Source organism: Phalacrocorax aristotelis, chromosome W (assembly GCF_949628215.1).
Source record: "Phalacrocorax aristotelis chromosome W, bGulAri2.1, whole genome shotgun sequence".
Taxonomy (NCBI): Eukaryota; Metazoa; Chordata; class Aves; order Suliformes; family Phalacrocoracidae; genus Phalacrocorax; species Phalacrocorax aristotelis.
Window position 1 is genome coordinate 30,229,998 of NC_134310.1, and position 133,570 is coordinate 30,363,567.

At 59.7% G+C, this 133,570-nt stretch overlaps 11 protein-coding genes across 13 annotated transcripts; 4 read left to right on the forward strand and 7 right to left on the reverse strand.

Moving 5' to 3' along the window:
* Positions 1–1,743: 1,743 nt before the first annotated feature.
* Positions 1,744–10,307, forward strand: RNF126 (ring finger protein 126). The gene is made up of 9 exons (XM_075077344.1): positions 1,744–1,869; positions 5,181–5,239; positions 6,748–6,811; positions 7,321–7,562; positions 8,144–8,212; positions 8,298–8,367; positions 8,593–8,686; positions 9,143–9,258; positions 9,489–10,307. Exons 1-9 carry the CDS (start codon positions 1,795–1,797, stop codon positions 9,636–9,638), a joined length of 939 nt encoding a protein of 312 aa, XP_074933445.1. The 5' UTR covers positions 1,744–1,794; the 3' UTR covers positions 9,639–10,307.
* Positions 10,308–13,188: 2,881 nt separating this feature from the next.
* Positions 13,189–18,219, reverse strand: FGF22 (fibroblast growth factor 22). 2 transcript variants are annotated; one of them, XM_075077364.1, is made up of 3 exons: positions 17,864–18,219; positions 14,070–14,173; positions 13,189–13,766 (listed from the first exon to the last, which is right to left on the reverse strand). In XM_075077364.1, the coding sequence occupies exons 1-3, from the start codon at positions 18,117–18,119 to the stop codon at positions 13,575–13,577; spliced, it is 552 nt and encodes a 183-aa protein (XP_074933465.1). In that variant the 5' UTR covers positions 18,120–18,219; the 3' UTR covers positions 13,189–13,574. The 2 variants fall into 2 exon arrangements, with proteins under 2 accessions (XP_074933465.1, XP_074933464.1); XM_075077363.1 differs by having other exon boundaries at positions 13,189–13,769.
* A 500-nt stretch (positions 18,220–18,719) lies between these two features.
* On the forward strand, positions 18,720–37,471 carry POLRMT (RNA polymerase mitochondrial). 2 transcript variants are annotated; one of them, XR_012657745.1, is made up of 21 exons: positions 18,720–18,823; positions 19,497–19,595; positions 20,277–20,932; positions 21,272–21,402; positions 24,230–24,416; positions 24,905–25,054; positions 25,213–25,380; positions 25,726–25,896; positions 26,632–26,871; positions 27,105–27,884; positions 28,411–28,533; positions 30,544–30,666; positions 31,637–31,816; positions 32,573–32,659; positions 32,961–33,074; positions 33,774–33,823; positions 34,112–34,210; positions 34,525–34,597; positions 34,983–35,195; positions 35,762–35,832; positions 36,680–37,471. XR_012657745.1 is itself a non-coding variant. In XM_075077280.1 (21 exons), the coding sequence occupies exons 1-21, from the start codon at positions 18,766–18,768 to the stop codon at positions 36,727–36,729; spliced, it is 3,693 nt and encodes a 1,230-aa protein (XP_074933381.1). In that variant the 5' UTR covers positions 18,720–18,765; the 3' UTR covers positions 36,730–37,471. The 2 variants fall into 2 exon arrangements, 1 of the variants encoding a protein (XP_074933381.1); XM_075077280.1 differs by having other exon boundaries at positions 35,113–35,195.
* A 671-nt stretch (positions 37,472–38,142) lies between these two features.
* On the reverse strand, positions 38,143–53,468 carry HCN2 (hyperpolarization activated cyclic nucleotide gated potassium and sodium channel 2). Its single transcript, XM_075077298.1, has 8 exons — positions 52,996–53,468; positions 46,025–46,448; positions 42,804–42,965; positions 41,539–41,757; positions 41,122–41,268; positions 40,585–40,825; positions 40,233–40,397; positions 38,143–40,109 (listed from the first exon to the last, which is right to left on the reverse strand). The coding sequence occupies exons 1-8, from the start codon at positions 53,451–53,453 to the stop codon at positions 39,157–39,159; spliced, it is 2,769 nt and encodes a 922-aa protein (XP_074933399.1). The 5' UTR covers positions 53,454–53,468; the 3' UTR covers positions 38,143–39,156.
* Positions 53,469–55,948: 2,480 nt separating this feature from the next.
* Positions 55,949–70,711, reverse strand: BSG (basigin (Ok blood group)). The gene is made up of 8 exons (XM_075077349.1): positions 70,427–70,711; positions 63,546–63,702; positions 61,634–61,722; positions 61,014–61,141; positions 60,521–60,794; positions 58,083–58,107; positions 57,682–57,752; positions 55,949–57,094 (listed from the first exon to the last, which is right to left on the reverse strand). The coding sequence occupies exons 1-7, from the start codon at positions 70,509–70,511 to the stop codon at positions 57,695–57,697; spliced, it is 816 nt and encodes a 271-aa protein (XP_074933450.1). The 5' UTR covers positions 70,512–70,711; the 3' UTR covers positions 55,949–57,094; positions 57,682–57,694.
* Positions 70,712–73,500: 2,789 nt separating this feature from the next.
* Positions 73,501–79,649, reverse strand: CDC34 (cell division cycle 34, ubiquitin conjugating enzyme). The gene is made up of 5 exons (XM_075077355.1): positions 79,327–79,649; positions 76,317–76,403; positions 75,554–75,651; positions 75,029–75,163; positions 73,501–74,465 (listed from the first exon to the last, which is right to left on the reverse strand). Exons 1-5 carry the CDS (start codon positions 79,501–79,503, stop codon positions 74,255–74,257), a joined length of 708 nt encoding a protein of 235 aa, XP_074933456.1. The 5' UTR covers positions 79,504–79,649; the 3' UTR covers positions 73,501–74,254.
* Positions 79,650–81,096: 1,447 nt separating this feature from the next.
* TPGS1 (tubulin polyglutamylase complex subunit 1) lies at positions 81,097–83,201 on the reverse strand. Its single transcript, XM_075077346.1, has 2 exons — positions 82,815–83,201; positions 81,097–82,650 (listed from the first exon to the last, which is right to left on the reverse strand). Exons 1-2 carry the CDS (start codon positions 83,156–83,158, stop codon positions 82,119–82,121), a joined length of 876 nt encoding a protein of 291 aa, XP_074933447.1. The 5' UTR covers positions 83,159–83,201; the 3' UTR covers positions 81,097–82,118.
* A 472-nt stretch (positions 83,202–83,673) lies between these two features.
* On the reverse strand, positions 83,674–87,356 carry MADCAM1 (mucosal vascular addressin cell adhesion molecule 1). The gene is made up of 5 exons (XM_075077331.1): positions 87,047–87,356; positions 86,103–86,369; positions 85,663–85,977; positions 84,660–85,337; positions 83,674–84,482 (listed from the first exon to the last, which is right to left on the reverse strand). Exons 1-5 carry the CDS (start codon positions 87,096–87,098, stop codon positions 84,352–84,354), a joined length of 1,443 nt encoding a protein of 480 aa, XP_074933432.1. The 5' UTR covers positions 87,099–87,356; the 3' UTR covers positions 83,674–84,351.
* A 4,034-nt stretch (positions 87,357–91,390) lies between these two features.
* Positions 91,391–105,144, reverse strand: LOC142049525 (hippocampus abundant transcript 1 protein-like). Its single transcript, XM_075077328.1, has 12 exons — positions 104,883–105,144; positions 102,103–102,198; positions 100,789–100,851; positions 99,556–99,683; positions 99,086–99,200; positions 98,318–98,536; positions 97,838–97,951; positions 97,286–97,357; positions 96,747–96,859; positions 96,479–96,576; positions 95,730–95,896; positions 91,391–95,641 (listed from the first exon to the last, which is right to left on the reverse strand). The coding sequence occupies exons 1-12, from the start codon at positions 104,964–104,966 to the stop codon at positions 95,432–95,434; spliced, it is 1,479 nt and encodes a 492-aa protein (XP_074933429.1). The 5' UTR covers positions 104,967–105,144; the 3' UTR covers positions 91,391–95,431.
* A 5,183-nt stretch (positions 105,145–110,327) lies between these two features.
* Positions 110,328–116,354, forward strand: SHC2 (SHC adaptor protein 2). Its single transcript, XM_075077323.1, is given in 14 exon segments — positions 110,328–110,496; positions 110,499–110,646; positions 110,648–110,906; positions 111,730–111,800; positions 112,171–112,231; positions 112,419–112,538; positions 112,663–112,716; positions 112,935–112,986; positions 113,158–113,284; positions 113,430–113,607; positions 113,690–113,756; positions 113,852–114,016; positions 114,462–114,763; positions 114,933–116,354. Coding segments are annotated over 14 exon segments (1,827 nt in total). The 5' UTR covers positions 110,328–110,402; the 3' UTR covers positions 115,062–116,354.
* Positions 116,355–121,299: 4,945 nt separating this feature from the next.
* C2CD4C (C2 calcium dependent domain containing 4C) lies at positions 121,300–125,078 on the forward strand. Its single transcript, XM_075077335.1, has one exon. The coding sequence runs from the start codon at positions 121,358–121,360 to the stop codon at positions 122,615–122,617; it is 1,260 nt and encodes a 419-aa protein (XP_074933436.1). The 5' UTR covers positions 121,300–121,357; the 3' UTR covers positions 122,618–125,078.
* Positions 125,079–133,570: the final 8,492 nt, after the last annotated feature.

Genomic DNA, 133,570 nt, shown 5'->3' on the forward strand with positions numbered 1-133,570 from the left:
CCAGAGCTGCTTCACGAATCTCCTCCCGGCTCCACCACCCGAGAAGAGCCGGAGCAGCAAAACCTGGGTGGAAGATGCCACCTGCTGGAGGCGGGTCTGGTGCTACGGACCAGGGGGCACCCCGCAGCCCTGCCACCCAGAGAGCCCCAAACCCCACAACCCACTGCACAGACACCCCCAAACCCCACAGCCCCAAACCCCACCACCCAGAGGCCCCCAAACCCTGCTGCCCAGTGAGCCCCAAACCCCACCACCCAGAGGCCCCCAAACCCTGCTGCCCAGTGAGCCCCAAACCCCACAACCCACTACACAGACACTCCCAAACCCCACAGCCCCAAACCCCACCACCCAGAGGCCCCCAAACCCCACAAACCCTGCTGCCCAGAGACCCCCACAAACCAACCACCCATACACCCTCAAACCCCACTGTCCCAAACCCCACTGCCCCGAGAGCCCCAAACCCCACAACCCACTACACAGACACCCCCAAACCCCACACCCCCAAACCCCACCACCCAGAGGCCCCCAAACCCCACAAACCACTGCAGAGAACCCCAAACCCCACAAACCCTGCTGCCCAGAGACCCCCCAAACCAACCACCTATACACCCTCAAACCCCACTGCCCCCAAACCCTGCTGCCCAGAGAACCCCAAACCCCATTTCCCAGAGACCCCCAAACCTCACCACCCCCAAACCCCACCGCCCAGAGGCCCCCAAACCCCACTGTCCCAAACCCCACCGCCCTGAGACCCCCAAAACCCACAACCCTGAAACCCCACAGCCCCCAAACCCCATTTCCCAGGGACCCCCAAACCCCACCACCCGGAGGTCCCCAAACTCCAGCTCCACGGTGCCGCAGTGCTGGCCCCCACTGCCAGGGACACCAGCAGGGGCCATGCAGACCCCGTGCTCCCCCAAAAGCTGCAGCCTCAGGAAGGGGCCAGGCTCAAAGCAAGCCCTGCATGGGATTTCCAGCACACCCCGAGCAGGCAGGGCCGTGCCTGGGCCCCCGGCTCCTTCCTGAGCCGCCCCAAGGAACACAGGCAGTGACAGCAACCCTGAAAAATAGACTTAACCTGGGCCCCCCCCAACCTCTCCAGCACCTGCCAAGGGCCGTGGGCTCTGGGGGGAAACACCCCACTCAGATTTTTGCTGAAAGTCAACATTCACATTGCTCTGTGGCTACTTCTACTTTTTAAAGCCAATTTTGGGTTTTCACTGGGTGACTGTTTTGTCTTCTCATTCTCTCCCCAAGTCTTTTCTCCTCTCAAAAAAAATCATTCAACTTTCAAGCTGAAATTTTAAACATCCCTTCCCATAGTTTTATTTTTTTAAAAAAGGCGCAGGAATGGGAACAAACCCAGGGGACAGACTGGGCAGGTCTCAGCGGCAGCCCTCTCCTGCTCTTCCTCACCAGGAACTCCCTCCTCCTCCTCCTCCTCCTCCTCCCTATGTCATCATCAGGCCTGCTCTAACCGGGCCGTGAGGGGCCTGGAAAGACTCAGGCAGCGCTCCAGGCCTCTGAGCCCGGTGGAGCCGCAACCCTGAGGGAACAGAAGGGGGCCGGGGTACCCCACACCCCTTTTTCGCCCCCCGGCCGCCCTGCTTATACAGCCAAAGCCACGCCCCTCCCATTAGACCACGCCCATAAAGGCACCCTCCCCAACGCCTTCCCCCCCCGCCCTTTCCTTTCCGCGTTTCTCCCTGTCTTGTCCCTGGTCGGCCGCCGTTCGCCGTCGCGGGGCGGGGCGGGCTGAGCCAGTCGGGGCGGGGGGGGGGGGGGGGTGGGAAGATGGCGGAGGCTTCACCACAGCCGGGACGGTTTTTCTGCCACTGCTGCTCGGCCGAGATCGCCCCACGCCTGCCCGTGAGCGGGGGTGGGGGTACGGCAGGGGGCGGGTGGGGGGTCCAGCAGGTCGGGTACGTGGGGGCGAGGCCTAGGGGTAGGAAGGGGTCGTCGGGAGGCCTGAGGGAGTGCCGGGCCCTCAGGGCGGCGGGACTCGGGGTGGGGAGTGGGGGGCAGGGGGCGTTCGGAGGGGTGGGGGGGAGGCCCCGGGGGTGGGGGAGGTCTGCGTGTGGCTGTTGAGGTGAGCGGGGGGGCGTTAGGAGGGGCGGGAGTGAGGGTCCCGGGGGTGGTGGTGGTGATGGTGTTAGGAGGGGCGGGGGTGTGAGGGTCCCGGGGGGGGTGTCTGCTTGTGGCAGTTGGGGTGAGAGGGGCTGTTAGGGGGGCTGGGGGGGCTCCGGAGTGAGGAAATGGGGGCGCTGGGGGTTGTGTGGGCGCAACGGGGCGTCCCCGGCGAGGGGGGTCGGCGTGGCGGGAGGTCCCCCCGCCCTGCTTGGCCTGGTGCGGGGGGAGGTGGGGGCCGGGGGCCCGGGCCGGGGGGGCCCAGCGCGGCCGCCTTCGTGTGCTCCAGTCACGCCGTGAAGGGGGGAGCCCACCTGCAGTCCTGCCTCCCTCCGGCCCCGAGGGCGGGGGTCCCCACCTGCAGCACCCCGGCCCCCCACACCCCCGGCACAAACGGTGTGACGTTCCCTGGGCCTGAGCACCGTCACCCCACTTCTTTGTCCGGAGCGAATCGAAGCTCCTGGGATAACGAGGGGGTTTCTTTTCTCTCTGTTGCAGTAGGATTTAAATGAGCGTGAGAAAAGCTTCACGGGTGATAATATCTGAGACGTAGGCAAGTGCACGAGCGATACGTATGCACCGTCTCCGCTCGCTAACGCAGAGCGCTTTGTAGGCTGGGCGCCGCGCGTGAGCAGACGTGCTTTGGCTGCTGAGTAAAACCCCTGCTTGTAAGGAGTCATGTTTTTCTGGTGTGGGTAGAAAAAGAGCGTTGGCTGTTGGAAAGGAACTGGCTGAAACATCATGGTGGGCCACGGCTAGATTTTCTGCGGATTACCCACCAGATGTTAAATTTGCTTCAGAAGATCCAGCCAGTGTCTGTTTGTCCTGAAACTTTTCACGGTGTCTTGTCAGAATAAGGCACTGCTTTTTGTTAACATTTACTGAATTTTAAAAGTCACCTGATTGTGAGCATAGGTGCCTCTGCCACGGTTGATTAGACTTTGCCGTCAGTTTGGTTTTGTGAAGCGCTGTTTGTCCTTTTGCCCTCTCCGTCAGCCTTACTGGTTAGGCGAGGGTAGGCCTTGCTGGTAAATCTCGCAGCTTGTATTTAAGTGTGAGGGCAAAACTGTTGATAATGCTCCTGCCAAATACAGACGGGCTGGAGAAAGTGGCTCGAGAGTTGAAGGTTGTAACCGAGAAATATTGGTCGTTTGTTTTTGTTTAAACACCCTGTGTTGGGCTTGTGCCAGCAGAGCACATCTGGTAGTGAATGCACTGAACTGTGGCAGGGAGTGGACTGCTTCTTTTGTTGGTTCAGGGCCAGTTAATTGCTAGTTAATGAGCTGCTTTTGGGGGGCCCAAGTTCATTCGGTTTCACTTACTGTTTGGAGTCCAAGCTACTGGAGGTACCAGAGCTTATGCTGCAGAAGGAATGACTCAAACAGCCTGAGAAACAACAAACTTTGACATTTGTGCTGTTCCAGCTGCAGTGGAATTTGCTGATCCCTGTGTTTGGAGTTGTCCGTAAGCACACAGGGGGGAAAAAAGCCTCCCTTAAATAAGAGAGTAGAGAGGAGTAAGTTGCTCACTGCTCGAGCGTGGCTACTGTGATAATTTACACCAGTGGCGTACTGGTGGGGAGTAGAACAGTCAGGGATATTTCAAAGGCAGAGGCAATTGATCTGATTTTCTGTGTTCAACGCAGGAGTTCCCGTGTGCTGGTAACCAACTTCAAGAAGAATTTGGATGGTGTGGAAATATTCTTGAAATCAAACGTTGTGTAAATTGCGTAGACCCAGTTATTTCACAATCGCAAATCTAGAGTCCTGCACGGAAGAGGGAGCAGCAACTCCTCCGAGTCTGTTTCTAGGTCTCAGTGTTTGCTGCTTCCTTATCTTGCTGGGCAAGCAAGGCCAGCGTGGTGTGGATCGCTGGTGTTGCTGTCTTGTTCTTGGGCCTTATCAGGTTTTTCTGCGGAGGCTGGAGGAGCCACCCCAGATGTCCTGTCAGAGCAAACCCATGTGGCAGGCATCCTTGCCTCCTTTGGGGAATTCATTGACTTTGTTTACAGGCCCGTGCCAATTCGAACGTAGCAGTAGTAAAGGGAAGTAGCATTATTTTTAGAAGCTCTTATATTTCTTCCATGCTGAGCCTAGCTTTGCCGGGGTGGGGTTTTGAGTGGTTGTGTTTGCCTGCGGTGGCTGTTCTGCCTCGGCCGTGGCTGGGGTTAGGTGCGGGGTCTGTCGCTTCCTCTTCTGGCTCGGCAGTGCTGCGTGGTGCTACTTATTCTCAAGCGCTGAGAAGTGAAGTAGCTTCCTTTCAGGGTCACAAGTGTCCTGGGCTACTGCTTGCTAGGACAGTATGGTTGTGGAGTATAAAGTCTTCACTAAGACCAGGAACTGTGAGGAAAAATGACTGTCACAAACTCCTGAGGAATCCTGCTTCTGCCCCATGGGCTGTTTATTCCAGCACATTCAGTCTTTGGTGTTAAAGGCTACAAGGGTGGCAGGAGCTTTCTGAAATGAGCGTTGAGCGTGGGAGTGCAAAATTCTGGTATTGTGTTTTGCAGAATGACCCTCTTGTGTCCCCTTGACCTCTGCGCTGTGAACCCCAGACGACATTAGTAACAGCTTTCCATTCAGCCCTTCCTAAGCGACAGTGACACTGTGATTAGCCTGTGCTGCAATTCCCTCCTTGTTTCTTTCATTAGGACAGTTTGGCCCCTTGAGGGGGGCAGAAGAAGGTCCACAAAACACGCAGCTGTTTAAAAACTACTGTTTTGAGTGCTGCTCTTCTGGGAAAGCCAGTGGTTTTGCTTTCACTTCACCCAGAACTATATCAGATGTTATCTAATGCTTTGTCTATACTGGGGATTAATTAGTGTTATCCAAATCTCTTCTAAAGCCAAGTTCCAAACAGGCTCAGGCTTAACAATTTGCCGCACTAGTCTGGTGAGGGCAAATATCAGTGGTTTAGGGGTCCTCCTGGCTCTGTAATCGTGGCATGTGTCTGGGACGATGCAGGACTCTCCTGTTTCACCCCATCCCACTGAAGGCACTCTTTGACTTGTACGTACCACTTGCTTTTCTCATTCAATATTTCTTCTCCCATAGGACTACATTTGCCCACGGTGTGAATCTGGTTTTATTGAAGAACTTCCTGAAGAGCCAAGGTAACGTGCTGCCCCAAAGGCTACTGCTGGAATGAACTCAGTCTGCTTTGCTCTTTTGCTTTTTCTGGTTAAAAGGCAATGTGGGATACTAAATACACCATTTTTACTACTTCTGCCCAATATTTGGCTCACCTTTCCTCACTATGGGTAGAAAGCACTTAATTTGCGTAGTTTTCATCTACAGGTAAATCAGCCATGGGAATGCTGAGCGTCAGACGCTGCTGGTAAAAGGTGGGGGAGGAATGGATTGATTTAAAGCAAACAAAAAAAAGTAGAGAGGCTTTCCCCATGGCATGCAGTAGCTATGAACTGGTTTGAGTCATCTGGGTAGAGATAACCCTGTGAGAGAGGAATCTGTGGCATGGAGAGTGTACATATGCTTCAGCGTATCATTCAATAACTTAGTTGAGAGTCCTAGCGGCAAAACATTTTGACTAACACTTTGGACTCTGCGCTGGAGCAGCTGAGATCTGTGTTCACGTGCCTTACTGCTGACTCAGTAGTGGGACTGTTCTCTGGCAGTGTCAGAACGAGCAAGAGTAGGAGAAATTACTTAAAATGTTTCAGGCGTGTTTGCCGGCCTTGGCTGTGACCGGCTTCGGGGCAGGCAGTGTGCTGGCAGGCGTTCGGTGCAAGGGCACGCTGAGCTGCGTGGGGGGAGTGCCAGAGGCGTGTTGCTGCCTGCTGAGGGAGGTGGTCTTCACACACTGAGGTTTCTGTGCTGCCGAGGTGACGTTTGGCCTGACTACACCAACCCAAGAGGCTGAAAATCAATACTGGCTAACCTTAACTGTACTGGTGGTATGCTGTGACCTTGGGACGCGTAATCGCTGAACCTTAGTTTTTTGTTACCGTGAATGTCAAAGCGTAGACCTGGATACTGAGCAGTAAATGTTCCTGCAGCTCTCTAAAAGCAGAAGCCTGGCAGCATTAAGACTTCCTAAGAATCTGTCCCATTTGGTCACATGCATCTGCAAGAGAAGTTCCTTTGATTCAAGATTAGACTTAAGCATGTTTGGGTCATAGTGATCAGGGTTTGTACCTTAAGTCTCCTCTTCCTGGTGTTCCAGAGGATTAGCTGATTTGTTCGAGGTGGATTGTGCAGGGAATCCTTGCTTGACATTGTGTTTCAGTCACTTCTCTGTAGCTTCGTGAAATCAGAATCTAGAAGGGTAGGGAGAGATGGGTGAAGGGGGGGGGGGGAAATGAAGGCTGCAGGAAGGGAAAAATGAAAATTGATATGAAAGATTAGAAAAAGAGCAGCTGAGGGCAGGGTAGTTTCTGCACAGAGCTGACCCTGCCCCAGGGTGAAAGGGAAGGTGAGCAGACCTCTGAGGTCCCTTCAAGCTCTAGCTCAGCACAAAAATGGTTCAGTTGCTTCCTGTGTGCTGTTACTGTGCTGTGGTGTCTGCTTTTCCTGTCAAACTCATGTCCCTTGCTCCCCTCTTCTGGGAAAATCTTCTCGAAGCACCCTTCTGAGGCTTACCAGTGCTCTTCATCTTTCACAGGAACACTGACAATGAGACCAGCTCCTCTACATCAACCAGCGATCAGAGCAGGCATCCTTTTGAGGTGAGTCCTCTCTGTCTCTTCCAACATTACTACATTGTTTAAATGTTCCCTGAATTATGATAAAATTTAGGAAGGGAGGTCTTAATATCATCCACATGCTGCTCCTGAAATCTCTGCCCATTGTATTTTTATCATGTGTTTTTAATAGGACCATCATTTGTAGCTTATTCTTGTTGGGAGGAGCCTAAGCTGGGATTTAGTGAGCTGTCTGGGTGTGTTGCTATGTGGTAGCCTCAGCTTAAAAGGCAGCAGTTACATGCGGGAGCTAAAGAGAAACCAGGGAAGTGGTAGTTACCTCTTAGCTTTGTGCGTAGCTTCACTCTGTGTCTGTTCCTCGCTAAGCTGCCTCTGAGAGTGCACTGATCCACCTGTGTCAGCCAAGGCTCATGAGCTGCTGGGGGCCTGAAAAGACTGGTCTTTGTTGGAAGCTTGGTGAAATATCAGATGTAAAAGCTAAGAGCTGTTTCTCTCGTCGTTACAATCTGTTCCCTAAATTCTCTCCCTCCCAGAATGTGGATCAGCACTTATTCACCTTGCCACAGGGCTATGGCCAATTTGCCTTTGGGATCTTTGATGACAGCTTTGAGTTTCCATTTGGGTCCAATGCGCAGTCGGAAGACAACAGGGACTCTGAGAACCGGAGGGAGCGAGAGCACCAGTCTCGGCATCGATACGGTGCAAGGCAGCCCCGAGCCCGCCTCGCCACACGCCGTGCCGCTGGCAGGCACGAGGGAGTTCCCACGCTGGAAGGGTGAGAACAGCTGCCAGATTCTTGCAGGGGAAGCCCTGTTATCTTTCACCAATGAGAGTTAGCTGAAAATCAGCCCATCCTTGTTCTCATCCGCGTGAGGAGCGGTCTCTTAAAGGCTGCTCCTGAGCACAGCTGTCCAGTGCGACTCTTGCGTAGGTGCCTGGCTTTGCCCCTGTGAGCTCACGCTGCCGGATGGCCAGGCTCCAGCTGGGCCTGCAGCCGCTGGCAAGCTCTTGCCTCGGGTTTGAACGGGCCATTTCACCTGAGCACAGTAGCAGAGCTGACAGTGTGGTTGGGCGTTTTGACTGTTAAACCTGCAAAGAGAAAGGCTCCCTGGTCATGACCAGGTATTACCAAAATGTTGCCCTCATGTGAGGGGAAATGAGAGAAAACACTGGACAAGAAAACTAATGTTTCTTTAACTGCATCCTGCAGAGCCATTTGCCATCTCTGTCAGAAATTATCCCCTTACAAATAACATACTGAAACTTCTCCTTGTCTATGAGTAATCAGTTCTTGTTTCCAGGCTGGGAGTTAACAGGCACTAGTTCTGACATAATCCTGGTTTCCTTGTCTTTCAGAATTATCCAGCAGCTGGTCAATGGGATTATTGCACCTACAACAATACCAAACCTAGGACTAGGTCCTTGGTGAGTTGGAAGATGTATTGCTCTTTCTGACAGTGCTCTTGCTGGTACTCCCAGCCAAATTTAATTGTTGTCCTTGTCCTTAAAGGGGAGTCTTGCATTCAAATCCAATGGACTACGCGTGGGGTGCCAACGGCTTGGATGCAATTATTACGCAGGTAAAACCGGCATTACAGTGGCGTCTCCTGTCCCCATGTGCGGTGCTGCAAAACTGCCAGCAGCTGATGGCTGCAGGGGGCAAACCTCTGAGGGTGCAGAAATGGGAGACAAGGTCCACAGTGCAGGCGATGCAGGGTTCAAGTGCCCCGAGTGAATAAATGAACAGAGTCTGTGTGCTGCTGAACTCACGTCTTTCTGCCTTCTGTGGCCTATTGTTTTTTCAGTTACTAAATCAGTTTGAAAACACTGGACCGCCGCCAGCAGACAAAGAAAAGATCCAGGCCCTCCCCACCATACAGATTGCACAGGAACACGTAGGTACGTGTATCTCCTCCAGGGAATTGCTCACAAAGAGCTCTGTGAAAGTTTTGTTTAACGTTTTCTTGGGATTTTAATTTTCTCCGTTATACCTTCGAGGCCCAAAACGTTTCAAAGAGGGGAGAGAGCTGAAGTATCGCTCTGTTATACTTGCACATGCAAAAAAAAAAAAGAGCAGTGTAGACTGGCTGGGTTTGCCCTGGGGAGGCAAACTGTTCTGAACAGTTCAGTGTGGATAGAGATGAAGCAGAAGGGAAGGGAACAATGAAGCAAACCCACGGCAGTGAGAGGTGGAGTGGTGGTGGTAGGAACCCCAAAGCAACGAGCTTTCCCCTCTGCAGGGATGAAACAGCGGTGGGGGGAAGGGGAGAGATGATGGGATCCCGAGTTGGGTGCGTGGAGTGTTGTCCTCTCCCTTATTGCTCAGCTGTGTTTTGCTTTCCCTTTGTGATGCAGATTCTGGGTTAGAGTGCCCTGTGTGTAAAGAAGACTATACAGTTGGTGAAAATGTCCGACAGTTACCTTGCAATCACCTATTCCACAACAGCTGTATAGTCCCTTGGCTGGAACAGGTTAGTGCCGTCTGAGCGGGTGACCTGGGGTCTGCAGCACTCGGGTGTTTTCTCTGGTGGTACTGTTCTCTGTAAATATTTTCATACCTCCATGATGAGGCCTAAGCGTGAGCAGCCTTTGATCAGAGGAAGGAGTGTCATCCTAGCCTTTTCCTTGAGTGCTGCTCCTGTATCGTGTTTCTAATCCTGTTTCCCATATTTCTTGTTTTGTTTTTGTCTGCTCTCCAAAGCATGACACGTGTCCTGTGTGCCGGAAAAGCTTAAGTGGACAAAACACTGCCACAAACCCCCCAGGACTCACGGGGATGAACTTCTCATCATCCTCCTCCTCCTCTTCCTCCAGCTCACCAAGTAACGAAAACTCATCGAACAACTCATGAATCTTAATCCAACCCTCTGTCCCCGGGCCCTGTCCATTGTCCTTCCTCCCCCCCAGCCAACGTAAGCAACAAAAGGGGCTTCCAGAGCAGAGCGAGGGGAGGGTAGCAAGGGGGAAGCAGCCCCCCCCAGAATTCCCTTTTGAGCTCCGAAGACACGGAGACTCTGGGTCCTTCAGAGATGAGAAGCCTCAAGTTCTGTGATGGGGGGAAAAGAGCTCCGTCTTTTAATAAAAACATCCATTTGCCGTGTGGACTTTTAACCATTGCAGTGAAGGGCTGCTGCGCTCCACAGAAGGGAAACCTGAGGCGCTGAGCTAGCGGTTGCAGTTCTGAAGGGCAAGGTTGTGTTTGTATGGTTTTGAATTTGAGATTCCTTTATTTCTGTTGCTCCTCCTCCCCTTGGGTACTATCTCTTCTGCTTTGGAGGTTGAAGTCTTTGAAATGAAAGCGTAATGATACTGCCTCCCTCCCAGGATCTCCAGCTGGGCAGGGCCAATAGTCGTCACTGAAAAAATGAACTCTTGAAATAGACCCCATTATCCCTCCCCTCCCCCTCTCAAGTCCCATTTATTTTTCTTTATAACCTCACCCTTCTGATACTCAACACTGAAAGGGTTTTTATAATTTTAAATTATTACTGCTGTTAAATAAATGGACGTTTCAGCTCAACGAGACGTTATGCATGATTTGAGGAAAACTACAGGGTAAGCTCTCCGGAGGGTGCTCTGCTGAGCCGCCCCGTTTCACCCCAGGGCAGGCTGGGCTTGTCCAAGCCCTCCTGCAGGCCTAGCGCAGGCGTGCTCTGAGCTCCAGGCACCAGACTCCGACGTGACCAGCACCTGTATGTGCGTTGCCAGCCTGCGGGTCGTTGAGCGGTTGGCTGCAGGATTGCAACTGAAAGCATCCTTGCCTGGTCTTTTGTATTGTTTACACCTTCTCCCTGTTGCAGTCCTGCCCTGCTCTCAGCTTGCGTGGGCTTTTCCACCGTCGACATCAGGACTGGGCGCGCATCGGAGGAAGGACCAGCCAAATAGCGTTGTGATCAAGTAATATACAGGGAAAACAACATTTTGGAGAAAAATGTATTTCAAAGCTAAAAATACAGCTGATTAAAAAAGAGAGGGAGGGAGAGAGAGAGACAAATATCCAGGTGTGTTTGTGACTCAGTTTCTGTGACAGAGCTGGAGCATGAAAAGAATGTGACCGGAGCGGGCAGTGACCTACCTGTGCGCTGCCTGTGCCCGCGCTCGCCTGGGCTGGGAGGGGGACAAAATCCCGGGTCTGGACACGCTGAATCTGCCAGCGCCGGGGGACGCCTGGGTCGGCGGCACGGGGCAGGGTGCCTGCTGGGGTGGGAGGTGTCCTCAGGGGAGTGCGTGGGGAGAGGGGCGAGGTTGCTGCTCTGCTTGCGCCTTTGCAGCGTGGCCCAGCGCGGAGCGCGTGGGGCAGATGTCAGCCGATGCCCCTTCCTGTGGCAGGGACTTGGGGTGGTCAGTGGGTCTCCCTGACACGTAACCGGGTGCTCGTGAGGGTGCTGTGCTCCAGGCCATGCATCAGGACCTTGCTGTGGCAGACGCCAGAGCTGTAGGTGGGATACCCGCTCCTCTGGGAGCGGGTGGGTGGGATGGATGGATGGAGGGAGGGTTCAACGGCTTGGGAGGCTCCCCACGTCTCCTCCGGCTCTTGGGGCCCTGTGAGCGGGCCAGGGGTGGCTGGGGAAGGTGCTGGCACCCCCGGACACTCAAGGTCCTGGCAGCAGCAGAGCTTTGGTGCTGCTTTCAAAGCAGCCTTACCCGAAGACCCAGCCCTTTCTCCTGAGAACTTTCTGGGAGGGGACTTACCTCATGTAGGAGGGGGAAGGCAAGCGGCTTGTTTGGTGTTTCTTGAGCCATTTTGGAATAAAAGAAGATTCATTGGGGAAAATGTCCCAAATGCAGATGGCGAGCAGCCTTTGCCAAGCCTGCCAGGGCCACGTAGCTGGCGCTGAGCAATTCTTCTGGAATGTTTTTCCTCCTTGGCTTTGCCAGTGTAGCCAGGGCAGCCCAGCGGTGCCTTTCATCTCGGCAGGCGGATGCCTGCGGGACGAGGGTTTATCTCGGGACTGGTATATCAGGGTTAATAGCTCATCCTCTGCCGGAGGTTGAGCCAGAAGCTTCTGCCGCCAGGATCCTGGGCTTGGGAGGCGGGTGGCAGCCGGAAGGTCCCCAGCTGAGCCCGCCCGTGCCCATCGACTCGGCCGGCGCAGAGGGAACGCTTCGCGGTTTAGTCACTGAAACGCAGCCCAGGAGACCTGGAAGAACCTTCTGCTGCATTTCGGCTGCAGCGCAGGGTTCCCGGCTCCCTTGGAGCTCAGGGGATGACTTATGTGTGCAGTGCTCAGGGTGGGTTTTGAGTGGGTGAAGCGAAGCCTGTGGTGGGTGCACGGCTGCTGCTGACCCGGCTGGCAGTGGCTCCAGACTGGGGCCGGCGGCCACCACACGGTTAACGCGGTGGCTGTTCCCTCAGAGACTATTTGGAGCTGGTTGGGTAAGAAATGGAACAAGTTTGGTGGTTTTCGCTGGGGCCATCGCTCACGTCTGACGTGACAAAGTGACCAGGCTGCGATGCAACGCTGCGGCGGGTGCGGAGGGCGGCGCAGGAACGTGCCCTGGCCGGGAGGCTGAGGCACAGGTGCTATTTCTGGCCGTGGTCCCCTCCAGGCGAGGGGCTGGTCCTCGCCACCAGCCGCCTTCCCGGCTCCATCTCTGCTGGGGACGATGGAGTGGAGCTGGGCTGAGGAGGGGCAGGAGCAGCCTGGAGGCACTGCTGCAGCCAGGGGAGGTTGGGGCTGGCTGCCCCACTGCACCTGGGGTCTTGGTCCAGGGCGTGGATTGGGCACCATCCGCATAACTGGGAGTCTGTGGCCCAGGTACTCCTGCTGGGGACGGGTTCCCCAGAGCAGGTCTGGTCCCTTCTGCTCATGACGTCCCACTCCCCGCAGCAAGGGGCAGCCCTGGGCCTGGGGCTGCATCTGCCCGAGGGTCCGGGCCAGCTCCTGCGGTGCTACCCGGCGCCTGGTCCCACAGAGCCCACTGCAACTCCGCAGCGGGACGCTCGGCTGCAGCCGGGCTCTTGCTCCAGCACCAGGGACCCTCTTGACCCCTCACCCCCTATGTCTTGTCCCTTTGGGTCTCCAGGGCCACCTCCCTTGCACCCCCCGGGGGATGCTCCTCGCTGAGCTGCACCACTCTGGCTGCGGGTCACACGTGCATGTGTTTTGCTCCGGCACTAGCGCAGGGTCCGGGCTCTCCCGGACAGACAGGCAGCTGCTTTTTCCTGCTCCCTCCTTTGTGCTGCCAAAGAACCGTTGCTGTGTTTTCCCACGGGTTAGGTTTTGGGTCGGGTGACTCTTAACTTGCATGCAAAGGTGAGCATGTGGATTGATGAGGATCTTGACATGGTGGGGGACCAGCCAGGCTCCCCACTAGTGGCTGCAGCCACGACCCTGGAGGAGCCAACCCCACCCAGCCCGAGCCAAGCCCACCATTGAAGCTCCAAGACTCGCTCCCCCTTCCGTACCACAAACACAGCTTTTATTGCCACGGGTGCTTGGACACAAGACAAATGTGACCCACCGTTACACCCCAGCCCCGCAGCCTCCGCCCCAGCCCCAGCAGGGAAGCCATTAGCAGAGCCAGGGGGCACGACATCGGCGGCCCCAGCGTGCGGTGGCCGCACTCCCCGGGCTGTGCCGCGCTGGACCTGCCTCAGCGGGACGGTGGGGAGAGCCACGTCCCTGCGCGGCTGCAGGCTGTGTCTGGAGCATCTGTCTTCCACATCCATCCTCCACCGTGCATTTAAAAATAAAACAATAAATAGCAAAAAAATATATATGTACATAAATAAACCCTTTTTTCCATTTTTTCCTACAGGATGGTCCTGAGCCGCCCGCGGGGCTCAGCTGACGAGCATGGGGAGGAAGTGGGTGGAGAGGTGCTGCCGGCGCGTCTTGCCCCCTCGCTGCGGCCTGCCCTTGCTATTGAGCGAGAGGAACATGGGGCGGCCCCGGTGCCGCCAGTGCAGTGACGCGTAGGTGTTGTAGCCGTTCTCCTCAATGCGCTCCGTGAACTTGCAGTTGGGGCTGAACTCCTTCTGGCAGGAGAGGGAAGGGGGTGAGGGGCGGCTGTGCTCAGCCGGGGCCCGTCGTCGCCCTGCTCCGGCGGGGTCAGACCCCGAGAGCGGGGCAGGGCAGGACCCCGGCTCCTCCCCGGTCCCCGGAGGGCAGAGGGGCTCTGTGGGTGCAGTCCCCCGCTGGGCAGTAGGTCAGGGCGTGGGAAACCAGGAGCCTGCTCCTGGGCACCGGTCCTGGCGGGTTTGGGACCCCCCATTCCAGCTCTGCCCTGTGCCTCTGACCCTGGTCTGGTCCCTCCCGGGAGGCAGCGTCCGACCTACCGACCCGTAGAGCCTCCCCTGCTTGTTCATGGCCAGGTAGAAGCCGGTGTGCACTGCCTGGATGGCCACGACGCCGACACGCACCGACCGGATCTCGACGATGCCTGCGGGACAGGGAAGCGTGGCGGTGAGCGGGGGAAGGTTGGGCGACCTCCCCAAGGGGCTCTGCCCCAATGCCGCGTCTGTGGCTGCAGCCCCCCCGAGGGACGGGGCTGCTGACCCTTGTCTGATGCCAGAGCAGCCAGAGGGATGGCGGGAATGAGCTTGAGTTGGGAGTGGGAGGGGGAACCTCTGATCCAGGGGGGATTTGAACTTTACTCCTGTCCTCCCCAGGGCCCAGCTGCTTCCCAGGAGCTGGGTTGCGCAGGAGTGATGCCAAGCACAACCTCCACTTGCCTGGAAGCCTGGAACCTGTCAGCCTCTGCCCGGTGCTGACCTCACATTTATCCTACCCTCACTGGCAGCTCTGCCCATGCATCCGTCCCCAACGTGCCCGTGGTGCCCTGGGGACCTGACTCGCCTGTCGCAGCACCCAGCCCCCCACGCACTCAGAGCACCAAGGCCAGCGTTAGCCCCTGGGGGCCAAAGTGTGCTTGGGGGTGACAGCAACGGTGTGCAGCCACGTTATGGTGGATGGAGGCACCCGGGCAAAGGGCTGCGGGGGCAGGAATATGGCTGGGACGTTGCTGCCTGCAGAGGCTGGTGCCGATCGCCTGGCTGGCACGAACATGGACGTGAGGCCCTGCACCAGGGACCGCAGGCGGGAGGGATGTGGCAGTGCTGCAAGACGTGGGGACGAGCCTGGAAGGTGACTGCAGCCGGGCTGTGAAGCTGCAGCAGGGCCCAGCTGTGCCTGGGCTGGAGTGTGCGTGCCCGGCCACTGAGCTCCCGGCGCAGCCGCTAATGGAAAAGGCATGCGGTCGGACCAGCGGCTCTGACAGGAGAAACACCCAGAGCATCATCAGGGCCTCTGGATTCCTGCACCGCCTTGTGCCCGCCAGCGCCCAACCAGCGCAGAGTGCTGCTGCCAGCCCTGCCGCCGGCCAGGCCCACGGTGCTGCGGCAAAGGGAGAAGGAATCTCCAGTGGGCAAAGATGCAGGCAGGACAGCGGGAGGGTGTGAGCCACAGCAGGAGCTGCCCATGGGCGCTGATGCCTGGGGCTGCCCCAGCTGGACAGGGCGTGAGGTTGTGCAGCGGCATGAACAGTGCAGGGGGCTGCAGCCCCTGGGCAGGGGCCGTCACCGGGCATCGACCCCCCGGCTGAGCCAGCATTGCCTGGGCATCACCTGCCTTGGGGCATTTGTGCCCTTGCCAGGAGTGGATGGCGTGGATATGGCACTGGGGCAGCGTTTGGGCTCCTGAGTGTTCGGATCCTTGTGGGCAATGTGTAAGAGCAGATTTTTCAGCCCAGCTGCCTCAGTGCTGCCACCAGCACCCGGTGCCAGCACCCACCGGGACCCACAGGGCCCAGCCCAGCCAAGCCATTGACGAGGAGCAGCCATAGGGAAGGGCTGAACAAATGCCTCTGAATCCATCCCACTTGATCACTGTCTAGAGCTGCTGCTATTTATAGCAAAGGACTTCTACTTTTCTAAATATAAGCCCTTGTTGCTGTTCCTGGTGCCCCAGCTGGCTCTGCCATGCTTTGCTCGCAGGTGCCCAGCCAGTGCCTGGCTCTGCACAGAGGGGACGGGTCCCTGAAGGTGTGGGGCAGCAGCTTGGGGCTGTGCAGCAGCCCAGAGGCAGCTCCCAGTGCTCCCAGTATTGCACCCTCAGCCCCAGCAGGGTCCCAGGGAGGCTGGGGCAGATGCCGAGCTAAGGCAGGAGAAGCCCTGCGACAGCCCCTGCCACCCCACGGTTGCCGGCGGGGCTGGTCCAGCAGCTGCCACGAGGGCTGAGGTGCAGAGCCCGAGCCCAGCCCAAGCGCAGGTTATCTGCTGTGCCGATAACCAGAGCGAGCCCCATGTGACAGCCTGGAGCTGCTCCGCCTGCCAGGCCCCATTGCCACACGGACAAGGGAACGTGTCGGGGCGCTTCGTGCTGGCAGCACACCTGGTCGGGACTCCCGACAACCTCTGACACCGCGAGAGGGTTCCCTGGGCTGGGCTGGGCTCCCTCGTCCTGCAGCCGGCCAGGTGACATCCTCCGGTGCTGGCCGGGACACAGGGCAGCCCCTGCTGCCGCCGCAACGTGGGCTGAGGGATGCTGCTCCCATCCGCAGCATCCTTCCCACCCCAAGCCCCACCACCCTGCTAGGGCCCCCTGGGTGTGCTCGGTCATCCCCCCTTCCCCAGGCCCCCAGCATCCCCACCCTGTCCAGCTGCTGCCCTGCCAGCCTGGCGCACCCCTCCCTGTCACAGGGGGCCGGGACCCAGTAGCCAAAACAGACTGATACCATGGGTGCTGAAGCTGGGCTTGCAGCCCCGGCCCTTGCTGCAGGTGTACCATGGGTGCCACGTCCCCTTGAGACCCACGGCCCTCAGGACCCACGGCTGTCACCTGGAGGGGGCCCAGGTAGGAGCAGGCAGCCACGGAGCCAAGGCAGGGCCCCAGTGCCGGGAGCAGCCTCTCCACTGGCGTGGGGACCCTGGTGCCAGCCTCCGCAGCCGCCTCTTCGCACTGCCACACGCAGCTGCTCCCGAGGGCTGCAGGGTGGTGCAGACGCAGCCCCAGCCCCAGGGGAAGGCCTAATCCTGCCTGCTTGCTCCCAAGCTCCAGATCGCGGCACAGCCAGGGCAGCACCAACATCCTGCAGCGTTTGCCCTCTCCATCCCCCCTGGGATGCGCTGCCCAGCCCCGGGAACCCCCTGGGCCTCTCTGCAGGAGCAGCCCGTGGGGAGGCTGCAGTGAGTGCCTGAGTGCCCCCCCTGCGTGCTGCGGTGGGGGCTGCCGTCTGCACCCACCCTCTGCGGCAGGCTTCCCTGTGGTCCACGCGTGCCCTCAGACTGCCGAGCCCCGACCTGCTCTGCAGGCCGCGGATGCTCTGCGGTCCCCTCCGACAGGGCTGCTCTGCTCTCCTGTGCCAGCCTCACAGCTGGTTCTGAGACCAGCATCGCCCCGAAGCTTCCTCTGTCCCTCCTCCTCAGCCTTCATCCTCCCCAGTGTGTTTAGAGGGAATGATCATGTCCCCCCCAGCCAGAGCCGATGAAGATAACTCGAAACGCAGGGCAGGGGAGGCAGCCCCCCGACGGTGCTGTCAGGACCGGGTGGGACGAGGGGCCCCCCCCAGGTCACCCCAGGCGCTGGGCAGAGCTGGCAAAGTGACGCCGGGTCCCTGCCAGCGCCCGCCGGTGTCCGCACACCTCTCGTCGCTCCCGCGATGCAGCGGGCAGCGAGCCCCGGGAAAGGGGCTCCCGGGGGCGAGGGCAGCAGGACCCGTCTGTGCTCGAGCGAGCTGAGTGCCCCGGCCGGCCGTCTGTGGGGACGCGGGGACCGCGGGGAAAGCGGGAACAGCGTGGGACAGCGGGGACCTGCGGCTCCCGCCCGGCCGGAGGAGACGCTTTGGCAGAGGTTTCTCTGGGCGGGAGGAGCGGCGAGCGCTCCCCGGGGCCGGTCACAGCGGGGTCCCGCCGCCGGTCCCGGGCCGCCTCCGCCCAGCGCTCGCCCTCCCGGACTTGCCCTCCGCCCCCTGCCCGGCGCCGGCAGCGCCCGCCGCAGCCGCAGCCTCGGCGCCCCGGCGGGCTGTGAGCTCTCGGCCCCCGCGGGTGGGAGGGCAGCGGGACCCCGCGCGGCCGCGGGGCGGCCCCAGGCCCCGGCTTTCTCCGGTCCCGGCCCCGGTCCCGGCCCCACTTACTGCCCGGCCGCTCCCTCCAGCGCGTCCCCTCCACGCCGCCGCCGCCGTCGATGCGCAGGAAGAAGCGGGTGGCGGAGAAGAGCCGCCGCCAGCGCACGTCGCCTTCCAGGTGTCCGTAGCTACGGGGGGGCCGCCGGCCACCCCAGGCAGCGCTGCCCGCCCCCGGCCCCGGCCCCGGCCCCGGCCCTGGCCCCGCCAGCACGGCGAGCGCCCCGGCGAGGCAGGCGGCGAGGGCGGCGGGGCCCCCGCGCCTCATGGCGGCGGGCGGGCAGCGGGCGGCGGGGCGCGGCGGGGCGGCGGGTGACGGGCCATGGCCGCGGCGGCGGCGACCGGCCCCGACGGCGCGGGCGGCCCGAGCGGGGTGGGAGGGCGTACCGGCGGGCGGGGCGGGGCGGGGGCCGCGACGGCCAATGGGCGGGGCGGGGCGGGGCCGCGAGGGCGGGGCCTCCCATTCATAAATCGGCGCCCCGACAGCTGCCCTAGATGCACCCGGTCCCCGGTCGCTCACCTGCGTTCGCAGGGCGCCCGGTTGGGTGACTGCACGCCCCGGCTCCCGCGGAAGGTGGGCGGGGGCCGGGGGCGGGACAGGTCCCTCGGGGGTGTGCGGGACCTCCGTGGCTCTGGGGCGGTGTCTGCCTGCGGCCCGGGCGGAGGCGCACCAGGGTCGGGGCCGGGAGAGCGCGGGGCAGCGCCGTGTTGTCCCCGGTCCGGTCCCGTCCCGTCCCGCCCCGTCGGGGCCGCCGCGGCCGCCAGGGGGCGTGGGAGGGGCGTGCTGCCGCGCTGCACCATGGGAGTTGTAGTCCGGCGCGGCGGAACTCCCGCTCCCGGCGTGCATCGCGCGGCGCCTGCGCAGTGGGGGCGCGCGGCGGCATGGCGGCGTAGCGCGGGGTGGGGGGGGCGGCATGGCGCTGCTGCGGCTGCGGGCGGCGCTGCTGGGCCCGGCCCGGCTGCGGGGCGCCGGTGAGGGGGTCTGGGGGGGCCCGGGGCGGGTCTGGGGGGGCCCGGGGGAGCGAAGCGGGGAGCCCTGGGGTCCTGCCCCTCGGCCGCCGGGGACGCGACTGGGGGTCCCGGAGGCCTGACCCCAACCCTGGGGACGGGGCTGGGCCGGGTGGGGGGGTGTCCCTGCGGTCCTGGGCATCCCCCCAGGACCTAACCGGGGGATGCGGGGGTCCCTGGTGTCCCGAACCCTGCGCTGAGACAGAGCTGGGGGCTGTCAGGGTCGCTTTGCATCATGAGCCCCCCGCTAGGGGAGGTGATGGGGTCTGCGGGGGTCCCGCAGTTTTCTAAGGACAGGAATGGGGGGTCTCTGGGGCCCTGTCCCTGCCTGCTCTGGGGGTTGCCGGGCTCCTGTCACGCCCTGCAACAGCGCTGGGGTTTGTAGCGTCCCTGGGGTCATGTTCCCGCCAAGAGGTTAGAGCCAGGGGGTGCGGGGGTGTCCTTGTCACTGCTGGCACAGAGCTGCCCCCCGCCCTTCTGTGGCTGCTGGGACCAGCAAGCTGAGCTGGGAAACACCACTTGCCTTCTCTCCTCTGCACCCACCTGCTGCCCCACTGGGGCCCTGCCGTGGGGCAGCAAGCACTGTAAGGGGCGAAGCAGCCTCTGACCTCCTGGTCTTTGTGTCTTTCCCCTGCAGGGATCCCATGGAGTGTTCTCAGGAACTACTCTAACGCCAGCGCCAAGGAGAAGGTGAGGAGAGATCCTGCTGTCTGTGAGAGGACAGAGCTGCTGGAAGGTGAGTAGGGGAGGGCTGGGAGAGCTCCCGGGGCTCCCCTTGTTCAGTGTCTGGGAGGTTTTCTAGGCGTTTTCCCATTCTGTGTAGCCAGAAAGAAGACATCTGAGACTGGAAATACTTGTAGCCTGAACAAGGATGTGGGGCTTCCCATGCACTTGCGGGCCTCCCTGAGCAATTCTGTCCCGTCCCAAGGACCTGGAGGCCCACTCTACCCACAGGGAGCACTGAGCTGCTGTAAAACACAGGGTGGTCCTAAGGGACAGTAGAGGAGTCCCTCCAGGGTGTGTGAGGGCCCTACAGACTGACCTGGAATGGGCTCTGGCTTTGGGCTCTCTGCCCAGGTGAGCTGAGGGCGTGAAGTCCTTGGATAGAGGCCTGGTGAAGTGGCCAGGCAGCAGGCTAGACAAGCGTGAGCTGGTGCTCTTTCCCTTGCAGTGACATTGTTGGGTTCCCTGGGATGCTGGCGCGGGCCACGGCGTAGGGGTGGATCCCAGAAAGACAGTGGTCAAAGCAGCTGAATGCTGGGAGGAGGGCTGGCCAAGGAGGGAAGAAGTCCTTGTGTGGACCCTCTGTTACTGAGCATGTTCCTGGGCGCTCTTGGAGGTGAGGCCCTGGGGTAGGACACAGCCTTCTGCTGTGCCTCACGTCATTTCACCTCTCCTCGGCTGTGTTTCCCGGCAGTGCTGAAGGCTCGAGTGAAGCAGCTCCAAGCCAGTAACGTGCCGGAGGCAACGGTCAACAAAGTGGAGCTGGCCCCGCTGGGGAATGACAAGTACCAGGACCCGCTGCAGAAAGTTGTGGCTCCTGGCCCCACGGAGGATCGGCCTGCTCCCAGGGGACAGGATGAGAGCCCAGCCCGGCCCAGCAGCTGGGTAGAGAAGTTGAAGAAGGAGATGTACATCCGGCAACTGAAGGTGGAGCGGAAGTTATCCATCGCTGCCTCCCAGCTGACTCTGGAGGGCCAGGCCAAGGCCAAACCAAAGGGCAAGGCGAAGACCAAAGCTAAAGCCAAGAAGAGCCCAAAGGCTAAAGTGGCTGCTGCCCGGAGCCAGAGCCATGCTGGCCCCTACAGTGTCTATGCCCACAGCAAGCCCAGGGTGGCAGCACTGAAGGAGGGTGCAAAGCCGCAGAGGCGTCAGAGGGTGCTGGAGGACAAGGACAGCAGCCAGTACAAGATCCTGCAGCAGACCATCCAGTCCAACCTCGAATGCTTCCTCTTCTTGCAGCAGCCAGAGGAGGCTGAGAAGTTCCTTTTCTTGTACCACAGCTCCCCTGGGAAGAGAAGGCTTTTGAATGTCAGTGCGTACAACATCGTGATGCGTAGCTGGGCAAGAAAGGTACTGAGCTGGGGGCTGCCACCCTTGTCTGGCTGTCAGTTTTTCTGGGTGGGAAAGGGGGATGAAGAGCCTCACACTTGTAGAAGCCGCGGTCACAGTTCGGTGTTTGTCACATCTGTCTTCAGCAAGTGTTCAAGGAGGGCTTGGCTTCTGCTGGGAGGGATGGAGCTGATAGGAGGCCACTGAATCAGGCCACTGATCTCTGTGAGGTGGCTTTGAGGGGAAGAAGGGGATGGGCGGGATAGAGTGGCTATGTTTGAACAGGAGCAAAGTGATGTGAAGCTGTGATTTGGGCTGCTGGTGTCTGTGTCCGCAGCCCCCTTCCCTTCTCATCCGCAGGGCTGCTTGCAGCGCATCAACCGGCTGTTTTCCATGCTGGAGTCCGTCGGCCTCCGGCCCAGCCTGGACTCCTACGCGGCAGCGCTGGAGTGCATGGGCCGGAACCAGTCATCCACCAAAGCCATCTGGAGGTAACGTGCTTCACATGTTGCAGGGTGCCGCCGAGCCCCGGCAGCATCTGCACAGCCTGCCCCTGTGCTGGGAGAACTGGGGGCTTGTTCTGGAGAGGAGATGCGCTGGCCCGGTGTTGGGAAGACCTGCCCCTGCTGTGTGCACATCTAGGTGCTCTGACCCACTTCTTGTGTCCAGATGTAGGGGCAGACAGGGCTTCTGCAGTGGGCCCTCCTTGCCACCCCCAGGTTCTAGGGAGTGAGAGCAACCTTGCTTCTGGCCAGAGCTGTCTGCTCCCCCCAGAGCTCACAGAGCAGCTCCCTGGGCTGGGAGCAGCCTCTCTCCAGTTGGGTATTCCTTGGTTCTGCACCCATCTTGGGCACCCTTCTCCCGCTGGGCCCTCCATCACTGCCCAGTAGGAACTGGTTTCTCCATTCATTTTTACAGCACCTCCATGCAGTTTGCCCTTCCTCGTAGGCTCAGCCAACAGCTGGTTTTGCAGGGTGCCAGCGCTCTGCAGGAGGGTGATTCAGGTGGATTTCATGGAGCATAATGGGCAAAAGAAGTGTCAGACCCAAAGCGAGGAGCTGAAGGAGCCCTGCGAGATCCCGGCAGGCTGGGTCTAGGAGCAGTGCCTGGGTCTGGTAGCACAGCCAGCTGCCTTGCCAGAGGGCGGAGAAAGCTTTCTGGTGATCTGCTAATGCTGCACAAACACCCTTGGGTGGTTCAGGGATTTATCGTTGGCCTCATGTGTCCCTTGGCTGGCTAACAAGCTCTAGATGCCTCTGAGTGAATGTCTTCCAGTCAGCTGACTTAGAAGTGACTGTCACTGACTTTCCTGCCTGGGTGTGTGGGTGTTGCATCAATACAGCAGTACACCTGTAGGGCTGTCTATAGGCAGATGTTTATAGCACACCTGCATGGATTTGTCAACCCCAAGCCTTGCCAGGGTGTGTGTTTCCCCACAACTGTTTGTTTGCTGGTGCTGTGTGTGGGTATGAGCTCTCGTTTCCCTTCCCCTCCCAAATGTGCTCTCCCAGTTGGACTCGGCAGCGGCGTGGCCTGGAGTGCTGAGCCTGTGCTGGGAGCAGGCAAGATGGGGGTTGTTTCTCACCCTGCTCCCAGGCTGCAGGGTCCCTTTGAGGGTGTAAGGTGGGAGTTGCTTGTTTTAACTGGGCTGCTGTGGGGTAATTTTTGGGGAGAGTGGCTCTGCAGAGACGTAGAGCTGTTCCTCCCCAAAACTCCTGCCTGCTCCCGAATGCACTGAAATGCAGCTTAGGGTGCACACAGCAGCAGGATTCACAGCGTGTTGCTGTTCTGGCTAAGGGTACTGTGCATCACCTCTTGGGCTCTTAATGCTGTCCCAAAGCTGCCGGGGCTCCCTCCTGCCCATTTTGCTTTCTGTGGCTAATGGGGGTTTGCGCTGGGGCCTGGCTGATGTCACTGTCACCCGAGTCTGCCTGTCCTCTCTCCAGTGTCACCCAGCACTGGCCGAGCCAGTCGGCAGGTGGGGCTCTGGGCTTTGCTGCGCCCTGGATCCCAGCTCCAGCCCAGCAGAGCCAGGAGGATGTGGTCCCACAGCATCCTTGCTGGGAGTGGGAAATCTTGGTGCATGCAGGGGATTCTGGTCCATCGCAGCAACGGGGGCTGCAGCAAAGAGAGCTTCCTCACAGGCACTGCGGCCGCTCCTGGTGCTCAGGCTGTTCCTGCTGCACTGCAGCCCTGCAAGCCGCGCTCCTGTGCCCTGGCTCCCAGGCTCGGTGTGTGAACCTCTGCCCCTGCCCCTTTGCCCAAGTTGTGACCAGCCCTGTGGGTTCCTTTCTGCTGCCTCGGGCTGCGGGGGAGAGCAGGGTTATTTGAGGGTGAAGGAACCTGCATCTCTTTGCTCAGTCTCGCAATGGCAGCAGAGCTCTGTCTCCCCACACGAATATGAAGGTGAAAGCTGCCTGCTCAGCTGAGGTGCAGGCTGGAGGGGTGGATAATTGATCGCTGTAACCTGAGGCGGGTGACCTTGTCAGGACAGGCTGTGCTCTGGAGGCAGCTCCCACCCCAGCAGCTCCTGCAGCCCTGAGAGATGTCTCCTGGCTGTGTGTGGAGGGCAGGGAGAGCTCCCGTGGTCCCACAGGACAGCACCCTGCTGCCAGGCTGCCTGACAGTCACGCTCTAGGCAAACTGAGGCATCTGCTTTCTGTAGGTTTCCCAGTTATGCCCATTTCTGCACCGTTCTTGCCCTGTCTGGGGCTGGTCAGACACTGGTGCGGTCAGGCACGAGGTGCTGCAAGGCTTTCAGCAGTTGCTGCGTGGAGCGTGCAGAAGGGAGGAGGCATCCCAGGGCAAGTGCATGGGGCACATCCTGCTCCCTGGGGCTGTCAGAGCCTTTCCAAGTGCGAGAGGTTGCACCCTCCTACAGCTTCCCTGGCCTGAAGGGTGGCATGGAGGAAAGCTGCTGGGAACCACCGGGGCACGGGAGGCCCCACCAGCCCTCCAGGAACGGCCTGGAGCCGTGTATCAGTCTCGTGCCCTATGTTCAGAGCTGATTCTTGGTGGGTGCCGCACCTAAGCCCTGGTTTGGGAGAGGGTTTTGCTTTTGTGGCTGCCAGGGATTTGGGAGGGGTGGCTCTTTGTCCTGTGGTGTCTCGTGTGGGTCCAGGTGATGCAGTTGAGGGCACAAGTGAGGAATGAAAAGCCTGATAGAGTCGAGGCTCTTGGATCCTCAAACAGGGTCACCCCCATCTGTCTCCTCCATGCTTAAAAACTTTTTTCCCCTGCCTCATTATTTGCTGATTTCTGTCCAACACACAGAGTCGTCTGTGAAAGATTAAGCCTGTCTTATCTGCCTTTCTTCAGATATGTGCAGCAGCTGAAGAACGATGGCTTCCATGTGGATGAGCTCTTTCAAAAGTGCCTGTTTGAGGAAGATGAGAAGGAGAAAGTGCTGAAGGCCATCAGGATTGTCCAGCCCAACTACCAGCTGCCCCCTCCACCCAGCCCTCAGACCTGCAAGTCGTCTCTCCTCCAGGACTTCTACTCCAAGGTAAGCCACAGAGCTCAAGGATATCTGCAGCTCGGAGAGGTGTTGGAGCTGGCCAAATGGTGTTCACAGGTGTCTTCTGGTCCAGCCCAGGACTGTAATATGGGAAGAACTTTTTAGCCCAATCTTTGCTCAGTAGCCCACACAAAACATCAGGCAGCTCCTTGTTCCGAGGAGGTGAGTAGCCTTAGCAACAGCCTTACAGAGGAAGATAGAAGCAGAGAGGGGCCGGAGATGACCTTCAAGCTCTGGAAGGGATGCCTGGGTGAGGGGTGCTTGACCCACGACACAGGAACAGAGCAGCCTCTGGAGAGGCCGGTTGCTCCAGATTCTGGGGTTTGGCAGCCAGAGATCTCAGACCTCTGGACTGTGAGGTTCCAGAAAGGTGCCTTCAGCAGGGACTCGTACCACATGACTCTTGCAGGGATGCTGGGAGAAAGAGCATGTCTCTCTTCCCCCTGCTTTTGGGACTTAATATCTCTCTCTTGCAGGAGAAGATGATGTCATACCCCAAGCTGGATTTCTCTGCACAGGAGCTGCAGGAGCGCTTTCAGCAGCAGCTGGAGATGGAGCTGGACAACACTGTAACCATCGAGTCAGTGGAGTCAACCAAACCTCTGACCCCACAAGCCATTAAAGCGGTAAATCTCAGGGAGTCTGGGGGCTGCTCGTCTGGAGGGAAGGGGAGCAGTTCGCCCTCAGGACCTGGTTGCAGGGGTCAGTGGCCTAAAGAGGGGGGCAGATCCCTGGTGACACACTCTCCCCCCAGCATTGCTGTCTTGCTTCTATTTCTGTGTAGCGCAAACTGCTGGCCACCCTTCGTTCCCGGTGGCATGACTCCATCCTCCAGGCCCTGCAGAAGTCGAAACGCAACATGTCCAAGCTCAAGACGGGGTCAGGGTACAACATTCTCTACCCCTACATGTGCCTGCTGTCGGATGAGGAGTACGTGAGCATCATGCTGCAGGTAGGACCCTGCCCTGCCCTCACAGAGCCACAGGAACCAGGCTGCCTGGACAGCCGTAGGGCTGCCACAAAGCACTTGATGGCCCACTCGGGCCAGAAGAATCAGAACATGAGCCTCAAAGTTTGCCCAGGTTATTAGGTGCAGGCTCTGTCTGCTCCCTGTGCTGAGAAGTCAGAGAAGCCCCTGCTCTGTCCTGGCTGTGTTTCCTTCCTCATCTGCTCAGCACCATGGGAATCAGCATCTTTCTATGCTCCCCACACAGGGGCTTTAACTCCCACTTTGTGTCTCTGCTCCGTCTTTCTGTTCCTCCCTCCTTAAGACCCTCTTCGCCTTCCCCTTTCTCAGATCCTCAACACCCTCTCTCCACAAGGAGAATCCCTGGCTGTCTTGGCCAGGGACCTGGGCTCCAAAGTCTACAACAGATACATCACCCAGAGGAAGCTGCGCAGCCGCCAGCTGGAGAAGGTGCAGGAGGTCTACGAGAACTACATCCACCTGCTGGCAAAGGACAGCCAGGTAGGTACACCTGGGAGAGGGAGGTCCTGGGGCCTGTGGGTTACACAGCAGCAGAGACAGGGCGAGGCAGTTTGTCCACCTCCTCGCAAGCACAGGGTCCAGGTTCTGGGAACCTGCTGCTGCAGAGGCCACCAGAACCGCTAAGGCCCTATCTAGCACTTGACAGGTCCCCTGCCCTGTGGCAACAGTCACATCGGTTCTGGCATAGCAGTGGGCCTTTCTGAGCCAGAAGGTTTCAAATCAGCAGGATTGATTCCTTGGAGCCAGGAATCCCATGCAAGAGAGCTCTGGGGCTTGAGGAGGGTGAGCTTTGCAGGGCAGGATGGGAGGGGAGAAAGGGGCCAAGGGCACCGATCTGGGCAGCTCGAGGGCTGGATGGGCAGGTCGTTCCCAGAGCTGTGTGCGCATCGCCGGGGGGGGAGGCAGATCTGCAGCCTGGGAAGTAGGGACAGGATAGTGTGGGGACAGGGTGTCAGCGCAGGGATGTGGTGACAGGGCTTTGCAGTGCCAGTGTCCTGGCCTGCAGCAGGAGCAGGTTCTTGCTGTTGGGCTTGTCCCAACCACATCAGCAGTCCTTTCCCAAATACCCCTGTCAGGTAGGACCTCAACAGGGACACAGGGACAGGAGGGTCTTTCTCAGAGCCATGTTCCAGGCACATAGATCCCATCCAGCAAACCCCCTGGGAGCAGTGTGGCTGCCCCCTCCAGCTGACCCAATTTTCTCCTACCGCCCAGCCTGAACAGTACTTGCCACGGGAGTACTGGGAGAAGCTGGTGGCAGAAGCAGGCTTTGGGCCTTCCTTGAACTTGAAGGACTGCAGCTGGCCATACATGCTCCTCATGCGCCTGGGCATGCACATGCTGGAACTCCTGCTGCAGGCTGTCAAGGTGCCCAGGAACATCCTCAATCCTCGCCTGGAGCCCAGGCTTATCCCCGTCCTCTACCACGTCTACTCCTTCCGCAGCAGCTGGCAGGTGAGCCTTGTCCTGGGGGCTCTGGGGCTCTGCAGGTCACCTCTTCATCGGACCCAGGCCTTTGCAAGGCCCTTTTCCCCCCCTGCTGCCTTTCCTGCTCAGGGACACTTAGAGGAGCCTCTGGCTCTGTGAGGACAGTGTCAGTACTTAGCGTGATCGCTATGTAATGGCTGACTGACCACATATTCTTCCAGACTCCAGCCCTAATTCTCTGCTGCTGACTTTCTTTCCAGATTGGGCTGATAAAGCCCCATCCCGTCTTCTCCCAGATTGTGTCAGATGCTGCAGAGACCTTGCTGACCTTTAACTCCTCCGCCATACCTATGCTGTGCCCCCCAGTACCTTGGACCTCCCCCAACTTTGGCGCCTTTGTCCTGAATGACACCAAATTGATGCGCTTTGTGGATGGGGCCATCCAGCACCAGCTGCTCCTGGAGCAGTGTCCTCCTGTGAACCTCCACCCTGTGCTGGATGCCCTCAACCAGCTGGGCAACTGCGCCTGGAAGATTAACCAGCCGGTGCTGGATATCATCATCTCCATCTTCAATGACAAAGGCAATGAGAAGCTGGACATCCCACCGCCCATCTCTGAGGCCCCCAAGCCGCCTCCTACTCCGAGCAATTCCTCCACCTGCAACAAGTCCCAGAAGCACGAGTTGTTGCTGTGCAAGAAGAAGGCAGCTGAAATGCACAGCTTGCGCATGGATGCGCTCTATAAGCTCTCCATTGCCAACTACGTCAGGGACAAGGTGTTCTGGTTTCCTCACAACATGGATTTCCGAGGCAGGACTTACCCTTGCCCACCTTATTTCAACCACCTTGGTAACGATGTCACCCGGGCCATCCTGCTTTTCGCAGAGGGAAGGCCGCTGGGGCCCAAGGGCCTTGACTGGCTGAAGATCCACCTCATTAACCTCACGGGGCTGAAGAAGAAGAACGCCTTGCAGGAGCGGCTGGAGTATGCCAATGAAATCATGGAGGAGATCCTGGACTCAGCCGACCACCCGCTCACGGTAGGTGGTGAACGGCTGGCAGGGCTCTGCTTGCTCTTGGGGTGGAGTGGTGTGACCCTGAACCACAGGGGAATAGCGCGGGCTCTGGGAGCCTGCAGCTAGCCCCAGGCAGGTTGGGAGCTTCCCCTTCAGTGACCAAACTGAAAAGCAGGGAAGTTCCTCTGCTGAAGTCCAAATATGCCAGGCAAAAAAGGGATCGGTGTTGTCCTCAATTTCAGAGGGCTTAACCATTCCTCTTATTTAGCATAGCTTCTAGAAAGTAAAATAAAATGGAAATCGAATCAATTTTGAAACAGAAACAACTTGAAAGATAATGTTTTGAGAGGAAAAAGGGAAACAAAGTGTTGCAGAGTTTCCTAAATAACACATTTCTATCTGTAAACATGACAAAATATTAGGGAATTGGAGGCATGGTGGGAGGAAGCGCCTTGCCTCATATATCTCGAGCACAGGGGCGCCTGCCTCTGCTTTGGGGTGCCACAAGAGCACTGCCCGCTCCTACCAGTGTGTGCTTTCATTTTCCCAGGGCAAGAAGTGGTGGATGAACACCGATGAACCCTGGCAAGCCTTGGCATGCTGTATGGAAATCGCCAAAGCCTCACGGTCCCCGGATCCAGCAGCCTACGTCTCCCACTTCCCAGTTCACCAGGTTAGAGCCCCAGTGGATCCACATGGCCCGTGTGGCTGAGTGGTGGGGAGAAGAACAGGCAGGGCCCAAAGCTCAGGGCAAGGCAGAAGCGTCCAGCTCTCCAGTGCTGTATTTACTACGCCATGTGGCCAGGCTTTCTTAAGAATGGGAGTACAGTCTACAGGCATCTTGGCTCGAGAGCTCCAGTAATTTGCTGCTGCATGCAGCTGTTAATAAGCCAGTACGGTTAAGTGCTGCTTTGCTTCCTTTGGCTGGAGCAGAGCCTGTCTGGGAGACGGCCGTTTGCTGCCCGCAGGGTGAGAGCTAGGCCAGCCTTACCTTCTCCAGGCATGGGATCAGGACTGGAAGTCAGGCTGACCCTGGCTGGGTGGGATGTAGCATGGGGCATGGCAGCACCTGCCCATCTGAAGTGCCCGGGGCTGTGCTGAGGCTTTGGGGGCGTTCGCTCCTCTTCTGAGGCTGGGGCTGAGCAGCTCTGCAGGGGCAAAATATGGGAGGCGAAGCAGGGCAGGGGGGCAGAGCTGATCTGTCCCCCACATTCAGTGATGTGGCTGTCATTCACCATGTACCCTGTCCCTGCTTGGTCCCAGGTGTGACCATGCATTGAGTGGGGCAAGTGCAATCGCTCAGGTGCTGCTCAGCTTCTGAAGGCATCTGTCCTTCCCGGCCAGAGAGAGGAGCCAGGCAGCCACTCCTGTTAGCCAGCTCTCAGCCCTTTCTCTCTGCCGCCTCCAAGCAGATCTGCAGCTCTCTCTGCAGCCACTGCCCAGCCAGCTATCTGTCTGCACTGATGAATCCCCTTGCTGCCTGGGAGACAATGATTAATTGTTTTCCTGGTGAGAGGGGTTTGCTCATTTATCTCATTAGAAGATCAGATGGCCCTAATGAAGTCCGGGGGGGGGGGGGGGGGGGCGGGGGGGGGGAGAACAGGGTGTATTCTGCCAGTAGCAATGGTCTGGAATATGTATGAGACCATCTAAACTGATTGTTATGACAACAAAAGATCAAGAGAGCAGTCTGGGGGTGTGTGGAGGGTGCTGTTAATGAAATTCAGGCAAGGACTCCTCCTGGAGGGCACCTCAGTCTCTTTCCACCTGAGTCATCAGCACTTGGTTAATAGAGGCAGCTCTTCTGCCGCGGCGGGGCTGCCGGAGCCCTGTCAATTCTCGGCTCTGCAACTTGCTGCACTGCAGGGTGTGGGGAGGAGGGGAACGTTGATTCTGCCGGCAGCTGTAGGCTCCCTTTGACCAGGCAGAGCCCAAGCACAGGAGGAGCAGGGATGGTCCAAAGCAGCAGCTCATCTTCTATGAGAAGCATTTCTGTTGGTGCTGTTTGGGGAACAGCAGGACCTTCCCACACAATGGTTCGGGTCCTGCCTATCTCATCCAAGCTGATCTTGGTCCCAGGAGGGCTGTCAGGGCAGCTGCTGTGACAGATCGGTCAGCATGCCTCTGTAACTGCAGCTTTGGGAAAGGCTGGGTCAGGGCTGGTTTCTGTCAGAAGGATGTTTTCATCAGCCACGGAGCAGAGGCAGCACAGCTAACTGGAGCCTCCGAGTCAGCCGTGGCTGAGTGATCTTTGGCTTGGCCTGCCTCTGATCCTGCTCCTGGGTTTTCTGAGGTTGTTTTGACTGCCGGCTCCTGGGGTTTATTTTAGCATCCCAGATTTGTTGTTTTCCAAATTTTCTCTTTCTCAGTGTTTCCACAGAGCTCTGTCTTTCAAAATTCATGGAGGGGGCAGTGTGATGTGAAGTCTTCCTTTTTTAAACCTCATATGCAGCAGTAGTTAATGCTGAGGCCCAGACAGGAAAGCTGGCCAGAAGGAAAATGGAAACTGGCATGGCCCTGGCCACTGCTGGCAGAATAGCTGCAAACCTGTCCAAAGAGAGGGGGGAAAATGGCAATAAACTTCTGAGCCAAGTGTATCTGTGCTGGTGAGTGGGGGTGGATGAGCAGGGCTCCATCCACACGCTAACACCTTGCTTCCACCCTGCTCTCTTTCCACATGCAGGACGGCTCTTGCAATGGTCTGCAGCACTACGCAGCTCTTGGCCGGGACCTTATTGGTGCCACGTCTGTCAATCTGATGCCCTGCAGCATCCCCCAGGACGTCTACAGTGCGGTGGCCCAGCAGGTGAGGCACAGTGGGGGCACGGGGAGGTGTCCTTTCCCTGCCTGCCCCCTTGCCAGTGTGTTGCACAGGGTCACTCCAGCTCCTAAGGAGAAAAGTGGAGGTAAGACCAGTGTACAGAGAGCTGGGAAAGCATGAGCTGGTCACAGGCAGAGAGTCTCTCCCTCCCCAAATGGGAACCACTGCAGCAGCTGCAGTGGTGGTCTGGCTGGAGATCTGTCCTGGCAGAGGTAGCTGTGAGAAATCCACGGATTTCTGCTGTCCTCACTTCTCCTGAATGAAGTCTGGGACAAGTAGGATAGAGAGGTATGAGAGAGCAGAGACTGTTCCTCATCTCTTGGTAGCAGCTGGCTGGCCTGCAGGTTATGGGATTTGCTTCGTTGGAGCTGGGCAGGAGGGAGGGGGAAGAGATTCAGCCTTTGGCACTGCTGCCGAGTCTTCAGTTTTCTTGGCAAGACATGATGTGAAACGAGTCTGCTGGGAAGTGTACTGAGATCTACCAGACTCATTCAACTGGCATTGAACCCCTGGCTCTCCCTTCTAGGTCTCAGCACGTTTTATCCAGGCAGCACCGCACCAGAGGGCGGGAGAAGCATGCAGGGTGCTTGGTTTGCACGGAGTTATCATTGGGAGTGGCAGAGTTGGGAGGACCTGAGTCGTCAGCCACAGTCCTAGGGCCGTGTCCTTGTGGTGTCCGGCACCACTCGGCTGCCAAGGGACACTGCTCTGCTGAGGCAGCAGTGGAAGGCTCTGGTCTGTGAGGTGTAGATGCCTCTCGATTCCTTCAGCAGATGATCTCTCTTAACCAGGGCTGGTGAAGATGGGCAGCAGGGTTTCTGACGGGGAGTTTAGGCCAGGCAGCGCACAGCTGGGAGGGTCTCATGTGGCCCCCCTGATTCCCCCAGCCATGGAGGGGGCTTGGGCCAGCATGGCTTGTGGTGGGGTTGACCTCCCAGGGCACTCTCCTCCTCAGGTGGAGGAGTTTCGGAAGAAGGATGCTGAACAGGGGGTGAAGGTCGCCCAGGTGCTGCAAGGCTTCATCAGCCGCAAGGTGGTGAAGCAGACGGTGATGACGGTGGTGTACGGTGTCACGCGCTACGGCGGGCGGCTACAGATGGAGAAGCGTCTCAAGGAGATTGACGAGTTCCCTGAGGTAGCATGCCTGCCCTGGCCTCCCCCAGCTCTCAGGCCCTGCTGGGAGAGGTACCTGCACTGCCCTTGCTGTGGGTCTCCTTCCTGCCCTGCTCTCTCCTTACCCTGCCAAATCTCAGCTGGCGGAGGGGCGTGCAGGACTGAGCCCCCCATGCCTGTGCCAGGCTTGTCCAGCTTGCAGGAGAGCTGCCTGCCAGCACTTGTGGGTGGGGAGGGATTCTTCAGACGGGGCTGCTCCTCATCCTTCCTGGGCCCAGCTTGGTGGCATGACAGCCTCAGCTGGTGTTTCAGATGCAAAACAAGGTTTGTGGCTGTGCTCTTCCCTCTGGAAGTGGCCCTTGTCTCTAGCAGAGCCCTTGGAGGCTTGCTCCTCCTGCTGCCTGTTTCTTGTTCTGTGACTTTACTGTGAGATAGTCCTTGCTGCGTGGGTGATTTGCCATGGCAGGTTGCTGCTGGGAGTGTTTCTGCCCTGTGTTTCATTCCTGGGACAGATGAGGCAGCGAGGGCCTCCTGTTCATCCAGGGATGTTACAGAGGGATCAGCCTGTCCTTGGACAAGGAGCCATCTGAAATGCTGATCTCGGCCTCCCTCCATCACAACCCACAGCCATCTGCAACAGCACAGTCTGATGGAGGCAGTTTTGAGGCACCAGAGAGCAGGGAGATGCTCTTTTAGCTTGCCCTAGGTCCCATCACTTTGCTTAGCATCTTTTGCTGCCCCTTTGCCTGACCCCTCGCTCTGCCTTTGGTCTGTGCAGGAATACTTGTGGGAAGCGTCTCACTACCTCGTAAAGCAGGTGTTCAGTAGCATCAAGGAGATGTTCTCAGCAACTCGAGATATTCAGGTAAAGTGGCTGTCTCCTCTTACCTCTCTGCCTTTATTTCTTCCCTGGCCCACCCATACATGGACCAGGGGATGCTCTGTGGGGAGAGCTGGTTCTTCTGGGTCGTGGCCCAGAGAGGATCCTCCTGTCCCATCCCAGAGGTGTGGGATCGTGCCTGCCGCAGGGCCAAACTCCCCTGTAAGCACTGGACTGTCTCGGTGGCAGGAGTCGGGCTTGCCTGTGCTGGGAGGAGATGGGGTCTCCCAGCTGCTGTACTGTACTGACTCCAGCCACTTTCTTCCCCTGCTTCCCTCTGCTAAAGAACTGGCTGACGGAGAGTGCCAAGCTCATTGCCCAGTCGGGGCGGACAGTGGAGTGGGTCACGCCGCTGGGTCTCCCCATCGTGCAGCCCTACTATCGGTCGAAGTCCACTGTGGTGAGTATCTGGTGTGTGGGACTCGTCTGCCCCTCCCTCTGCCGTGGTGGGGAGCAGGGAAGGGGCAGCCGGGCTTCAAGGCAGCAGGCTAAAGCCTGGCAGGTTGGCATCACCTGCAGGTGAGCCTGCAGAGCAGATAGGATTTGTGCGCACAGGCATATCCTCCAGCCTCGTTGCTCCCTGCAGAGACTGGAGCGTGTGGGTGGGCTGGTGAGGAAGCTCTGCTGCTCTCAGCCCACTCAGGCAGCTGGGGCACGGGCCCGTTCCCTGCACCGAGGAGCCTTCCTCAGGGTTTGCGTGATTCAGTCTTGCTGCTTTCGCCTCCCACACGGTGCTGCACTGACTCACGTCTCCCCAGCCTCTCTTGTCCTTCTGAGCCGCTCACCTCCAGGAGCCCTTCTCGTAGGCCTTGCAGGGGTGAATCAGCGTATCACCGGGAAGGGGTGAAGGATGCCTGTCAGCATCCTCAAGAGGGGAAGCAGGCAAGATGTCACTGAGGAGTGACAGCTGCCATGGTGACTGGGATGCCCTGGAAAGGTCCCTGCCCAGGCCCTTGTTGCAGCCAGGGACGTTTCCTGCAAAGTAGAGTAGCTGGTGGCCGACACGATCCCCTCTCTAGAATTACAGGGCAGTGCTGATTGCCTTGTGCTGGCTGGGCAGGGCATTGTGACAGCTGATCTCCTTTCTTTCTCCCTGCAGCTGAATTGCAGCATACAGAACTTGAGTGTGAAAAGCTCCAACAGTAACCAGTAAGTATGAAACCACAGTCTTTGCTGAGCCCCTGCTGTCCCCAGCCTGTGCTTTGGGGACAAAACCTTCCCATCAGTGGAACCTGCCAGTGAGTGCCAAAGCTCGTGGCATTGCCCTGAGCTGCAGAAAGCCAGATGGAGGAGTGGGGCCCTGTGTTTCAGCAGGGCTCTGGAGCCTTCCAGGGCTGCCCCCATCAACCCCAGGTCTGACACTGGCTCTGTGCTGGTGCTTTCACCTTTGGCCCTGGAAGTTCCCCAGCTCCTCCCATCTCCCACTTTGTGCTGCAGGAAGCCTGATACAGTGAAGCAGAAGAACGCCTTCCCACCCAACTTCATCCACTCTCTGGACTCCACACACATGATGCTCACGGCCCTGCACTGCCTCAGGTAGGGAGCAGGCAGCTGGGGCTCTTTCCTGGCTCCGGGACTTGGTCCGTGCATCACCAGGGCAAGGTGTGCGACCTGGGAAAGAGATTTCCCTGGGTGTTTGAGTCTTCTGGCAGAGCAGGGTTGAGAGGAGGCAGCAGGGCAGGGACAGGGAGATCATGGGGTTAGCTGAAGATCTGCAGGTGCTGTGCAAGGAGTCCTCCTTGCATGGTCCCTGCTTTTGTCCCAGCATGTCCCATGTCTACATGGGGTATGGGACATCACAGAGTGGGGGCTCTCAGCACTATTTCATGGTACTTTCTGCTGCTTCCCAGGCAGGGTTTGAGCTTCGTCTCAGTCCACGACTGCTACTGGACTCACGCGCTCACCGTGGATGTCATGAACCAGGTAAAAGTGTCCTCCCGGGTCCCTTGTGAGCAGGGATCTTGCTGATCTGACCTCTGGGCACGTGCCAGCCCTTGCCTCCCCTGGGCTTTGCTCCATAGGCTGATTTATTTACCCAGGCGAGGTGAACCTGGGGCGTTTGCTGGCGGTTGCAGCTGATTTCTTGGTGCCACAGCGCCGTCTCCTCCCACCCTTCAAGGAGGGTGTAAGAGAGAATCTGTGCCTGTAAATCGGTGCTTAACCCAGCACCTAGCAGAGTCAGTGCCTCTGTCCTGCCCTGGGCTCTTTCCCCTGGTGCACTGTGGGGGTTGTACAGTAGGTTGATAAATGGGAGTTGGCCTCTGCTTCCCACCTCCCCACGCTGATTCCCTTCACCCTTGTCTGGCAGCCCCCCCTTCCCACTCTTGCCTGCTGCCTTCCCTGCCCCTCACCTCTGACCTGTCTTGGCTGAGAAGCACTGACGGGAAGGAGGGGAAGGCGCCTGTTAACCCGCAACTCACCATTGCTCCCTGGATCAGATCTGTCGGCAGCAATTTGTGGCTCTGCACAGCGAGAAGATCCTGCAGGATCTGTCTGAGTTCATGCTGGAGAAGTACTGCAGGTATTCCTCGCCCTTTGGCAAACCCCCATCTCTCTCCTTCCTACTCCCACTGATTCCCTCTCCTGGGGGTGGTTGTGCCCAGGTGCTCACAGGTTGTGTCACCTGCCTGGGTGTTGCTCTGGGGAGAAGTTGTGCTTCCTTCTTGACTGACCTCAGTGTGGAAAATGTGTCTGCATCCTTTTGCTGCAGAATTGAAGTAGAGATTTGTGCTTGAATCCCTCAGTGGGCCTGAGACAGGCCATAATGTCTGTGCCTTGGGTTCCCTGCTGCGAATGAGGCAGTAACGGGCAGTGAAGACACACGTTGGGTCGGGCCGGTGTGTGGCCCTCTGTTTCCACTGCAGAGCCAGACAGCACAGACTGACTCACTCCTGGGCAGGGTCTGTCGATGCCTCAGCCTGGGGCTGCTGTGCCAGGGGCTGGGCTCCTGCTGCTGCTGCTGCAGGGCATGTAATGCGTTTTGGAAGAGCTGAATCCCGTTGTCAGGGGCCTGCACTGGGGAGCAGAGGTGGGTGCACCTTCTTCCAGAGCTCCCATGTTGACTTGCTTTCCTTCTGGTTCATCCAGCCCTGGCAGAGAGACTAGAGCCCTCTGGCAGAAGAAACTGATGGAGCAGCTGTCGAATGTCCCCAAGACAGGTAAGAGCACAGGACAGGAATTGCAAAGCTCAGGAGCAGTTTGGAGATAAAGGGAGTGACATGGGGAGTGGCCCCCAAAATCACTGAGCTCACATGGTGTCTGAAGTTACACGTAGTGAGGGTCTGGCCAGCCGTGCTAAAGCTGTCCCCTGAGATCAAGTTTTCCTGCCTGAGCTGGACTGCAGAGCCATGGGGCAGCGCCTTAAGGCATTCCCCTGTAGCATCCCTGTGAGCGGTGCCTGCCTTCCCCGGAGCTGAGCTCCAGGGATTTTCCCCAAGCTGATCCAGCTCATCCCATCCCATCTTGTTCCTCTCCCATCTGTTTCCAACCACCAGGCATTTGCCTGGAGATGGGAGTGAGGCACTCAGTATGGTAATTGCCAGGATCTAGATGATATACATGCAATGGGATTAAGGCAATTAGTTTAACTCCTCCTAATCTTTCGGCCCTGCCTCTGCCAGACCATCTGGCTAACCTTTGTTCTGCCTTTGCAAAACGGAACAGGTCAGTGCTCCGTTACTGTTGAGCAGCTGCTGTGGTGAGTGCCAGAGGCAGCACAATCCAGTGGCAGGGATGGTTTGTACTGTGGGGGTGTGCACTACTCTCTTCCTTCCCTGCCTTGCTGCTGTTACGCTCTTCTGTCTTGCTCTTCCTACCACTGTCCTAGAAGAATTTGGAGGGACATCAGTTCCTGGAAGACGTCTAAGGTCCCTGCTGTCTTGACCTACCCTGCGGCAGGGGCTGAGCTGAAGCAGGGATTGGGGCAGCTTCTCTCCCAGTTGCCCCATTTCCACCCTGCCCTGACCCTGCTGTTCTCTGACGTCCCCTCTCCCTGCCTTCCTCCAGGTGCATTCAACCTGAAGAAGGTGATGGATTCCACTTACTTCTTCAGCTGAGCCCCAACAGCCAGTGGGGCCCTGGACTACCTCTGGACTGCGGGCTGGCTCAGGGGCTGCGGTAGGCACTGGCCTGCGAGGCTCCTCTGTCCTGCATCTCATGGGGAAAGTGGGTTCAGCTGCCAGCCCAGCAAAAGATACCTGCCCAACACTGAGGTGCTGGGACAAACTGGGACTCCTCGAGGAGTGCAGGAGCAGCCACAAGGGGCTGGTGAGGGACAGGGTGTCTGCGCTATTTGCTGTTACTACCCGCTTCCCAGGCATGGGGCGATGGCATCGAGCCCTAGGGAGGGCTGCATCTCTGGTGTGGGGGCAAAGGGGTGGTGGTAGATGGGGCTGGCTCCCCTCGGTCCTCACCCTGGCATGATGTGCCTGCCGCTGCTGCAAGCTCCAGAGCTCGCCTGGCTCGTGCTGGTCCTGGAGTGCCATCCCGCTCCACCAGCGGGACGCAGACCTCCTTGAGTGTCAGGCCCTTGCCTGGAGGGGCAGGCAGCCGGCCGTGGCCCCAGCAGGAGCCTCCTGCCCTGCTCCGGCTGCAGGGTGGGTGCTGCTCTCCATGCCCTGCTCCAGCGGCAGGGCTCTATCGCTGCCCTGCCGTAGCACAGCCTCTGCAGCTCCTGACTCTCATTTCCAGGGATCGGTTTCAATTCTGCTCACTGGGCCTCAGACAGGCAAAACCACTAACACATTGGGTGGAGGTGTACGATACTGTAAATAAAGTGGTTTTTTTTGAAATACTAGATTCTTGGCATCTTGGCCTGAAGGTTGAGGGGTGCCTGGAGTCTCCCCTCGTGTCTCTGGGGCTCCCTGGGAGGTGGGACTGATATCTCCCCAGGCTGCCACTGTTTTGCTCATTGTTAGCTTCAGCTATTTGCAGGGTGTCGCATTGTGGAAATGCTTTTGTAGCAGAAAGAGAGACAAAACTTCCCTGCAGCACAGAGGGGCTAGTGCAGCTGCACTGGGAGCAGGTCTCGCGGGGCAGGGATGGGCTGTGTTCACTTGCTCCAGCCAGGAGCCTCCTGTCTCCCAGACTGTGGCCTTCTGCACCCCGTGGGGCTGTGTGTTTGTGTCCCAGCTCCTGCAGCAGCTGATGTTTGGAGGTCTTTCAGCTGGAGCTCTGTCTTTGGCCCACCTCTTGGCTGAGCTCCAGTTCACAGTGTCCTCCCAGCTCCTTCCCTGCTCCAGCCCCGTTGTGTCTAGCAAGGGGAAAGGTAGAGGGAGGAGGCTTTTTTCCCCTTGTCATTTTTTTCTGGCAGGGAAGCAGTTCTTCAAAGGCCAAAGCTGCCTCCTGCAGCCCCGCCTGGGGCTGTGCCCGGTGGCAGGGCTCCCAGGCTGGGCAAGGGCAGCAGGAGCAGCCGGAGCCACGGCAGGGAAGGACGGTGGCGAAGAAGCAGAGAGACTCGTGCGTAGCTCTGTCCGTTGCTGACGTTTATTGCACAGGATGGGCTGGATGGGAAGGTGGACGCTTGGAGCGGGGCCCTGCACAGCTACAGGGCATTGGGCTGGCGCGTGGCCCCTCGCTCGCGGTGGCTGCATACATTCAACATGGAAGGCTCCAGAGCGCTAGGAAGAGGCAAACGTGCACACACGCCTGCACACACACCCACCCCCCTGCACGCGTGTCCGTAGGTGTGCACACAGAGGCACGCTGGTACACGCAGTGTGTGCTTTCCCTGGCTTTAAAGCCGGGTCTGCCTGTGGGGCAGCCCCGGGGCTCGGGTCCCCAGGCTGCAGCGTCTGCCTCTGTCCTAACGCTGACTACGGGGAATTCAGCCTGTGTTTGCCCCCGGGCCCCAGGGGCGGGTTGGGGGACAGTGTGCGCGTGGGGTGCTTGCGAGCCTCAGGGTGACCGTCCCTCAGACCCCCTCCCCACCCAACTTACCTCCAGTCCTGGACCGTCACCCCTCACCTTGGGTCTGTGGGAGGGGAGGCAGGGACACGCACAGGTGCTGGGGCTGGCCAGCGTGCCTAAAGCCCCAGGGAGGTGTCCTGCGGATGCACACATATAGGTATGTATTCAGGTCATATATATCATATACAGAGTTGATCATGGGGGATGATGCGGCTGTGGCTTCTATGGGGCAGCGGGGCTTCGCTGTGGGGAGCGGGAGATGGGGCCAGACTTTGGTTGGAGGCGACGTAGCCGGGGGGCTCAGCCCGGCCCCCGCCGTGCCCCCACCGTGGGGGGGGGGGGGTGCAGAGGCCCCGTGCCCACTGCCGGCAGCTGCCCCGCTCTGCAGCGTGCGGTGGGAGGAAGCCAGGGAGCGATGCTGGCGCCGCGGCGGAGGGAGGCAGCCGGTGGGGCGGCCGTGGCCCTCACCCAGCGCTCCTCGGCGGGGCGGCGCAGGGTGGGCACGGGGCGAGACGGGACTCGCGGCCGCAGCCCTCTCCGGCGCGCTCGTCCCCGCGCCCGGCGCAGCGCGGAGGTCACAAGTTGGAAGACAGCCTGGCCTTGGCTGGGTCCGTGTCGGGCGTGCTGGCCGCCGAATCCTTGCGGGCCGCCGCCGAGTCCTGCGGCAGGGCAGGCGGCCCCGCATGCACCGACCCCGCGGGCGCTGGGTGGGCCGGCGCCCCCCGCGAGGGCGCCTGGCCCCGCAGCCCAGCCGGGGGGCCGGGGCCTGGCGAGGCGGCGGCTGGGCCCCCGCCGATGGAGGAGCAGGACTCGCGGGCCGAGGCCGGGGGGCTCTGGGTGCTGCCGGCCGCCAGCCCGTGGGGCAGGGAGGGCTGCGAGGCCGACAGGGGCCGCGAATCCTGGCTGAGGCTGCTGGTGTGCAGCGCCTGTGTGCTTTTGTGGGCGGCCAGGCGCTGGGGCGAGCCGGGCACCGGCTGCTGGCTGAGGGAGAGCTGGGAGCCCAGCTGCCCCGGGGCACCTCCGTAGGCGAACGTCCGGCTGGCCAGGGGGCTTTGGGTCGGCGGGCTGGCCGCGGCCGTGGCAAAGGCGCTGGTGGAGGTGGGCAGGGCCGTGGGCTGCGCCTGGTCCTGCGAGGGCGAGGGGTTGGCGTGGGGAACGGGGGGCTGCGGCTGCTGCGGGGGGCTCTGCTGCAGCAAGACGGGGGAGACGGCGAAGGGGCTGGGCACGGCCTGGGCGTACTGCAAGCGGCGCATCATGCGGGGCGAGCCCAGGGCCATGGAGCCCACCAGCGGGCTGGCCATCTGCGGGCAGAAGCTCATGGCGACGGCTTGCTGGAGGGTGGCGATGGCGGAGGTGACCTGGGGCTGGACGGGGCTGTACATGGCCGTGTGCTGCTGCAGCTCCGCCTGCTGCACCATCTCCCGGTCATACTTGACGATCTCCTGGATGATCTCGTTCTCCTGGTTGTTGAAGACACCTGAGTTGAGGTCGTGTTGCACTTTGTGGAGCAGGATGGAGTTCTTCTTCCCTGTTGGGAGAGGGCCGGGATGGGGCGCACCATGAGACCCTGCGCTGGGGCTATGCTGGACGCCCACACCCCAGCTGCCAGGACATGCCCCCGCAGCTGCCCCCAGAGCCCCCTGTGCCCTACCGATGCGGTCAAGGCGGTCGATGGCCACAGTCTCGAATGCCCGTCTCATCATGGGGTACTCCTCCAGCACCTCATTGAAGTTGTCCACCGAGAGCGAGTAGAGGCGGCAGTAGGTGTCGGCCCGGACGCTGGCCGTGCGCCGGCCGCGGGTCAGCAGGCAGATTTCTATGAGGGATACAATGGTGCCAAAGTCTAAACGCTGTCAGCAAGGACTGGAACCGGGGCCAGGCCAGGCGCAAGGGGCGAGACCTGCTGAGTGGTGGGTGCCCCGGGACAGCGCGGGCATCCCGGTGCTTCTCACAGACCCCCAGGAGGGGACCCAGGCTCAACCACCCCCGCCACCAACGCTCACCTCCGAAGTAGGAGCCATCAGAGAGTTTCATCTCCTTGTTGCCCTTGGTGAGGATGCTGACCACCCCGTGCTGGATGAAGTACATCTTCTTGCCAATGGTGCCCTCGCGGATAATGTAGTCGCCCGGCTGAAACACCTCAAACTTCAGCTTGGTGAGCATCGCCGTGACAAAGTTGGGGTCCGCGTTGGCGAACAGGGGCATCGAAGCCACCAGCTTGCGGCAGTTGAAGTTCACAATTTCCTGCAGGGGAAGGAGATGAGGGACCAGGAGGCAGGGACATGGCCCCCCCCCCCTCCCCGGGCAGGCTCCCAAAGACAGAGGCGTCAGCACACGGACACTGTGCACAGACACACGCACACTTGGAGCTGCAAAGCCAGAGCGAGAGGTGCGCGACCCCGTGCACATGCGCTGCAGGAGCCAGTGGGACCCGCAGCCTCCGCCGCAGCGGGGAGCAGGGGGCCCTCACTGTGGGTGGGGTGGTCCCTGTCCTCACCGCAGCATCCCACAGCCGGCTCTCCAGCCCCCGAGGCCCTTACCTCACGCAGGGGCTCGTTGAGCTCCCCCAGGATGCTGTCCTCATCGAACATCTTGCCCTGGTAGCGGTGCTCGTAGTAGTCATGGATCTTCTGGCGGAAGTCAGCAGGCAGCTTGTGGAAGGACATGTACTGCTCCACCTGCTTGTACTGTGGGGAGAGGTGGTGTCAGCACCCACATGGGCTGGGGCTGTGGGGCCGGGACCCCACCCACCCACATCCTCACTCCATGGGCTGGGTCCGGGGCCCCTCCGGGCTGGCAGGTCAGACTCCATCAGCCCAGCCCTGCCCCGCGGATGGTATCGCTATGGAGCCCTCGCCCTGCCTGGCTGCACACGCAGATGCTGCTGCGGCTCCCGGAGGGGATGCGATGGCTGGGTGCAGGACAGGAACCGTGGTCCCCGTCCAACCCAGTCTTACCTTCTCCTGGTACTGGCGCCGGGAGGAGTCCAGCGACTGGATGAGGGCGGTGGCGTGGCCGATGAACATGGCGTAGCAGGTGGCCCCCACGATCATGCTCAGCATCGTCAGCCAGATGTCCGTCATGCTCTCAGGCGCCTGCTTCCCATAGCCGATGCAGAGCATGTGGCTCATCGACTTGAAGAGGGCAAAGGAGTACAGCTCGCTCCAGGAGTCGTTCTGCAGCGACAGGGACGGCGGCCGCGCTCAGCCCTGGCTGGTGCACAGCTGCTCGCACGCGCGCACACGCGTGTACAGGCACTCGTGGGTACAGCGCCCTGACTCAGGCCTGGCGGGTGATCCAGGTCCTCTGCCGGCAGAGCGCAACAGCACTCAGCAGCAGGATTTTTTTAGTTTGTTTGTTTTTGACAGTCTCACCTTGCAGGTGAGAGCCAAACAAACCCAAATGCCAGGCACAGCTGGGGCTGCGGCGATCCCACAGCGCTCTCGCCTTCCCGGCGGGTTTCTGCACCTCACTGCCTGCCTGGCTTCGCGTTAGGAAGTCAGTCATTTTATTTCGTGGGTTTTGTTTGGTTTTTTTTTTTAAGCTGATATACAAAAGCATACTGAGCCCCTGTGAAATGCTGTGGCGGGAACAAGCTCTGAGTTTGTGGAAGCCACCGAGTTTTTGCACGACTCACGCTCAGGAGCCTGGGGACATGGCTGGGACAGGCCGGTGGCTCCTGGGGCAGGAATGCCCCAGCCCAGCCTAATGCAAAGCCCCGGAGCCCCCCCAGGAGCGAAGCAGCCAGGGAAGGAGAAGCATAAGATGGGGAGGAGAGGAAGGGGAGGAAGCCAGGCAGGGTGAATGGAGCAGAGATGGAAACATTGGCATGACGGGACGAGACGGACAGAGGGAGGAGAGCCATTTGTAGAAGGCTGCAGGGCTGAGAGGAAGCAATTAGAAATGTGCCCCATTATTTATTAATAACAGCTTTGTTGCTAATTAGCAGGAGAAGGCAGCAAGGGATGGGGCAGAGTGCTGTGTCAGCATCTCCCTCCCGCCTGGATCAATCCCCTGCCCCAGGTCCCGCGACAGACCGTCTGCAGCAGGCTCGGGGTGCCCGGCGCACCCTCCGCACTCACCCCATCAGCGCACCGCAGCACCAGCCGGCACGGGGATGGCATCTCTTGGGGTCAGCGGAGAGAGGCCAGACGCCACAGGGATGGACGGGGCCCGGGGGGAGCGGGGCAGGGAGCGCGGCGGGGTCGGGGCCGGCACTCACCACCATGCCGTTGATGGAGACCCAGCAGTTCTGCGGGAAATCCTGCAGCATGGGCACAAGGAACTGGAGGCAGCCGTCCCAGTGGCAGAGCAGCAGCATCATGCCGATGAGGTTGATGATCCTCATCACCGCGCTGGCCAGGTCGTATGTCATGTGGAAGATCTGTGGGTGGAGGTGTCGGGGTGGGACAGCAGAGGGTGAGTGCAGGGACTGTCCCCCCCACTGCCCGGCCCCACTGAGGGCACCCACCCACACGGCCTCAGCCGAAGCAGGCACTCACGGCTGGCCCGAGCCCGGCTGTACTCCACCTGCCTATTTATAGCCAGCAGGATGCCGCCACGCTGCCGCCCCGGAAAGCGCTAATGGCTGTGAGCTTTGATGAGGATAAGGCAGCGCTGGCAGATGATCCGGGAGAGCCAAATGCTCTGGGCACTGGGGGGAGAGCAGGGCAGCCCCTGGGGCAGGGGGTGCAGGGAACCAGGCTCAGCCACAGCACGGCTTTCAGTAGAGAGGATCCAGGGTGCCCATGTCAGGGTGGGGTTGAAGGGAGACCCTGATCGGGGGAGAGTGGCCTGGGCAGCCCCACACAGTCTGTTCTGCTGGAGATCCCACCCTGGTGGGGACTGGGCTGCGTCCCCACCCCCCCCAAGGGCCAGTGGCTACAAGAACATAAATTTCCGAGACCCATCAGCAGCACCCTGGGAGAGCCCCTGGCCTGGGGCGGGCGTGGAAGGGAGCTGTGACCGTGGGGACCCACCACAGTGCTCCCAGGACCAGAGCCCCGGCCATGGAGGGACGAGCAAAGGGCATGCCTCCAGGAGCAGCTGCTCGGTGCGCCGAGCACACCCCTTACTCCCAGCAGCAGCCCGCAGCGCCCGTGAGAGCGGGGCTTCCCCCCGGGTCACGTCCGTGGCCCAGCCTGCCCTTAGTGCCTCTCGCCCCATGGCACCCACACAGGCAAGCCCAGGGGGTGTGTGCCTGGTTGCAAACCGAACCACGGGACTTTTTCCTTTTCCTTTAACATTTTTAGGGTCCAAAAAAGGTGAATTCAGTGGGGGACAAAAAGAAAGAAAATAAGAAATGAACGCCCAGCAGTGAAATCCCCAGTCCCCTCCACGGCAGATCCAAGGCTGGAGCCCTACAGCATCACATGGAGCAGCTGCACGGCAAGGGCACGGCAAAGGCAGGACAAGGGCAAGGTCACGGCCTCCCGTTCTTCCCCTGCGCCCAGCCCCGGGCTCTGAGGCTGCCAGCCCAGGCAGGGCACATGGTGCGGGCAGGACGTGGCAGAGCCGGTGTGATGTGATGAGGAGGGAACAAGGCAGAGCACGAAGGGCTGGGGAAGGGGCAGCGTGGGGCGAGGGCAAGCAGGAGCAGCCCCAGCCCCCTCTCTGCCCACCTCAGGCACATCCCTTCCCCAATATGTCCAGCGGTCACCACCCCCCAGGGCGGCCCCTCGCTGACCCTCTCCTAGCCACCACCGAGGCTACTGGGGGGGGGCAGAATCAGGCACAGGCAGCCTCCCCACCCCGAAACACTCCCGCAGCATCCACCAGCCCCGACCATGGCACCTCCGAGAGCAGACGAGGCCCCGGTGGAGATCAGGGCCGCGCTCCCTCCCAGCCCCTGTAAGCAGATGCGATTACCAGGATAATCTGCGCAGCCACGCACAGGTTTAACTCGTCCCCGGGGCTCTCCCTGCTAAGTCCCATCTGAAAGTGAAAAGGATGCAAAGCCGGAGCCCTGGCAGGGGAGGGACGGTGGGGGATGGACACACTTTGGGACAGGGTTTGCAGGAGGTGCGGGATGCTCCCGCAGCAGAGCCCAGCCCCGGAGGCAGGTGTGGGAGAAGGGCACAGGGCAGGGTGGGATGCAGGAGGGGGGATGCAGGCAGGCTGACTGGCGCTGCAGCCGTTCTCCCCACCCGTTCTCCCCACCCCTCTGCCCCAGGAACCGGGGGCAGCCCCCGGCAGTGCTGCGAGGCTCGGGGGTCTGCCGGGCACCAGCCGGCACAGCCAAGCTCGGCCGTGTGCGTGCGGGGAGGCTGAGCCCCCACGGAGCTGCGGGAAGAGCCACACGCAGGTTGTTCAGGGATTTCCCATTGCAGGATCAGGCCAGGACAGAGTGAGACCCCGGACAGAAAGGGCCAGGCACAAACCCCCCCCAGCGCCCACGCCAGCTCGCAGAGCGGCCATGTGTCTTTGCATGGCGGAGGCACAGGAAGGAGGACCCGGTGCCACCCCTGCAGCCGCCAGAGCCGATGACACCGTGCCCAGGCTGCACTGTGCGTCCCCGCAGCACTGCCGGCTGGAGCCTGCGTGGGGGCAGCCATGCCCCCCGCCAGGCCTGGGGACACACGGCAGCAGCGGAGCAGGAGGAGGAGGGCGCAAAGGCGCTCGCCGCCCCTCCAGCCCGCGGGCGCGCAGCCGGCTCCACGCCGCAGCGAGCACCTGCACAGCCAGCGGAGCTGCCGGGAGGCGCCAGCCCACGCACCGGAGCCACGCGGCAAAGCCGAGCACGCCGCATCCCGACACAAAGGCATGTCACCTCGCAGCCCACACAGCCCCGGGTGCGTCAAGCCCCGGCAGCACCCTGCCTCCTGCCCTGCGGACCCAGGGGTCCCACTGCCCCCAAGGCACTGGGGCTCCTGCAGCCCCCCCAGCACTCCCCGAGGTCCCAGCAGAGCAGGGAGCCAGAGGGGACCGGAGGCAAGGAGTGTCCCCTGCCCCGGCACGTGGGGAGCTGAGCAGGGGGACATGGTCGAGCTGCCAGCAGAGCACGGGGTGACACACCTGCTTGTGCTGGTTGTGCTGTCACCCGTGGGTAGTGCTGTACCACAGCACCAGGACCGGCTGTGCAAACCCCAGCACCGGGGCACGCACACAGAGAGGCCACGGCTCGGCTGTGTCACGCAGCGTGGCCCCAGGAGCCAGAGGGACTGTCTTTGTGCTGAAGCAGACTAGGAGCACTCTCATGCCCCCCGGGGACAGAGCAGAGGGGAAGGTGGGGATGCCCAGAGCCTCCCCCTTCCAGGGAGGATCACAATCACCCACCACCCCAACACACAGCCCCAGAGACCCCATCCAAGCCAGCAGCTCCGCGGGCAGCCCCGAGCCCCGCCACCCTCGCAGGGGACCCTCCCGGCTCGCGCTGTCTCCGGCCGGTCCCGCCACTGCTGGAGGAGGGCCCCACTGCCGGGCTGTGTCCCACAGGACCCCTACCTCCTCCCACTGGTGGATGTAGCGGATGAGCCGGGAGAGGCGGAGGAGCCGCAGGAGGCTGAGGATCTTGGTGAAGCGGACGATGCGGAGGGCGCGGGCCGTCTTGTACACCTCCGAGTCTATGCCCTTCTCCACAATGAGGAAGACGTAGTCCACAGGGATGGAGGAGACAAAGTCCACCACAAACCAGGTCTTGAGGTACTTTTTCTTGATCCTCTCGGGGTCCAGGATGATTTCCGTGTTGTCCTCAATGACAATCCCTGTCCGGAAGTTCAGCACCAGGTCCATCAGGAAGAAGGTGTCAGAGACCACGTTGAACACGATCCAGGGCGCCGTCGTCTCCTCCTTGAAGAAGGTGATGCCCACAGGAATGATGATCAGGTTGCCCACCATGAAAAGCAGCATCGTGAAGTCCCAGTAAAACCTGGGGAACGAGAGGATGGAGGAGGGTGTCACCAGTGCCCCGCAGCCACCCCCTGTGTCAAGGGGACCCGGCCACCATGCCGTGCCCTAAGGGACCCGCGCTACTGGGGTGCTGTCACTCTGACGCCGCCTCAGCCACAAGCACCCCTCTCCTTTCCCCAGGGACCACATCCTGCTCCCCCCGCTCCAAACTGCCCCCAGGCCTGATCCTGCAGGCCAGCACTGTCCCACCTGGTTGAGGTAGGGCTGTGCAAGTGCAGAGGGTGCAGGATGGGGCCGGGGGCTGCCCACTGCAGGGGACTCTTCCTGCTGTGCTGGTGTGGCCGGGGGTCTGCCCCGAGCACCCAAACCCAGAGAGGTCCTGGAGCAAGGGGAGAACGACAAGGCAGACTCCAGTGGGTGAGACCCTCCTGTTGAGCCACGCCAGGGCAGCCCGTGGGCTGGGGACCACCCTCATCCCCAAAGCAGCCGCCACGGCGGGGCCATCGTGCTCTCTGCAGGCAGCGCTCAAGGTAAGGCATGGAGGCAGGACAGGAGAGCCCGGCCTCGCCCACCGCTGGCTGCCCCGGGAGCAGCCCCCACACCTCCCCACACCCAGAGCGGGGACCCGAGGATGGGGGACACCCCACCCCAGCACCTCCCTGGACCAGGCTGCGGTCCTGGTTTTGGGGGTGCGCAGGGCGGGGGCTGCATATCGGACCCCGGCTGTGCGGCCGCGGTGGAAGGAGCCACCGCGGCTCCCAGTGCAGCAGATCACGTACAGCTGCAGCTGGAGCCGGCGTCGCCCGCAGCCCCGGTCAGACAGCGGAGGGGGTGGGCGACCGCCTTTGCCTGGGCTGCACGGCTCCTCTGCCACCTCCTCCCTCCCCTGCCTCACCCCCATCCTTCTCTCCTTTCTCCTTGTCCCCATCTTCTGGGCCACCGATGACCTTTCCGAGTGCCTGCAAGGTCACAGCAGCCCCATCCAGGCAGGACAGCGTCAGGGGGACCACAGACCCTCGCTCCCTGCCTGCTCCACACCCCAGCGCTTGCCTGGGGGGCAGGAGGGGACGATGCTTCTCAGCGCCACGCGCACAGACAAGCAGGACCCTTGCCCACACCTCTCTGCTCAGCCCACCCTGCCATGCTCCCCGCCCCAGGCAGGAGCCCCCGGGAGCTGCAGGCTGACGTGCAGGGCCTGCCCTGAGACGGGGGGACGAGGGGGGCGACCTCCCGCACACAGGAACAGAAGGTGGGCTGCATACACACCCCCCCCCATGCAGATTAGCGCAGGGCCAGAAGGAGCGGAGCATCCCAGCTCCTGACCTTTCTCCAATGACACCTTCCCCATGTGAGACGTTGCCGTGGCAACCGTGAGTGATGTCACTGCTGCACAACGATGACTTCACACCCAAGGCCGTCTCCAGGGTACCCTCACCAGCTGCCAGTGGGTTGTGCTCCCCCCGTACCCCCATGGGTGAGCTCTGGCTGCTGGCACTGAGCAGCTCCAGTGCCCTGTGACCCCCCTCGAGCAGCAAGGCCATGGCTGTGGTGGGCCCTGCAAGACCCCCTGGGCTCCAGCCACATGACACGACCCCCCCAGAGACACCAGCATCAGCAGGGCCACTACTGGGGCTGGGGCAGCCCACGGCGGCGGCACCGGGCTGGATCTGTCCTGCAAACCCCCAGCAGCTCACACTGCAAACTGACCCTGCTGCACAAAGCGAGTCCCATGGGGGGCATTAGCCATGCAAAGCTGTGAAGAACAAAGATTAAATAACCATGCCAGCTGGGCAAAACTCTCCCCTGGCTCAAATCCCTTTGCAATCTGGCTGAGCCAGGGCAGAATTCAGTCTGCTGAGAAAGATAAACTGCCCCTGAGCCCCCCCCCCAACACACACGACCGACTCTGTGCGATCTCTTCGGGGACCTGGGTGTGATGCCAACGCTTTCTTCCTCAGAGGGCAGTGTGTGCAAAGAAAAAAAGATCCAATCCAGGCTACTAAAAATATCTGAAAACAAATTAATTAGGATCCTCGGCACCCCCTCCCTTGCTCCTGACCCAATTGAATGACAGTGATGGTGACAGAAGACGCCAAAAGCCTCTAGGAGCAGGGGCTGCTGCGTCCCTAACCCATCACCTGCCCAAAGCCTGGCACAGTGATACTGCCCCGCAGGTCCTGGCCAGGAGCTGAGTCGGAGCTGACCCCCCGCACCACCCTGCAACAAGCCCCAGGGCCCCCACCACACTCCTTCCCCCGAGACCCCAGAGCACATCCCTCCACAGAGCTGCCACCTCCCCAGCACATCCAAAACCCCGACAGAGACTCCGAGGCCGGAGAGGCACCGGGCAATCCCAATGGCTGCACCAGCAAAGCCTCCTCCCCGCCCCCCCCCACTGCTACTGCCTGGGAGGGGGCCAGGAGAAGCCCCGCAAGCCATCCAAGGGGACACAGCCGCAGGACACCAGGGACATCCCCGCTCCGCTCCATCGCTGGCACACAGAGCTCCGGAGCCACCTCAGCATGCTCAGTGCAACACATCGCTACCCTCTACAGCGATCCCATTGACCGGGCGCTGAGCTGCCCACTCACCAGCCTGCCCGGGTGGACAAAGCTCCCCGAAACCCCGCTCTGCAGGAGGTGGCCCCGGGGGCTGAGCCCCTCGGCCCGGCCCGGGGCTCTGGCTGCAAGCAGCTGGGCTGCCCGGTGCGCGGGAACAGCACGGGACCGGTGCGGGATTGGCCCTTCGCAAACTTGCGCTAAACAGTCATATTCTAAAAACGAGGCCACTTTTGGAAGTGGGTTAAGAAGCCAACGGCAGAAGTTTGCCCAAGCTGAGCGAGCGCTGACGTACAGCACCCAACATGCTGTCTGTGCCCCTGCGTCCCAGTACAGCCAGTTGTGATGAACGACTGGCGCTGCTCTCCCCTGGAAAAGCCTTTTACCCCGGGGTCCCTGGGGAGGGGAGGGGGGCTAAAGGCTTCGCAAACTGCTCAAGGACCCAAACCTTCACAATCCCCTCAGGGAGTCACTCACAGCCTTTCTTCCCTGATGACCGAGCGGTGGCTTTCCACACCCCCAGGTCCAACCACTGCACACTGGCACTGTAGGTGGGGGGCAGCTCCCCAACACCCTCACCAGAAGGAACGGTAACACTGGGACCAGCAGCAGCTTGAGCGCTGGCATGCACACCGGGAGCAACAGCAGCTGGCGAGCCCGGTCCCTCTGCTCAGGAACCCCAACAGTGGCACCAACACTCAGTGGCACCTTCCAGGCAGCAGCAAAGCCCCAGAAACCATTTTAAGCCCAGAAAAGGAAGGCTCCAGCCAAGCAGCATCAGGGACACGCGCTCTGGATGCGACTTCGCCTCCAATTCAGGTACAGGACCGGCTCTTGCAACAGAAATTCACCAGCAGCGACAAGCTGCGGCTCAGCCCCAGCCCCTCGCCTCGTGGAAGGCTGTGAGTGCTGGGCTGGCCGGAGGGGATGCCGGCGTAGCCGTATCAGGCGGCCCCGTGGTGGTCACGGGGAGGCAGGCACCGCCACCACCACTGACTCACCGGCTGCGCGCAGCTCGCAGCATTACTGCTGCATCCAGCAAGGCGCCTGGGCTGAATCCTCCTCCCGGGCTTATGCAAGCCTCTCGCCGCGTGAGAAGGGAAAGGGGCTGACCGTGGAGCTGGAGCACCGGCTCCCCGGTGTCCGGGCTCCTGTGCCCCCAGGAAGCACCCACTCCCCCAGGAATGCCATTGGCCTCCTCCTCAGCCCTGGCCCCACATGTGTCTCTGCCCCCAAGGCCCTGCAGCGCCCCTGGCCCCGCGCATGCCCCTGCCTGGCTCCCAGGTGCGACGGGATGTAAATATGGGAGCCAGACCAGCTGTGCGCCCCAGGTCACTGCGAAAGGGCTGCATGTGCCCCCCCCCGCCCCGGCTCCCAATCCCGCTCCAAGAGCGATACCCCAGTTGCAGAAACACCAACAGAAATGACAGAAAAGTCGATGCTAGCCAGGTTTATTCCTCCCATCGATAAAGACCAAAGACAGAGAAGAAAACTAAGCATCCCACCTGAAAGGAGGTGGCTCTGCTCAACACTGTCTACTTTAGCGCACAATTTACAAGGCCTCTTCTGTCACATTTGCAGCTCACGATCTCAGCCAGCCACCCAGGCTGCTTCCTAATAATTCAATATTTATGTAAATAGCAACTTTCACTCCTGGAGCAAGGCTGCCCCTGAATTTTGCATGAATAATTGCAGCGCTGTGTCCAAGAGGAGACAGGATCTCTAAATGACTCTGATTATGAAACGATGTCACATATGCAGATGGGTAATGATTCTATCTTAAGATGGGAAAATGGGTTTTGCAGGGCAAACACGGCTGGGTTCATGCTCCATTATCATTACTAGATAAGCATAATTTTTTTAAGGCAGGACGATGTGGAATAGACGGACACATGTCCTTGGCGTGCACAGGAGAGCGGGCTCCTCACGACCAGGCTTTCAGCCCTGCGTTGAGCCAATCCCGTTTATGTGCATGTTTGTAGACCCAGAGGATGCCGTGGCTCTGCCTGCAGCTCCTCCCCGCTGGGCAGGGAACTCTCCTACGCCACTTGCAGCATCAAAACACTGGCGGTGGCTCTTCCCCAATGGGTTTCAAGACTTGATAGTGATTCCGGGAGGGATGGAGCCAGCACGGGGCAGGCCAGCCAGGGTGACTCTCCAAGGTCACCCCAGCGCGGGCTGGCGCCTGCCCGCCGGCCACTAGCGCCAGCCCAGGGAGAAACGCTGCTGCGCCCCGGGGAAGCCTCCGAGGCCTCGCTCCTGCCGCAGGCTCGCTGCAGGGAGACCCTGCTCTTGGCAGCACCGCGGGCTCTGCCACTGGGCCCGTAGCTCAGAGTTGGCCGCAGGAGCAAGGCAGGTTCTGGCCCTGAGCAGCTGTGGCAGGGGACAGCAGGGCAGGCCATCACCCCACTGCCAGCCTCCCCTGCAGCCCGCAGCTGCTGAGGGTGAAACGGAGCACCAGCAGCACAGAGGGGCACAGTCCCCCAGCTCTCCGGTCCCCGGGTGCCAGCGATCCGGCTGGCACCGCCACACCTGCCCAGTCACAGCAGGGATGGCAGAGCTTCCTCTGCCATAGGACTGACAACGGCCACGCGGTGCAGCCGCTCCTTGCCCTGGCTCTGCAGCAGACCTGGTGCTCAGCCCGTGAGCCAAGGAGGGAGCTCTGATGGATACCTTCAGCAGGTTCCCAATGAGAACGTCTGCTGCAAGGGCACAAGACCCCTGTACGGGAGGTCAGCCCGAAGAGGTGGCTGAGGGCCTCCGCCTGCTCCTCTGGAAGATGCCAGATCAGCCCAGGAGCAGCGCAAGAGGGCGGGAGGAAGAGGTGCAGGTGCTGATCCTGAGGTGCTCTGAGCCTGCCTGGCCACGGCAGACCCCACAGCCCACGGCCAACTCCACCCGCCCCAGGGACCCCTGCGCTAGTGGGGATGCATCAGTGCAGCAGTGAACAGATTCCAGGGTCTGGCCCAGTGGCGTCCCTCACACCGGCACCCAGCAAACCCTCCCTTGAGCCTCCCCAAACCACATACCAGAACAACTTGGAGCTGAACCCCTTGCTCCCCCCAGCACCTTCGAGGTCGCTGGACCAGGGGCCCTGATGGCTGGCTCGCCAGCGAGGTCTCGGTCACCCATCCCTGCCAGGTGCCGTGCCGCCTGCCCCAGGAGGTCAAGCTGTACATCCCTCCTGGTAGCCAGCGCACAACCTGGGAAGCATGCACCACTTCTGAGCTACCCCAGGGCTCAGGGGATGGAAAGGAGAAGGAGCTGCAGAGTCTCTCTCCCTCGGTTTGCCTTTCCTCGGCTGGAAGCCACATGGACTGGATCTTGAGGACTCTCGTCCTCTTGGGAGTGAGATGAATCCCTCCTCAAACTCCCTGAATCTTAGGGAAAGGATGAGGCCTCCCTGGGGGAGGGGGAGCCTTCGCAAAGCTCTGCTTGACAGAGGAGAGAGCAGCACACCCTCCAGCCCAGACCCCGGCCCGGCGAGGGGAGGGTGACACCTTCCCCCGGGGCGGTTTGGGGATAGAGCCAAAGCCCGGTGGGGATCTAGAGGGTCCGTGCTGGGCCGCGCCGTCCTGAAACCCAGGGAAGGACGAGGGAATGCCCTTGCCCGGGCATCCACCTGTCAAAGCAGAGGGCTCTTGGCATCCCCGGACCGACGGCCGTTCCGCTGGGGAGGGGGGATGCCCGGCCGTCAGCCCCTCCCTGCACCCAGGCGCGCAGCATCCGCGCCGCCACCTCCGGCACAGCTCAAGGTGCCCTCTCCCAGGGCACGGCCCGGCCCGGCCCGGCCCGGCCTCCCCTTCCCGGCCGGCGGGGCCGGCCCCGGGCTCCGCTCGCCCCCGGCCCCACCCGAGGCCGCCAGGGCCGGAGGCACCGGCCCCGCGGGATGCCCCGGCCCGGCCCGACGCTCGCACCGGCCCCACGGGCCGCAGCCGGTCACGGGGGCCGCGGAGCCCCGCGGGGTCCCAGGCGCAGCGCTCGCCCCCCGCCCGGCCGGGTGCGCACCTGAAGTCGCTGTAGGGGTGGATGATCCAGGCCCCCGCCGACTTGACGCGCTCCTGCTCCCGCTCCACCGCCTTCTGGGAGCCGAACATCCGCAGCGAGAACTTGTTGACGCCGGGCTGGAGCATCGCCCCGAACTGCCGCTGCATGAAGCTGGCCTGGCTCCCGCGGGCCTCCTCGCCCGCATCCTCGCCCGCGCCCTCCTCCGCCGCCTTGGCCCCGCTGGGGGACGCGCCGCCGCCGCCGCAGGAGAAGGAGACCTTGGGTTCGCGGGGCGGCTCCGGGCCGGGGCTCCGCGGCGGCTCCCCGCGCCGGCACTCACCGTTCGGGGACCCCTTCCCTCCGCGGCCCCGCGCCCGCCCCGCCGCCGCCGCCGCCCCCCCGCCGCGCTTGGCCGCCTCGGCCGCCGCCTCCTCCTCGGCCGCCGCCTCCCCGCCCGCCGCGCCGCGGCCCGCCCGCATCCTGCCGCTGCCGCCGCCGAGGCCACCGGCGGCCGAGTGGCGCCCGCCGCCGCGGCGGGGGCGGGCCGGGGCGGGCCGGGGGCGGGCGGCGGGGCCGGGCCGGGGGCCGGGCGGCTCCGCAGCTCCCCCCGCCGGCGCAGACCTCGCTGGCGGGACCGGCGACCGGGCCACCTCCGCTCCCCCCGACGGCCCCGGCCCTCGGCAGCGCAGCCCCCGGTGCGGTGCGGGGCCGGGCGCTCCCCCCGCGCGGGGCTCCGGAAACCGGCCGCCGGCCCTGCCCCGGACCCCGCAGCCCCGCCGGGCAGCACGGGGGCTCCGTGCAGACCGGGAAGACGTGGCTTTACCCTCCCACAGCCCAGAGTACCTGCCCGAGCCCAGACCCAGCCCGGCTCCTTGCCCCCAGGGCTGAGCCCCCCCAACTCCGCACTGAGCCGGTGGCGGGAGGAGCCGACCGGGCTGGGCGCAGGGAAGGGAGACCCGGGACTGACTCCCCAGGACAGGGCGGCTCCTGCGTGTCCCAGGAATGACACGGGCCAGCAAACCACAGCCGCACACCACCCAGCCAGGCACCCGCACCTATGCCTGACGCAGCAGGGTCGGATGCTCTGGGTGCCCAGAACGGGTCAGCAGGACCAGCACCTCCTGCCTCGCTGCCCCAGGAATGTGCTCTGGCCACTACAGCTTCCCCGGGCTGCAAGGTGTCAGGGACACTGGAGGGAAGGGCTGGATGAGCCCTGACCGCTCTCAAAGGGCCGGACGCAGGACTCGAGCCGCCCCGGGTGCGTGGGGCACGGCTCTTGCAGCCCTGGTGCCGCAGGGCCAGGGCAGGGCACGACCCGTCCCAGGTCACGGTGCCGCGTGGGCGACACGGCCGCGGCGGGTGGCACCATCTGCTGCCCACGGTGCAGAAACACAGCCGGACGGCGCACGTGTCCGGCTCCCACGCCAGCCCTGGCCAGAGCCAGCCCTGCTCCACGCCCGGGGTGGGGAGTGGGCAGCCGCAGCCCCTCTGCTGACCCCCACGGGGGAGGATGCCCCGAACGCTGCACTCCAGGTCACAGCATGCTTGGTCTAAAACAAATCACCCCCTTGGCTTTGCATTCCTGTCTGCAAGCAACAGCCCGTTTCTCCTAACCACCCCTCCTGCCACCGGCCCCAAGCCCACGGAGGAGCCCCCGAAGAGCCGACACTGCGGCTTAACCTCAGCGCTTGGCTGGAGACACTGGAGCGAACAAGCGAGGCGGCAGCTCAGGGCTCACCCCGGGCCGTCCGGAGGCAGAGGCTGAGCGGGATCCGCACGTACGTCGGTGCCCAGAGCACCCACCCCCTCCCCACGCCGGAGCGGGACACGGCGGGCCCAGCCTGCCCACGGCAGCCCTGCGCGGAGCTCGGTGCAGCTCGGCCTCCGCTCGCTGTGGCGGGGGAGCGGGCCCAGCAGAGCGCAGCACGACGCTGCACCATCCCCTCCCCAGCCTGTTTTTCCCCCTCCTCGCACCAGCCCCGCCAAACAAAAGGCACAAGCGGTGCTTTGTGCTGCGGCCAGGTCAGGCGGGACCCATAATCCTCATCAAGGAAATTAAGCCACGCATTGATTTTTTTCACCAGGACAGCACCCACAAGCACGAGGCCAGCTGTGAAAGGCTTGCATAACCCACTTACGTGCTGCAGAACCACGCTGCCTGGTCAGCCCCAGGGCCGGCCTGGCTGATGACACACTGAGGCAGCAGAAACACTATCAAGAAGGGCCAGGCCACCACAGCTCTAGCCTGCTGGCACAGCAGGCAGCAGCTCTCCGGGCACAGCCCTGCAATTAGACCCATGGTCCCCAGTTACCCCTCCCCAGGGAGGGAGAAACAGTTGACTACAGAGCAAGACCACAGCTCACATGCTTGCCAGGATCAGGCAGGCAGGGACTCCTCTCCAGCCTACAGCCCCCGCTGCCTTGCTCCAAGCACAGGAGCACTAGCAGAAGCCCACTGAGCTCAGGGCTGGCAGCTGGAAGGGGACCCCCCACCCCATCCTCTGCACAGGCACCATGCTGCGCACAAAGGCGGCAAAGGCCTCACACTTTCACTCTCCCCTACAGGACAGAGCAGGGATAGAGAAAAATAACTGCTTAGAGAAGCATGAGACACAGAAGCAGCATGTGCTGCAAGGGCTCCTGTAAGCTGGGGTTGATCCTTGACCCCACAGCTACAAGGCACTGAGTTGCTGCACAGCAGGGTGAGATGTCTGTCCCCAAACCCCAGTGACCAGCACTTCTCCAGGCTCTGCAGAGCAGGGAGCAGCGCTCGTCTCCCTTCGCAAAGGCTCAAACACCCCTCCAGCTGCAAGAACTTGGTGACTAGAGGGCAGTCAGAGCCGGCACCGAACTGTGAGACACAGCTTTGTGCTCTTCGGTCAGAGGAGCCAGAAGTGAGTGAGCAGGTCAGGCAACCCAGGGGTCCAGCCAGCAGGGAAGGGAGACCAGAGCCCAAACAAAGATGGAAAAAAAAAAAAAAAAAGAAAGAGGAATCATCTTTATTTGTGAAGTGTGTTAACAGTTCAATGCTACCCAGCAATAAAGGTATTAGACTCCACTGAGCATTTTTCTGCTCTCAGGCTCCAATGTCACACAAACATCACAATGGCTCAAGCACAAGAATGCATGCTGTTAAACTGTCCCCCAGCACTGCAGCCCCTGTTCACTCCGCCCCTATCCCCCACTGTAGCAACTTGAGAAGAGATATGAACCCATGAAACAAGTTAACAGCAATAATTTATCCAGTGCCCAGCTCTAACACTGCCTCCTGGTTGTCTGTTTAAGAGGGTAAACTAAAGCAGCTCTGGTGGAGCTGGCTGGGAACCTGCCCGACACGGTAGGGCTCTGTGCGCAGGTCCGGGTGCTGTGGCACCCACCGAGGAACGAGCCCCTCGCTCGCTCCTCCCCAGGAGCCGCACCAGCAGATGTGCCCGGTGTCCCTGGCCGAGTAGCTTCCAGGGACACATGCTGCTTGCACGCTAGGGAAGGGTGCAGCCTTGCTCCAGGTGATGCACTGGGAAAGACACAGAACCACCTTCCTCAATAAGCCCTTCGGTCAGATCAGGTCATCTCCAAACAGTCACCAGGGAAGTTTCTCCCTGACCCACACAAAGAGGGCAGGACAACAGACCTGCTGGGAACACAGGCCATGCCAGCCACAGCCAGTGGAGCAGCACACAAGGAACTGCACACATTTCACTGCACGTTCAGGTCTGTTATCCACAGCTCCTTGAGTGGCCTCAAACACTGAGGTGGGGCCAAGGAGGGCATTTCAGAACGGCCCTACACAACGCACCCTGCTCTTCCCAAAGGTGAGGAAGAAATAAGTTGTACTCCTGCCCACCCCCTCTGTACCAACATGAAGAAACCTAGGACAGAGACAGCCAGTGACCTAGACTACCAGAAACAAGGGATTTACATTGACAGGTAGAAAAACCCTCCCACAACTCTTTTTTTTAAAAAAAGTGTATTTTAGATTCTACAACTTAAGTTTCTTTAGAAAGTGAAGTAACTGAATCGCAAGGATGCACTAGAATATTTCATGGTGCTATTTTACCAAAAAAAAAAAAAATCAGAAGAAAACAAAGTTGTCCAGACGAGTTCTTCATCTACACACCACCTGGCAGAAGAGAAAGAAAAGCCAGTTAGATCACCCAGTTGTACCGGTAAGGCTGCACTGTGCTAGAGGGGGTTGATGGAGCCGTACAGGACAAAGGCTGCCCTTCAGTAAAGCTGTGGGCTAGGACTCATCTCCTGCTTGAGCCCAGGGCAGGAGTTATCAGGCAGCCTTGAGTCTCCCATGTTTAAGAGCCCCACAGTAGAGTCCAACACCTTCCCTCGCCCCTTGTCTGTCTGGGCAGAGGCCAGACACGCTGCTGGTCCCCACATGCAGTCCCAGCAGCTTTGGCAGGTTCCTGCCAGGCTACTAATGGCCTGTGCCTAAACTTCACAGCAACACATATTCCCCTCCACCTCCCCACGCCCTGCAGCACAATGTTGGGCCAGGAGAGCCTCTGCCTGCATGGATGCTTCTGCTTCTTCCAGAGACCCTTCGCAGATGCAGATGCTGCAGCCAGCCAGACCTCTGCACGGCTGATCAAGGGCTCCAGCTAGGTTACAGACAGGCACCTCAGGCTGTAGGAGCCCTTCGCTGTGAGGGGAGCGGCAGTTCTCGGCTGCAACTCTGCCCTCAGGAATGGCACTCACCTGGCCCCTGCTCCTAGTTAGCATTTCTCTGGCGGACATTCTTGTCCTTGTGGTTTGTGGCATTGCTTTTCCTAGAAAGAGAAAAGGGGCAGTGAGGAAAGAAAACGCACAAAGCCTCACCCTACTCACTAATGCAATTTGGGTCCAAATAGATGGTCAAGACAAGGCAAGATGAGATTAGTCACCAGAACAGTGTCAGTTTGAGACGCTGGTGCTACCCCCAGTGCTATATGTGGTTTAGATGCAGCCCACGTTAAACGAACCACGAGGGCAACATCTCCCACCCATCAAGCTAGCATGTTATTCCCACACCAGCTAGCTTTTATATTCAGAGCAGATTCCCTGGATGGATGTGATCTGCTAGTACAAATCTGGCTAAACAGAAAAAGCAAGGTACTTACAGTGGTGCAGAACCTCCATCATCATCTTCACGTTCAGGACAGCATAGAAAGAGAGAAAGAACAGCATCAGGGAAGAACACGCAAGAAGTAATCTCTGCCACCTCTTAAAACTCTGGGGACTGCATTCCAGACAGGTTACTGGATACACTGGATACTACTGCCTGCACAGGACTGAACCGAAAAGGTCATCTCACCCACAAAGCTCCTGTTTCACCAGGCTCTGGCAGAGCAGGGGCTACTTCTTCCCGGAAGACTATCACCCCCTACATGAGTTTTAATCTGCTTCTTCGCTAAGCTTAGACAAGGCACAAACTTAGACATAAGCTCCTGTTATGCAGTTGCTTCTGTTGGCACAGGGTAGCCCTGGCTCCCAGGATCACCGAGTCACCACCACCACACATCAGCAGGGGTCAGGTCTGGCACCTCGTTAGCCCTGAGGCACACCTGGGCCTAGCCCAGGAGGCCAGAGAAGTAGAATGACACAGGGAAGCATCTGGGCAGTCTCTGAAGCAGCATTGCTGACTGGTAACATGTGTTTAACACTTCCACCCTGTGTATCCTCGGCGTACCAGCCAGCCTTCTCACCACCAGTACCGAAAACTGGAAAAGAGAGCCACAGACCCACCCACTGGGGCAGCACAGCTGCCACCGATCCACCTGCTGTTCCCACCCCTTCAGCACCACTAATTTAGATGGCTCCCAGATCAGAGCACAGGCTTTAACAGCAAGTAAAGGTGAATCCAAACAGGATGTTTCAGGAATGAGGCTTTAAGCATCATCAGCAGTACACCCTTCTTCCTCCCCACACATTCTGTGAAACCAAAATAAACACAGTGCACACCACGTTCTTGCTACACTGAGCAGCACAGTTAAGAAAACAACTCTGCCAACACATGATAAGCCCTGGGGCCTTTCACCAGCTCCTTGCAATCTGCTGCCTTCCAACAGAAGGCTCCCCAACATCTCTTCCACAGTCCAGGCTCCCATCAAATGGCACTGAGCAGTGAGGGACACGCTGTAAGCGCTGGGACTGCCTTGGGCACCAAGATCTGCATACAGCTGGTGAGAGGACAGATACAGAAACATGGCTGGAACTATCTTCTACTTACCATTCCAGGTGGCACCCAGCAGCAGAGAAGGGAAGAGTGGAAAGATAACACCAGCAAGAATATCACACCGTACACAAGCCAGACTCTCCCCAAGCCCAGGTAACAGGGAGCAGCCAATTCACAACCACACACCCTGAGGAACAGCATTTGTCTGAGCTGGCTTGGCAGTGCCTTACTGTTACCTCCTCTGAAGAGGGGCAAAGCTAAAGACTTTTGGGGAGATAACACCACTTTACACCAGAAAAGTGTAAAGCTGTCTATGTTTGTCAAATAGGTATGATGCTGCATCCTCATCCACAAGCACTTAGGAACCTGAGCTTAAGAGCTCTACTCAAGGAGCATGAGGGCACTTCAGTGTACACACCCCGTCTTTGTCAAAGCACCTGCCACAGCTCTGACAGGTCAGCACTCAACATGATCTGGACCAGGTTGATGCCATCAGAAGCCAGATCACCCAACACCCACAGGCTAGTTTTTTTTTTTTCTGGAAGATGTAGCTACAACATCCTTAAGATGACATCTACCTTCCAGCCAAGAGCGCTGGAGGGCAAAGCATCTGCCTGTAAAACTGCCTTGAGTAGAATTCCAAGGCCCGTAGTCAGGGGAGGGATATTTGGTTTAAGTCCCTCTGCTGCACTGCACGCCACTCAGCCTACCTGATGCGCTGTTCCCCAGCAGAGGGCCAAGGGGCCCGACCCAGCAAGCAGGAAGGATACCAAGCATTTACACTTCATTGTTTACTGGATCAGATAAGGGAGGGGTGGCTGGGCTAACACAATGCAGATACTTCCTGATAAGGAAAGGGAGGAGCTGGTATTTCCAGAACAGATTAAAGATAGCAATAGGCTTTGAGGATATCTGAGAGTCAGGACTTATGGATCTGAGGAACCAAGAGACCCAAGAACTGAACCTGACTTAAGCTAAGCCTGGTCTTATGGAGCCACTGACAGTCCCCCAATTTTGCAGCACCAAAAAAGCTCTACTCTTTGAGAAATCAGCTTCTCCAGAATGTTAGCTGCCAAAGAAAAACCAGTCGTGCAGATGCTCATGTGAAGCACTCGAGCAAAGTACAGAGGAATTGGTGAGACAAAGGGTCAGGCTGACCTGCACTGAATCTTTTCTTGCTCCAGATCCACCACACAGCTTGCTGTGCAATTACCTCCCACTTCACGGATGAAGTAGACTGGTAAAGACTACCATGGTGGAGAAGCAGCCCTCAAATAAACACCCATTCGACAAAGGGAACTCCAAGTTCTCTTAGAGAACATTTTGCCCGCACCCAAGTTACTTGATCTACCCAGAAAGATTTAACCCCAAAGCACCTCTTACCGTCAAGAACCTCATCCGGCTTCCTCCTCTTCTCATAGATGAAGATGATGGTGACAAGAATGAGGACTTCTGCCACAATACCCAGGAAGGGCCAGAGTGCTGCCAGGCGGCTGCGTACACGCAGGTTTACCGTAGCGGCACTCCAGCCATAAAAGTTGGTGGCATTGCAGTGGTAGTCACCTGTATCCTCCTCAATATTCAGTTTAAGAATGCGTAACTCTGTCTTGTTGCCACTGGACTTGATAATGTATCGACCAGAACCATTGACGATGGGCTGGAGGGAGGAAGACAGACAGACAGCTCTCAGGGCAGTGCTGACATCAGGGGAGCTGCTCGCTCACCATGCGTTGTCCTACCACTACAGAAATCCTCCTTGCCATGGCACTGAGGAGGCTGCTCTGAAACAGCTAATTCTGATGGGATAAGCTCCTCCACCTCTTTGCTGGGAAGTAGGGGAGGCAGAAGGGGAGAAAGAGCAAACCACAGCACTTACCTCCTGACCGGTTTTGTACCATAACCAGAAGCTGACAGGGGGGAAAGAGGGATTCTTGCAGGTCAGCACGCCTGTGTCCCCCTCATTCCCATGCTCAGACTTCTTGTATGCCTCCACTTGGGGTGCAACTACAGCAAAAGAAAAAAACCAGACACCTCATTATAGAAAACACACAGGTTTGTACTCCCTGCAGACCACCTAGCCAGAATCAGTTACCCATAAAACGTGACTTCAGGGTAAGAAATATGTTAGGGGTCTATTCCCCTCAGTTGCCCTTTGTTTGGCATTTTCAGAGAGGAAAGCACATCAAGCTCCTTCAAGAAAGGCTCAAACAGATTTGCCCACCAGGTATTATCCCTCTCCCATTATTCTTGTGGGAACAGCAGAAGGCTGATTTAATACGAGGTTGAAGAGCTGACCCTTCAGACACTTCAGCTGCCTGATAAACGGAGCTGCCTCACAGAGCAAGTCTGGTAGTATGTGTGTAGAGTCCTGCAGCCTTTTTAGTAAGGGCTAGAAGCAGCTTTTCAAGAAGCTGAAAAGATACCAAAGCAAAGCATTCAGGAGATTACAGCTTCTCCACTTCCCTCCTCGCGCCCAGAGCAAACATACAAAGTTACCTGAAATATTCACTTGCGCTTTCATCATCGGGCTTGTTTTGTAGATACATTCATAGATGCCAGAGTGCTCTTCCTTCTTCCCCTCAATTCTGCCAAAGCACAGGACGTCAAGTAAGCATTCAGCACAACTGACTTATCCACAAACAGATACCGAACTCCAGACCCACAGAAGCAGACACCTGTAAGCATCGGCAACCTCCTCCATAGGCAGTTTCTCCCAATCCAGTGCCAGTATTTACGCTGCACCATGTACCTACAGCAACCCGGCGCCCCACCCGTCTCTCCCCACACAGAGGACGGCAGAAGAGGATTTCATGTACACCCAAGTCTGACACAGGCCTGTCAAGTCAGCAGTCACTGAGACCTCCTGATCTCGTGTCCTGAATCCTGAAACCAGCAGCTTTCACTCCCTAACCTAAAGCAGACTTGCCATCAGGGCCTCAAAGGGAAAAAATTTAAGACCTAGACTGTTAGCTAGTGTAGATGAAGAAAACCAGGAGCACCAGGACAGCATTACACCATCACCAGGTGCAGCGCTGTATGCACACTTCAGAAGTGGCCGACTCCATACCCTTCCCTCTTCCATACAGACCCCAGGCTCACTGAAAAATGATACCCTGCTGAGCAAAGCCAACAGAATCTGAAGTGCAGCAAGAAGAGTCCTCTAGTGAGCACAACCCAGGACTTGGCCACGCACCTCATGTAAGACATCAGCTCTGCAGTTCACCTCTAGAGGAGACAGGCAAGGAGCTTAGGACAACCGATTCAGAGGAAGGCTATTCTCCCCCTACAGGAAAGCCCACTGAAACACATGGCAAAGCAGTAGCAAAGAAACATCCAGGCTGGGTTACTCTAGACTTATCCAAGTATAGGGAGAACTCTCGCATTTTCCTTTGTGTAAAGCTGCTGCAATGAGATTTAGTGGATTATGCTGCACTGCAACAAACATCTCTTTCTGCAGCTTAGTAATACCCACTCGAGGGAAGGGGCAGGCAAAGTTTCAGTCCTGTGGCTGCACTGGGACAACAGGCTGTTTGTTAGTTGTGCTGTGCGTGGCGCTTCCCACTTCCAAAAACCACTCAGCTAAAGAATTGAGGTCACGCGAGGGAGGCTGGGTTATAAATACTTTAATCCTTGTTCAGCTCCCTGTTGCTATGGGGAGACAGGCACGTCGGCACTGCCATACAAAAGGACATGATGCCTCTACAGCTGCTGGGTCAGTGCCAGCCAGGCCTGACTGTAATCAGAAAGGAAAGCTCACTGCACTGTTATAGCAAGGCTGGTATTCCCACTTCTGCTCAGCTACACCCTGCAAGCAGTTTCTGTGCACTGACCATAACGTGGAGGCAGCTTCCCAGCTTGTTCTGTAAGAACTGCTGGACTTCGGAGAGGTACGTAAAACCCAAAGGCAGAGGCAACATACACCGAGTCTCTCGTTGCACACATGGCCTCTGGGGCGCAGGGAGCCGATGTCCTGTCCACAGCAGGGGTCCCTCAAAGCTCTGGGAGAACCGCTCTAGCACAGTGACACCGGTGCTGCAGGCAGACAGTGCAGGCACAGGCCAGGCGGCAGCCCGAGCCACGCTGCACCCGACAAACCAGCCAGGCCCAGCTGAATGCCCGCATAAAAACATGAAGCAGCAGAACTTCTCTTACTGAGAGGATATTTGTGGCATGTAACTTTCCCTCCCTCCTCCTTTTTGCCCCCACATCCCCATAAAGGGGAAAACGTTGGGCCTTATCAAAACTTTTGTTTAGCTCATCTTATGTTCTGAAGTTCAAAAGCCTACATTTTCAGCCAGGCTGCAAGCACTTAGCTTCCGGTTCAGCTGATGGGAAACACTAACTTTATCTGGTAAAAAAACGGTCCCCTGTGCTCAGATTCTTATCTGACCTTGCCCACGATACTCACATGTAAGTGGTGAAGACACTCGACTCCTCGTCTGTTTGCACTACCTTGTCCCCATGCATCCATTCGTGACCCGTGATGCCAGGGTAAGGCTCAGTCATGTTACAGCTGAGGATCAGCTTGCCAGAAACGTCAGTTACATCAGTTCTGATGTCTGGACCTGCATTCGTAAATAATGCAACTGAAGTTAACATGGGGTATCCCAGAGGTCACGTGCCTGCCCAAGAACCTTTAATGCAAGCAGTTACCAAAACCCACAGCTCCTTGTCCCTATCGTAGCTTTCACTTACCGTTGCGATCCGTTTCCTACCAGAACTGATGATATCAGCACAGGAGGCTTGAAAGCCAGGCGACCAGGGCCTGACTGCACCTAGGGATAACCAGTGCTGACCATGCAGCTGCTCCCACCACGAGAGGGATCGCCGCCATATGCCCTGGGTAGTTTTGAGCCTGCTGCTGTCCCTACGATGGGTGCAGCCCCAGCAGAGCTAAGTGCTCAATAAGCAATGGAAAAGGTCATACTGCGAAGGGCAGAGTACGGCTCCCTGCTTTTACGAGCCACTATAGCACACTCTGTGTCAACACCTTCCAGAATCTGAGCAGATTTAGACACCTCCAGGTAACATAATTGACGGCAGTCGAGACCCCCCGTTGCGAGGGGTAGTGAACAAGGCCATATGCGAGCAGTAAGCGCATCACCTGATGCGGCCCACAAGATTAGTTAGATTTACTCCAGGGAGAACACACAGACCCATTACTCCAAAAGGTCCTGGGCCTCCATGTGTGAAACAGTGGTAAATTATGCAACATAAGATGACTCAGGCATTTCTACTTGTAGGAGGCAGCCCAAGAAAACGGCTGCCATTAGCAGCCCACCCTGGTGGTACTACGGTTCCTACCCTTCCTCCCAACCTCAGTCTCTTGGAAAGAAGAATTTTTGCACAGGGCTGACAGGCACTTTGCTTTTCCTCCTACCCAAATTCCACTGGGAGAAGGTTCTGCTGGAGTTCTGTATTCCCTAGCACATTTATGCTGAAAAGACCACTCAGCTGCTCTGCTAACTTCGGGATTCATGGTAAGACCTTAGCAGGATGTTAAATTCCCTCACACCGGACCAGGTTTCTATTGCTCAAAGCAGCCGCCTGTTAGCTCCAGAGCTCGGTTGCCAGCTCTGTAAGTAGAGGGAGTCCGGTCACTTCCACAGGACAAGCAACTACATCACATTCAGTGTCACACAGACGCGGCCATTTCAAAAACGGTTGCATCTCAAGAAACTCAAAGCAGGTTGTGTTCCCCACAGCTTGTATCACTAGCAAGAAAGCGAGCTTAAAGCAAGACTGTTCACAGGAGCAGAAGCTGTACGAGCTGTAGGGAAGGGCCGGTTTGTCAGTGGCTGTTAGGGCAGAGTCTACCGCAGAATCAAGACTCAATTCTGCAAGGCAGCACCGGGACTCGGAGGCACTCGGGAATAAGCAGTAGGTTCCAGGTCTTTGGCTCCAGAAAAGGCACAGGATTGCCGAAGGGCATTTTGGTTGGGAAGCCACAACCCTTTTTGAGCAGGGCCATTTTGGGTCAAGTCACAGGTGGTGGGGGAGATAACAGAGGGTGGGAGTCTCTCAGTTCTACAGCCAGGGTGGGAGGGTGAGGGGAGCTTTCAGGAGCCACAGGACACAGGTGCAGGGGTGAGCAGGGCAGGAGACTCAAGACACCGGTGTCCGAGCAAGTGCCAAGGCCTCAGTGTGGCCACTCACGTTCGATGACAAAAACGTTTGCCTGGGAACGGATCCACTTGACTTTGGGGCTCTTCGACAAGTGGTTGCGGTCAGGGTCGTTGCTAGCCCGGCACTCATACATGCCCGAGTCGTCGCTTGTGAGGTTTGCGATGTAGATGGTACTGGTAGAGTGCAGGTTGTAGGTGGCGTTGATTTTGACACGGTCCTGCCGTGCACCATCCCAGAGCTGAGCATAGGTCTCATTTGGCTCGTTTCCCTCAAACCACCACTGGATCTCAGGGATAGGATTGCCAATCGCCTCGCAGTACAACTCGACGCTGTCCTGAGTCAGTCTCTTTTGAGACAGCGGTGACTTTATAAAACCAGCTATGAGTTGAAGAGGTATTAGTGCAAAGTGTTAGTGCAAAGCAAGAATTCACCCTCTACAAGCTAAAAAAATTCAGCCATTGAGAAGAGGCCACATACAGTCTTCAGATCAGTGTACTCTTCTCTGTCCCCCCCCGCACTCTCTGAACTCTGCCCAGCTCAGACAGGGCTGTTATTTTGAATTGTTGCATCTCTAGCCAACAATACTTCCTGCGACTCCGCTGCAAAACCAGAACATACAAACCAGCACATAGTATTTGCCACTACCCAAACGAGAGACTCTCAGCCGCCATGGCATTGCCGACCTTCTGCGACAGACGGCATTACAACACGATGCTCACCGGGGCAGACCAAGAGCCTGCAACGCTTCCCCTGATGCTCGCCCGGTCTCCAAGCACCCTCATTTCAAGAGCAAGAGACTTTTGTTGCAAGGGCTTATCCCGCCTCCACGGTCCCCAGACAATTTCAGCATCTCCTGTGCCCGGTGAGGTGCCCCACGGGTCTGCTAAAGCCCCGGCCGCAGGCTGCGGTGGAAGGCTGGCAGCAGCAAGGCAGCACAGCCCCGCTCGCGTGCCCCACTGCGGAGGGCAGGCAGCACCTTTGCCAGGTGGCTGCTGACGGCAGCACCCGCTGCTACACACACCGTACCCTTTGCTGGCCTTGCTGTGCTGCAAGGGCTGCTCTCTGCCCCGCTCTCACACACCTGTTTCATCACTCCAAGATGCCCAGCAGATACTTTTAAGCACAATATTAAGATAGCAGCTTTTTTTTTTTTTTTTGGGGGGGGAGGAATGTCTTGCAGTCTGCAAGATGTTGCAAGCCAGGTGAGGAAATGCATAACATTTGTTGTCAAACAGTGAAATCAGACCTTTCATCTCAGGCAAGATAACTTTGCAGCGGTGAATTAAACAGATTAAAAGCACAAGAAGCGGCTGCAGGCCAGAACTACGGTAGTTTTCAAACCGGTCTTGCAGCGAGAGGCCAGAGGGTTCAGCTTTTGAAAACAGACAGTCCAAAGGTAGGTCCGTGAGGGACTGGACTGCGCAGAGCTGAGCTGCCAAACACCTTGAGGCCACTAGCCAGGCGCAGCCCAGCGGCAGCGGCCAGCCGACCCCGGGTGCAGGCTGCCTGAGGCACTGCAAGCAGCCAGGAGCAGGGCAGCGCCCCAGGGGAGCTCTTCGTGGAAGGGGCAGGAAGGGAGGCTCTAGCAACATCGCTCCAGAAAAAGACATCACTGTTGGGTCAAGGCTACTTACGTGACTCAACCTCAGTCAGATTTAAGAAGAACTAGTTAAGCTTGCAACACATCCTTCCTGCGCACTGACTGTGCTTCGGATGCGCCAGCAGCGGGCTTACGGGCACCCCGCACACCGAGACTGCTTCCAAGAAATGAATTTGCTCAGTTACTAAGCTCTTAAAGTTCATGATTGTACACAACCCTCCATATATGTATCATGACGTAGAGGCACAAAGGAGGTGGGCTTGGGAGCGAAATTTTTTTAATGCCTGAAGATGTTTTAATAAGAAATCCTATGACCATTTTTTGTGAGCGTAGAAACAAAATCAGTGTTACAAACCCAAGTTTGCCCAAACTCAAGCAAAACAAAAGTCTGTAAGGTAAATTTCAGAGTCCTAAATAAATCAATTCCACATTTCTCAAAGGAAAAATTATTAAAAGTCTGGAAGAATAAACACGCCTGGACAAGGAAGGAGAGATCTGACCCTCACCTGAGACCAACACACTCTTAGGAAAAGGCCGATATTCAAAACTGAGGCACCTTGAAACAGAGGCCTGAGAGTAACTCGAGGGCTAAAAACCCTCAGTTGCTATTTCATTCACCGACTGCAGTACTGGATACATGCAGAAACACACTGTTCAACACCACGTTTGAGGAGGTTTCAATGTTTCCAAGTGACTCTGGATGACAAAATTGTCCCAGAGACACCAGAATAATCTTCTGGAACTGATTTTTAAAAAGCAGGAGGTGATGGGGGTCCCAAAAGACATAGGGACGTACCAGCTGTAAGCAACTTTCTCATACGTTGAGTTTCACTTCTAGAACAACTGACCTGTGTGCCAAATATGCTTTTTTTAACACCACAGCCCTGTGATTAAACACTCCCAACCACCTAATTTTGAAAAGTCATGGAACTGTCTACAGCACTTGTAGAAGCCTGTCCCATTTTAACTACAGCTTGATTTAAAATGGGAGCTAGTAAAGATCAAGGGGTTTTTTACAGATACAAGGTGATTATTGTGTGCTGACAAAATAAGCTGTTGCAAGGTTATTTGCTCTGAGTTAGAGGGCACTTCATGCAGTTCAGACAGGCTAAAAAGCTTCAGCAAGCTGTAACAACAGCAAGTACCATTCGCGTTCACATGGGATTAATATCCCCTCTCCTCTCAACACAAAGCAGACCAGGCAATCAAAATCCTCGGCACTCAAGGCTGGGGGAAGCGCCTGCCAAGTCCAGGGGCATACAAGCACAGCCACCATCAACCCGCCGGAATTGATCAGAGCTACTCAAACATCTTCCAAACGGTGATGGGCTGCAAGTCAAAGCCAGCTCATGAAAACAAGACATTCTTCACAGAATTGAGCTGGACACTCCTCTGGGGCACAGTGTGGTATCTGATCAAGCTGGAAAGTGGTGAAGGCAGACAAGACCAGATAACATTCTCCCAAGTCACCTTCAAACTAAAAACAACCTCTCCCCCAAGCAGAGGGAGGAGTCCTTGTGGTATAAACAGTGTCTGTGAGCTGAGCTCACTCTGGGACAGCGCTCAGGGCAGCCGAGCCTGGCAGGGAGCCGGCACCGTCCCACAGGGTACACTCTCCTCCCTGGCATGACCTTTGTTTCTTGGCCTTGGAAGGCGATACATGAGGCTCTGACACTTTTTGCCATTTCCACTAATAGCTATAAAATCTACTCTCTCCTTAAGTTTTTGCATAACGAGGCAATCACCACACAAAGAGGTCAAAGGCAAGTGTTTTCAGCCGGGATACCTCCCCAGAGGGCACAGAGTCCAAGAACACCTACCTATGCCTCAGCCGCTTGTTCTGCATGGTGAGCTACCAACAGCTGAGACGCTGCGGATTAAAAGGACCATCTCTCATGGAGTCTGCTCCACAAAGCCAGATCTAAACACTGTTGAGAGGTGAACGCCCTCACCTTCCAGCCCCCTGACTCTGTTTACTTAAAGAATCAGCGTCATTACACACCGAGCCCAAAGGCCCCACGGCTGGGGCAGGACATGTGCGTTACACAGCTGACAGGCCTGCAGAGCAGTTCTTCCTTCTGAGGCTTTTCAGACCGAGGACAGAAACAGCCTTCTCCACCCCTCCTTCGTGCCAGTCCCTCGGAGCGGGGATGGCTCAGTGCGGCACAGGGAGCGGGAAACAGCCGATGCAGGCAGTTTCAGGTTGGTTTATGAAGCCCACATTCTACCCCAATTGTGAAGTTTAGGAGAAGGCTCCCCCCTGCCCTCCTCCTCTGCAGTATTAAAATGCAATTCTGCTGCAAGGAGATATTGGAGCAGATGCTTCTGTCACTACCCCTGGATTTTTCAGAATCCTCCCACTCTCTTGCTTCAGTCTTTGGGTTTGGCTCTACGACACTAAAGTAAGTCTGACACCACAAATGGGCTACAAATTTTTAGTACCTGATGTGCTGAACAGCCAGAAACAGCCTTCTACCACTCCCCAAAACACAAAGCTTTTACCATCAGCACCTCCTGCACCAGGTCTGAAGGAGACACTGCAGAGTCCTCCAGGCACAAAACTGCCGTGTTCGCCAAGGCAGCCTGCTCACCTCCGGCTCCAAACACACACTCCTCTGATGCAAGCTCAAGAAGTGAGAAAACGAAACGTCAGAGCAACAGCCCATGGCAAATCCCGGCTTGTTTGGGGCTGCGCTTTGAAGCGCCCAGCAAGAGGCCGCTCTAACTCCCCGAACTGCATCCAGCTCCCGGCCGGAGCCCACCAGCAGCAGCCAGAGCCCACCAGCGGGCACTGCCTCCTCGTTAGGGGATTACCAACTTAGGCACCATGTGAATCTCTTTAAGGTTTTAAAGCCTAGAGATCTGTTACTCCTCATAAGCCCCAGAAACCGGAGAAGTTGCCACGAGGAAGACTCCCGTAGTCACTAAGGGGGAGCCAAGGCGGCACCTCCGGAGCACCGCAGCCTTCACCGTCCTCCCGGTTGAGGAGCGGCCCAGCAGCGGCGGACGGGCCGCAGGACACCGGCTCACCGCGCCGCGGGGCCGCCGGAGCCCGGGGAACGACCGAGCCGGGGCTGCCGGGCAGCACCGACACCGGGCCCGGCCCCGCCGCTCCCCCGAGCCCCGCGGCGGCAGCGTAGGGTCCAGCTGCCCCCGCCGCCCCCCCGGCCCCGCCCGCCACGCGACGTGCCTCGCCGCAGGGCGCCCGCTCCGCCCCGCCCCGCCGGTGCCGCCCCAGCCCGTCGCGGAGCCCCGCAGCCCCCACCCGCGGCCCCGGCCGAGACCCGCCCCGCGGAGCCGGCCCCCGCGGCGGGCTCGCCTCCGGGTCGTCCCTCCTCGCACCGCCCCCCCCCCCGCCACCTCCCTCCCCGGGCTCCCTGGCCTAAAGCCGCCCAAGGCGCCCGGCCCGGCCAAGCCCCCGGCCCCGGCCGAGAGCTGCCCCGCGCAGCCACACTCGCCTCCGGGCACCCCCTCGCCGCCCCCCGGCCACCTCCCCTCAGGGCTCTCCAGCCTAAAGCCTCCCACCCCAGCCCGGCCAAACCCCCGGCCCCGCCGTGCCGTACTTGTCCCCGCGCCGCCGGCGGCCAGCCCGCCGAGGAGGAGGAGCAGCGCCAAGAGGCCGCGCGGCCCCACAGCACCCGCCGCCATCTCCGCCCGCACGCCTCGCCGCGCCGACCGCCCGCTATAAGCCGGGTCACGGAGGCGTGGGCGGGGCCGGGGCGGACCGCGCCCCTCAGCCCTCCCAGCGACCAATCGCGCGGCGCTCTAGCAAGATGGCCCGCCTACCGGGCCCAGGACGGCCAATCAGAAGAAAGGACTGACAGAGCGCCCTTCTCCTTCTTCCTCTCCCCTGCGGGGAGAGCCGGTTCGGGCCGGTCCCACCGCGGCCACGCCCACCAGCCGGGAGGACAGCCAATGGGGAGGCGCGGCGGGGAGAGGCGGACGGCGGGCGGCGCGGGACAAGAGACGGTAGCGCTCGGTGGCGGCGCTGGGCAGGGATCGGTCCCGCACGTGGGAGGGAACAGGAGCGGCGGGCGGCGCACCGGCCGTGTTTGGCGCCGAAGCGGCAGCGGGAGGGAGGACCCGGTCTCTGCTGCTCCGCTGCCGCCGCCCAGCGCCGCGCTGCGCGGGGAGGCCGCGCGTACCGGGGGCAGGGGCTGCAGGTCGGGGCGGTGAGGGGCGCAGAGCCACGCGCGGCGAGGAGCAAGCTGAGTTGCGGGCCGGGAACGTGGGGGCCGCTGCGGGTAAGGGGGAGGTTAAAAGTACACCTGCAAGAGTGCCCGCCCCTGCCAAGCCGCGGAGAACCCGTGGCGTAGGGGGAGCACCGCGGGGCGCCGCGGCCGGGACCCGCCGGGGGGCTACACACCCCCTCTGCCTTCTCCTGGCCACGCGGCCTTTCGGAGCGCACCGTGGATCGGGGCACGGGAGGGGGGGACTCCCCACGTAGGGCCAGGAGCCACCTCGCCACCGCCACGGCTGTGCCGGAGGCGCCGGGACGCGGGGTGAGCCGGGGCCGCCTGCGCGGGGGGCTGCCTCCCGCAGCGGGACGCGTGGGAAGGGAACCCGGCGGCGCTTCCGCGGCACGGGGAGCGGAGCAGAGACAATGGCTCCTGCAAACAACGGCGGGGCCGGTGCCAAGACAAACCGGCAGCCCCGCACGCCCGGGCCCTGTCCCACAACAGCCCTTGGCAGGGGCCCCAGTGCCCCTGGTCCGGGTACCCCAAGGCACGGGCAGAGCGCCGGGATCTCAGCCGAGGCAGTGCTTTCCGTGAGGCCGGGGGATGCTGGTCCTCGAGTCCGCGGCACCAGCCCAGCTGGAGCCGCCTGATAACCCCGAGGGACAGGAGATAACCAGGCACGGCTGCGGGCTTCGGCCCCGAGGCAGCCAGGGCAAAGGGGCCTCTGCAGGGCAGCGGCTCCTCCAGCCCCAGCTCTCCCCAGCCTCTCGACTAACCCAGCCCTGGGAGCGAGGTGGAGGGCTCGCAGCCGGGGGGACCGGGGGTACCGGGCGGGGGGGGGCAGGAAGAGCCAAAACAATGGGGCCAGCGGCGCCAGTCCCCGCTGTGCTCTCTGTGGGGATCCGCCGGCTCTTGTAAGCTCCTGAATCCTGCAGCGTTTCTTACCCCAGCTGCTGCTTTTGCCCCCAGCACGTCCTGCCCAGCTGCCCCCACCCTTCCACTGGCCACCGCACTGCCCGCTCCCCCCTGCGCTGGAGGGATTCGGCAAACAGAGCTCCCACAGTGCAGAAATGGGGCAGAAACAGGGCAGAGCAAGGCAGCCTGCCGTATCCTCTGCCCAAGCAGCCAGTCCTGCTCCTGCAGCATGTCATGTCTCTCAGCTGTCCAGGCTGGGGGAGAGGGACTGCACAGGGACCCAGTACCTTCCTACTGGGACCTCCTGGGACAGAGAGGGGCAAGGAAGCTGCCCCTCTCCGAGCTGCCTGATTTTGCAGAGCCAAGGCTGGGGCACTCCCAGATGCCCCAGGACCTGCTGGCAGTGCCGCTGGGACCACCACCCTATCCCCTGCAGCAGCATCCCAAGTGCAGTGGGGAGGCAGTTGGCTGCAAGGAGCCAGCAAAGGCAGGGTGTACATGGGCACAGTGATTCGGTGGACATATCCATGGCTGGGGACCAGTCAGGGTGCAGGAAGCTGCAGGGAGCAGCCCCCCAGGAATAGGAGGTGGGGGCCCGGCTTTGAACCAGCAGCCAGGGCCACTGCTGCTCCATGCTGGCCAGGTGACCTTGGAAGCTGTTTGCCAGGCCTGAGTAAAGTGACAATAATCCTATTCACCTTTTAGCCTCATTTCCTAAGGCAACAAAGCACATGCATTTGCCACGTGCGGTCTGTGTCACTCAAACTCTGATCCCATTTGCACAAATTCAGAGGAGGGAGGAAGTTTTGCTCATTACCCCTGTGATGAGCTTTGCCCGGGGGGGGGGTGGTGGGAGCAGGGGCAGGAGCCCCACCAGGGTCACATCCCTGCCATATCCCCAAGGAACTGGCAGCAGAGCCAACATCCCCAGCCCAGCTGGACAAGGCACCAGTGATGCGTGGCTGGAGCAGGGCAGCTGGGAACTCGCCACAGAGCTCGCATGTCCTGGCCTGCGGGCTCGGGGCACACCCAGCTGCACCCGGACCAGAGCAGCCATGTGGGCCCCAGGCACCCGTCAGCCACAGCTCTGCACAGCCCGGCACTGCCTGGGCAGGTCTGCTGTCTGCAGAGGTGCCTGTGCTGCAGGGAGGAGCAAGAGGGAAAAACACCTTCCCAGTGCAGTGCTGGAGGGCTTTGAGGAGCCCACCTTTCTGCCCAGGCAGAGGCTGAGCATTGGCCATGGCTCCAGGGCAGAAGCAGCAAATGCTGCACCCTCCCCTCCCCAGGAAGGGCAAAGGTGCTCTCCAGGCTAAAAGCAACCCTGCCCAGACACTCCTACCTGCTCTGTGAGGTTGAGGAGGGAGTAAGGACAGTTGCTGCAAGTCCTAACCAAAAGGCCACCCTGCATCCCCCATGTGCAGCCCTGGGAGAGCCACTAGCCCACCCACCCCTCCATGCCAGGGCTGCAGGGCAGGAGCCAGGTCATGGCTGACATGGAAATCCCCATAGCCTGGTTGCAGAGCCTAACCCACACACCACAGCCATTCCCTTGAAGTACTTTATTAAATAGTTTCCAAAAAAACAGAAGCAGAAAGACTCAGAACTACCCCGTCCCTCCCAGCTAGTTAAAAACTACAAACAGCCCATCCCCACACCCTGCAGTGCCAGGCAGCTGCCAGGCACGTCCTGCCCGACCTCCCAGCCCTTCCCAACCTGCTCGCTGTGAATGGGGCTCCAGCATCACGGGAAGGGGAAGCAGGAGGGTCCCACCAGGGACAGCCCCGCCAGGGGCAGTGGGTGGCAGCACTCACCCTGCAGCCCTTCCTGCTCAGACACCTCAGGCTGTAGAAAGCCATGCAACACTCGCACGCTTCCACGCAAAGTGACCACTCACCCGCTCCGCAGCTTCCCCAAACTGTTCCTCCCACACTGGGCTGAAGAGGAGCTGAACATGCCCAAACAACCAGCAGCCAACACCAGGTTTTGCTGTCACTCATCCAGCTAGAGCCACCAGCTCGCGGGTTTCTGTAGATTCATGAATGTCCCAACACAACTTCCCCATCCCCACCCGTCCCCCACCCAGGAAGTTTATAAAATAGGGTTTGTTTTGGGGTTTGATTTTTTTTTTTTTGCTTTTTCTACAAAGAGCATGGTGGGATTTCCTTTGCAACAGCAGAACAGTCTCCCTGCGAGGTAGAGAGTTAATTTCAGGGCTGACAGATCCTAAATTCAAACCAGTTTGTCCTAGTTGAGGTAAAATTCAGTAGTTTATAGTAAGTTTTGCAATCCGGAAGGCCATCAAGATTCCTCATTGCCAGAGTCATCCTCATCACCATAACAGCTGTCTGCTTCCTCCTCCATCTCATCATCCTCATAATAGTCATCATAGAAGAGGTCTGAGCCCTCATCTGGGGCTGGAGTCTTGGTCTTCACACAGTACTCTGCCAGTGTGGTAGGGACCTTCACGCCATCCCGCTCAGCGTCCACTTTTGTGCCCAGGACTTGCTTCCTGGAGGGTGAGAAGGGGGGCTGAGGACGGAGCTTTGCACAGCACACCCGTGTTGCCCCGTGCGGCTCACCCCGCAGGGATGCCTGGTAACACAGCCTTTCCCCTCTCACAGGTTCCTCGCCCACACAAGAGCCGTGAAAGGGGAGGGAGAGCACCGCAAACGTGGCTGCACTGTGACGTGCCCCCTGCTCCAAAGGCACCCCTTGCCACACCAGGGCTGGCCAGGCTGCTGCTCAGGAGCTTCACGTGCCAGTCCCACGAGACAGCCTTGACAGCAAGGCCGTGCTGGCACCATGCCTCCCACGAACCCAGATCCTCCTCAGCTCTGGAGCTGAAAAGGGCCAGGATTGAGGCTGAGAGCAAAGCTGGGTATGTAACCCAGCTGAGCTTCTCCCAAAAGCCACACTCAGAGCCAGAATCCTTCCCTCCTACCACCCCGCAGATGGGGCTCAACAAGGCAGGATATGCCCTCAAGATCCTCTGTGTCCTACAAGAGCACAGCGTAGCAAGCGTTCTCAACAGTGCCACGGTGCTGCTGGGCCTGGGCTCAGCTCGGCACGCACCTGATGATGTCCGTGTACTCCCGGTCCTTCCCTTTGCTCTCCTTCCACTTGCGGTACATCACAGAGGCATCCACGTTGGCTGGAGAAAATGTGTTGGGTTCATTCAGCAGCGAGATCACACTCAGGAGAATGGTCCTGACAATCAAAAAACACGAGTAGGTAAGAGCAGAGGCAGGTCAGCATCTGCCCGCGTCCCAGCAATGCCGGCAGCCTCAGCGTCACAGCGCCGCTGCATCCCATGGGTCAGGAGGAGGGGCTGGTGCTGGCACACCAGTGCAGGCGTATCTCAGCAAAGCCGAGCAGGCCAGGCAGGAGACAGCAGTGCACAGGCTGTCAGGCTCACGCACATTCCCATGCAAGCTCTAGCTGTTTTTCAGCAAAGCACACAGCCCAAGTGCCTTTTGACAACCTCTAGGCACCTCCTGCAGGCTTTGGGAACAGAAGGCAGTCCGCATCTCCCCACTGTCCCATGCCTGCCCTCGGACGAGCCTCCTGCCTGCCGCTCCCTCCCTGTGCAGGCCTTACCGCACGTTCTGGGTGGGGTTCCACCGCTCGGACGGCAGCTCCCCGCTCTGCGGGTCGTCCACTGGCGGATGGAGGATGGAGATGCAGACATCGCCGGTCTGAAAGCACAAGTGAAACGGGATCCTTTAGGAGCTGCTGCCCTGAGCACCCTCCAGCAGCAGCTCAGTCCTGTTCCAGTAGCCTGCTCGCTCTTCGCTTTGGCTTAACCCAGATAAGCAATCCCAGGCTGCTCTTTTGGTCCCTATGAAGGGACAGTAGAAGTGGTGGATGCTGCCCACAGCCTCAGGCCTTGAGTAAGCACCCCACGATTGCCCACAGTACAGACAAGGCTGCCTAACCATCAGCTGTCCGATGCCTGAATATGTCGTGTGACAGCACAGCCCTCATGGTGCCCACCCGACACAGCCCAGCCCCACATGCCCCAAGGCAGCAGTCTGCCACAAGCACGCAGCCCCGGGGCCACGCACATCGCTCACTCTGTCCACTCTTGGCATAAGCATGATGTCCCTGCTAGCCAAGCGTGGGAGCCTTCAAGCCTGGAAAGCCTGGCTGACCTGGAACCAGCTCCAGGACAGGAGACTGACTGTCATAAGCTCATTAGCTGCGTTTGCAGTGCCAGGCACCAAACGCCAAAGGCACTGAATTTCCAATATCGTGCTCCAACGCCAGACAAGGGCTGGCATTTTCACCCAGTACTGTTGCAATAGATGACATGTGCCACCCCCGCCTGTCCAAGACTCCCCATGCTGTCCAGGCGACCTACCTCATAGATATTGGGGTGCCACATTTTGGTTAAGAACCTAAAGGCAGGAGGAGAATAGGGGTAGTCGATGGGAAACCGGAGACGAGCCTGCAAGGAAACAATAAGGAGTAGTGAGCATCAGGCTGTGACAAGGAAGGAAACAAAACCACAGATCTCCCAACACCACCAGGAAAAAGGAACCTCTGCCAAGCCCAGCTGTGCTCCTGCAGAGACAGCGCCTCTGCGCCTGCCAGCTCTGCAGGCAGGACACCAGCAGCGGGGCTGCCCTGCCACCACACAGGTGAGGGCAACTGGATGGGTCTGCAAGGTGCAGCAGCTCCTTCACCACCATCCTGCCCTGTAACCTCTTCTCCAGCGGCGCCCACCCATGGTGACCCGGTGCTCTCCGACACAGAGGGAGGCAGCCGGCACCAGGCAAACCGAGTGGCACTTGGAGCCAGACTGTGAGGCTGGGGTCATCCCCAGTCCTGCCGTCAGGGACATGCGATGGCTGTGCCACCAGAGAAAAGGCTGTTTACCCTTCAGAACTCACAGGGGAGGAAGCATCAGGTGCTCGGTGCTCCGACTAACACACTGAATCTCTAAAAATATCCCGCCACCACTGAAAAAAGAGACCAAGTCAAAACTGGCTGCAGTGTGTAGCTCAGGTGCTAAAAATAAAAGCACATGAAGATCACACTGCAGTCCGCGACTCCAGCACCAGCAGAGACAACCTGCCGGCCACTCGCTTCTCCTGCGAGCAATGGCCACAAAAAGCGAGGTATTAAGGCAGGCCAAAAAGGCCCACTGCCGGCCTCCGAGTGAGAAGGCAAAGTCTGAGGTGTACAGCAACATCCTCATCCTCCCCAAAGAGCTGCTGTCCCAGCCCACGGGCGCCAAGCGTCCCACGAGGATGGGGCAGCTTCTCCCCGTGTCGCTGCACAACCTGCGGTGACTGTTTCAACTTTCAGATATTTCCAGCCTATGGAAGCAAACTTCCAGATCGAGATTCAGCTGCTGCTCCCATAAAAGCCAATGGCCAGAAACAAACAAAAAAAAAAGGTGAAGATTTAAGACACACAACTCCTCCCTGAACATTTCTCGCTCCCTCAGTTCATGTACAAAAGAATTTAGATGTTGGATCCATGAAGCAACAGTGCAAATAAACCCAGCTCTGCCCAGTAGCAGGGGACAGTGACCTGGGATCACTCTTCACTCACGGAACGAGCCCCATTCAGGAGGGAAATTGCAAACAAGGCTTCAGATGCTTCTGGAATTACAGCCTTGACAATAGGTGATGCTGTCAAACCCAGTTGTCAGCTCACCGCCGTTAAAAGATCAGTGTAGAAGGAGACAGACCTCTGTCCTCCTCCCTGCTGCCCTGACCAACTCCGACTCCATCCTGGGTTCCAACCCCTCTGCTCTCCGACCCCCTCCCAGGATCTGGCCCCAGCACAAGTTGATGTTATCATGAGCCCAAGGAGCCCCTGACCGCGGCAGGTCTGTCCCTATGCACGTTACCGCCTTGTTCCCAGGCTGGCCCTTTGTCTGACCGCTCCGTGCTCTGCAGCACAGGACAAGGGTGGAAAGAAGGAAAAGCGAGTCGGCAGCTGGGGCTGGACACATTTTGTGCGCGCGTGGAGCTTCAGGCATCCCAGGGAAGCACACATGCACACAGCAACGCGCAGCCCTGGGCTGGGCTCCAGCCAAACAGCTGAACTTCACAGAATAATCCCCTTTGTTGTGTCAGAGGGGATCAGAACAAAACCAGCCGCAGGCAAAGCAATCCCAAAGGGGGCTTGGAAAGCAACCCAGCTTTGCTGTACACAAACAGGCCAACGTTACCACAAGCTGGAAGAGGACTCGTCCCCTTCATAGAATGTCTCATCTACTGCTGCCCAGCAGTGCTAGTCTGGAAGCTCTCGGGCACAAAACAGGAGCATGAGCTGCTGAAAGAGTGAGAGTTCAGAAGGCCTAGTGCCAAAAGAGGCTATGGAAAAATACTCCATTTCAGTGAAGATATAAAACCTGACTCTGAAGCATCAGACTTCCCTGCCACCACTCCACAGGAAAAACAAACTACCAAGCTTCTTGGGCACAGCTGACCCTCAGGCTGACTCACCCCCGGTGCATCCCCACCCTGCCAACAACAGGATGAAGACAGAAGGGCTCGTAGTGGAGGAGGGAGGATGAGAAAGAGGAAGAAAACAGAGGTTGCACAACACCTGGGAAGAGACATCCTCCCGATAGGGACTGCGCAGTCAGGCCGCGCATGCCTTCTTCCCTGCTCAAACCCCAAACAAAACCACAACACCCATTCCCCACCCAGCTCGAGCTGCTGCTCACTTGGCCTGAGAAGTCTGTGCCTGCACAGGATAGTCCTTTGTCTCTTCCCTCTGGTTTGGTGGTGATGCCCTGGATCCCCTCCAGGAGAGTGAACGCCAGCAACCCAGAGCTCGCTCTCGAGCAACCACGGACGAGGGGATGGAAGGGGCAAGAAGGAGGAAAAGCCCTCGCAGGCAGAGCCCCTGGGGGTGCCAAATCTTCCTTCCAACAAAAGGAATCCTTGCCTAGTTTGGCAGCAGCCACTTGCACACAGGCTCCATTCTTCACCCCAGAACACCCCAGTTCCTGAAGCCCCAGGGACCCCAAGGTGTCCAGCTACAGACACAGGTCTCCATGGCCTTCATCATCCCCTCAAGCCCAGGAGCACCCCTGTCAGCCCCCCCAGTACCCACCTCTAGATGAGCCCGAAGACCCCCTCCCTTTCAACCCACAGTCCCCTCCCAGGGCTCCCCCGCTCTCCTGCAATCTCTCCCCCTTCCGAAGTCCCTTCCCAAGGTATCCTCCCCCCAGTGCGTCCCCCAATACCACCTACTCCACCTTCGCACCTCTTGAGCTCTATCTCCCACCACGCACCTCCGGCCCCCAGGGCCCCCCACCCACATACCAAGCCCCCCCCCGCCACCAGAGCTTCACCTCCCCGAGACCTCGGTCCTCCCGATGCCACGCGCTCCCCCCGGCCCCTCACCTTGAAGTACCCGCCCTCATAGTAGGTGTTGGGGGGGCCGAAGATAGCCACCTCCCAGTTGTAGAGATCCCCCTCGTCCACCAGGTTGACCCGGAACCCTTCCACGGGCTCCTCCTGCAGCCCTTTGAGCTCCAGCAGCAGCGCTTTCTGCGAGCTGGGCACGAGGGGCCGCGCCATGCCGAGGAGCAGGAGTAGGCCGCGAGTGAAGCCGGGGACTGCCGTAGGCGCAACGGCCGCGGCGGGGCGGAGGGCGGCGGGACCGGCTCCTGCTCCTCCGCGACGGCTCCGAGCGCAGCCGCGCGGGGCACGGCGGGAGCTGTAGTCCGCCCGCGCGGGGCGGGGCCGGCGCAGGCTCCTCCTACACGGGCGCTGCCCGCCTATCAGAGTGCTCTGTCGGTGCGGGGGGCGGGGAAGGGAGCAGGCTCCTCCCTCCGGGCGATGTCCGCCTATCACAGCGCGCCGCTGGCGTGGGGCTTTCCCGGCAGCCTCTGCGGCGCGGCCGGGGCCGCCTTAGGTGCCACGTTCCGTGGAGTCGATAAGGGTAGAAAAGGTCTCTGGGATCGCCGAGTCCAAGCGCCAACCCAACCACCCCCCGGCCTCCTAAACCACGGCTGCACGGTGTTTGAACCCCGTCCCAGGGACGGTGACTCCCCCACCTCTCTGGGCAGCCTGTGCCAAGGCCTGACCGCTCTTGCACTAAAGACATTTTCCCTCACATCCAACCTAAACCTCCCCTGACGCAGCTTGAGGCCGTTCCCTCTCGTCCTGTCCCTGGTGACTTGGGAGCAGAGACCAGCCCCCCCCTCACTCCAGCCCCTCTCAGGCAGCTGCAGAGAGCGAGAAGGGCTCCCCTCAGCCCCCCCTTCTCCAGGCTAAACCCTCCCAGCCCCCTCAGCCGCCCCCCAGCACACTTGTGCTCCAGACCCTGCCCCAGCCCCGCTGCCCTTCTTTGGACACGCTCCAGCCCCTCAAGGCCCTTCTTGTCCCAAGGGGCCCAAAACTGAACCCAGGATTTGAGGTGCAGCCTTACTGGTGGTTTAACAGCCTCCAGCCTCCCACACCAGCACAGCAGCTTTCCTGCCTCGCACACCCAGCACACCTGCAACGGTCCCCTTGGAGGTGGGCAACTTCCCCCTCAGGCCTGAGCAGCCCCATGGGCCTCACTGCCCCAGGCTCCCCAGCCCACCCTGGCACCCTCGGCATGCTGACTGATGCTAAATCGCACCCGGATGACGGCCCCGGTGCTCTCAACGCAGCCATGCTGCTTCACACCAGCATTCAGCATGAGTAAAGTGGTTTATGGTTCACCAGGTGATTATACACCTCAGCCAGGAGGAAGCACTTAGCGCAATTACCACCCCTATGTAATACCTTACAAGGCAGCATCTGTTATTCCAGCAGAGGCTGCTTCTGGCACAGTCCCAGCAGAGATCTCTCCAGCGTCACTAGTTCCCACCTCCCCTTGTGTCACATCCCGTCACCTGCACCTCATTCAGGAGTCACCACCCACAGCCTCACCCAGACCAGGTCCAGGTAGCGCCCCTCCTGCCTGCAGGGACAAAACATCCGCTCAACAAAACAAAAATCCCAGAGCTTCTTCCCCCCCCGCCAGTAATAACTACAGTGCACTCCTGTACCTTCAGCTGGGCAGGCTGCTACAGGCTGCCAACATCAACCCCTGAAGACAGAGACTGCCTCAAGAGGCTGAGCACTGCTGTGGTTCATCCTGGCACTAAGTGCCGGCAGGCAGTAAATAAATAAGCCACCAAAAAAATAATAAAAAGCTTTAATGTCTTACAGTTAACCAATAATTGCACAGTATAAATAATCAACACAAACAAGTTCAAATAAATAACACATGGTTCAACACGCATTTCTGCTCAAAAGCAAACTATGACCTCAGGGAATGGGGTTTGTCTTGTCTTGACCTGGTGCTCCACGTCCCAAACTATTATCAAATCCATAGCACTCTGCAGCTTCACTTGAGAAGTCATCACTCAGGTATGAGCTTTGATCCCCAGAGTCTGAGCCAGAGGTGGTTGGGTAAACACTGAGCAAGGAGGCAGCAGGGACAGCTCATCACCTCACAGCTCAGCTGCCGGCAGAGACAGACCCCCGCTCTGGCTCGCAGCCCTTCCCAGTGATACTTGCTTCCCAGCCAGCTGTTTCTCATCTGCTGTGCGTTTAAAACATTTTGTTTAATAAAATAATGCTTTATCACACTCCAGATCAGCCCCATATTTCCTTGTGAATCCTCACAGTAGTTAGATAAGCATCGCCCCCCCACTTCACAGGTAGGTGTGAAACAAATTCAAAAGCAGAAACAAAGTTCCCTGCTGAAGCTGCATGACACAACATGGCCAGGGCTAGGATGAAACTGCAGGATATCTCGTAGTCCAGCCCCACATTTCCTTCATTCTGGCTCATTTTTAATGACTAACACTGCCCTACTGTTTACAGGCCTCCTTGTAAGTCTCCAGTTAACACCTAAAAAAATATTTGCTAATGACAGCTGGGTTGGAGGAGCCACAGCTGGGAGAGGCACAGCCAATAGGGACGTGTCCAGCACTCAGGATGGCTGGGCACCTGTCGCACCAAACACAGAAGGGAGTGTGGAAATCGGGAATCTCTCATCGGGCAGACCCGGGCTCTCCAGACAGCGCCTGACCAGCCCCTGGTGCTCGCCGTCCAGCTCAGCGCCGGGGTCTGGAGCCTCCTTTGCGTATACGGCTCTGCGCAGAGCGCTCGCGGAGGTCGAAGTAGACGCAGTCAGTATTGCTCCCACCCAAGTGTTATTCAACGGGCTTCACTTTTGCAACGAACAAGGCAGTGGCTTTCTTCAGGAACTCCTCCCGGCTCATGGAGGTGCTGAGCTTCCTCTCCTGCAGCGCCCGGTCCATGGCCAGGGCTAGGCCATCCGGCCCCAGCTTGGAGCCTGCCTCCAGGTAGTGGCTGGGCAGAGAGAAGTGGCCGGTGCCCAGAGCCTCCTCCAGCGCCCGCAGCACGGCCTGGCAGACCCTGCCGTCGGCGGCACCGGAGCCACCGTCCAGGACGCCGAAGAGCGCGTCTGCCTTGGCTGCGAACTCCAGCAGCACGAAGCAGGTGAGGACGCCGTAGCGGAAGATGTCGAAAGGCACGGCCTCGTGGTCGCGACATCGCACCCGCCCCAGCAATGCTGACGCCGCCTCCGCCGGTGCTCCCCCGTGAAGGCAGATGCGCCGCAGCAGCTCGCTGTACAGCCGCCCGTCTACTCCCGCCTTCCGCCGCCGACCGCCGGCGCCCAGCACCTCGTAAGCCGCGCCGGCGTTGCTGTCGAAGGCCGTCCTGTCGCGACACGGCACACGCACAGACATGCAGCCTCACCCCCGCCCGCCCCGAACTACAGCTCCCAGCGTGCCCCGGGCGCCGGCGCGGGGGGGTAAAAGCGGCCGCGGGTCATGCCGGGAGCTGTAGTCCGCCGCCCGCCCCCCGCCGCCGCCCGCCCGCACCTGTGGGAGTGGTGAGCCAGGCGCACGTACCACAGCGCCCGGGCCAGGCGCTGCGGAACCCCCGGGAGCTCCGCAGCGGCCTCGCCCGCCGCCCCGGGGCTGCCCAGCACCAGCCGCTCGAAGTAGTCAGCCAGGAAGGAGACGGGCTCCTCGGGCCGCGCCTCCAGCACCTTCAGCAGCGCCTCCCGCACCATGGCGGTGACGCCAGCCTGCAGCAGGAACTCCGCCTCGCTCCCCAGCCCGTCGGCCGCAGCGCGAGCCGGCTCCGCCAGCCCGCTGCCAGTCCCCGGAGCCGGGGCTGGGGCCGGGGCGGCGGCCGCCCGCCGCTTCTCGTACGCCGCCATCTTGGCTGCGGGCGGTGAAGGCCTGTTCCGGCTATTTTGGACCGGCGTTCCGCCGTGGCGGGAAGTTCCCGCGCCGCCATCTTGCACACTGGCAGCCAATCGGTGGGCGGGAAGGCAGACGAGCTCGCCGCCATTGGGCGAGACGGCGGGCCGCCATCGTGAGTGTGGGCAAGGGGGCCGCCCTGTCAGCTGTGATGTGGGCTGGGCGCCCCGGCCGCCATGGCTACCCCGGGCAGTTGCCCCGCCCTTAGCAACCGGGCGCGCGGCTGTCGCTGCGGACGCTGCCCGGTGACGCGCCGGGGCCGGTACCGGCGAGGGGCCGCAGGGCCCGGTGCTGGCGAGGGGCCGCAGGGCCCGGTGCTGGCAAGGGACCGCAGGGCCGGTGTCAGTGAGGGGCCACAGGGCCTGGTACCGGCGAGGAGCTGCAGGGCCCGGTGTCAGTGAGGGGCTGCAAGGCCCCGTGCTGGCGAGGGGCCACAGGGCTGCCCCAGCCAAAACAACACTTGCTCATGGTTCAACCAGAAACAACCCTTTATTGGAGCACCCCACGGCACGAGGCACCGTGCCCCTCTACCTGCACCCAGGGGATGTACCCCCCTGCCCACGGCTGCTTCTGACCCCTCCATCATGACAGACGCTCGGCCATCGCCCTCCCGCCCATCCGCACGGGTGCCGGGAGCCTCTGAGGACCAGACCCAGCCCGGCGCTCAGCAGCACCGGCCCAACACGATCAGCCCCAGGGAGCATCCTGATCCTCCTGTCACTGCGACGTTGCTGCTCATCCCCCTTCCAACCTTCCCCTCTCGTGGTGTCCCGCAGGCAGCCCCGAGGCTCTTCTGTCCCACAGGACTCACACACGAGCTCCCCTGAGCAGCAGGCTACGTGCTCAGGAGCCCAGTGCCTGGAGGCCCCCTGGGCAGCGCAGCCTTTTCCCTCACAAGCCCCTCAGCTCCTGGGCAGCAGCAGCCTCAGGCCCAGGTGAAGGTTTCAAAGACAGCAGCAGCTCGGAGGTCTCTGGGTCCCAGAGTGCTTGTCCTGGGGTGGGGGCTGCTATTCTCTTGGGTCTCACAGCAGCATCCCATACCCCACCAGCTCCGCTGGGCTCCATCAGCTGCTTGTTGTCCCAGGGGCAGAAAGGGAGACAGCAGGGACTGGTTCAGAGGGCTGTGGGCATCTGTAGGCAGCTCCCACTCCTAGGGCAGCTTGTACAGGTCCTGAGATCTGAATCGTTTCCACAGGCAACGAGAGATGATGCCAGTCATGATGAGTCCTAACAGCGAGACCGTTGTCCCCATGGCAATGGCAGGGCCCAAGCTGAAGGAATCTGGAAAGACACGAGAAGGATATCTAATTGCAGGCAGACTCTGCCCACTCCAGCAAATACCCCGAGGTGAGCATAACACACACCCACCAGCACCAAACATGGCACTAACACAACTCGCTGCAGCCAAGCCCAAGGAGTCAGGGGGTACAGGAGAGGGGGATGCAGACCAGCACTCACCGTCCAAGACTGTCAGCTGCAGACTGACCGCCTGGGAGTGGTGGCCGAGCAGGGTGCACTGGTAGTGGCCCTGGTGCTGGGGCCCGGCATGGTCCAGCCGCAGCGTGGAGCTGCTGCCCGCCACCTCCTCCTGGTACTGTGAGAGGGCCACAGGGGTGTGCAGCCAGTGGATGGTGGCATTCCCGGCGCACCACGCGCGGCACTTGATGTGCAGGGCCCTGCCCCGCGTCCCGTTGGGAGGCAGTGACCAGATCCGCAGGCTGCAGGCAGGCACTGTCCCCACGGATGGCCCTGTCGCCTTCTCCACCGGGGGAGACCCCCAGCTGGTGCTGTCCGCAGCTGTCCCCTGCACCTCAGCCGGGGGACTCGTGGTGCTGGAGCCAGGGAGCGTGGTGGTGGCCAGGCGTGCCGTGGGACTGCCTGTGACGAGGTCGTGGGGGACAGGGTGCTCTGTGGAGGGGGAGTCGGTGGCAGCAGCCAGCTCCAGGATGGTCTCGGCGTTGGGCTCCCATGGTGTGGTGGTCTGGGCTGTGGTGGGGTCATGTGTGGAGACACTCAGCTCTGGGGGCAACACTGTGGTGGTCATGGACCCGGCTGTGCTGGGGCTCCCTGTTGTAGTTGCCGCTGTCCGGGGGCTCCCCGTGGAGGTGGCCGTGGCCACTGGCTGCTCTGTCACAGCTGTGAACACAGCAAGTCATGGATGGCCTCGCCATGGCTTGGAGCCAGGATGGGGCCCTTCTGGCACGTGTTATCCCCGTGGGGTCATGACCCCTCCACCCGCGCCGCCCGACAGCCCCATCCTCCTCCATCCCACAGATGCAGCCAACCCTGGGCAGGGAGAGGGAGCAAACAGGCACCACCAGCACGGCGGCAGGGACAGGGATGGGGACAGCAGATTTGCATAGCGGTGCAGAAATGGGGGCGGGTCCTGTTCCAGCAAAGCTATTTCATGCAGCGCAGGGCAACGGGGGTCAGAACGCGAACCTGGGTCTCCAGCACTCACCTCCAGCACTCACGGTCACAGATGCCACCCGGGTGAAGGTCTCCTGCCCAATGCTCAGCATCACCTTGCACCTGAACTCCACCCCCTCTTCCACCTCCTTCCCAGCCACCAGCAGAGTGGACACGATGTCAAACAGCTGTTCATCAGTCTCCGTGTCATCGAAGCCTGTCTCCTCCAGCTCTTGGTCCCCCCGGTACCAGGTGAGCGCCAGCTTCTCGAGCGGGTACACCCTCTGGGCTGAGCAGCGCAGTCTGGCGGGCTGCCCTGGCTTCAGGGTGCGGGGGCCCACCTCCAGCTGCAGCGTGTCTGGGGGGGCTGGGAGAGGAATTGCAGCGTCAAGTGGTGGGTTTTGGCACCGCTGCCCAGGAGGGAGCGGGCTGCCTCAGGGGATGCAGGACTTTGCCAGGGAGGTGGTGAGGGACCAGCTGCAGGACGCTTACCATAGACCTTCAGGTTGACAGTGCGCTGGTAGTGCTGCCCTTGGCATGTCCCCTGGCAGATCTTGGTGCCCTCCATGGCGACCACAGCACTGCTGATGTTCAGGACGCTGTGGGTGGGGAAGGAGGTGATGGTCCCCAGGTTGGTGTCCAGCCCCTTCCACTGCACTGTGCCCCCCATGCAGGCCAGGGAGCAGTTCAGCTGTGCCGAGCCCCCGTACCGCACCACCAGCTCCTGTGGCACCACCACCAGCTTGTCTGCAGGTTGCCCTGGGCGGAGGAAGGAGGAAACCGTGGGGTTTAGGGAAGGGGATGGTCACCAGAACTCAGTGGTTTACATGGGGAATGGGGCGCTGGTCCCACGGACGGTCATGCTCAGGCACTGCGTAAGCTCCTTCCCCATCACCGTGCAGGGGCCACTGCTCGTTAGCGACAGCTCGTTAGGTGCAGCCGAGGCTTCCCTTGCAGTGCTGTTCTGGGGCAGCCGCTCGCCGCCACCAGGCACCAGGAGAGCCACGGAGCTGATGTGCCTGGTGGCGATTGCTAGCCCAGGTCTGCCCCATCGCAGGCGCTGCCGCTTGACCCGTCTCTGTTTACCAATTAGATTTTCCAGCCATTTCTTGGGGAAATAAGCCCAAACACCCCTTCACCCCCAGTTCTCATTCTTCACCAGCATTGCCACTCTTCTGGCAGCGGGACAGCAAACCCAGGCCAGGCGCACGCTGCCGCTCGCACGGCGGCACGCTCCGTGGCTCTGAGCGCCGGGCTGCAGCGCCGTAGCAGCCACACACATGGGACACGGCGGCCGTCAGGGCTCAGTAGTGGGGAGACCCTGAGGCTGCGTTCGCCTGCGGTGCCATGTGGCAAAGCGAGGAGAGCGGCGGGCAAGGCCAGGCAGCACGGCGGGTTAAGGGATCGGAATGGCTCTTGGCCCCCGCGGCACTCACCACTGCAGCCCCACAGCAAGCCGAGGAGGAGGAGGAGAGGAGCCGGTTCCATCGCCTGCACAGCCAGCAGCGGGACAGGACAGCAGCAAGGACTGGTTTTCCTTCCTTCCCTCCTTCCAGAGAGCGAACGCCGCCAGCTGGGGCTGTTTCCTTCTGCCCGCCAGCCCCGTCCTCAGCTCTTCTTAAGCTCTGCAGGAACCGCCCCCACAAGCACTGGCCCCAGGACCTCTGAGACTTTCCAGTCCGAGGGGTATTTCCAGAGGGAGGTTTCTGATTTTCTTCCAAATTCAGCTCTTGCGCAACATCCAGCTCGGCAGCCGAGGGCCATGGCGACAGCCCCAAATCTGGGAAAGCCCTTGGCTCAAAGGGTCCCTGCGTGGCTGCGGGGCCCCCCATCACCCCCACCAGGCAGCCCTGTGCAGGCACCTACACCCCAAGATGCGGCCGAGATCTCGTCCCTTCCCCAGCTCTCACCTGGCTCCACCGTCCTCGCCCAGAGCCCTTGGCAAACCAGCCATTTTCATGCCCCAAGCACCAGCAGCTGAAATGAACCATCACGGGGCTGGCTGGGGATGTCTGTCTGTTGGGGGGGCTGTCTCAGACCCCCTGCCACAAAAGCAAGTCCAGAGCCCACGTTTAACATGGCTGGTGAGCACGGCTGCCTGCGGCCAGCGCGTGGGGTGGAGGGAGGGTAGCCTGGGGCTGCAGGGCCTGCCCAGGGCAGGTCTCACCAGGAGCCCTGTGGGAATGTGGCCTTGGGAGCAGGCAGCCCCCATTGCAGCCCGGGCAGCGGCACGAGGGCACACGGGAGGAACCCAGCCCCGAGCCCTGAGCGCCCTGAAACATGGGAAACTTTTCCATTTGGAAAGGTGCATCCCCAGAACAGAAGGGATTTATTCCCAGAACAGGGTGTTTTCAAGGATGAAAGTTAGTGTTCCTGGGAGCATTGGTTTTATGGTGTAGAAGGAGAAAGCGCTGCCACGTGGAAGGTGTTGATTACCCTGCATTATCTAGCGCTGAGGCCCTGGGACAGTCTCAGCGCCTGTCCTCTGTCTCATGGCAGGTCTGGCATCGTTTCCTCACTCCTACCCACCTCGCTGGGAAGAGACGGGCCCGGTTCTGCCTCCTCCCGTCCCACCGGCCTGTGGCCAGAGCCAGGAAAGGTGCCAAAGGGCCGAGGGAGGTGACGTGCCCAGCCCTGCGCCTCCTGTCGCAGAAGGTGGAAAGTTCTCGCAGGACCTGGCCATTTCCCACCAAGGGAACACTATGGAGAGGCAGCTCCGGGCACTGGGCGCGTCGCGCATCCTTTCGGGAGGTCGGGCAATTAATCCTTTGACAGTCCAGGAGACCTCTGAGCAAGGGAAGTGCTCTGTAAACAGCCGCCATCAAATATGCACATTCAGCCAAAGCCAGTTGATTAATGGCTCTGGGGTTTTTGTTCCTTCCATCCTGTGTTAACAGAACCACTTCCCGGAGTTTCCAGCGGCCACCGGAGCCCCCAGCCCAGCCCTGGCATGGCACAAGCCGTGGCCAGGGCTGGTCCCCGCGCCTACTAGGCTCTTCCCAGCAGCGAGCCTGGGACACCCACGTGATGCCAGGGTTTTGCCTCCCGCTCCCGCAGCCCAGATCCGCGGCACCCGCTCGGATGCACGAGGCTGCCCCGCTCGTCCCCCCATGGTGATGGGCGAGCGAAGGCATCGGGTGAGCCCCGGGGGGGGGAACTGCCAGGGCTGCACAGGCTGCGCGCGCACAGTGGTTTGCAGAGAGGGTAAGCACCAAGCTATGAGTTACTTCATTAGGGGAAGGATTGCTTCGTAATGTCACCAAGAAAGAGTTTAAAGAAGGGAAATACTGTTCTCACAGACCACACTCGCTGCTGCTGGATTTTGGAGCAGGAGGGGCAAAACACAGTTAAAAAAATTAATTATCCAAGCCCTAGAGGCTGCTCTTGGCTGGGGTCTGGTGCGGCTTTCAGCCAGGGCTCCTGCAATGACAGACCAACACCAAGGGCTCCTGGCAGGATCAGTCCTGGTCTTTTGGCACCCACCGGCTGTACCAACTGCCAGGTCCATGCCTGGTGTTGGGGGCTGTGGAGCTGCTCAGCCTCTGCCTGCGAGTCGGTGGTGAAGCAGCCGCTGTGTTGGGGACCGGATTGACGTTCCTCTGAGAGAGGCAGCTCTCCACGAGCCCTTGGCATGGCACCCCAAGCCCTCAGGTGCCCCTCAAAGTGATGCTTCAGGTGAGAAAAGAAAAACCCCATAAATGAGCATCTGAACAAGAGCCGAGGACTTACGGAGCAGGCCTTTCTTTTAAACAGAAGCTTTCCCGGAGCAGTCATCAGGAGATTAATAGCTACCAGAAAGTCCAGCGCCTCGTGATGCACTTCCTCTGGTTCGGGGTTGGCAGAGCACTTGACGCCACGAGCATGTGGGAGCTGCCCTGGCCTCTGCCACACGGGCAGATGGGCAACACAGATCAGGGCGAAATCAGAGTTATGGAAACCTGATAAACCTCCAACTCCACGAGGGTCAGCTCTAACGGCAGGGTTACCGAGCCAGGGGGAGGTCAGGGGACTCGTCCAAGCTCAGAGTAACGTGGCAGCGGGTCCCCAAGGCAGCTCTCGCAGGTTTGGCCCCGAGCCCCCCGTGCGCCGACCCACCACAGTCCCCGCTCCTCAACCTGCTCAGGGTCTTTCCTTTAACAGACTTGGAGGGTCTTCCTTCGACCCCAGAGGCGTGCACAGGCAGCTGCCCCTGCCCTGAACATGGCAAAGAGAGATCAAAAGGTTGCAACACAGGGCGGAAAGAGCAAGCTTAGGCGCCGGGACAGTTTTCCACCCAACAGGAAACCTTTTGGATCAGGGTGAAGGGAATGATGGTTTTCAAGAAACAAAAGCCTGAACATTTTTCCTGGAAGCCACTTGTGCTTCCTCCTGAGGGGCTGGAGCAGGGGGCTCTCGCTGGGCAATGCTCGGTCCAGAGCCGCTTCTCAGGAAACAGAACACTTCAGCAGGTAGAGACAAACCGCAGAGGGACGAGCGCTGGCCCCCGGCACAGGATACCCCCACGCTGCCGCCAGCAGCGCTGGAGCCCCTCGGGCTGGGGTGTAACCCCAGGCTGTCAGCACCGGCACTCACTAACGCCCCACACCAGAAATGACAGGGCTGGAGTAGATGTTACTGAGGACGACTGGAACAAGATAAAGGTTTTCTGCATGGTGCAAAACATGGGAATCCCACCGTGGGGAGGCTCGTCCTGCAGACCGGCCCTGTCCCTTGCCAGGCAGCTCGGTCATGGCGCCCGCAGTGCAGCCCAATGACCACCGCATCGAGGAGAGGACTTTTTTTCTCCAGTGATGCAAAGTGAGACAAGCTGAGGGTTCTTTCTCAAATACAAATGAAAAAAAACTAAGCTCAAGTCCAGAGGAAAAAAATACAAAAGGCAACACATTGTATAATAGATGGCTTGTGTTTCCAGTTCATTACAGGATATTGGCCATCAACCACCAGATCCCATCCAAGAGCTGACTTGGAGGTGTTTATACTTTTTGTGATTATATTGTTCACTTCCTACCATCCTCAAACACCAAAAGTGTTTAAGTGAGTAAGATCTAAATTAAGTCTGTCTGGAAATGAGAACAGCAGTGTCTGGGATGATAAAACCAGCCCTGGGAGGAGGCTCCAGGGGGGCTGGCGTGAGGAGGCAGGAGCCAGGGAGCCGGTGCCGGGACCCGCTCTGCCGTCTCAGGCTGGGGCTGGGGACGGGCAGCCCTGGCCCAGCTCACGCAAACCTGCCGGCAAGTCGTCAGCTGCTGAAGGCGACAGCTACGGCACCGGCCCACGACGCGCAGCAGGCCGCCCGCTCCTCCAGAGCGTTTTGCTGCTCCCTCCTTGGCCCGATATTGTAAATGTTGCCCTGCCCAAACTGCCCCAAAACCGCTTCCTCCTGCGCAAGCTCTCGGCCCCCGTCCGCACGAGGAGCAGCGGGGCCAGGGCTCAGATTGTGTTATGCCTAAGCACCGGAGAAGGCCGGGCTGTTGAGGTACTGCTATTTTAATACTCCAGTGGAAACCTGGACAGCTATTTTAGGATCAAGGGTGAATGTGAATTGGTTCCAAGTACTTTTTGCTCTGGAATACTTTTGTGTTAAGGAATTGGTAGAAACAACACAACAACCTGTGCCCATTCAAGACACGAAGTCGGTTTCCAAGGCCCGATGCATAATCTCTCGTAACACCCTCTTCTGCACAATTTACAAGTGTCGAGACGGGCTGGGCAGAAGCCCGGGGCAGGCTCGGAAAGCTGGCTTGTAGCACAGGCGGGGGAGAAGGACGAGGACAGAGACCTTCAACGCAACAGGAAAGCAGCAGTTTAATAAATAATCCATCGGAGGGAGAGATTAGCTAGTTCTAAACACAACCTGAACTGAAATAAATACATTTCATTGTTAGCTTAAAAGAGATACAGAAACGCACACAATAGTAAAACTTTCAGAGAGCAGAGGTACTGCCATCCTTCAGTGAACGTGGGCTTGCCACATGCCCACACTTTTTAAAGATAACCAAAGATGTTAGCAGCCATTCAAGTGCAGAGAAAAGAATAAAAAACAGCGAAGTAAAAAGTTACTATTTTGCAAAAGTAATGGCAAAAGAGAAAGCAATGGTTTAACACAGGTTTTTTGATGCGACAAGATCAGTTTAAACTCACTTGAACTGCTGCCATTAACACTGGAGCTGCAGAAGAAGGGCAATTAAGCCAATTTTTGCCTTATGTGTGGGGCACTGCTGTTACCGACCTGAATTATAAGTCACTGCAGACAAATTCTGGGAACAGCGATGTTAAACAGCCAGGCTCAGGCACTACACAGCAGATCAAGGGGATTTTAAGAAACGGCTGTTTTAAAAAAGTTGCATTTTCATATAAAGTAACAAAAATTGGCAAAACTAGCTGAATGCTCCGTACAGATTTTCCAGTCTCCACGTGCGACGCTGCAGAATTACCAGCCCTTCAGAATAAGACATTCTTCATTCAGGTCTGGTAACTTCAGCTCTGTCACCGCTTGGCCCAAGTCCTCCTCTGTCACTTAAAGGCAGAACGGTGGGTGGGTCACATCCCTGCGCTGATGGGGAGGGGAGTTACCTGGGGCTGAGGCCCCCACCCAGCCAGGTGAAAGGAACTCCAAAACCCTGGAAAGGAATCCCTGCCTGCTGCCAGCACCGGGAACAAGCGACACCCCTGGGGCAGGCGAGCAGCCCTGCCCCGGGGAGCCCCCGTTCCCAGAGCAGGTCCCCACGCCGCGGGCGCCCGGGCTCGGGGCTACACCACGTCCCAGCACAGCGAGGGACCAAGGTACAAGTCACCTTAGCGCTGACAGCGCTCGCAGCGTACCCGCTGCCGGTGCGGCTGCCTGACGCTGTACCCCCGCAGCAGCCGAAGAAACCCCTGCCGCCGTGGAGCCTTTCAAACAGCCAGGCTGCAGCCCGCAGACGTGGCAGCAACCGGCGGCATCCCAGCCCCGAACTCGGGGGCTGAAGCAGTGACCGAAAGACTCCAGGCCCACTACTCACAAACCGGGGGACGCTGGCATCACTGGAAACTTGGGTATCGTGTCGTGACGGACGGGCACCGAGGAGGGAAGCTCACCCGGTTAGTTCTGCTGTCTGAAGGGAAGGAGAGGCTGAGACGCCGCAGGCAGCAGCAGTGCTGAGAGGGAATGGGACTAGAAACACATCGGTTTCAATAAACTATTCAATAAAGGAAAGGACTTTTAAAAATATATCTCTATATACTTTATATCATATAAATTATGCTCGTCTTTTTGTAGTGTTCCGCTCTACCCGTGAAGCTCTGAGTGCCTCAGTGTGAACGAGGTAACAATTTGGTGTTTCATTTCACTTCATTTGTGTGTGAGGGACAAACCTACTTCAGTTCATTTTAAATAAATGCATCGCCAGGTGTACCTGGTAAAGCTCCAGTCTAAAAAAGGCGTTTTTGTGAGCAATACAGAGTTCACACTGATGCCTGGAAGTTTAAGTGACTGGAGTTCCTTCAGGACAGAATTTTGCTGTGCACGCACAGCACGGACCATCCCAGTAACATCTGGGAATCTGGAGGATCGCCACAATGAACATGGGAAGACTGGAGTCACCGCAAGTCACTGAGACCTTCTGCTAGCTCTGTTCTGCAGTCCCGCAACTAGATCCGCAACAGCAAACCCTCAGTGTCCGGGGTGGCTGCCCTCTGCATGGACAATAATTTACTCTTAGAGTTCTGATTACAGGATCTGGGTACTGGGCTGGATTAATGCAAAACAAACTATGAATAATTTCACTTAAACGTCCACCTCCAGTAACTAACTGGTCCAGAAAACTGGCAAACAGACATTAAATTATTAGTTCAGTCCCGTCTAGGCAGGCAGTGGTTCCAAGCTGTTAATATCTTGACAGGTGCTTAAGAGACCTACACGAAATTGCAGCTCTCAATCCGTACCAAAGCCAACATTAACCAGCCCTCAGGCCGACAGCCGCGCAGAAGAGGTCAGACACCGAATACACCAGGCGCTCGCGTCCCCTCACGCTCCTGGAGCGGGGCGAGCTGTTCTGCCCCGGCAGAGCGGGGGGCGGACAGTGCTTTCCCTGCTTGTGCCGCCTGCGGGTCACGGACTGAGCTCCCCAGGGCCGACCAGTTGGTGTTCTCCATTAAACCCAGAGGCAAACGGCACTTGCAGCCACTGCTGCGCAGGCACAGCATCAGCCACGATTACCCAGTGGCAAAGACCCAAGACTTTAAGTGACAGCACTCCCCCCTTTTTGGCCTTTCTCCCCTAAGTCACCTACCCCAAACCTACAGAGAAGGGATCCCGGTCAGAGAACAACAGCCGTCGCACATACCCCACTCTGAGACAGGACTGTTTCTGGCCACTGTATCCTCAGTTCCCTTAACAACTAATTTCTTAAGTGTTCCCAGTTTGGTCTTTACTCCCCCAGTGATTGCTCAATGCCCTTACTTTTATCTTACTCAAACGAGAATGATTGTTTCCTGCCCCCTGCAGTATCTCTATGTATCTATAAACAACCAAGCGTTCTGTATACATTTATCTTAGGTTGGTTCTTTCACAACACTCAAGTTCAAGTATCTCCTGCTCTTTCTAAACAGAGCTGAACCCTGCAGCAGAGGCTGCAGTTTCAATTTTCAACAAAAAAGCCTTGCTAGCAGGCTCAGAAATGCTACACAGACTCCAAACCTGTAAGTTCAAATCAATTGCAATCACCACCATCCAGATCTTTTGGACTGAGAAAAAGCAAGCTACAGTCATTATCTGGTTTTAATATCAGATGGCAAGAGCCCAGGGAAAAATTCACATGCTTTAAAAAAAGTGCTCAAGCAGCTATTTCTTTGACCTTTCTTTCAGAAAACCACGCTTCAAAGTGCTTAGCAGAGTTTAGTTGTTTCTCCAGCCTCTCAGAGAACTGTATTTTCTAAATGGCACTTACAGCTCCAGAAAAAGATTTCTAAAAAATCCTTCTACCTACTACCTGTGGAGGTAGCAACAGACCGATGCGACACCAGCGTAACAAAAAAAAAGAAAAACCAAACAGAAATACAAGTGTTGTTGACCATCTAAGCATTTGTAATTTATATAGTTGCCCTTCTCTCGTCTGCCCGTTTTCCCTTGCGTCAGCTGCAACTTTACTTCTTAATTTTTCTTACCTTCATCGGAACATTATGTTGGTAGATTTTGGTTTTTTTGGTCTAAGTTTCATTTGGGCCAGAACAGGCAAATTCATCAGAACCCCCAGCAGCAAGGATCTGCTCGCAGCTGACTGCGCTGTCTGTTCTGCACGCGCCTTTCACGGGGTGTGCCACGGCGCAGGCCGCACGCACGGCGCGGGACAGCCGTCGAGGCTCTCCCCGGGCCGAGGTCAGGCAGCCCAGCTGTGACAGGGTCAGCGGCAAGCGCCGGATACGTAAGGGGATGGGGCATGTAACAGATGCCTTGTTTCATTCTGGCTGGCAACTCAGTTAGTTCACATTAGAACAAAGACAATGCTAGCTCCTTAGTTTTTCACTGGCGAGTTGAATGTTTGGCAGGTCACACCATGAAGTTCAGTATTCACGTACAAGGGCAGGTTTGCTTTAAAGAACTATCCCTTCATGTGGAGCAGTTCAGTGTTTCCCCTCTCCATCAGCACCAGATGATACAATTCAATTTTTGCACCAGCTGGGTATATTTGGCTTGAAGGGAAACCCTGTCCCTTCTCATTAGCTGTTAGTGGCACAGTCTGCTGCCTCCTCTCTTCTCTCCCCCACCCTCTCTCCCCAAACTCCAACTGGCTAAGTCCGTCCTTGATCTGGAGTCGAGACGCAAGCCAGGTCCTCTCCCAACCTCATACGCTGCTGTCCTCGAGCAGAGGCTCCTTGCCATCCGATCCTCCGGCCTGCGGGCTGTGGGTGTGGGTCTGGGCTCCGTTACTGTGCTTCTTGTGGCTGCCTGATCTCAGTGCAAGGTTGTGTTCCGGAATGAACAAGGCCACCAGGAGCGACAGCAGGACAGAACAAGCCCCAAACAGGAATGGAGGCCCTGGGATAATGCTGCTCTGTAGGGTGAAACACAGGAAAGATTAATGGTCAAGTGCAAGGATGGAAGATGCCCAGCAAATGGGATGATAATGCTGAAGAGGTTACCTCGTCTGTAGGGTTGGCCATGTTGGGTTTGGAGGCCTTACCCAAAGTTTCCACCTCAGCCATTTCATTCAACTCCACATGGAAGAGATAGAAGACAAAGCCATAGAGCGCCGGCCCCAGGCCATTACACAGACCCCGAATTCCAGTGATCATCCCCTGCACCACTCCTGGGGACAGAGCGAGGAAAGGAAGACAAGGTACTTCAGAAAGCTGTAAGCCTGTTCTGTTCAAGGATGCTCAGGTATTTAAAGACAGGATCAGACATTCAGATCAGCCATTCAGATCTGGATTGATATGCACTCTACAGATGAAGTGGCTAGCTGGTAATGAGCTTCGCTCAGTATCAGGTTTTACAAAAACCACTAATGCTGGACTTGCTACTTTCGAGAACAAGATGAGCACGGCCACATCAAGCAACAATTTCCAACTGAACTGGAATTTAAGGCAGCCAGGTCTGAGGACTCGAGGTCAAATCATGACGCAGGCAAACGATTAAGCTGCAGTCTCCTCTCTACCTCAGACAGGCAACACTGAACAGCTATGGGCATAATTTAAGAGTTCCCTCCCAAAGCATCAGCTATGGTCAAAGGCAGGAGTGTCAATACTACCAAGAATGAAGTGACGCTCCACAGTTGGCACAGATGTCCCTGCCCACCCCTCCACCACCAACGCTGACAATCTGAACATGCGTCAGCTCAAGCCCCTGCTGGGATGAACTTGCCCATTAGACAAATCCCTGAGCGACTCACCCTGTTGGTCGGGGTCTGCATTCCTAGACACCATGGCACTGATGGCTGGGAAGGTGATGCTAGACATGGCAGCCACAGCTCCTGCCGCCCACATCATCCTCGGAGAGAAAGAGGCAGCAGTTAGGAGGCGGGCTCCCGAGGGCGGGCCGCAGGCTAGCACGGCCGCAGGGCAGCATCTCCCTCTGCTGGGGGACGGGGAGCCGACGCAGAGCCACCGCGGAGGGAGGAACCTGCCGACGCCAGGAGACAAACGTGGGCAAACTCTTACCAAGGCTGCGATCCGAAGCCGTACCAGGCAAGCTGCAGGATCTGGAAGCCCAGTCCCAAGAGGATGGTGTTTTTATTTCCTATTGAACGCATGAGAATTCCCAACACTACTGTCTGGAAAAAGAAAACCAAAAACCAGGTGCTTTCAAAGAAAGTGCAAAGGACGACAACACTGGAAGACAAGAGGACAGGAATCCGAGGGAACTCGTGCTGCCGTGAGACTGGCTATCACGCACATGCAATCCTCCAGTCCTGTAACGCTGTGTTAGGAACCAGCACATCCCTATCCACGGCAATCAGCACAATCTACAGAGTTCCGTCGAGCAACATGGGGCCACCCTGCGGTTTACCACAGTTAGTTTGTTACTCAACAAGCAACAGCTATGCTCAGAAGATAACAAAGAGGGACCGCAGGTAGCCATGCATGGGTCCGATGATGTCTGTGTGGCCACAGGGACTCTGACAACATATCGGCCCGGATAATCAGAAATTTTGGACATTCTTATAACTGCGAGAGCCAAGACAGAAATTGCTTCTCACCTGAGCCAGTATAGAGAGAATTCCAACTACACCAATAAAGGCTGCCACAGTCTCTGAGGAAAAACCAATGACCTGTGAAAACGCCAAAAAGGGACTTTTCAGGCAAGAGATTTGTACCATACAAGAAAAGCCACTCCGCCGGTGTCACTAATGTTTACTGACATTGCATATCAGGTACTTAAACATTAATCCACCGTACCTTCCACCACCTCCCTGCTGCCACGGGAATAAGATGGGAGATTTTCCTCTGGCTGAAGAAACAGCTTTAAATCACTGGGCTCACTTTAAATGCCTGAAAGTGGCGTGGACAGGATGGACAAGCAGACCACGGGCAAGAAGCCAAGCAAGGGTCCCGGCAATGCCTACAGAGGGGTCGCCAGGCTCCCACATTTCTTAGGAAAGTTGAAGCAAGTCACTATTTCTTTTAGCTTCAACTTTACTAAGCTATTGGCCAAGATTAGCTTCCTCAGGACATGCAAGAAAGACAGCGAACGTAAGATGTAGGCTGGGACTTCCTGAGCTCAGAGCCTTCCCTCATCGCAAGAGACTGACCTGTCGCAGGTACAGGAAAAAGCTGGAGTACTGGCCGGCTTCAGGAAGGTAGGAGAGAAAGACGGTGATACAGATGAGCAGCACTGTAGAATCCTGACCCACTTTCCGCAAGGACTGTAGGGAAGTGGGGTGGGGAATGAAAAAAGTGTTTAAAAAAAGGGGAAAAAAAGAGTTAATACCATTAAATATTCTCCAGGTACAGAGACAGCAAAACCAAGTCCTTAAGTCACCATCTTAGATGTAAGAAGTGAACGCTTGAAGGAAACCAGACCAGCATTTCAGAGGAAGATGCAAACACTGCCACAGCACACCAGACCAGGTGTACAATTGCATCAACTTACATCCTAGAATGAGGTGTAAGAACCCTTTCAGTTTTCTCAGATTTTTAGTCAAGTGCTTTCGTCCAGAATTGGTTTTTCCTCAGACAGCCAAAATAACGCTAATTCCAGCACGTGGAAAAACAACAGCAAGATTACTTACAGCAAAAGGGTCTGCTTGTTCCCAAGAGATTGGAGCTCCCCAGGAGACCGGGCGCATCTCTTCTGGCAGAGACTCTGGCACAGCCAGCAGGATGAAACCAATATCCAGCAAAGCAACACCTGAAGCTAGCACAACCACCAACGTGTCGCCGTAGGCTTGGGAAAGGTATGCACCAATTGCTGGGCTTGTGACCAGACTAGCAGCAAACGTGGCTGACACCTGGAAGGATAAAACATTAATACAGCCTCTTCCTTCTAGAGCCTATTTCTCCTCCAGAGTAACCCAAGAGTACTAGCTTTGCCGTCTTTGATGGAGGTAATCCAAGTGAACTGGGACTCCTGCAGACAGAAAGATGACGTGTTCTCTTGGCTTAGTTCTAGCAAAGGGAAATTAAAGCTATCCTAACAATTCATATATGATACTTTCAGTAACCCTACAGAAAGAGCCCGATCACAGGCTACTTGTACGCACGCCAGCATCACAGCCTGCCCCCTTTCCTGCTGCAAAGACGTTCACAGACCAGCCTGCTTTAAATGCTCAGCAACAATACAGCTGGTATTAAGATTGCACAGAAATTAGGCCTCTCCCTCGGTGCTAAATCACAACAGAAGAAAGGGGAGACTGTATTATTAGTGAAGCGCATACCATCTTTTCACCGGCATCATCCTCAGGCTCGTCAATAATCTCCCACCCTAATTTCATACCTCTCCTGCCTGCAAAGCCCCAAATATTTCTTTCAACAGACAAGCCAGTCGTTTAGCTCCTTACCAAGCCGTACGCCGTGCTGCGTTCATGCTCCTGCGTGATATCGGCAACATAGGCAAAAATCACAGAAAAGGTGACAGCAAAGACTCCAGACATGGAAATGACAGCAAAATACCACCTGAAACAGGCATTGCCAAAGGCAGAGTTAGAGAGCAACCACACAGTAGTCCGCAGCTGCTGAATTAGAACCTCTCCCTTATTCTTCCTTCGGTCCACCCTACTTCATTGCACCAGAAAGCCCTCAGGAACACTGAGCTTGAGTCTGGGGGCCCACAGAGTTTTATCACTTCTTCTCCCCACACAGGAAGGAAACATTGACGTGCCCTAATAGTGACAATGCACTTGTCAGGAGAACAGGCACCAGGAGAGGAAAGACGGACTCTTCCTGACACTGAACCTTCAAATCCCACGTCATTCAGCCTCATGCTCATTCCTCTCCTCAGAGCCCCTCGTTATAACAAGAGTAAACTCACCATGGACTGATCTTCATAAGGGGAATTGGCGCACACGTGAAGAAGACAGTGAGGAGGAGGAAGGATTTCCTGCCCCAGACATCAGAGAGAGCACCAATCAGTGGGGCACTTAGAAAAGAAAGCAGACCCTAAGGAAGACAGACAGGACAACAGAGAAATCTCTCAGTCAAATTCCGATTGTCAGTAGCAAGAGCTTTTGACAACATCATCTAAGGATAAAAATACGAGGAGACAAGCCATTCCTATTTTCTACAAGCAGGCAAAACACAACAGTTTGTTAAACTGCTCGCATTCTTTTAGGGAGAAAAAAACAAGTCCTTGACCAGCTAGGCATGGCTAACCACTCCAATTACTTCCCATTCTCTGCAACTGCTCCGCCTGCAGCTGTGGACTTCCCAGGCAGGCCTGTGCAGCAGGGAGTTGCCCGGCGAGTACCTAAAAAGGTGTTGGCACAGCTCCATCGCATTAACATCTGCTGCCGTTCTAGGGAAAGCTTTCTCTTTTAGATGGAGACAAGACAGACCCGATGAGATGCCAAGGCCATTAAGCACAAATAAAATTGCTCAATGCCTTTCAACGTCTTTCAAACCCAAGACAGGCAGGGAAGAGCCCTTAAGGTTATATGGGAGTGCCCAACTCACGTTGAAGCAAACCTCTCTGGGGCCATTTTCTGGGATCCTCCTGCCAGAGACAGGGCCCAACAATCTGTTTTGCCACATTCCCGTCAGAACACGTGGCTACTGCTGGCTCCCTATAGTTGCCTCCAATTCTGCTCTGGGAATGCTGGTCTAGCCCGAACTCACTGCGCCCCCTTACCACGTCACAGCATACTCCCCACCTTCTGTCTGGGGACAGCCCACTAAGGCCTGCTTAGTTTCAACTCCTACAGCTGTTAAGTTCAGATGTCATTGATTTTTTTTATTTTGTTACGCTCCAGAACACGGATACAGGGCTGATCTCACGTGGATTAGAACGTTATAGCCCCAAACCCACGCTGACACGCAGCATGTTGTCAATACTGCTCAGTAAAATCAACTACACGAGCTACCCAATGTCTATGCTCTGTCAATGCTTCATTTTGGTTTAGGTTTGCCAGCAGGACCCCAAACTGAAATACGAAAATTTATCCGTCAAATGTTGGTTGACATTAGCAAACGACACAGGTTATAACGGCTTGCCTCTTCTGGCACTGATCGCAGATTCAAATGAAAGCCTGGAAGGAATATTCCTTACCTTGACTCCATGAATCAGGCCATTCATCAAGAATGTATGCTGAGGAAAAGTCTGGTGTAACACCTAGGAAAAAAAAAAACAAAACCAGAGCTAGCAGCTTTTGCAAAATTTCCATAAGCACCTGACAGCCAGACGCCTGGAAGGGCACAAAACAGGGAAAATGGGAAACACACTCCCAACAATGCCACTGCTGTACCTACATGAGGAACTCTCCCTCCTCTTTCCCACAGGGGCAGCCACTTTCTTTAACACTTCCCAGGCCTATAAATTATTCCAACACGGTTGGGCAAGGCTAAGATAATAAAAACATGCCTTGCTCCACCCCTGCACCCCTGATTTCCCTCTGTTTTTGCTTCATGTGACCACATAACCTTTCTGTTATTCTCTCTCCCTTTTGTACTATGTGCTCGATTTGCATTTTATACTACTAAGCTAATACTATATTTCTCAATGCCTTTGCATAAACAAAGACTCCTTTTGCATAGTTACCTAGATATCAGAGATCAGGTCAAAAATACGTATGGCACATTAGACTTCAACGTGAGCTGGCACACCACTGCTGGGAAATGAATTTAAAAAGCTGAGAATCCTTCCTGAAAGTGCCAGATCAGAAGTTTACAGCTCCTTAACTAAAGACAAGTATCTGAGATCAGATTTTAAGCTTCTTTAATAAAGCTGTGCCTCTGCGTTTAACTTGGTTGTGAAGTCGCTTCTGCTGCCTGTGTTAATCGTAACTCAGTCACGTCTGAATGAGCTACTGGTGGGCTCTCCTAGGACCACCCTGACTTGGTGTAGCAAGTAATTGCCAGGAAATTGTCTCTGCTTTGACACCCCATACAACGATGGTGGGAGTTAAAAAAACCCTCTTTCATCCCTGAATAAGTCAGTGTAGGGTAAAAGGTGTGGTCTTCAGGTAAAAAGTCAAAGCTTTGCTCAACTTTCTTTCATTAAGCTCCCAAGTGCATTTTTTTTAATACCTAGGGAAAAAGAAAGGCAATAAATGACACTAAACTACCAGTAAATTCTAGTAATTTCAGGTCAGGTCTTTCACTCCTGCTTTCTTGGGATCCTCCAAAAGCTTCTGAAAATCTAACTCATGCTTTGCATCAAGTTAAGCTACAATAATTAAGGGAAGAATCGCCCAACTCTATAAAAAAAAACTTCTGTAGCTCCACCTTTTTCATGTACAAACCATCACACCTTGGTTTCGACTTCCTATACTCCAAAGGCCTATGGCAGGATCTTTACCCTCGCCAACCCAAGGCAACCTCTAGTCTACAAGAGCCAGTATTATTCCCAGGGAGAGTTACTCACCGTCAGCATCGGCGTGGTCAGCAGCCCCCAGGCAAAGAACTCCAGGAAAATAACCACCACGGCGTGGTACACGCTGGGCTCTCCGATCCCCTGGCGCTGCAAAACAGAGCTCCGTAAGTAAAAAAAAAAAAAAAACAAAACACATATTCTGATGTGCAATAGATTTGAGACGTGTGGCTGGACGCTGAAACGTCGGCTCTGACCTAAGCCGTTCCCAAGGTGATCCAGTGCTGTCTAGCGCAGGCGAGCTCACGCTGCAGCATCTCCCCACCCAGGGTCTACCAACGCGTGCCTCTCCCACAAAGCTGATTGTTCTCACTTTTTTTCTCCAAGAGCTAATATCTTTGATACCACTATGGTTTCTTTAAAGATGACCAAGTGTATCAGCCTTTCAATCCTTGCCTTAAGGACTTGGAAATGAAACACCTCAATTCTCTGCATATTTTGACAGCAGTACGTGCAACACCCCAGAAGAGACTCTGGGAGTTTGGGAAAGCAGTTTTGCTCTTTGGCACCAACTCCATCTACCCAGCATGGTGGGAAAGGCACAGTCCTCAGATCAGCTGTTAAAAAAACCCATACTCAAGGCCTTGCTTATATTTCTTTCCTTAAAGATTTCTCATGGTGCTTCCAGGGCAGCATTTGTTCTGTCTCTTTTCCAAGCGCCAAATCTCAGCTGCCAGGCCAGGAGGTTTTCTCCTGCCACGCAGGACGCGCTTGCAAAGTCACAAGCTCACAAGGAAAACAAATCGCAAGGAACAGGAGGAAAGCACACAAGTTTCAGTTGAATTACATCAGGGAACTGCACGGGCCAAATGTTTAGTAGCACAACGTGCTTTTCCACAGGAACACATTTCTTGTATCAGCAAACCACATGATCTGCACTCACCAAGAAGTGTAGTCTAGCCCTGCTACATTATTAATAAAACCACCTGAAATGTCTGCAATCCCAGCAATTTAGACAGCTTCCAGCAGCCTGAAGAGTACCCAGAAGTTAAAAAAACTTCTATCAGCTGCACAAATCTCACATCCAAAGGGATATTGGATTTGGTATGGGAAACCTCAAATGCACAGGCATTTCTTCTAAGAGAACAGGATGGACTTTGTATTAATTTCCTCGCAGCTGACTAACAGTTCTGTACCGTGCTCTTGAGATAGAAATCATTTAACAGACCAGATGAAAGATGTACCTGTATCCTGCCTCCAGCATTCACTACCGACAGATTCTCAGGGGCAGGAATTCAAGAAACTTGGCATGTGAAGAGCAATCTTTTACCCAGTCACATCCTCCCAGGTTTTGACAGAATAATACTGCATTTCAGATAACTAATGCAGCTGTAAGTTATCTGAAACAGGAGCGAAGGCAGCAAGAGACGTAATTCTGCTGAAACACTGTTTATGTTCACAGACTCTATTAAAACTGTCTCCCACAGAGAGGCTAAGTCTGCTTAAAAAACAAATCAACAGCATCAACACGAGAGGCACCCTACCTGAGGGGGACACGGTCATTAAAAGAAGTCAGTTTTATTGAGCACAAATGAGATAATGTTTTACAGCAGAGGGAGAAGCCCCAAGGCAGCACGAAGGCAGTCATTAAGAGTACAGCTACCATTACCCAGCTTGCTCCACCAGCCTAAGAGCCTCTCTCAGAAGAGAGCAGTCCTCTCCCTTTCATCATCCCCCTTTATACCCTCTCAAGCAGTTAAACGTTTCTACCACATGACTGCAACAAAATTAACAGTTAATCTCTCTTTATGGAGTAGGTCCAGATCTAACCTGTTCTCAGCTTAACGTCACTCCTTCCAGTTATCAACCATCTTATTGTGTTAGACTCTTTAAACAATTCAGGATATCTAATCTCCTTTGGAGGACGCGGTCACCGCATGGAACCACTGCTCTAGGATGCACGGCTGCTACCGCAAAATATAAAGGTGCTACAGAAAAAAAGTAAAAATATGCAGAAAGACCCTGGGAGCCTGTAGGACAGGCCAGTGCCCCGTGACCAGAGCTACTTTCTCTCTAGAGAGCAAGCCCAGAGGGAAAGAGCTCACAACCATCTTAGGCTCAGGTGTGCCCACTTCGAAGCTGCCTTTGTCCAGGCACGACCTGTCGCCGGCACTACCTGGAGCCTCTCACCGCGCTCTCCTCCTCCCGCAGCAAAGAACTCCCTCAAAAGAGGGAAATATTTTGCACCAATTTCGAGGTAGTCTGTCATCCTCAAAGCAGACGTTAAATGCCGGTGTCGGCATCCCGTGACCAGTAAATTCCTGCCCCTGGTGAGACCGGGAAACTGGTCAAGAAGCCTGTCTGAGGGCGGCAGCCTCACACCCCTGAACCGGGGCTGAGCTCTTGCACGCCTCGGGGAGCCCCGGGGCAGCGGCGCTGGCAGCGGGCGCTGGAGCCCCCGGCGTGCCGCGGAGCTGTTGCGGAGCCCGGCAGAGCGGCGGAGCCCGCGGCCGGGCCCCCGGGAGGGGCCAGCAGCCCACCGAGCGGCACCGCCGCCGGGGCGAGACCCACCCCGCCGCGCCCCGGCACCGCCCGGGGCTGCCGCAGGCCCCCGCGCCGCCCTCAGCATCGCCCGCCCCTGGACCCCGCGCCGGCTGCCGCCCCCCGCCCGCTCCTGGCCCCGCAGGCCCCGCGGCCCCCGCTGCGGCCCCCGGCCCTCCCTCGGCGCCGCTCAGCCCCCGGCCCCGCGCCTCACGCTCCCGCGGGCCCCACGGGCCCCCGCCGGCCCTCGGCCCCTTCCCGGTCCCCCGGAACCCCCGGCCCTCCGCGCTCACGCCAGCCCCGTCCCGGATAACGATCTTCTTGGCCAGCAGGACGCTGCGGTTGAGCCGCTTCTTCTTCTTCTTCTCGCCGGTCATGGCGCCGCCGGGCCGCTGCCGCTCGCCGGCCTCCGCGGCTGCCCCATCCTCCCTGCGGCGGGCCGCGCCGCGCCGAGCCCGGGCCCGGACCCGGACCCGGACCCGCAGCGGGCGGGGGAGCGCCGGGCCCGGGGCTGCCGGGCGCGGGGGCGGCGCCGCGGGGCGAGGGCGGGGGGCGGCGGGGGGCGGCGGGGGGCGGCCCGCCCGCAGGACACGCCCCGCCACGCCCCTGTCGCCCGGACGACGGCGCTGACGGGCGCTTCCGGCCCTCGGCTCCCTCGCGTCCCATTGGCTGTCCCGCCTCTCCCCTGGCAGCCGAGGTTGTCTCTGATTGGCTCGAGGGGAGAGGGCGCGGGCGTCCGGCCTCTTCCGCCGGGTTGGGAGGGCGGTGCCGCTGACGTCACGGCACCGGCCGAGGGCGGCGCAAGGCACGACGGGACGCGGTGGGCGGGGCTGCTCCCCGCCATGGCCGCCGCGGCGGAGCGCGGGGCATGCCGGGACGCACCGGTCCTACCCCGGGCGTGGCCGCTTCACGCCGCCTCCACCCCGGGGTGGTGGCGCCGGCAGCGGCCCGGGAACGCCGCGGGGAGGCCGGCGGGGAGCGGGGCTCCTCCGGGGGGCGGCGCTGCCGGTGCCCCGTCCCCACATTACCGAGCCCTGGCCCGGCCCGGGGCAGCGCCGCGCAGGCGGGCTGGCACTGAGGGCTGCGGGGGAGCCGGGCGGCCCTGCCTCCCCCGGGGGTGCTGGGTCACCCGGAGGCCCCACAGCCGCCCTGCTCGGCCGGTTCCGGCCCTGCCTCCGCCGAGGGTCCCCCGGCACCGGGGACGGAGGGCGCGGGGCGCCCGAGGGGCTCCTGGTCGCCGCCTGCGGTTTCCCGAAGGAAATGGAATTTTCCCGTAGGCACTAGCAGTGCCCGGGCGAGCCGGGCAGAGCAGCGCGGCGGCCGGAGGAGGGACGCCTTCGTTCTACGGCTGCGTCCTTGGAGAGAGCCGAGAGTGGCGGGAGGGAACATCCCGCCGCAGGAGGCACCGGAGCCTGCGTGGTAAAGCCTGCAGTCGAGGACAACTAACGGGGCTGGCGACAGGGACTAACGCTGAGCGTTCTTTAGGTGACCTATCCTCATGGTAATACTAAAAATCACACCCCTAGGCCAGAGAAGCCCCCCACTCAAATAGGCCCCTCGCTCTCTGAGCACACGTCGTAAAGGGAGCTGTACCCCTAAGATGAAGTGAGAAAGAAACTACCCAAATATGAGCTGAGGGGTGTGAGTATTACCTGTGACTGACGCCTTGAACTGTACAATACCCTGTAGTTTCTCCGTGCAGGGTGCAGCTTTCTGGAGCGGCCACCTAGTGCCCATCTTTGCGTAAAAATTAATTGAATAAAATACCTCTGCCCTGTGTGTAGTTTGGCGTTTTGCACACCAGGCGAACGAGCCCACTTTTTGGGAGAACACCCGAGCCCCAGCTGGCCGTGGTGCGGGGGGCAGGCGGCTGCAGGGGCTGCTCTGGGCCCGGGCAGGGGCCCTGCTGCCTGCCTGGAACAGCTCCATCGGCAGTAACAGGTTACCTCGGTGCGTCTGTGTTTCTCCTGCTCGGTGTCGGCACGGGGTCCATGTCCTGCAGCACCGGCGGTGAATCCTTCAGCCGCCGGGGCTGGTCCGGAGGCAGCGGACGCTCCTGGCTGCCCAGCTAAAACATGTCACCACTGCCCACCCCCACTTTCCTCCCCAAAGTTTCCTTCTTGCTAGAACCTGACTGAGCCCTCCTCTTGTCTGCCTTTAAAAGGCTTGATGTTTCATCAGGTTTCCACAATGAATCCACAATCAAACCGAGCTTGTGTCCAGCCCCTGCTTCCCCTGTGCCCTCCCACCCTCTGCCTCAGGACAGAGGTGCCACCTCTCTCCCCAACTCCCCATAGGGCTTATTTTTGCCAGGCTTGCAGTTGCTGCAGGTGCTCTGGCGATGGACAGTGAAGGCCAGGCCCGCTCTGCCGCTGGCTCTCCCGGCCACAGCGCTGGTGTCCCTGCAGGCACCTCCTGCCTGGAGCCAGGCTGGGGGCAGGAGGGTTGAACAGGGACCCCTGCCCACCCTGGGGGCGGTGGCGCAGGAGGCTGCTGAAGGGGGGACCCTGCACCACCGCAGCCCCGCTCAGTGCCAGGCTGGTGGCTTTGCCCTCTCAGTGCCAGCGTCTTGGCTGGCTTCAGTCGGGGTGGTTATAGAGTGCCTTCCTGGGAGAATCCCAGCCCTTTCCCTGAGCCTGGCGCCAAGGGGACGTGGGGAGGGGGCAGCCGGTCCCGGGGCTGGAGGGGCTTAGCGCCACGGGGGGCTGTGGTGAGGCTGCTGGTGCTGCAGCAGGAGAGCAGCGCCTGCCTCGGCACCGCTGGGAAGTCGCTCACCTGCTTGGCTGTGGGCGCACACGTTCTCCTCCCCTAATTAATCCTTCATGGATTGGAGAGCACTTGATGTTGATTCCCCTAATACAGTGCCAGAGGTGTAAAGAGATTAATTAGGCACAGTTTAGAAAAGTTATGCAAATCGGGTGCCTCTGGGGAGTGGCAGGGCAGCAACCAGCCCTGCTTGTCCCCCCTCGAGTTGGCCGCCCCAGTAGCCTCGCCTGGTCCGGGCTCTGTGGGGCTCCTGACCAGCCTGCACATGTGGTGGTGACCGGGAGAGCCTGGAGGGATCTTGTGGCGAGGCAGGACACTGCCCTGCAGAGCAGTGGGGTGACAAGGTGCTGCGGGGCTCCCCCAGCCTACGGAGCACCTGAGGCTGTCATCCAGCCTTTATTCAGAGAGGCTTTCCTTTAAGTAATGATTAAAAGCAGCCAGGGTAAATCCCTTGAGATGAAGCTAATTCTCCAGAGCCTAAGACCGGCTGCAAATTAGATGAAAATAATCCCCTGGCCACCAGGGACTTGTGCAGGACAGGAGAGCAGCTCCGTCTCCCCAGGGCAGCAGGCGGCTGCGGTGGGTGTGGGGCCAGCGGGGGCTGCTGTTCCATGCCCGGCGTTGCTCCCATCCCCACGCCACAGGGTGCCTGGTCCCGTCCTCATGCCGCAGGGTGCCGTGGACCCCAGAGCACTCTGCACATGGCATAGGGTAAAATGACCGTGACCTCCATGGGGACCCAGTGCCTTCCATGGGGGTGAGGCCCAGCCTCTGGGAATGTGCACCCAGAGCTGCCCACACCGGGCAGGGATCCGAGTCCCCACCAAGCCCTGCTGGAGCTGCCTCGAGGGCACGGAGGAGCCCAACCCGTTCCAGTCCACTGCAGCGGTTTGAAAACAAAACCAAGGAGGGTGGAGAGAGGAGAGAGCAGAGAAGCGGTTCCTAATATGGCAACAGCACATGTAATTCTATTACCTTGATTTATTGATCGCACTTAGAGCAATTACTGGCTTTCACCCCATCACCTGCCAGGGAGCAGGAGACAGCAAGGAGAAGGCAAGACAAAGGCGGCCCAGGGCATGGCTGGCCTCAGGGGAGGCTCGGGTTTTGTTTGTGCCGAGCATTGCCTCTGCAGGCAGGGGAACGGGGTGGTTTCCACCCGGTCAAGGAGGCTCCTCGGGCAGCTGGAGCCAAGCATGTCTGCTCTGCAGAGCCCATGATGCCAGCACCGCAGGGACAGAGCTCGGGTGTTATGATGACTTTGGCGATGGAGGGGATGGAGGGCTGGGGTGGGACGGGGAAAGGCAAGGGTCCCCAGGGCATCAGCATGGCAGAGTAGCTGTGGGTCCTGCTCTGGGCCAGGGAGTGGGTTTCAGATGTGGGCCCCCCTCACCCTGTGGCCCCTTGCACCTCTGTACCCAGCCAGCCTGGAGCCAGGGTGGGACGGGGGTTCAGCATCCACGGCAAAGCACTGGAAACACCAGGGAAGAGGGTGAGTTCAGAAGGAAGCAGCAGCTCCAGGCTTGGTCCTTGGCTCTGCCAGGGCTGTGCTGGGTGGCTGGTGTGAGTCATGCTGGAGCATCACCCCACCGATTCACATGGACAGGGCTTGCATGCTCTGCCTGAGCTTGGCTCCTGCCGCTCCGGGCACCGGCAGAAAACCCCAACAGGAGCCCCTGACTCCATCTGTACGGGCCCAGCGCCCATCTCACGCTGGGGGGACATGCGTGGCTTGGCCACTCTCCAAGCCCTGCGGGGAGTGGGATGTTGTGGGTTGGTGCCAGGCTCGGACAGGAGGTCTGAGTCCTTTGAACTGCTGGAAAAAAGCAGCAGCCCCAGGGCTGGAGGAAGGGCGAGTTGCTTGGCTGAGGTCAGAAAGTGCCTTTAAGTTTGGTTTGGTTTTTTTCTTCCCCTACTTGCTGCAGATACTGGCAGAGAAGCAAGAAAATGATTGTGCTTTTTACTGCCTGAGCCCTACAGACAGATATAAACAAGCGGGAGCCAGACCTGGCTTTGGAGGCAGCTGAAATCAGAGTGAAAGAGACCACTGGGCTGGGAAGCACAGAAACAGGGCAGCCCTGTTGTGCGGCCAAGCCTGGCAATGGCTCCCGCACCCCTGCCTCCCTGCCAGCCCCGGGCCCCCTGCAATGGCTTCTCGGTGATGAAGATGGGGAAAGAGCAGAAAATGTCCCCATTGGGAGCGAGGGCAGCAGCCAGGGGTTGCTGGTCCCTTCCAGAAGCTGCCTGCTCGCCACTCCAGCTAATTGCAAAATCTGAGCGGTGAACAGCCCCGCATCAGCCTTACGGCTCCCGGGGGAATGCAGTAGTGCCCCCTCCCCCGCTCCACTGCCCCCCCCCCGCCCGTTAACCCTGCAGCGCCCGCGGCAAAGCTGGGAGCCCGCAGGGCCGGTGGGAGCCCAGGGGGGTGCGGCTCAGCCGTGGGCTGCAGGCAGTGGGTTTGCACCAGGGCACCGGGCAGAATGGCTCCGTCCTCGCAGGCTGTGTTTGCGGGGGCATACAGATGTGGGGGGGCAGCCCAGGTGTGGGGGCGGCCGATCCGTGCCCCGAGGTCTGTCAGCCGGCACAGGCAGCCCGGACTGTGCCCAGCGGGGGAGGGCGAGCAGCCGGGAGCTGCCGGGAGGGAGGGGGATGCTGGGGTGGGGGGGGGTGAGAGGCGGCCTGAGGATGCTGGGGGGGCCGGGCAGCTGGGAGGTGCTGGGGGAGCGGAGGAGGGTGAGAGGCGATCTGAGGATGCTGGGGGGGGCGGGTTGCGGCGGCGGCGGCAGCCAGGAGGTGCCGGGGGGGGGCGGGGGATGCTGGGGGGGGTGAGAGGCGGCCGGGGTGAGAGGCGGCCGGGGGATGCTGGGGGTGGGGTGGGACGGGGGGGGCGGGGGATGCGCTGGCGGCCGGGGGGGCCGGGGCGGGCGGCGGAGCGCTCGCACCATGACATCAGCGCGGCGCGGCCCCGGGGGAGCGGGCGGGGGGCGGGAGCCGGCGCGGCGGCGGCGGAGCGGCGGAGCGGAGCGGAGCGGAGCGCGGCCCCGGGCATGCTCCCGGAGCCCAAGTATGACCGCTTCCGCGACGAGCCGCTGACCGCCCCCATGCCGTCGCCGGCCCCCGGCGCCCCCGGGCCGTGCCCCGCGGCGGCGAGGAGCCCGAGCCCGGCACCACCTTCTGCGCGCTGCTGCCGCGGATGCCGCAGTGGAAGTTCCCCGGCCCCGCCGGCTTCCTCGGCCGCGGCCCCGCCGGCGCCGGCCGGGAGCTCTCCGCGCAGACACGGGCGGGCGGCGCCGCGGCCGCGGGGGGCCCCCTCGGGGCTGGCCGCCGTGCTGGGCGCCTGCGAGCCGCTCTGCGCCGCGCCCTGCTCGGGGCCGGCCGGCGGGCGGCCGCGGGGGCCGGCGGCGGCGGCGGGGCGGGCGGCGCGGGCGGAGGCGGCCCGGCCGGGCGGGGAGGAGTGGAGCCGCAAGGGCAGCTTCATCCGCAAGCCGGCGCAGGGCTGGCTGCACCCCGACGAGCGGGTGCTGGGGCCCGGCGTCTCCTACATCGTCCGGGTAAGTCCCGCCGCAGCCGGAGCCGGAGCCCGACGCGCCCCGGCGCGGAAGGGCGCGGAGCCCCCGCAGCCCCCGACCCCACGAGCGTCCGGGGCAGCCGGCAGCCAGGGAGCCCCGTCGCCGCCGGGCCGGGGCTCGGCGGGTCTGCCCGCTCCTCCCGACGGCTGCGGGCAGGGTCCCCGGGCCGGGTCCCGTCCCCCCGCCCCCGGCTGCCCCAGAGCTGGGTCTGCCGCCGAGGGCCACGGCCGCGTCCCCAGGCTCCCGTGGGACCTGCCCTGGCACGGGCGTCGCGGGAGCGCGCGGTGCCGAGCGGTGCCGTGACGGCGGCCGCGGGGATCCGGCGGGGATCCGTCCCGGAGGGTGCCGTGGGCAGCCACCGCCGGTGCGCGCAGCCTGCCGCCCCTCTGCCCCATCGCCGGCGCCCCGGCCCCGTTACGCTGCCCGCAAGGCCTGGCACATCCAGGGAGGGACGGCACGGCCTCCCGAACCGGCCTGGGAGAGGCCGGCGGCCGGGGCGGGGGGGTTCTGTGCCGGGGAACCAGCCCCAGGGCCCAGCCGCAGCCGGCCCCTGCGAGGGCGGCGCAAGCCATAGAACGCAGATGAGTTTGTCGGGTCTCAGTGCGGGGTCTGGGCATGTGATGGGGCATTTTGGGGTGGAGGGGGAAGGGGTGCCGTGTGTTGGGGTGAGAGCCCTGGAGCTGGCATTGGAGGGGCCCTTCTCACTGACACCCGGCTCCTCCCCTCCTCTCCTCCCCATCCCCTGCCCTGGGCTGGCAGCGGTGGTCGGAGGAGGCTGCTCTGACCGTGTCATGTCCCCCTGCAGTACATGGGGTGCATCGAGGTGTTGCGCTCCATGAGGTCCCTCGACTTCAACACCCGGACACAGGTCACCAGGTACGGCCCCGTGGTCCTACTCTCCTGCACCCCGCTGCCACCTGGAGCCCCCAAAGTCCCTGGGTGCTCCCCCTCCCCGGGGTCCTGCGGAGAGGGGGGGACATGGAGCCAGGGTTTGGGGGGGCCCCTGCCCCACAGGATCCATCCCGCACACGGGGACATGGACGAAGGGCACTGCTGCGGATCAATGGGCGGAAAGAGGAGAAGGGAGGTGGCTCCAGCTGGGATGATGTACCGTGGGGTGACGCCGCAGCGCCTGGGGCTGCAGGGGCTGATGCCCCCAGACCCCGTGGAGCTGTGGGCAAGGAGGTGGCTGGGAAGGGGCCAGGAGTCTGCAGCAGTAACCCAGCCAGGGGGCCATGGCTTGCAGGGAAGCCATCAACAGACTGTACGAGGCGGTGCCGGGCGTGAAGGGCATCTGGAAGAAGAAGGTGAGTTTCCACCCAGCCTGTCCCTCTCTGGGGTCAACCGGGGCTGTGGGACAGGGCGTTGGGCGTGCCTGCCCAGTTCATGGGGCAGAGCCTTGGGTTTCTTGGGGCACCCTTCTGTGCCTCCTTCACCCCAGGAAACCTAGTCCTGGGGGGCTGCTTTGCCCCCATGCTTCTCTCCCCCTGTCAGGCTCCCAACAAAGCCCTCTTCTCCATCCTGGGCAAGAGCAACCTCCGCTTTGCTGGCATGAGTATCGCTGTCAATATCTCTGTTGATGGGCTGAACCTCATGATCCCCACTACACGCCAGGTGAGAGCCGTCCCTGGGGATGCAGCCCCACCACCCGCCATCTCCCAGCCCTCTGCCTCCTGCCACAAACTAGGGGAGCTGGTGGCCCCTGCACTAACCCCCCAGGGCTGTGTCCCCCCTGCAGATCATCGCCAACCACCACATGCAGTCCATCTCCTTTGCCTCCGGTGGGGACACGGTGAGGCATGCATGCCCCAGCCGTCCGCCGGCTGGGGTCCCTCAGGGGCAGTGGGGATGGGGGCTGCCTGTCCTATGGCTGAGCTGAAGGGTGGGGCAGCCTGGTCTTGGGGCAGGACTTGGGGCTCGGGCTGAGCCTGTCCCCTTGCCCCAGTGGCCCCAGCCCTGCTCCCTGCACGGCAGTGGGACACAGGCCCTGAGCAACCCCTCTGTCCCCAGGACACCACGGATTATGTCGCCTATGTTGCCAAGGACCCCATCAACCAGAGAGGTGATGCTGGCACCTGTGCCGGGAGCTCTGCAGAGGAGGAGGGATGCCCTGGGGGCTGAAGGCTGGAGGAGGGGATGCTTTTTGGGGGGCACGAGGGGAGGATCAGGGTGGTCCCAGAGGGGTGATGAGAGCATGGGGGAAATGCTTGAGCCATCGACCGTCTGTCTGCAGCCTGCCACATCCTGGAGTGCTGCGAGGGGCTGGCGCAGAGCGTCATCAGCACGGTAGGACAGGCCTTTGAGCTGCGCTTCAAGCAGTACCTGCACAGCCCCCCCAAGGTGGTGGCACCCCCAGACAGGTAGGGGGATGGGGAGACCTGCCTCAGCCCTGCACCCTCTGTCCCATGCACGTCCCCTGGGTGGGGGTTGCTCTGGGAGCCCCGATCCCTGCCCTGGGGCTCTGAGGCAGGGAGGGTGTCCCCAGCTCACCCATCCATGCTGCAGGGTGCTGGGTGCAGAGGAGTCGGCCTGGGGGGAGGATGAGGTGGCTGAGCACGATTACTACAACAGCATCCCAGGGAAGGAGCCGCCCCCAGGGGGGCTGATCGACTCCCGGCTCCAGCATGGCACGATCCTGGGTCACATCCGCACTCAGCCCTCCAGCTCTGGTGTTCCCAGCCAGGTGAGCCCCTGGGGCCCCTGCTGGCCCTGCCGTGGGGTCCCAGGCTGGTCCCCCCGACACCCCTGCTGTCTCCTCTCCCCAGGGCGGGTTTGCAGCCAGGCGAGACCAGAGCAGCCAGTTGGGGCCGCCCTGGGACTTGGAGAGCCAGGGTGGGTACCTCCGCGGGGGGGACCCCAGGGACGGTGAGCGGGGGTCCCCGCAGCTCTGCCCGGCCTGGGCTGGCAGTGATGCCTGGTCCTCGCAGGCCAGCCCTGCGATGGGTACCTGCAGGCAGACGGCCACCCCCTGGGGCCACAGGACTATGAGGAGCACATGTACGTGAACACGCAGAGCCTGGACGCCTGGGAGCCGGAGGCAGCGGCTCACGGGGTGCTGGAGGAGAGCCCCAAAAAGGACCTCTTTGATATGAGTAAGCCACCAGGCTGGGGGTCTGGTGCAGGACCTGCTGCGGAGGGGCTGAGCCATGCCGGTGGGCTGCCCAGCCACGTGCCGCAGCCCTGGTGGTGCCCACGCTGGCTGAGCCCAGAGCAGCCGTCCTCGCCCACCCTTGCCAGGGCAGCAGGGCCATGCTCGGGGCAGGGGTGTGGGTGGGCACGCCATCTGCCTGCCCTGCCTGGTCCCATGGAGGGGGCAGCTGTACCAGTGCAGAGGGGCACCATCCCCTCCTTGTCTGGGCACAGGCGCAGTGTCCTGCCCGGGGTGGCTGTGGTGCAGCAGAGTCTGGCCCGAAGGTGGGTCCAGCTGTAACCCCCCAGGTCCTGCTGCCACTGCTCAGCATGTCCCTATCCCCGCCGTGCCCCAGCTGCGCTTTGTGCCCTGGCAGGGTGACGCCCCACACTCCCTGCCTCCCACAGGGCCCTTCGAGGATGCCCTGAAGCTCCATGAGTGCATTGCTGGGGGCAGCACCAGCCTCCCCATCGAGGACCAGTGGCCGAGCCCCCCCACGCGGAAAGCCCCCATTGCCCCCACGGAGGAGCAGCTCAGGCGGGAGCCATGGTACCATGGGAAGATGAGCCGGCGGGATGCTGAGAGGCTCCTGCAGATGGACGGGGACTTCCTGGTGCGGGACAGCCTCACCAACCCGGGGCAGTACGTGCTGACCGGCATGCACAGCGGGCAGCCCAAGCACCTGCTGCTGGTGGATCCCGAGGGCGTGGTAAGGGCAGGGCACGGGGTGAGCGATGGGGGACGGGGGTAAGGGCAGGGTGGGAGGGACACTGGGGGAGAAGTCCACAGGGATGGGGGGGTACTGGGGGGTTTCACAGGAATGCTGGGTGGGAGGTGTCTCTCCTGGGTTCAGGTCTGCTGTGCTTCCTGGCCCCCAGGTGAGGACCAAGGATGTGCTGTTTGAGAGCATCAGCCACCTCATCAGCCACCACCGGCAGAACGAGCAGCCCATCGTGGCTGCAGAGAGCGAGCTGCACCTCCGCCAGGTTGTCCGGAGGAAGCAGTGATGCCAGGGGGTACGTGAGCCCCCAACTGCTCCCCTGGCACTGGACTCACCCCAGCCCCAGGGCAAGCCAGAGCCCCTCCACTCTCCCCTCCTCTGATTGTGCCTGGCGTCTGGGGTAGGCAAAGACCCCTTCACCCCCAGGGTTGGGCTCCTGATCCCCCTCCTCAGCAGGGTTTTGCAGTCACTGGCCCCAAAGGACCCCCCACTCTGCTGCCTCTCTTCCGTCATCTGCATAGGGCTCCTTGCCCAGCTGGACACAAAGACTTTTATTCCACATGCAGAGATGAAACTGCGAAGGTGGGAGCCGGCGGCTGGTCTCACTGAGCGAGTAGGGGCCCGAAGCCAGCCTGAGCAGTGCTGCCCACTCCTGCCCAGGCTGTGCCCAGCTCACCGCAGCAGAGGGAGGGGGCGTGGGTGGGCATTGCGGCGGGGCTGCCCTGTCCCCCTCCTGCCCAGAAGCCCTGCCTGCACGGGGCTGGTTGAGCTGCTGGTACCACTGGCCCCTGTTGCCCAGAACCGCGGCCCCCCACACCAGCTACGTCCCAGCACATGGAATTGGTCTCTGGATGATGATGGAGCAAACAGTGTCGGGGCTGGCGCCAGGAGCCTTGTCCCAGGGCTCCGTAGGTGGGATGGGGCGAGCAGGCTTGGTGTGCACGTGCATGTGTGTGCGTGCATATCCGTGTGTGTGTGTGTGTGTGTGTGTGCACCCGTGTGTGTGCGTGTGTAGGTATGTGAGGGGCAGCCAGGGGACCAGCCCCCTGCACACTGAGCTGTGTCTCTCGCCCAGCGCTGCTGCTCAGGACCCAGCTCCCTGCCTCGGTCCCTCTCTCTGGAACAATGTTCAGGGGGTGCCCCCACCCATGGGGTGCCCCATCAGTGGGGGCTGTAGCCCCCGGCTTGGCTCTGCCTGTGGGGCTGACTCGAGTGTCTCTTTGAGGCCGGCGCTGCTGGAATATCCCTGTCGCTCCCACCTTTCCAGCTGGATTCTCCCCAGCAGTGGCTGCCATGTGAGGCTCCCAGCGGTCCCTAGCCCCTACAGCCCTCCCCAGGCCGGGGCCAGGACGAAGCTGTGGTGGGAAAGATGCAGGGCAGGGGGGAGCTACCGGCACTGGCTCACGAGGCTGGGGCTGCTGGGAAGAGAGGTGTCCCACAGCCCCCGAGGACCCCCCCGGCCGGCTCGGGGCTTTGGCAGGTTTTTACAGCATACACAGCCCCTTCTCCAGCGTGTCTGGCGCTCGGTGCGGGTTTGTGGTTTGGAATACATTTCTAATTAAACGTGGAAATGAGCGAAGCGCCCTGGTTGTTCGTGCCACCCCTGGGCATGGTACTGGGACAGGGCTGCCGCTGCCAGCTGCTGTGCCTGCGGGCTCAACGGGGCCAGGGGTGCAGGCGGTGCAGGGATGGCATCTCCATCACCACCAGCTCCTGGCTGGACTCACTTAGGTCTGTCCCTGACCCCCCCCCCCAGGTGCCGCTGTACCCCTTCTGCATGTGGATCACCCCCAGTCGCCCCACCTCCAAGGGGGCTGCAGCATCCAGGGCTTGGCCCCAGGCTGCTGGTCCTGCACGGCATCTCCTCCCTGCGCACAGCATCTCCGCACCCTGCCTGCCCCACTGCTTGCAGGCTCACATCCCACCTCCGCCCGGGGCAGGATGTGGCCGCTCGCCTCGGAGCCTCCTGGCAAGGCCTGGTGTGGGCACCGAGCAGCCCGGAGCCAAGCTGCTGTTCATCCCCGTTAATGAACCTGGCGGCTGGTGGAGCGAGAGCCCCTCAGTGGGCCTTGGCCGTGGCTCCCGCCTGCGCGGCGTGGCCAACAGGTAGAAAAGACACTTTGCTGGAATCGGCAGAGTCGAGGGAAGGCTGCCCCAGTGCTGCTGGAGCCGGGCAGTGGGAGGCTTTCTAAGCCGGCGGCGTGGCTGGGCTGTGAAGCGTGGGGTAGCAGCCTCCTGGCGGGTCCGGCACCAGCCCCGGCACTGGCGGGCTCTGGGGTCCTGCCAGTCCCCTCTGCTCACCCGGCCCCAGGCGGGTGCTGGTGGCCCGCCCGGCTCTGCCCCGCATGCCCAGTGCTGCCGCCGGCACCCACCTCGGGGAGCAGGGTCACCCTGGCACCTCTGCCCCTCGCTGGGGATGGCACCTCCCGGGGCAGGGCTGCCAGGTGCCGGCTGAGTCAAAGAATAAAATAAGCCCCTAAATAAAGCCCAGTAATGAATGTGTAATTTTCCATTGATAGTTGAATACCTACAGGGATGCGGTGCTTCCGTCTCAGCTGCTATTTTTTGTCATGTAGTAATGCATCTGCAAAGATAATTGCGCTGTTCCCCCAATAGCAGAGGCAGGAAAAGGCTGCAAGAGCCTGGGCTTACTTCTTTTGCCACTAGAGAATGAGCCCACACCTTTCATCGGCTGCTGCTGGCTCTACCCTGGCCCCTCAGCCCCCTGATGCTGCCGTGAGGTGCCCGAAGGGCTGGTGGCATGTTTATTTTACTGGTTTAACTGCTTTGTTTGAGGCTGGTGTGTGGTGCTGATGGCCATGGGCACAGGGGGCTCTGCTCCCTCCTGCCCCAGGCTGCTAACCGGGGGCTCAGGGACCCTCCTTGAGAGGGTCCCACTGTGGGGCAGTGCCCCACAGCTGCCCAGCACAAGCGCAGGATCCCGCTGGGTGGAGGCAGACTGGGAGCTGCGCAGCATCATTCTTGAAGCAAAAACAATATGAGGCCTTTATTGAGTTAAGTATGGACATGAATAATGCAGTCAGAACACCAGGGAATGCTCCCATCTGAAATTGGATTTCTTTCTGTGTGCTCTGCACCCTCGGTGCGGCTCGCATTGGTCCTCACTGAGCCGGGGGCAAGGGGAGGCTGAGGGAGGAGGGGCTCGCAGGAGGCTGGGGCTGAAACTGCTGGTGGCTGCTGGTGCGTTTGGAGTAGCAGCCTGTAGGCTCCAGAGTTAACACCAGGCTGAAGGGGAGAGTGACTCACCTGCCAGCACTGCTCCTTCAGCCTGCGTGACACTGGGGAGACCAAGGTGTTTTGGGGAGGTCTGGCAGCCACAGAGAAGCAACTGCAGAGGGACATGGCCTCCTTGCTTTCCCAGGGCCTTGTGGATCTCGCTGATCAACCATCCCTCTGTCTCCAGATGTGCTGACAGCAAACACTGCCAAGTTCAGTTTTCCTGGATCGAGGGGTAAGAGTTTCCCACACTGGCTCTCAGCAAGTTTCATGGAAATAACTAACCAGCTGGAGAAGAAGAGATGAGTGCAGCACTCCTTCCCTGGAGGGGCTGTGGCAGGGGCTCAGCCAGCGCCCCGGGATCCCACAGTCCTTGTGCCACCCCCTTTCCTTCGTGGAGCTCTCTCTTTCCCAGCCTCCAGCAGGTGGTAGCACGCTGCCAGCTCCACCAGACACCTCCCCAGCCCTGGTATTGTCCCCAGCCTCTTCAGCATCCCTAGCTCTGCCAGTGTCCCCAGCCAGGCGTCGCTTGCCAGCGCTGCCATGCCCAGGCCTTGCCAGGCACTGCACACCTCTGGCGGCCTCCAGCCCGGCACGAGGGACCCCTGTCCGCCTCTCCCAGCCCTTGCACAGCTCCCCATCACGCTGCCTGGGGAGGCAGCTCTGGAGCCCCAAGGGCTGTCCCCTCCCGGCATCCTGCACTGCCCAGATCCATGGAGAACCCTGGATGTGGGGGAGGCAGGCGAGGAAAGGCACACCTCCCAGCTCCACACTGCTGGGTGCTGAGTGAGGGCCCAGAGCCCACTTTGGAGGCCCTGGAAACCTTGTTTTCTGCTGGCCTTGTGAGTGTTTGTTCTCTGCCCATTGCTGTTCTGGGTCCAGCAGCTCCTGCTGCACACAGTGGCTGTGGCTGCAGGCAAGCACTGGTCTCTGCCTGCCCCGTGCCAGCAGCAGGGCTGGCTGCAGCCCCTGCCTGCGCTGCTGGGAAGGGATGCCCCCGGCACAGCCCGTGTCCCCAAGGTGCTGGAGATGCGAGTGCCCATGCCAGCTCCTGCCGCAAGCGCTGGGAATCACTTCACTGGGAACTGGAGCATTCAGGTCCTCAGCATCTCCACCTGACACTGCAGCTCCTCTTCTGCCTCAAACCTGGAAACCCTGCCCTGAGCTGAGCCCAGGCAAGCTCAGTGCAGGCAGCAGGCAGCTCCGAGCACCCTGCTCCCCTCCATGCCCCAGAGACAGCTGGCCCTGATCTGATCAGGCAGGGCTGGCCCAGCTCCAGCGCTCTTTGTTATCTCAAGGGAGCTCAACCATTTCTGCACCTTGTTTACCCGCTGTTCTGCAGCATGGAGGAAAGGCCTTTTGTTCAGCAGCCTCCCCTTCCTGTGAACTTCATCCTCCTCTCCTGGGTTCAATCCACCCTCTTCCCTGCCATGGGACCCAGGACTCAGTGCCCTGCCGTGCAGAGTCCAGGGCCCAGCCGGGACACCACTGTCCCCCTTCCCCACTGCTGCCCCCAAGACATCCCTGCCCAGACCCCTCCAGGTCCTGTCTGGTTCCTGCTCCCCACAAGGCCCCGTTCGGAGGGTCCCAGCAGCTTTTTCCTGAGGCTGGTGAGGGGCAGCCATGCCAAGGGGCCCGCTCCCAGTGTGGGTCTGCTGTTGATCAGAGCCACTGCTCCCAGCCAGGCAGAGCAAAGTGCCAAGAAACTGCATAAATCAGAGCACTTGCCCTGCCAGGGAGCACCCACTCACTGGTGGGAGAGGCCTGGGCATGGCAGGCGGACAGCACGCGGCAGCAAAACCAGGGGGTGCAGGGAGAGGGGAGGGCAATTTGCTTCCAGAGAGGGAGGAGGGTTGTTCCCCCAGGCCCTGGGGACCTTCTCTCCTGACACCTTTCCCAGGTGCTGGCAGAGCTGGCCGCTGGCCCTCAGTCTGGCTCGGCACAGCTGTCCTCTTTTTATCAGCTTGGAGTCAGGATGCAGAGGGAACCAAGAGCTCCCACCTCTCACAGTCGCTGCCTGACTGCCGCAGACCCTGCCGACGGAGCTCACCAAGCCAGGCTTTCTTCCCTGGTGATTATTCTCAGCTCTGCACTGCTGTGGGATGATGGTGCCATCCCTGCAGCCTGACGGCATCCACGGAGCAGAAGCCAGGGAGGAATAGCCACTGGCCCCCATCCGTGCCACTGTCCTGCTTCGTGCATCCCTGTCCGCAAGGCTATAAATCCATGTGGTACCTGGGCTGGGGTTGATCACACTCGTTTGAGACTCCTGCTGCCCTCCTGCCCCCGCACAGCACCGTGGCCTGCAGGGGTGCTCCGTGGATCCTCCTGACGGTTTGTCCCCGGTGCCCCCAGCACCACCTGGGCCGTATCCTGCCCCGGCGCTGTCCCCACCCGGTGCTGGTGAAACGCGTGACATGTGGCACTGCCTCCCCCCACTCCTCCAGCCGCGATATTAAACCACTTATTGCACTCAGCGAGCCCTTGAGCTCCGAGCCGCCTTGGAGTGCTGTTGGCTTTGTTCAGCGCTTTGATGAGCTCAAGGGCTCGCAGGGGAGCGACGGCTGCGCCCCGGGGGGGAACGGCTCCGTCCCGCCGGCCTCGGTCCGCGACCGCGGGAGGGCGCCAAGGGGGGGCACGGGGCCGCTGCCGTCCCGCTCCGGGCTCAGGGGTCCCCCACTCCCGGTCCCGTCCCAGCGCCGGCGCTCCCGCGGGCAGGCGGCCGGGAGTCCCGGGGCCGGGCCCCCGCACCCCCCGAGCATCAGCACCCCGCGGCCGCTCGGCCCGGCTCGGTCCCGCTCCGGCCGGGCGCGGCGCGGGGAAATGCGGGGGCGCCGCGCTCGGAGGATTACGGCGGCGGCGCGGGGAAGGAGCGGGGCCGCCGCCGCCGTATAAAAGCGCGTCCGCGCCCGCCCCGCCCGGGCTGCGGCGGCGGCGGCGGCGGCGGCTCCGCTCCAGGGGCGGTGGATCCCGGCAACTTCTCGCTCGCCTTCGGCGGCGCCGGTCAGTCGGTCTGTCCGGGCGTCGCGTCGCGTCGCGGCCGGCAGCGGCTCCCCGTGCGCCGCGGCCGCCCCGTCCCATCGCTCGGGTCCGCGTCCCTCGGGTCCCCGACCGCGCGGCCGGTTCTTTCCCGTTCCCCGCCCCCGGGCTGGCGGGTCTCGGTTCTCATCTGCGCGGCCGGTTCCTTCCCATCCCTGTCCCGTCCCCCCCCGGGCTGGCGAGTCCCTGCCTCTCGGTGTCGCCGGTCTCGGTCCCCCCCGGGCTCCGGTCCGCCCCTGCCGGTGCCCGGCCCCCGGTGACAGCGTTGCCCATCGGGTCTTTTCCAGCCCCGCAGCTGCCGGCAACATGTGGCTCCTGGAGCGGCTGCGCGGCGTGGCGGAGAACGGCGGGTCCCGGGGTGCGGGGCCGGAGGAGTCCCCGCGGGGATCCCGCTACAGCAACGTCCTCACTCCCGACAAGATCCCCGACTTCTTTATCCCGCCCAAGCTGAGCGCAGCGCCTGCCGAGGCCGAGGGTCCCGAGCCGCCCGCAGCACCCGCCCTGGGTCCCTCAGCCTCAGAGCAGGACCTGGCTGGCCGCAAGCCCCCGCGCAGTCCTCGGCCATCCAGCCGTCCCCGGCCACGGGCTGCCGGCCGACACATCATCCAGATCGAGACCGCCGAGGACTGGACGGCCGAGGGGGGCTTCGGCACCAACGCGGACCCGCAGGCACAGACGGCCATGTCGCTGCCTTATGTGCCCAAGGCGCAGACCTCCTATGGCTTCGCCACACTGGTGGAGAGCCCACACACACGGCGCAAAGAGTCGCTCTTCCACAGCGAGCACAGCAGCCTCTGCCCCTCGCCGGCCACCTCGCCCAGCGCCCAGCGCCGAGCCAAGCTCAACGGTGAGAGCAGGCCCCGGACGCCTGCCGACCTGGGTGCAGCCCTCATGCACCCTGGCCGCTACTTCAGCGGCGGTGAGAGCGACACATGCTCCTCAGCTGAGTCTTCACCCTTCGGCTCTCCACTGCTCTCCCGCTCCGTCTCCCTGCTGAAGATCTTCAGCCAGGAGAGCCAGTCCAAGGTCATCAAGCTGAAGCACTCTGTAGCCCGCAACAGCTCCCTGTCCACCGATGACAGCTCAGCCGACACCAGCCCCAGTGCCCAGCGCCGCGCCAGGAGCGCCCCGGCCGGGGGGCAGCCGCCAGCTGCTCTGCTGCCCCTGGACCTGCCGCCGGGCCGCAACCGGGAGCACAGCCTGCGGCTCAGCCGGGGCGGGAGCCTGCGCCTGGCTGCCGAGTACGACCCCTCCAACGCCCGGCTGCGCGTGCGGCTCATCTCTGCCGAGGACCTCTACGATGCCCTCGTCGACCTGCGCAGCATCAACTGCTGCGTCTCGCTGTGCCTCAACCCTGGGAAGCTGCAGAAGCAGCGCAGCACCATCGTCAAGAACAGCCGCAACCCTGTCTTCAACGAGGACTTCTTCTTCGATGGGCTGGGCCTTGGCCATGCCAGGAAGATGTCCCTGAAGCTCAAGGTGGTCAACAAGGGCAGCAGCCTTAAGCGGGACACACTGCTGGGGGAAAAGGAGCTGCCGCTCACCGCCCTCCTGTCCTGCCTGTAGGTGTTTGCAGCCAGCCCCAGAGGGACCCTGCCTGCCTGTGGGGCTGGGGTGAGGGGGGGAGGCTGGCCCTGTTCCCTGGCCTCACTGCAGGAGGGTTTGGAAGGTCCCCTTGCAGGAAGGATGGGGCTGTGGTAGAGCATGGGGATCCCTGGGGGTTCTGCCAGCACCAGCTCTCCTGAGGTGGGGCAGGCAGGGCTGGCATCCGCAGCCTCTTCCCTCTGCTCCCTCCTGGGGCTGCATCTCGTGGAGCCCAGCAGGGAGCCACTGGCCCTGTCTCCACTGGGGAGGATGGATGTCACCTGCTGGGCTCTTCCCTCCCTGGTGCCTGTGGTCTCCAGCTGACCAGCATGAAGGCTGGAGGTGGGTAGGTCTCTGTAGCATACTTACTGCCACCTCTCTCAAAGCCCCAGCTCCTGGAGCCGGGTGATAGCATCAATCTCAGCTTTAATTTAAAAGACAAGTTTCTAGTCTTGGAAACTGCAGAGAAAATACTGCAGAGGTGACCCAAGAGTGGGCCAAGGGAGGTGACCCTGGGGGATGAGTCAGGTTTGTGTCTTTCGAGCATCTCCTAGACTCTTTCCAGCCCTGTGGGACTGCACAGATGTGCAAGTTGGCTTAGTCCGACACCTGCAGCCCCCCTGGACACCCTCCCTGCCCACCCCGAGCAGTGTCCCCTGCTGCTGACCACCTGTGGGAAACTGCTCACAGAGCTTTGGGTTTGCTCAAATCCAGGAGGCCACCTGTGCCTGTCCCCTGCCCGTGGGAAGGAGATGCCAGGGGCAGGCACTGCCATGGAGGGGCCTGGCACCCCTCACCCTGTGCACATGGGCCGTCCTGGGCAGTGTCCCAGCAGGCGTCCTTGCTGACAAAAGCTGAGGCAACAGGAGTAGCCCACCCTGAGTGCTGGTGGTCTGGATGGCACTGGGGACATCCCCAGGTGTCACCGGGCAGGGGCGCAGGCTGTGGCTGAGGCCCCCCTACCCTCTGCCCTCCCTCCCCTGTGCGGGATCGGGGGCTTATGAACAGCTGCACCCACCGGGCAGGAGGGATGTCTCCCGTGGGGCTGTGAAGCCCCTGTGCCCAGCAGGACCCAGCTCCGCAGAGGGGCTGGCCTGGCTCTGCAGTTTCCCTTTGGGTGGAGTGGAGTGCTCCCACCCCTGCCCATCCCTCCCTGCCGTCCCGGTCGACTGGCTGGAGGCGCTGGGAGCGGGGGAAATGCTGGCCCGGGCATTTCTGCGGGTGGATAAAACAGACGCGTTGTTGTTGTTTGGTGTGATGTTACCCGTTGCATTGGGCTCTGCATGCTTCTGTGGAAGGGAGCAGAATGTGCAGTGCTCCTGTCCCTGCCTGTTGCAGCATGTGTGGACACACACGCACACACGTGTCCCTCTGTGTTAACCTCTGTCGGTGGCAGTTGATGTTCCTTCCTTGTCCTTTGCAGCAGATGGCAGATTTCAGTGTTGGCTATTTATATCTGAGGCTGATCTTTCCCAGCGTGTTTTACTTCTGTCTGTAAATATGTTTCAGGTACGCGAGGCATGGTTCTGATAGCGCGGTGTTTGCATGTCGGGGGGATTTGGGGTGATTGTGGCTGTTTGTCAAGCTTGTGGCTGAAAACAAACCGTGCAGGACCTAAGGAGCAGACACGTCCCTCCTTTGTGGGGGATTTCCCACCTGAGGCTTCCCACTGCTCCCCCAGGAGCCAACACAGGGGGTGCTCCTGGCTCCCCAGCCTCGCCTTGGGGGCAGCCAGGGGCTCTGGGGTGGGCTACATCCCTGTGCTGCGAGCAAACATCCTGTCCCTAAGCCGACCCGGGCAGGAAGAACACCATGCCTGGCTGGTTGCTGCCCGACAGCCCCGTGCACCCCTCACCAGTGCCCTGTGGTCCCTGGGGTGCTGTGCTCCCCGGGGTGCTGCACCTGCAAGGGGCTGGTGGGACCCTGCATTGCTGGGGGTGGGGGAGGACGCAGCAGGCTGCAAGGGGAGGGGGGAACAGGAGCTGGGCAAAGATTGTGCTGCTCTGTGAGAGGGTTGGGGGGTGATGCATCCCCAACGGCAGAGCTGTGTGCCTTTGGGTTTGGGGAAGGGAGATGCTGAGAGCAGGGCCCTGGGCTGCTCCTTGGGTTGGGGATGGCCCTGGGGGAGACCCGAGGGCCTGGAGGCTTGTGCTGTCCCCTCCCACCTGTCCCAAGGCTGCCTTGCTGTCCGCTGAGCCCTGGGACATGCTGCTGTGAGCCCGGCTCCTGTGACGGTTGGGAAGGCGGAGTGGGAGCCGGGACTGTGGCCTGGCTGGGTCTTTCCTCCCCTGTAGCTCTTTTCTACTGTTCCTGCTTTGATATTTCTGTGGCTGGATTTAATGATGCATTTTTGGAGTGAAAAAAATATATTAATACCTGAATGGAATGTTTGTTTACAGATTACTTCCCCTTTTTAGTGCAATAAAGTAATTTCTAAAACAGATGCAGGTGGTGCCCTGGCTCCTGGTTTCCCTGAGGCATTCCCTTTTGCTTTTCATCACCGTGGCTGCGGCATCCCCCCAGCCCTGTTATCTTCCACGCCAGCTCCCTGTGCTGTGGAGGGGTGGGGGAGCAGAGCTGGGACCCTGGAACTGCCCAGCCACGGAGCAGTGTCAGCTCTTCTGGTTGGTGCTGCCTGTTCCCCGCAGCCTTGAGGGGCTCAAAGCACTTCAGCAGCTCTTCCCCGGTGCTGCCAACGAGCCATGGCGTGAGGCAGGAGCAGATCCCTTGGGGAGAACAGGGCATGTGGGGAAAGGGGCTGTTCCTGCCTGGGAGGGACCTGGAGCTGTCGTGGCTGGGGCAGAGCTGAGCCAGGGCATCGCCTGCACAGGGACAGGGCTGCAGCGAGGGAGAGCCCCTTCCCACACTCCTGCGGGGGTCCTTCCTCCTCCTCACTGGCTCCTCCAGCCTGGCCCTTGCAATTCTTCTCCGCAGTGCTGGTGATTAAAGATATGATGATGTTTTTGTGCTCTCTGTCAGCAGCGGGCTGCGTGGGCTGGAGCGCTGCCCTCACGGGGGCTGGGTGCCCAGCACCCCGGCCCTGGAGCTGCCCTTGCCGGGGGCTCTGAGCTCCTCGGGGAGCTCTTTGGGGCACAGCTGAGCTCTGACCCCATGGCAGTGCAGGGGTGGAAGCCCTCCCTACTGCACTCAGAGCTTCACAGCCCTTTTGCCCTCAAACCCCCAGCACCTCGGGCCAGCACGAAAACAAACCTGATGGTTTCTGCCCAGCCATGGCCCCTCCATGGTGCCGCTGGGGTGAGTCTCCCAAGTGCTCTGTGGTGCGAGCAATGTGGGTGTCGGATGAGCTGCTGCCGGGGCATCCCCTGGACCATTTCCCTCTCCTGTCCCTCCAGGGAACCCCCTGGCTGTCAGCATTCAGCAGATTACCCTGATTTTTTCCCCATCTTCCATTTCCAAATCTGCTTTTAACCAGATGCTACTGAAGAAAAGAGGGAGGTTTGTCTGTTACCTAAATGCCATTTTTCTAATTTCCACCATCCTAATAATTTGTCATTTTTGGTAGAAATAAATGCTGGGAGCGCTAAACAGATCTGCCCTCTCTCCTCCTGCCCCCACAGGGGCAGAGAAAGCAGTGTGGTAGGTGTCAATAATTTAAGTAGTGCTTTTTCTAGAGGTGTAAAGCTACAGCAGTTAGCAATAAAATGAGGCTGATTAAGTTTGTCTGAACAAGAGTGGATGGGGTCAGCCTGAACACACGAAGATTCCCTGGAAAGTGTTCAACATTCAAAGTAGTGGAAGCAGTCAGAGGGGTGGAGAGGGGCATCTTGTGGGGGAAGATTTAACTCTGAATTTGTAATCGAGTCATTGTGGGAAGGAAATGTGGCTGCTTCTCTGTACCCTGGGGTGGACCCAGGAGGGCTGGGGTTGGGCGGAGATGAGCCCCTGAATTGGAAGATGCGGGGTGGGGGGGGGGAGCAGAGGGATACGTGCCCTCACCATAATGCAGCCCCTCATGATGGAGGATGTGCCGATGAAGTGCAGCCCTTGGAGGCTGCCAGGTGAGAGCCCGAGACCAAGGGCAGCTCTGCCCATCACTGGTGATGCGCACATCAAGGAACACTCGAGCCCTGAGGGCTTTCCCCCACATGCAGGCTTCTCTGGCCGGGGGTCCCCAGGCCAATGCAGCCACGTGTGCCAGGGGGTGGCACGGTGCGTGTTTGGGCAGCATGATCTGTGCAGGAAACTGAGGCAGGGAGGGGAGATGGCTGGATGTGGAGGAGCCGGTGGCAGCTGCCGCCTCCTTTACCCTTATCTCTGTAGCAAGATTCACCTGGGCGAGACACGCACATAGACCTTGGCTATTTTTAGTCCTGTGTTCCCACAATGCGAAGACTCAGCTTCTGAGAAAATTGCCTGGAGCTCATTTGGCTGCGTGCGTGATGGCTGGTGAGGGAGGGGGGGCAAATTAGGGGCTCGATCTCATGCAGGGCATGTGGCGGGGCCAGGACTCCCCAGGGAGGGTTTTCCAGGGAGGAGGGCAGCAGGGCTGTTCCTGTGGGAGGACACCCTGTCCCTGCCCTGTCCCTGAGCTGGGCACGGGGGTCCCAGGGCTGAGTACTTTCCCCAGCTGATGCTCAGGGGTCCTCAGCTTTTGGCCAAGTGAGGCAGCAACAGCTGGTTCTCCTCCCCAGATTTTTGGGCCCTGTTGGGTCTGGGGGAGCCCTGAGTGCCCCCCAGCGCAGCCCTAGCCCTGCCAGGCCACGTCGTCCCTCACCCGACCCAGCTTCCAATTTACTGTTTTCGTCAGAAAAAGCATCTTCCTGTTGCCTGGCAACCCTCAGCCGCCCAGTCCAGCGGCGGATGCGGGGCGAAGGGGGGGGCACTCCGCGGGGGGTGGGGGGCTCTCTCCTGCCCACAGACCCCACTGTGCCAGGGGCAAGGGGCCACGGGGGCTGCTTGGAGGCGGGCACAGCATGTGTGAAGCCACCTCAGCATTTCCCGCGCGTGGGCTTGGGGGGCGTGAGCGCCCAGCGTGCTCCCAGCTCCGTGCCCGAGGTGCAAAACCATGGCCTGCCATGGACTCGCCGCTGGTGAGCACAACCTGCCACCTTCGAGCACGATGGTCCCCCCAGGACGTGATTCACCAGGCCAGCAAACAGGCAACAGCAGCCAGCCATCAGACATCACAGGAAAACCTCGGGGGGCAGGAAAACGCCTGACTAATGCCTGGGGCAAGACCCCCGCAGCCATCACTGCTCTGCAGAGGGGCGACAGCTCTGCAAAGCGCAGGCACGCCCCAGGTTTGGCAGCAGCTGCCCTTGCAAGTCCCCCACCTCCTGAAGCAGACGTGGCAGCAGCCCCCCACCCCTGGCCAGGCTCCCAGCCGGCGCTGAGGGATCGGATGGTGAAACGGCCTCGTGCCCATCACCGTCCGTCAGCCGGGCTGGGGGCACGGGGGGATCCTGCTCCAGGGCCAGCCGGGTGCTCGCAGCAACTCTGCCACACAGCCGTGGGCACGTGTGGCCGGCCGGCGGGACACGCTGCGTGCGGGACCAGGCACGCAGAGGCGTGGGGCGGGGGCGGGTGTGCGGCAGGGAAGCGGCGAGCGTGCCCTGGGCAGCGCCGGCTGCACGCGAGCGTCGGCCTCCCCCAAGGCACGCGCTCCTTTGCTTTATTGCAAGCATTTGTCTTCCATGTCAGTGTGTCTGTTTTAAAGCAGAGAGGAGAGACTCCCACAGTTACTGGGAGGGAAACAGAACTTAATTGAATCCCACAATCCCTTGTAGTCACATCAGGCGAAAGAGAAACCAGAGGAGAGCAATTCCCCTCTGTGCTCCTCCAGGGCTCCTGTGCTCCGGCACCCCGGGCTGGGTGCCGGTTGTGCCATGCCAGCAGGTGGTCCGTGCTCCTCCAGGGGACACAGAACCCCCGGGCTGGGGGACCCAGGGGTCCGCTGGGAGCAAGAACAACCTGCGGCTCCTTGTCGGTCCTGCAGAGTTTGGCAGTTCGCTAAAAGCCAGCGCTGGGGAAGCAGCGGCCGCAGGGGTGTCCGCAGGGCAGGTAGTGCTGCCTGCGCAGCGCCAGCCTCGGGGTGCACGCTCCGTGTGTTTTGCTTTTCTGTTTGAGCTTTGCTCTCCTACTCTGAGGCTTGCAACCTGACAAGGACCTGGGGCCAGATCCTGCCTCTGGAGCCAGGGAAAGGCAGCGAGCAGACGGGAAGGGCTGCCTCAGCCTCTCCCTCCCCATCTCCTCTGGCAGAGGAGAAACTAAGGCAAGCCCCTGGAGCCAGCGCAGGCTTGGCTCGGGCTGGGGAGCGTGTACGGAGCGTGCGGGACCACATCGGGGGAGCGCACGGCTACAAGGATGGGTGAGGGCGAGGGCAGAGGCTGCTTTGCAGGGTGAGGAATCTCTCCCTGCTTCTCCTGTCTGTCTCTAGCAACCTGCTCTTCTCTAGCTGCCTGCTGGCGTTTTACATGCTGCCTTTAGAATGTTTGCAAAATGCCCAAAGCATCAAATAGGCCCAGGTGGGAGGGAAAAAAAAATGGCATAAACAAAGCAGACAGGAGGATTTGTTAAACACCAGCAGCTGCTGGCAAACGCTTTAATATCAGTGCAGATGGGCACCAATCGATACGGCATTTGGGGCCACGGGCTGATCTCTGCTCTGTGCCTGCGGGCTGGTACCAGCGCTTGCCGGCTCCCACACAGGTGGGGCTCTAGCTGAGTCGGGGCCGGCTGTGCTGCAGGGGTTCCTGCTGTGGCGGGGGGCCCCCGGCCGGACCCTGACCCCTGGGGTGGGGAAGGGCTGGGAGATGCTCTGGGTGCCGGCCAGGGAAGGGCTCCATTTCTCCCTCTGCTTCCCCACACAGACCTCAAGCCCCAAGCAAGGGGACACGTCTCCATCTCCATCCCTCAGCTCTCCTGGGACAGTGGCAGCTGGGGCCATTCGGGTGCCAGCCAGGCATGGGACCACGTCTGCCATCACGGCCGAGCCTGCCCGGCGGAGGCAGCGCCCAGAGATCGCGCTGGACACGCCGCAGGGAGCTCCTCTGGCATTGCCATGGTAATGGAGATAACAGCCCGCTGCCAGGCAGAGAGCAGGGAGGGCAGGGAGCTCCGGCAGGCTGAGCTCGCTGGGGACATGCCGCCGGCTGCGGCCATCTGCACCGGAGCAGCGCCGGGAGTCCCAGCCCAGGGTCTGTCATGCCGATGGCCCCTGTCCGAGCCCCGTGACGGCCCAGGCCGTGGCGAGTGTGTCCTCACCGCAAGTGAAGCCCTCAGCACCCCTCACACCCACAACAAAGCCAGAGGTTGCACTGGGCAATACATAAAAATATATATTCAAAACCTCAAATCTCACCGCTGCCAGGTTATAATTAATTCCTATTTGCAGCTCAGTCCAATTTCCCTCACACAGCTCCCAATTCAATCCAATTGCCATATGAGATTTCTGTAATCACTAATCTTATCAAGCACATCAGTGTGAAGTGAGAACACTGCAATTAGCAGGAACAGGAGCAGCAGGTGAGCTGCCTCTCAGTGAGTATTTATTTCACCTGTGCCAGGGGAGGATGTGTGTCTGGCTGAGCACTTGCTGGGGCTGCCCATTGCTCACCCTGGGCAGGGTGGGATGCTTGTCGGGCTGAGGCCGTGGTGGTGCTGGAGCTGCTGAGCACCAGCAGGCAGCACAGCCATGCTGGCAGCTGGCCAGCCTCTGCCATGGAGGGGGTCTGGCCTCTCCCAGCCCCCCCCATCCCCAGGGTGCTGCTAGGGGAACCAAGAAACCTAAAGAGGATTCTGGCAAAGTGTCCTTAAGGAGCTCTGCCTGCGCCTCAGCTTAACACAGCGGCAGGAGCTGGAGATGAATTGTCAGACTTAATTCGGGTTTCCTGGCTCCTCTCGCTGTTTCTCCCAGTGCTGCAGCCCAGCTCCATCCCAGTCCCACTTGGGTGCCCCTCGCTGAGCAGATGGAGGCTCACGCTGTAGGGGCGGTGGGAAGTTGCTGGTAGCCCGACCACTGGCAAAGCATCACCCTTCCTTTAGCAGTTGCTCTGCGTGGCCATGGGGGATGCAGGGCCTGATCCCTGTCCTGGTCCAGGCGGTGCAGGAGGGACCTGCCAGTGGGAGGTGAGCCGTCCATCCCACCCTGTGTGATCACCCCTGTTACTGGACCCCCAGCGGGCTCAGGCAAACAGGGAATAAACCCACAGGTTTATAAATCCTGCTCCAAGCTGCCGCTTGGGGATTGACGCGCTTTTTTGCAGACAATCTGTTCCCCTCCCACCGCCGCTGGCCACCTGCCTGCAGCGTCTCCTGGCAGAGGCGTCGGGTGGTGGGAGTGGGGCTTGCCACTGGGCCAATTCACCAAAAGCCCCCAGGCCCCAGGGAGCCAGGCTGGGCTGAGCAGGGAGCTCCCTGGTAGCAGCGGCGTTGCTTCCTTGCACCGGCAAACCCCAGGGCCAGCTGAGTCTGCAGAGCGGCAGCAGGGACCGGGGAGCTGCCGTTAGCCCTCCCCAGATCCTCCTCTGGATCAGGCGGGTGATCTTCTGCTGGGGTGGATGGGGGTCCCGGGGCTCTGCTTGTTTGGGAGCGGCCAAATTATCTGTGTTTTTTGTGCAGCGTGGTGAGGCTGGGGGTGCCTCAGCCCTGGCGCCACCGGTGCCAAATGTCCCTGGGGTGCAGGGAGCGGCTCAGACAGCCCCGCGCTGCGCCTCGTGGGTGCCAGGAGAGCATCGCCGTGCGCCGGTCCCTGCGCATGCGGGTGCCCCTCCGATAGCACACGGCGGGGGGCGGCGGGGTCCCCACCCTCGCCACAGCTGTAGCGTCCGTAGGGCGGTGTTGCACGGGCACCTACCAAAATCTCTTGCTTCGCCACCCCCAGCCGTCTGTCGCTGCTGACACTCACCGACAGGAATAAACTCCAAACACCTACCATATGCTTTGCTACTTCTGCTGCCTGCGCGCACTTGTTACTATATATTTCCAAAGCTGGGGCTGCCTCTGCGCGGTGGCTGGCAAGCCGTGCCCTGGCGGCGGGGAGACGGGCCGCAGGGCAGCGCCGCGGGGACACGGAGTTTCTGGCATCCCTGTGGCAGGCCTCTGCCCTGTGTCGGGCTCAGCCCCGTGCAGGGGGAAGCCCCGCTTCCCACGCAGCACCGGCTCCGCTGCTTGTCCAGGGCACAGCTGGCTGCCACGCTGGCAGCTTGGGCACCGGTGGGGCTGGCCGGTCCTGCCCTGCGAAGGAGCACAGCGGCGATGCAGCCCCTCTGCGGCAGGATCCAGCCCCTCTGCGCTCGGCCGCGGGCGCCGCGCGGCTGGCTCGCTGCCTGCCGTCGCACCTCACGGCGCACCGACAATGCACCTTCCCCGGGCGGTGCAGCCGAGCCTTTGCCCTGCGGCCCTGCCCGGCGTCAGCCCGCGCCGGCGCTGGATGCAGCACCCGTAGCCGCGCTCACCTGGCTGCGAGCAGGGCGCTGGCAGTGCGGGCTGTCCCCCGAGTCCTTCGCTGGGATGGGGATGTGAGCCAGCGTGGCAGCTCCGGGTTCTGCCGGGGGGGAGCTGCGTCCCCAGGGCGGTCCCAAAGGAAAACCATGGGGAAGGGTGCAGCAAGCAGCTGGCCGTGGGGGCCAGAGGGTCCCATGCAGGGGCAGTCACTGCCCTGCCCTGACAAGAGGGAGATTTAATCTCAGTGTAAAGGCGCTGAGCGGAGCCTGTCTCTTCCCTCCCCTCAGAGCTGCTCTGTATGTTTAATGATCCTCGCAGCTGGGAAAATTCATCTTGCTTCAAGAGTAGATGCATCTCGTCGCACCCGCCAGGCACAGGATCTGGTGATGCTGTGAGCAACAAAGACCTTTGTGGTGGAGCTTGGCTGGGCTCAGCCCACGCCTGTCCTGCCACCTTGCATCCTCATCACACCCCACACGCCAGAGAAGCACCCTGGGGCCAGACGGGGGCACGAGGGTGCCTGGGTGCATGAGCAGAGCCAAGCGATGGCTGCCTGCTTCCCCGTGGCATCCCGCATCCTGCGCGTAGTTTTAATTGCACCGTGCGGCTTTAATTCCTAGTTTTAATTGCAGCCTAACGAGGCCAGGGCAGCAGGAGAGGAAAACATGAAGCTTAAGGGAAACAAATTGAGAGAGAAAAGAACATTTACTGGTGACTAATAGGTCCGTGGCTCGGTGCGTGTGTGTTTGCCTGCCACAGCGCGGGACACTGCCAGCGCAAGGAGAGGGGATTTCTTCCACGCATTTGGCAAGCCGAGCCGCGCAGTGCAGCGCGAGGAGAGCATTTCCTGGGCCTGTGCTGTTTCCGCATTATTTTTAACCCCTGTTGCACAAAAGCTGCTCCCCCCAGTAAACAGAGTGGATTTCTCCTACTTGCACAGGCAGGGTCAGGGCTAAATCATCTAACGATCACAGATGGGCCCATTTACACACCGTGCTGGTCTCACCAGAGGAAATTGAGACTAATTCGGTGCAGAGGAAAGGAGGAGAGTTTCTGGTGCTGGCAGCCACTACCCTGACCAAATGCTGCTGGGCAAGGACGGGGCAGGTCAGAGCGAGTGTGGCACTGGGGTCCCTGACCATGGGATGGATTCCCCAGGGAGGCTGTGGGACCTCCCTCACAGGAGGCCCCCATGGCTCTCCAGCCCCAGTCTGTGCCATGGGCGACTCAGCCCAGTGTCCCCAACAGCCTCTGCTTGGGGGCAGACAGGGTCCCTTTGCGAGCTGGGGCTGGGGAAGCTTTGCTGTCCCAGGGAGGGATGCTGGGGCAGCCCCACAGGCAGGCTGGATGGGGCAGGGGCATGAAGATGGGGGTGGAGCTGAGCTGTGGAAATTCTGGTACTGCTCAGTTCTGGCTCCAACCCCTATCTTGCTCCTCTCCCTCCACTGCAGGGGCTGCCTCTGCCGCCAGGGCAGTCCTGTGGGCATTCGTGCAGCTCCAGCACAGCTGCTTGGGCTGTTTTCCCCACAC

Bases quoted from the DNA above. Each gene is read 5' to 3' on its own strand.
- RNF126 (XM_075077344.1), top strand. From the start codon at position 1,795: ATGGCGGAGGCTTCACCACAGCCGGGACGGTTTTTCTGCCACTGCTGC. The intron at 5,240-6,747 runs GTAACGTGCTGC...CATCTTTCACAG, and splicing joins GAACTTCCTGAAGAGCCAAG to GAACACTGACAATGAGACCA. The intron at 6,812-7,320 runs GTGAGTCCTCTC...TCTCCCTCCCAG, and splicing joins AGAGCAGGCATCCTTTTGAG to AATGTGGATCAGCACTTATT.
- C2CD4C (XM_075077335.1), top strand. From the start codon at position 121,358: ATGTGGCTCCTGGAGCGGCTGCGCGGCGTGGCGGAGAACGGCGGGTCC.
- FGF22 (XM_075077363.1), bottom strand. From the start codon at position 18,119: ATGAGGCGCGGGGGCCCCGCCGCCCTCGCCGCCTGCCTCGCCGGGGCG. The intron at 14,174-17,863 runs GTAAGTGGGGCC...CCTGTCCCGCAG, and splicing joins CTGGAGGGAGCGGCCGGGCA to GCATCGTCGAGATCCGGTCG. The intron at 13,770-14,069 runs GTAGGTCGGACG...CTCTCCTGCCAG, and splicing joins AGGGGAGGCTCTACGGGTCG to AAGGAGTTCAGCCCCAACTG.
- LOC142049525 (XM_075077328.1), bottom strand. From the start codon at position 104,966: ATGACCGGCGAGAAGAAGAAGAAGAAGCGGCTCAACCGCAGCGTCCTG. The intron at 96,577-96,746 runs GTAAGAGTTTGC...TTTCTCTCCGAG, and splicing joins GGCTTCGGATCGCAGCCTTG to GATGATGTGGGCGGCAGGAG. The intron at 95,642-95,729 runs GTAACCTCTTCA...TTCACCCTACAG, and splicing joins TGGCCAACCCTACAGACGAG to AGCAGCATTATCCCAGGGCC.
- TPGS1 (XM_075077346.1), bottom strand. From the start codon at position 83,158: ATGGCGGCGTACGAGAAGCGGCGGGCGGCCGCCGCCCCGGCCCCAGCC. The intron at 82,651-82,814 runs GTGCGGGCGGGC...GTGTCGCGACAG, and splicing joins CTGGCTCACCACTCCCACAG to GACGGCCTTCGACAGCAACG.
- BSG (XM_075077349.1), bottom strand. From the start codon at position 70,511: ATGGCGGCGGGTGCTGTGGGGCCGCGCGGCCTCTTGGCGCTGCTCCTC. The intron at 63,703-70,426 runs GTACGGCACGGC...TTACGAATGCAG, and splicing joins CGCCGGCGGCGCGGGGACAA to GTCCAGACATCAGAACTGAT. The intron at 60,795-61,013 runs GTAAGTGCTGTG...TCCTCCCTCCAG, and splicing joins GGTACAAAACCGGTCAGGAG to CCCATCGTCAATGGTTCTGG.
- POLRMT (XM_075077280.1), top strand. From the start codon at position 18,766: ATGGCGCTGCTGCGGCTGCGGGCGGCGCTGCTGGGCCCGGCCCGGCTG. The intron at 30,667-31,636 runs GTGAGGCACAGT...TCTCCTCCTCAG, and splicing joins ACAGTGCGGTGGCCCAGCAG to GTGGAGGAGTTTCGGAAGAA. The intron at 33,075-33,773 runs GTGAGTATCTGG...TTCTCCCTGCAG, and splicing joins ATCGGTCGAAGTCCACTGTG to CTGAATTGCAGCATACAGAA.
- HCN2 (XM_075077298.1), bottom strand. From the start codon at position 53,453: ATGCGGGCGGGCCGCGGCGCGGCGGGCGGGGAGGCGGCGGCCGAGGAG. The intron at 41,758-42,803 runs GTGAGTGCCGGC...CTGTCGCTGCAG, and splicing joins TCTCCATCAACGGCATGGTG to AACGACTCCTGGAGCGAGCT. The intron at 41,269-41,538 runs GTAAGACTGGGT...CTCTCCCCACAG, and splicing joins GGCGCCAGTACCAGGAGAAG to TACAAGCAGGTGGAGCAGTA.
- CDC34 (XM_075077355.1), bottom strand. From the start codon at position 79,503: ATGGCGCGGCCCCTCGTGCCCAGCTCGCAGAAAGCGCTGCTGCTGGAG. The intron at 76,404-79,326 runs GTGAGGGGCCGG...GTTTCCTTGCAG, and splicing joins ATGAGGGCGGGTACTTCAAG to GCTCGTCTCCGGTTTCCCAT. The intron at 74,466-75,028 runs GTGCGTGCCGAG...CTCACCCTCCAG, and splicing joins GAGTACACGGACATCATCAG to GAAGCAAGTCCTGGGCACAA.
- MADCAM1 (XM_075077331.1), bottom strand. From the start codon at position 87,098: ATGGAACCGGCTCCTCTCCTCCTCCTCCTCGGCTTGCTGTGGGGCTGC. The intron at 85,978-86,102 runs GTAAGCGTCCTG...TTCCTCTCCCAG, and splicing joins TGTCAACCTGAAGGTCTATG to CCCCCCCAGACACGCTGCAG. The intron at 84,483-84,659 runs GTGAGTGCTGGT...GTGTCTTTCCAG, and splicing joins GCAGCTGACAGTCTTGGACG to ATTCCTTCAGCTTGGGCCCT.